General features: G+C 44.9%; 1 protein-coding gene across 6 annotated transcripts; it reads right to left on the bottom strand.

Annotated features, from left to right (window-relative positions):
* Positions 1 to 24,749: 24,749 nt before the first annotated feature.
* lrrk1 (leucine-rich repeat kinase 1) lies at positions 24,750 to 125,129 on the bottom strand. Of its 6 annotated transcripts, XR_004611525.1 has the most exons (39): positions 124,934 to 125,129; positions 118,774 to 118,917; positions 97,719 to 97,909; positions 91,597 to 91,768; positions 90,982 to 91,161; positions 87,497 to 87,633; positions 81,749 to 81,975; positions 73,141 to 73,268; positions 72,045 to 72,208; positions 71,258 to 71,395; positions 68,494 to 68,606; positions 67,828 to 67,904; positions 67,381 to 67,510; positions 66,197 to 66,309; positions 65,185 to 65,399; positions 63,722 to 63,886; positions 62,494 to 62,666; positions 62,269 to 62,389; positions 60,572 to 60,731; positions 58,052 to 58,230; positions 57,845 to 57,942; positions 56,901 to 57,072; positions 56,640 to 56,809; positions 55,600 to 55,739; positions 53,052 to 53,331; positions 51,549 to 51,718; positions 50,648 to 50,845; positions 50,429 to 50,568; positions 50,054 to 50,191; positions 40,384 to 40,578; positions 39,247 to 39,398; positions 33,591 to 33,708; positions 32,129 to 32,245; positions 30,525 to 30,722; positions 30,161 to 30,375; positions 29,007 to 29,456; positions 27,953 to 28,054; positions 26,624 to 26,801; positions 26,158 to 26,239 (listed from the first exon to the last, which is right to left on the bottom strand). XR_004611525.1 is itself a non-coding variant. In XM_034557651.1 (38 exons), exons 2-38 carry the CDS (start codon positions 118,841 to 118,843, stop codon positions 26,062 to 26,064), a joined length of 6,084 nt encoding a protein of 2,027 aa, XP_034413542.1. In that variant the 5' UTR covers positions 118,844 to 118,917; positions 124,934 to 125,129; the 3' UTR covers positions 24,750 to 26,061. The 6 variants fall into 6 exon arrangements, 5 of the variants coding, with proteins under 5 accessions (XP_034413542.1, XP_034413550.1, XP_034413570.1 ...); XM_034557651.1 differs by lacking the exon at positions 26,624 to 26,801 and having other exon boundaries at positions 24,750 to 26,239; XM_034557668.1 differs by having other exon boundaries at positions 26,121 to 26,801.
* Between the last annotated feature and the right edge of the window lie 17,467 nt (positions 125,130 to 142,596).

The raw sequence follows: 142,596 nt of genomic DNA, 5'->3' as shown, positions 1-142,596 counted from the left end.
TGGCACAGTGTTCTCATTCTGCTGGACACACTTCAGGGAGATGCGATGTGTGTGTCTCTCTCTCCTTCTCACACACACACACAGGGGTGTTTTATGGCCATACCTTGCATGTTTCTTTAAAGACACACATGGAGACAGTGGGGTCTCTGTGACATTTCACCTCCTGTACCATACATGCTGTGTGAGGCCGGCATGGCACGTTCACTGCTGAGCCCCAGTTTACTGCACTTTTTACCAACAGTAACGCCAGCGGCACCACCGTGATGAATTCTACACTTTTTTTAATGTTTCAACATTTTACTGATGTGAAAGCAAACAGGGATTAGCAGGGAAATATACTTCAACATAGTATGGAAAGGAACGTTCTTCCTTACGCCTCCAAGGAGGTTTTGTTTGGGTTTTTCTGTCTGATAGTCAGCAGGATTAATCAATCTGCTTTATTGGTACGCATACAAGAAATTTGACTCCCCTGGCTCTCAATTCAATTCAATTCAGTTTATTTTGTATAGCCCAATATCACAAATTACAAATTTGCCTCAGAGGGCTTTACAATCTGTACACATACGACATCCCTGACCTTTGAACTCACATCGGATCAGGAAAAACTCCCCAAAAATAACCTTTCACAGGGAAAAAGGGAAGAAACCTTCAGGAGAGCAACAGAGGAGGATCCCTCTCCCCGGATGGACAGATGAATAGATGTCATGTGTACAGAATGAACAGCATTTACAAAGTTACATAAACACATTACATGAATATGACAGAATGTATGAATGGAACTCCAATCCATGAAACAGAAGGAGGTAGAGAGGAGGGGGGGCGGGGCATCAGCAGGGCCAACGCGGGAGGCCGGCTCACCAGCATCAGACACCTCCAGGTCCAATGGACCCTATGAGACGTGAAGTCACAACGACTCCGGGGAGGAAGCAGAGTTAATAAGGTGCAATGGAGAGATGTAAATTCATCCATAAGGAGAGAGAGAAGAGGAGATAGGTGCTCAGTGTATCCTAAAACATCCCCCAGCAGCCTATAAGCCTATAGCAGCATATCAAGGGGCTGGACCAGGGCAAACCTGATTCAGCCCTAACTATAAGCACTATCAAACAGGAAAGTCTTAAGTCTATTCTTAAATGAGGTGACTGTGTCTGCCTCCAGGACTGAAAGTGGAAGCTGGTTCCATAAAAGAGGAGCTTGATAACTGAAGGCTCTGGCTCCCATCCTACTTTTTAGGACTCTAGGAACCACAAGTAGCCCCGCATTTAGTGAGCGCAGCTCTCTAGTGGGGCAATATGGTACTAGAAGCTCCTTAAGATATGATGGTGCATCACCAATCAAGGCTTTGTAGGTGAGGAGAAGAATTTTAAATGTGATTCTTGATTTTACAGGGAGCCATTTTATTTATATAAGGTAAATAAAATTGGTCCAAGCACAGAACCTTGTGGAACTCCGTGATTAACGTTGTTGGTCATTGAGGCTTCATCGTTTACAAATACAAATTGAGATCGATCTGATAAATAGGATTTAAACCAACTTAGTGCGGTACCTAAAATGCCAATCGACTGATCCAGTCTCTGTAATAGGATGTCATGGTCAATGGTGTCGAACGCAGCACTAAGGTCTAATAAGACCAGTACGGAGATGAGTCCTTTATCAGCATTAAGGTCTAACAAGACCAGTGCGGAGATGAGTCCTTTATCAGCACTAAGGTCTAACAAGACCAGTACAGAGATGAGTCCTTTATCAGCACTAAGGTCTAACAAGACCAGTACAGAGATGAGTCCTTTATCAGCACTAAGGTCTAACAAGACCAGTACGGAGATGAGTCCTTTATCAGCACTAAGGTCTAACAAGACCAGTGCGGAGATGAGTCCTTTACCAGCACTAAGGTCTAACAAGACCAGTACAGAGATGAGTCCTTTATCTGATGCATTAGGAGGTCTGTCTCTGTGGTGTTTTCTAAATCTTGACTGAAACTCCTCAAATAAACTATTCTGATGTAGAAAGTCACACAACTGATTTGCGACTACTTTCTCAAGGATCTTAGAGAGGAAGGGAAGGTTAGAGATCGGTCTGTAGTTAGCCAACACCTCTGGATTAAGAGTGGGCTTCTTCAGGAGAGGTTAATTACAGCTACTTTGAAGGAATGTGGTACATGGCCTGTTAGCAAAGACACATTAACAATATCCAGCAGAGAGGTGCCAATTAAAGGCCACATGTCTTTAAGCAGCCTCGTTGGGATGGGGTCTAAGAGACAGGTAGACGGTTTAGAAGTAGAAACCATTGAAGACAATTGGTCTAGGTTAATGGGAGAAAAGCTATCCAAATATACACCAGGGCATACAGCCGTTTCCAAGGCCACTCCTCTTGATGACAGATCGGCAGTAGTTGAGGGCAAGAGATCATCAATCTTGCCTCTAATAGTTCAAATCTTTTCATTAAAGAAATTCATGAAGTCATTACTACTGAGGTCTATAGGAATACACGGCTCCACAGAGCTGTGACTCTGTCAGCCTGGCTACAGTGCTAAAGAGAACCCTGGGGTTGTTCTTATTTTTCTCTATTACTGATGAGTAATAGGCTGCTCTGGCATTACGGAGAGCCTTTTTATATGTTTTAAGACTATCTCGCCAAACTAAGCGTGATTCTTCCAGATTGGTGGAACGCCATATTCTTTCGAGCTTTCGTGAAGTTTGCTTTAGTTTGCTGGTCTGAGGGTTCTACCAGGGAGCAAACCTCCTTTGCCTCACTGTCTTCTTCTTCAGAGGGGCTATCGAGTCTAGTGTCATTCTCAATGAGCCTGTAGCACTATCGACAAGATGATCAATCTGGGACGGACTAAAGTTAGCACAGGAGTCCTCCGTCACATTGAGACGTGGTATTGAATCAAATGCAGAAGGAATCTCTTCTTTAAATTTAGCTACAGCACTGTCAGTTAGACATCTGGTGTAGAAACTTTTGACTAACGGTGTACACTCCGGGAGTATAAACTCAAAAGTTATGAGGTAATGGTCTGACAAAAGAGGGTTCTGTGGGAAGACCTCCAAATGCTCAATGTCAATGCCATATTCAAGAACAAGGTTGAGGGTGTGGCCAAAGCAGTGAGTGGGTTTCTGTACTCTGACAGAAGCCAATCGAGTCCAACAATGAGATAAATGCAGCACTAAGGCAATCATTATCAATATCCACATGAATATTAAAATCTCCTGCAATAATAACTTTATCAGTTTTAAGGACTAAACTTGATAAACACTCTGAAAATTCAGATATAAATTCTGAATATGGACCTGGTGGCCGGTACAGTATAACAAATAGAATTGGCTGTAATGTTTTCCAGGTTGGATGTGAAAGACTAAGAACAAGGCTTTCAAATGAGTTGTAGTTTAGTTTAGGTTTAGGATTCATTAATAGGCTTGAGTCAAAGATGGCTGCTACTCCACCTCCTCGGCCGGTGCCTCGAGGAATGTGAGTATTAATATGACTTGGAGGAGTTGATTCATTTAGGCTGACATATTCTTCATGGCTCAGCCAGGTTTCAGTAAGACACAATAAATCAATGTGATTGTCTGGTATTAAATCATTTACTAATACAGCTTTAGATGACCACATTTAATTATCCTGTTTTGTTGCACTGTTGCAGTAGTGATGTTAACCTGTATGAGGTTATTTTGTATGACTCCTCTTCTGGTTACTTTTGATTTAATTAATTTAAGTGGCCGTGGGACAGACACAGTCTCTATAGAGTTAATGTTAAGGGTGGGTAACTGCTCGGATGGAAGTGCAGAGAAGGGTGGAAGACTACAACTCTGCTTCTGCTTCCTGATCTGAACTCTGGGTCATGGATTAAGTCCGTTAATCAACTTCGCCATGTTCGCAGAAATGAGACGCGCTCCATCCCAAGTGGGATGAATGCCGTCTCGACTCATCAGATCAGGCTTTCCCCAGAAAGTCTTCCAGTTATCTATGTAGCCCACATTGTTTGCTGGGCACCACCTGGACAACCAGCGGTTGAATGACGACATGCGGCTATACATGTCATCATTGATCAGATTGGGGAGAGGGCCAGAGAAAACTACGGTGTCCGACATTGTCTTGGCATAAGTACACACCGATTCCACATTAATTTTAGTGACCTCCGACCGCCGCAGTCGGGAGTCATTACCGCCGGCGTGTATTATAATCTTACTGTAACTACGCTCATCTTTAGCCAGCAGTTTTAAACAAGATTCAATGTCGCCCGCTCTGGCCCCCGGGATGCATATGACTTTGGTCCCTGGCTTCCCTATCTTCACGTTTCTGAGTATGGAGCTACCTATAACCAGAGTGGGTTTCTCAGCGGGTGTGTCATGGAACTGAAAAAAAAACTGGTTTGAAACGTGAAGAGGTTGGCGGTGCTCAGTGGGCTTCTGTTTAGACTTAAAACCCTTTCGAACAGTCACCCAGCCATCCGGCTGCTCGGGGGCTGCCAGGGGACAGCTAACAGAGGCTAATGCTAAAGGCTCCGCCCCGGCTATGGGGGGAGGCGGGCTAACTAGCGTAACTGTCTGAGCTTCGATGGTGCATGTACCGTTATCATTAAGGGAGGCAGAGGAATAGCTATACATGAGACACTCTGAGCAAGAGGGAGCGGGAGGGGGAGAAGACATCGCAAGCTGCTAAGCTGGCAACCTACATATACAAAAATAAACAAAACGAGGACAAGAAAGTAGAACTAATATGTACAAATATAAATGTATGTACAAAAGTATATATATATATATATATATATATATATATATATATATATATATATATATATATGAACATCAAAAACACTGACAGTGAAATGGTGCTTTATGATTAATTGAGTTAGAACATACATTAAGAACATACTACTGGCCTGAATTTAGGATTGGAATATAACTCATAGCTGCTGTGACTTTAATATGCTAATATATGTTACAACATGTCAAATTGATGTTACCATTAGCGATGCAAAGTGGATTAAGAAGTACCCCCACTCCACCCTGGTATACTGTACCACCACCAGTATTACAAGCTGATTGGTTGAAACTAGGCTCCAGAAGTGCTCGTGCACCTCCGAATTTCTGTAACTAACCGCACGTCCACCCCCACAAATACTGATAGAAGCAAATAACATAAAAGAAGAAATACAAATAATTAAATACTTTTTAACATTATGTATTTTTAGAAATACTTTAAATGCTTTGAAAGCAGAAGATCAATTTGAGTAAATGTTTTGCCAGCTCGATCAACTTGTTTACTGGATATTATTTTATTGCATTTATTGTTCCAAATATTTGTTTCCTTTCTTTAGTGCATAACATATGTTCATGACTATTTCATATGAGATATATTACATCATAATATGTTACATCGCTGACTTCTTGCTTCACTGGATATTTTGTACAGTGAAGAAGCAAAAAGTCGCTTTGGAAAATACTTCAACAAATAAGGTGCTGAGCATGAATGCATTTGTGCCGGATTACCCTTCGTGTCATCGGTGGAAACCTGTGTCATGTCAGTATGAATCGGGCTTTAAGCTTCATTAACCACTTTCATTTGAAATAGTAAGTTTAAATGACGGGGAAAAAAGCAGCATCCTCCAACAAAAAGCTGAAACAGAATCAACTGGTGGAGAAACACTGAGATCCAGAGCTGTGCGACCCAACTATGAGGGAAGAAAGACGGTAATCGTGCAGTTGCTTTGTGCTAAACATATGACCTTACATTCTGGAATCGTAATTTGAGAGATTTTATCAAGAACAAACCAGCTGAATGGAAATGACAGCGACGACATTGTTCTAGCATGTTTTACAAAACAAATATGACATAAAGGATAAATGGATGAAAAGGTAATCCTACTCAGACTTCACTGTCATGTTGCTGTAATGTCAGGTGTGTTTATCTCGGTAACTTAATTCCACCTTGAATGACTATTGCACCTGTCGGAGGTTGTTTGTTCTGATTTGCGACTACATTGAATTGCAGCGTCAGTCCCCTCTCGGCTATGCATAACAAGCCTGGTGGGTTGACCGCTCCACCTTTAACATGTCGGGACTTTTGGTGTTGGAGGTGGGGCTGACCCTTGCCAGCTCTGGGTAGCTGTAGCTACTGTATGAAGGTTAGTTTATCCCCATCGTAGTAAGGCCACATAGCGAGAGCCACAAAATGACGTTGTCACAGCTTGCCCGTTGAGCGTGAAGGCTCGCGCACCTTGCAATTATTATAATAGGTGCTCGCTGTGCTCTGAGCCAGGCCCTCTTTCTCGACTGTGCTGTAGCGAGACTTTCTCGACAGCTTCCGGCTGATGTAAAGCACTTGGCAGTCAACCAACCCCGTACGTCCTAGCACAAAACGGCCCCAGCCCTCTGCTTGAAGCATCCATCTGCAGGATAAAAGGGAGAGAGAAGTTAGGTGTGTGGAGGGCCTGTTTTACCCTCACAAGCGCCAGCTTGCACTGCTCCGTCCACTGGACCAGATCCGAGGCACCCTTTCGGGTCAGGTTGGTCAAGGGTCTTAGTTAGGTCTGCAAAGTTGGAAATAAACTGTTGGCCCCAAGAACTGCCTCGTCTCTTTTTTTATTTTGGGCCTTGAGAAGGCTGCGATCGCTGCTCTTATTTCAACATGGTGTTGTATGAGGTTAGTGCGTCCTGGGAGGGGGGAGAACACATCAGCAAAATGCTGCTGCAACATCAGCTCTCTGGGACTGTGTGAGATGGTCTTCACAAAGGAATGAGGCTGGCTTGGTGGAATTTGGCACCTCTGGCCCCAACTAATCTCTCTCCTTCAAGACAGTCACCAAAGAGACAGTCCGCCTCACGCCATGTTTTGAGGTTGAGGTGGTAGATTTGTGTAGCCCCTCCCCTGCCAGAGCGCAGACCCCATAGTCCACATCGCCCACTTGCTGTGTGACCACAAAGGGCCCTTGCCATAGCGAGGCGTTTGGAGCTGGAAGAGGGAAGTAATACAAGTACTTTATCTCCCGGTGCAAATGCTCCCTCTGTTGTGCAGGCGTTGTTGATGTTCCTGAGCAAATTCTCCTGTGAACATTGCTCAGTTTGTGGAGTTTTGAATTTCATTTTTGCTTGGGCTTTGACCCTCCTCCAACTTTACTTAACTAGGTCAGGTAGCCCACGTGGTTTTCTGCCAAACAGCAGCTCAAAGGGTCCCGTGGAGGTCTGGGGTAACTCCCCAACAGAGGGTCTAGCCACTTATCATGGACTTCAAGATCTTTAAGGCTTCAAAATGTCTGCTAGAGTGCTCTCACACACTTTGCGGGAGTGAGCCTCAAGGTCCATAAGTCCGTGAGGTGGAGACTGGGACCGGGCCCTTATCTCTACCCACTTGGCCTCCAACAAAGATAATTAGCAACACGTTACAGCTATACCTCTCCCACAGATCGCTCCCCTGCAGCTGGGCACAGACCATGCCCACTGCCACAAATGCATTTAATGCTTGACTTGTTTCTGTACTTGTACAATGGCAATGAAGTGTAAATATGAGATATGAGTTTACAGTTCCTCTTTGGCATGGGAGGTTGGTTTATGGCGCTTGGCCGGTAGCACTTGCAGGACATTTTGTAGAAAACAGCTCATTGAGCCTAAATGCCTCGTGCCTGCTCGTAGCTTGCACCTCAGTTTTCATTTCATTCTTTCCATCTTTTAATAAATAGTCAACGTTACCTTATTTCATAGTGGTGGTTAATGTGTGTGATACCGTGACATTCATGAATATCAAGCCAATGAACGCACATCACAGACCACCTGTGGTGATCTGCTGAGGGCTAGAGATAAGTCACTTTAAGACCTATATTGAAGAGTGAACATATTCATACAGCCTTTGTGGATGAAGAGAACTATCTATCTATTCATCTGTCCATCCGGGGAGAGGGATCCTCCTCTGTTGCTCTCCTGAAGGTTTCTTCCCTTTTTTCCCTGTGAAAGGTTATTTTTGGGGAGTTTTTCCTGATTCGATGTGAGGTCAAAGGTCAGGGATGTCGTATGTGTACAGATTGTAAAGCCCTCTGAGGCAAATTTGTAATTTGTGATATTGGGCTATACAAAATAAACTCAATTGAATTGAATTGAATTGAACTATATCTATAAAGATGACCGTCATCACTGAAGAACGGAGGATCTGGTTAAATCCTTCACATTCCATTATCAGGAGAGCTTTGACCAGTGAAACTCTTCAGCAGAGCAGACTACGAAGGGAGCCCAGCAGGAACTCTGTCACTTAATATCACCTCAGAGTCACTGTCTGATCTCCTTCACTGTGCTTACTAGCAGAGATTAATAAACCTGAGCAAAACAAACAGAATACTCCTCGTGGCCCTAACTATCGCCAAGAAAACTATCCTCATGAACTGGAAAGCAAGGAATAACACACACATCACACACTGGAGAAGCTTAATGATAGAATATATTTAGATGAAAAACTAACTTCCTCCATCATTTACAATACAACAGAACACCACTCCAACTGGTTATCGGCCACTATGTTTTTACAAACATGTCACCACCCATCCTATTAATATATTGTTTAAACAATTAAAACCCACGTGCATGCATACACGCATACTCACATACATATATATCTGCCCTCATTTATTGACTTTCTCGCTCTCTCTCTTGACACAAAGCGGTCTGAGAGGGTCTCCAACAATTAAATCTTGATAAATTATTAAAGAAATTCACAATTATTTTGTTATATTTCATATTAGGTGCTGGATGAAAGACATACAGGAAGATGTTTAACCGTAGATGTACACAGCTGAAACTCCTGAACTCAGAGGATTAAACTACCCCGCAGTTACATTTACAATACTGCTTTGTGACTTGATGGAATAATCTGTAATATAAAGGGAAGACCAGTGTAAGCCAACTAGAAACAGGAGCTTGAGTTCAGAATGAGCAGATGAAACATGTACCAGACGTTTTATTAAACATAAACTTAATGAATCTAACTGAGCAGACAAAGTTACACAACGCTGTTGCATAACGCTGGATGGATCAGCACATGATTCAATTCTCAGGACATGATTCAAAACACATATGAAGAACATCTCCGTCTCAGCAAGTCACTTCTGTTTATTATTGAGTCCTGAAAACCCAAAGAGGAATATTTCAGCAGGCTCCAGCTGTTTGGGGATGAGTGTCTGCATCATGAGACTTTACAAAATGTGCTGTTCTCCTTCCTACTTTGTCACTGCAGGGAGTCAAGACACGCACACACACGAGGTGTGGAAGTGATCAGTGTTGAGCGACTCAAATGTCCTTGAGACATTGAACTACAAGCAACGATGGTGAACAAAAGAGGCATTGTTCTGCTCTGGAAGGGGGTTATTTCATAATCAAACCAAGCAGCCTCTGATCCTTTTAGTTACTCTGTAGTCTGGTTTCAACAACAATGTCATAAAGGATTTACTAACAAATCTATAGAATTATTTAAACTAATATCTGTTATCCACAGTCCCATGAGAAAGCTCACCTACAGTGGAGCGGTCAAACAAGCCACGAGACCGAAGTCATGTTGTGAAGTTACACGTTGGTGACTAAGTGGTTTTTATTGATGTTTGTTTGAAAGCAGTGGTGAGTATCACCGGGAAAAAAAACAATTTGGGTCCAATACACCAATCAATAGATTACATTTTGTGACGCCAAACAACAGTCAAATGGAGCAGTAAAGCTGGGAGTTATTCACAGTGCTGGAAATCCATTCATCTGGGTTAGGGCTTTGTTTAGTTTAGTCTGTGACGCTTACTGCTAAATTTCTGCAACTTCATCAAACAACAGGAGCAACAGTAGCGCAGCATCCTGGATGAAAAGATGAAAGTGGCACAGCTGGCACCGTATCCTTCTTAGCACCACTCCTCAACCCCCAGGAGATAGTTTGAAAGGTTCAGTAACCAAACTCTTAATTTTAAATGATTTAAACAGCCAATGAACATGGTCAATGGTGATTAAGTAGGTTGATCCACAAACAGCCAACCTAAGATATCACAGATTAAGTGATGAACCAGACAAGTATGAAAAAATAATAATAAGCAAACGTCCCTTTTTCCGTCAAACACGTCTGTGTGCTCGAAGCTTTTCTATCATTTCAATGAGACTGAATGTGATTCCTCAGATGAGTGTAATTTAGTTAATTGTTTTGACAGCAACATCTTTATTCTTTAACCTGATGACTCTCTTTTATAGCCATCTCAGGGTAACAGGTATCTGTTCCATGCAAGCTCTAACTGGAGCGATGATGTCACTGCCAAGCCACAATCACGCCTGACAGATCACCGTTTACGTTTGCGCAACCAGCATCAAACTGTTGTGCAACCAAAGTACCCCCTGGGCTTATGTGCACATCAAACGTTGTGGTTTCATTCATTACTTACAGTTTCTTCTGCTAATCAACAGCGTGTTGGAGGATGACACACGGAAAAAACTTCACACAGTTTAAAAAATGTGAAATGGCAAAATAAATAGTTTCAAGAGTATTTTTGTTACTGAGGAAAATATTCCACAGAGGATTAGACATTTTTTAGGTAAAGAACAGTTAGAGTACAATTCATTTCAATTTAATTCAGTTTATTTTGTATAGCCCAAAATGACAAATTACAAACTTCCCTCAGAGGGCTTTACAATCTGTACACATACGACATCCCTGTCCTTTGACCTCACATCGGATCAGGAAAAACTAGAAAAAACTAGAAAAAAATAAGAAAAAAACATGGTGGTCATCGAGCCTTCATCGTTTACAAATACAAACTGAGATTGATCTGATAAATAGGATGTCATGATCAATGGTATCGAAGGCAGCACTAAGGTCTAATAATACCAGTACAGAGATGAGTCCTTTACATTACATTTAAGTGCTACTAGAGTGCTACTACGGCTCTACCTTCCCTATTCAAGGTGTAGTCACTAAGATGTGTTTTTAGTTTGTAGAGACTTCCTGTCCTGATGTCAATGGGGAGCTCGTTCCACCAATGAGGAGCCAGCACAGCAAACAGTCGTGACTTTGTTGAGTGTTTAGCTCGAAGTGACGGAGCTACAAGCTGATTGGCAGAAGCCGAGCGAAGTGAACGAGCTGGGGTGTGAGGTTAGACCATGTCCTGGGTGTGAGGTTAGACCATGTCCTGGGTGTAAGGTTAGACCATGTCCTGGTGTGAGGTTAGACCATGTACTGGATGTGAGGTTAGACCATGTCCTGGGTGTGAGGTTAGACCATGTCCTGGGTGTGAGGTTAGACCATGTCCTGGGTGTGAGGTTAGACCATGTCCTGGGTGTGAGGTTAGACCATGTCCTGGGTGTGAGGTTAGACCATGTCCTGGGTGTGAGGTTAGACCATGTACTGGGTGTGAGGTTAGACCATGTCCTGGGTGTGAGGTTAGACCATGTCCTGGATGTAGACCGGACCCGATCTGTTCCCAGCACGGTACCCAAGTACCAATGTTTTGAAGCGGATGCTGCGGCCACCGGTAACCAGTGAAGGTCGCGGAGGAGCGGAGGATTGTGGGTAAATTTAGGAGGTTGAAGACCAGTCGAGCAGCTGCATTCTGGATGAGCTGTAGAGGTCGAATGGCATTAGCAGGTAGACCTGAAGGAGGGAGTTACAATAGTCTAGCCGTGAGATGACCAGAGCCTGGACCAGGACCTGTGCCGCCTTCTGAGTCAGAAGAGGTCGTATTCTCCTGATGTTGCATGTACCTACAGGAGCGTGTTATTGTGGTAATGTTGGCAGTCAGGGAGAGTTGACTGACAGGTGTCACACCGAGGTTCCTGGCAGTCGGAGCCGGAGCCAACACTGAGTTGTTGAAGTTAATAGTCAGGCCGTGGGTGGGAGAGCCTTTTCCTGGAAGGAGAAGTTCAGTCTTGTCCGGGTTAATTTTCAGGTGGTGAGCGGACATCCACTGAGAGATGTCGGTCAGACATCCACTGAGAGATGTCGGTCAGACATCCACTGAGAGATGTCAGTCAGACATCCACTGAGAGATGTCAGTCAGACAGGCAGAGATTCGTGCTGCTACCTGTGTTTCAGATTGGGGAAACGAGAGGATCAGTTGGGTGTCGTCAGCATAGCTGTTGTAGGTGAAGCCATGCGAGCGAATGACAGAGCCAAGAGAGTTGGTGTACAGAGAGAAGAGAAGAGGACCAAGGACTGAGCCCTGAGGGACCCCAGTAGTCAGAGGACAAGGCTCAGACACAGATCCTCTCCAGGTTACCCGGTAAGTGCGGTCGGTGAGGTAGGATGAGAAGAGTGAGAGTGCAGTGCCTGAGATACCAGGTCCTGGAGGGAGGAAATAAGGATCTGGTGGTTCACTGTGTCAAAGGCAGCGGAAAGGTCTAGAAGGATAAGGACAGAGGAGAGAGAGGCTGCTCTAGCAGTGTGAAGCTGCTCAGAGACAGCAAGGAGGGCAGTCTCTGTTGAGTGGCCTTGAATCCAGACTGGTGGGGGTCTAGAAGGTTGTTACTGTGAAGATAGGAGGAGACTTGGTTAGAGATAGCTCGCTCTAGAGTTTTGGAAAGGAAGGGGAGGAGAGAGACAGGTCTGTAGTTGTTGACTTCAGATGGGTCGAGAGTGGGTTTCTTCAGGAGAGGGTTGACTCCGCCTCCTTCAGAGAGTTAGGGAAACAGCCGGTTGAGAGGGAGGTGTTAATAAGATAGGTGAGAAAGGGAAGAAGGTCCGGAGCAATAGACTGGAGAATGTGAGACGGGATGGGGTCAAGGGGGCAGGTGGTCGGGGGGTCAGAGGTTACCAAGGTAAGAACTTGATTGGGAGACAGGGGGATAAAAGAGGAAAACAAGGGGGAAGAAGGTGAAGTTAATGGAGGTGTAGTTATAGAAGATGGATTAGTAAATGAAGAGCGTATGTCGTCTATCTTTTATGTAAAGTAGTCAACAAAGTGGTTTGGTAGAAGGGTGGAGGGGGGGGGGGGGGGACCAGGGGGTCAAGGAGGTTGGAACAAATTGAGAAGAGCTTTTTGGGGTTAGACAAAGAGGATTCGATTCTGGATTGGTAGAACAGACTTTTGGCTGCAGAGATGGACGCAGAGAAGGAGGAGAGAAGAGATTGATAGGCGAGCAGGTCGCTGGTGTGTTTGGATTTTCGTCATTTCCTTTCCGATGCTCGCATAGTGGCTCTCTTGGCGTGCACTGGTTCGGACAGCCACGGAGCCAGTGAGGACTTGAGGACCTTTAGAGTCGTAAGAGGACTTGAGGACCTTTCGAGTCGTAAGAGGACAGAGAGAATCAAGAGAGGACGACAGCGTAGAGAGAAGAGTGTCAGTGGCAAAGTTAGGCTGCATGAGTGAGAAGGAATCGGTTGGAGGGCTGACAGAACAGAGGAGGCCAGAGAGGAGGGTGAGAGGGAGAGAGGGTGAGAGGGTGAGAGGGTGAGAGGGTGCGGATGTTGCGACGGACAGGTGCAGAGTCCGTTGTTGGAGGGTTGTCAGTTCCAAAGAGTGGGAGAGAGTACGAGATGAAGAAGTGGTCAGAAACAGGAAGTAGAGTTACAGTGAGGTTAGCTGTAGAGCAGTTTCTGGTGAACATATAGTCAAGGTGGTGTCCAGCTTTGTGAGTAGGAGGGGAAGGACTGAGAGAGAGAGCAAAGGAAGACAGTAAGAGTAGCAGGTCACATGACTTATCTGTCTGGATGTTAAAGTCACCCAGAAGGATGAGCAGGGGGCCATTTTCTGGGAAGTTTGATAGGAGGACGTCGAGTTCTTCCAAGAAGTCTCCCAAGGAACCAGGAGGACGGTAGAGAACAACAATGGTTAGTTGAACCGGATGAGTAACCGTCACTGCATGCAATTCAAAAGACCTTTATCAGCACTAAGGTCTAACAAAACAAGTACAGAGATGAGTCCTTTATCAGCACTAAGGTCTAACAAGACCAGTATAGAGATGAGTCCTTTATCAGCACTAAGGTCTAACAAAACAAGTACAGGTGACTGTGGGTCAGTGGTTAGCAGCTCTGTCTTTCAATCAGGGGGTTGGTGGTTCAATCCCCGCCCTAGTCGATGTGTCCTTGAGCAAGACACTTAACCCTGAATTGTTCCCTGTAGCTGTGTCTACAGTGTATGAATGTAACATGATTGTAAGTCGCTTTGGATAAAAGCGTCAGCTAAATGACATGTAATGTACAGAGATGAGTCCTCTATCAGCACTAAGGTCTAACAAGACCAGTACGGAGATGAGTCCTTTATCAGCACTAAGGTCTAACAAGACCAGTACGGAGATGAGTCCTTTATCAGCACTAAGGTCTAATAATACCAGTACAGAGATGAGTCCTCTATCAGCACTAAGGTCTAACAAAATAAGTACAGGGATGAGTCCTTTATCATACATATATATATATATATATATATATCTGTCTCTAGTGCAGTCAAGGTTTTTCAGGTCAAACTGGGAGAATCTGTAACACTTTAGATTATGTCCACGATGTACAATAGAGTGTAATTCTGACCAATTTACAGAGTAATCTTTTGTAGCATCTTGTTAGTGCAAAGACCCTCAAAAGAGTTGTTCAGTGACTGCAGTGTGACAGAGAGCAGAGGATGTCTATGTGGTTAGATTGTAAAGCCCTCTAGGCAAATTAGTAATTAGTGATTTTGGACTATACAAAATAAATTGAATTGAATAGTGTTGTTGTTCTTTCCTGTTTATGACAGTTACACTGAGACACAACATGGAGTATTCTCCATGACAACAGTGAACACTATGTAACAGCAGGGTCAGTCCACATAAACCTGTCCCACCTCAGGCTTCTCAAGTCCCCTAGAAATACTATGTTGTTCCCCATACACAGGTGCATATAGACCTACAGTAGGTTCCTTTCCACACTCTGTTCCCTGGACTTTTTTGTTCCAAAGTAAAACCACAAATGTAGCGCACAGTTATTTAGAGTTCACTCAAATAAAGGAACGATGTAGTTTGCCTTATTTCCTCTTTTTCTTGTTGTCTGTCCCTCCAGTGTTGGTTATACTAATATACTTTACTATATGTACAGTAGAGTAGTATTAGCACAACCTTTGATGCTCAGTTATGATCATACACTAGCCTGTAATATCAGAATAGGTTGTAATGGTAACTACTTATTTGCCAACTTTAAGACTTGTACCTTGTGAGTATGTCCACAGTAACAGTATTTAACTATTAACTGCAGTGCACTAATGAAAGCCATGTGTTACATTGTCCACAATTATGTTTGTGTTTGTTATTTAAATATTCTTTGCATTTTATTCGATTGTTTCCAACAATTATTATCCCCTTCTACATAACATCCACACATACAAACAGCAGATATCCAGTCAGTCTGACTGATATAGCTGCAACAGAATATAAGAGCTGTTTGGCGATGAAGGTAAAACACTATACAGTATACGTGCTACTGAGCCACCACTCTCTAGACTGCATGGGGAAAAGAAAGTAACAAGTCTTACGTTATCTTTTCACTTCCTGTTATTTGGCTTGGGGAATGATAACACACAGACAGCTGATAGGCTGTTAAGATAGGACCTGTCTGGTGATGGTGTCCATGTCCCACATGCATGATGAAGCCCATCATGGGTCTGCAGCGTTATCAGCATCCTGGTTTAGTTAATACATTTTTTAAGAAAATGTGTCTCAGTGCAGGTGTGCAAAGAGGCCCTATTCAATCCAAATATCTAGGTCTATTTTTTAATTCAATTAGATTTATTTTGTATAGCCCAAAATTTAAAATTTAAAATTTGCTTGTACACATACGGCAACCTCTGTTCCGGGACCTCACATCGGTTCAGGAAAAACTCCCCAAAAAAAGTGAAGAAACCTTCAGGAGAGCAACAGAGGATAACCCTCTATCAGGATGGACAGAAGTGCAATGATGTCATGTGACCAGAATGAACAACATAACAGAATTACAGCACTTTCAATGAATAGGACAAATGATTCATATAATAATAGTAGGCATGATGAAAAAGTTACAATTACCAAAAATAACAGCAACAGTAGTAGAATAATGATGACAATAAAAGCAGCAATCCATCCATCCATCCATCCATTATCACCCGCTTATCCGGGGTCGGGTCGCGGTGGCAGCAGGTTCAGCAGGCCGACCCAGGCTTCCCTCTCACCCGCAACACTTTCCAGCTCATTCTGGGGGATCCCGAGGCGTTCCAAGGCCAGCCGGGAGATATAATCCCTCCAGCGTGTCCTCGGTCTTCCCCGGGGCCTCCTACCAGTTGGACGTGCCCGGAAAACCTCTAATGGGAGGCGTCCAGGAGGCATCCTGACTAGATGAACCACCTCAGCTGACTCCTTTGGACACGAAGGAGCAGCGACTCGACTCCAAGCTCCCCCCTGATGTCCGAGCTCCTTACCCTATCTCTAAGGCTGAGCCCGGCCACCCTACGGAGGAAGCTCATTTCGGCCGCTTGTATCCGAGATCTCGTTCTTTCCAGAGTTCGTGACCATAGGTGAGGGTTGGAACGTAGACCGACCAGTAAATGGAGAGCTTTGCCTTCCGGCTCAGCTCTCTCTTCACTAAGACGGACCGGTACAGCGCCTGTTTTACTGCTGCAGCTGCACCGATCCGCCTATCGATCTCCCGCTCCACCTTACCCTCACTCGTGAACAAGACCCCGAGATACTTGAACTCCTTCGCTTGGGGTAGGCAGTTTGCCCCCACCTGGAGGGAGCAATCCGCCGGTTTCCGGCAGAGCACCATGGCCTCAGATTTGGAGGTGCTAACTCTCATCCCTGCCGCTTCGCACTCAGCTGCAAAACGCCCCAGTGAATGCTGGAGGTCACGGTCCGAGGAGGCAAACAGGACCACATCATCCGCAAACAGCAGAGAGGCGATCCCGAGACTCCCGAACCGGATCCTCTCCGCCCCCTGGCTGCGCCTAGATATCCTGTCCATGAAGGTCACAAACAGGACCGGTGATAAAGGGCAGCCCTGGCGGAGGCCAACACCCACCGGGAACGTGTCTGACTTACTACCGAGGAGACAAACACAGCTCCTACTGCAGGCGTACAGAGACCGGATGGCCCGTGCCAACGGGTCCGGCACCCCATACTCCCGCAGCACCCCCCACAAAAACCCCAGAGGGACCCGGTCGAAAGCCTTCTCCAGGTCTACAAAGCACATGTAAACTGGTTGGGCAAACTCCCAGGACCCCTCCAGTAATCTTGCGAGGGTAAAGAGCTGGTCCACTGTTCCACGACCGGGACGGAATCCGCACTGTTCGTCCTGAATCTGAGGTTCGACAAGCGGTCGGAGCCTCCTCTCCAGCACCCTGGCATAAGCTTTTCCCGGGAGGCTGAGCAGTGTGATACCACGATAGTTCGAGCACACTCTCCGGTCCCCCTTCTTGAAGATGGGAACCACCACCCCGGTCTGCCAGTCCATGGGCACTGTTCCCGACCCCCATGCGACACTGAAAAGGCGTGTCAACCAAGACAGCCCAACAATGTCCAGCGCTTTCAGCATCTCAGGGCGGATCTCATCCACCCCTGGCGCCTTGCCACCAAGGAGCTTTTTGACTACCTTAGCGACCTCTGCCAGGGATATGGGTGAATCCACCCCAAAGTCTTCCGGCGCTGCCCCCTCTCCGGGGGACATGTTGGCCGGGTTTAGGAGTTCCTCAAAGTGCTCTTTCCACCGCCCGACGATGTCCCCAGTCTGGGTCAGCAGTTCCCCCCCCCTGCTGAGAACAGCCTGGGGTAGACCCTGCTTTCCCTTCCTGAGCCGTCGGATGGTTTGCCAGAACTTCCTTGAGGCCAACCGAAAGTCCTTCTCCATGGCCTCCCCGAACTCCTCCCATGCCCGAGTTTTAGCCTCCGCGACCATCGTCGCTGCAGCCCTTTTGGCCCGCCGGTACCCGTCAGCTGCTTCAGGAGACCCCTGGGCCAGCCAGGCCCGAAAGGCCTCCTTCTTCAGTTTGACGGCCACCGGATTCCATGTCCCCAGCCTCCCTCGGGATTTGTGAGAAGTTCTTCCGGAGGTGGGAGTTGAAGACCTCCCGGACAGGATCCTCTGCCAGACGTTCCCAGTTCACCCTCACTACACGTTTGGGCTTGCCAGGTCTCTCTAGCCGAGTCCCCCGCCATCTGATCCAACTCACCACCAGGTGGTGATCAGTTGACAGCTCTGCTCCTCTCTTCACCCGAGTGTCCAAGACATACGGCCGCAGATCAGATGATACGATTACAAAGTCGATCATTGATCTCCGGCCTAAGGTGTTCTGGTACCAGGTACACTTATGAGCCACCTTATGTTCGAACATGGTGTTCGTTATGGACAAACTGTGGCTAGCACAGAAGTCCAACAACAAAACACCATTCGGGTTCAGATCGGGCAAGCCGTTCCTCCCAATCACGCCCTGCCAGGTTTCTCTGTCATTGCCCACGTGAGCGTTGAAGTCTCCCAGGAGAACTATGGAGTCGGCAGGCGGCGCCCTTTCCAGGACCCCTCCCACCGACTCCAAGAAGGCCGGATACTCCGAAATGCTGTTCGGTGCATAAGCACAAACAATAGTCAGAGCCTTACTTCCCGCAACCCGTAGGCGCAGGGAGGCGACCCTCTCGTTCCCCGGGGGAAAAATCCAACACAGCGGCACTCAGCCGGGGGCTCGTGAGTATCCCCACTCCCGCCCGGCGCCTCTCACCCTGGGCAACTCCAGAAAAGGACAAAGTCCAACCCTTCTCCAGGAGCTTGGTTCCAGAGCCCATGCTGTGCGTGGAGGTGATCCCAACTATATCTAGCTGGTACCGCTCCACCTCCTGCACCAGCTCCGGCTCTTTCCCCGCTAGTGAGGTGACGTTCCACGTCCCTAGAGCTAGTCTATGCTGCCGGCGATCGGCCCGCCCAGGTCTCCCGCCTGGCCCGCCGCCCGGTCTACGTAGCACCCGACCCCGATAATTCTCCCTGCGGGTGGTGGGTCCACAGGGTGACTGCTGCTCCATGTTGTTCTTTCGGGCTGAGCCCGACCGGGCCCCATGGGCGAAAGCCCGGCCACCAGACGCTCGCCGACGAGCTCCCCTCCTGGGTCTGGCTCCGGGAGGGTGCCCCGGTTTCCCTTGTCCGGGCAAGGTGGCTACAATCCGTGGGCTGCTTATCATCAGGGTTTGTTGAACCGCTCTTAGTCTGGGCTCTCCCCCGAGACCTGTTTGCCTTGGGAGACCCTACCAGGGGCTGACGCCCCGGACAACATAGCTCCCAGGATCACTGAGCCACTCAAACTCCTCCACCACGTTAAGGTGGCGATTCATAGGAGGAGCAATGTTATTGGCAATACTAATTGCAATGCAACTAATTATAATAATGATGATAGCAGTAGGTGTCGGCAGGACCAGGTGTCGGGCAGGATCAGGGTCCTGATAAAACCACAATCCATAGAAACCTGTGAGGCGAAAAAGCACAAAGACTCCGGGGAAGAAGTAGAGTTAGTAATGTCAAATGATAGGAAATGAATTCATACCAAAGGAAATAGAGAAGAGGAGAAGGAGCTCAGTGTATCCTAACTGAAGGCTCTGACTCCCATTTTACTTTTTAAGACTCTCGGAAGTAGCCCCACATTTAGTGAGCGCAGCTCTCTAGTGGGGTAATATGGTACTATGAGCTCTCTAGTCGGTTAATACCTCTCTAGTGGGTTAATATTGTATTATAACCTCTCTACATGGTACTATAAGCTCTCTAGTGGTGTAATATGGTACTATATGGTCTCTAGTGGGGTAATGAGGTAATATGGTAATATGAGCTCTATAGTTGGGTAATGTTGTACTATAAGCTCTCTAATGGGGTAATATGGTATTATAAAATCTCTAGTGATGTAATAGGGTACTATAAGCTCTCTAGTGAGGTAATATGGTACTATACGGTCTCCAGTGGATTAATATGATACTATAAGCCCACTAGTTAGGTAGTATGGTGCCATGACCTCTCTAGTGGGGTAATATGGTACTATAACCTCTCTAGTGGGGTAACATGGTACTATGAGCTCTCTATTCGGGCAATGTGGTACTATAAGCTCTCTAATGGGGTAATATGGTACTATAAGATCTCCAAGGGGGTAATCTGGTACTATAAACTCTCTAGTGGCGTAATATGGTACTATAAGCTCCTTAAGGAATGGTCGTGCCTCACAAATTAAGGCTTTGTAGATGAGGAAAAGGATTTAAAATTTGGTTCTGGATTTTACAGGGATTTGTTTTACGTGGGAGTTAAAGGACAAGTCCTGATCAAAGAATTGTATACAGCCCAAAATCACCACCACGGATTTACTGATGTTCTCACCAGGGTTCTCTTGATCAGCTGCTTTACAAACCTGAGGTGTTTGAAAGATGTAGATTTACCTGCTAGTGGATGATGTCAGAGCTGTCCTTTTGTATTAACTACAAATTATAATCTCACACTTTGCTTATTTATTTAGATTATGCAAATACTTTCTTCTGATTTGTGAACTGATGTCAAAATAATATTCTGAACAGTTATTTTTGGATCATTAATCCGATAATGATCAGCTCTAACTGAAGTTCAGCAAACATGTGTAGAACAGGACACCAGTCTTTGACCTCATGCTAGGCGTTCTAATGTTTTGTTAGTCTTATTGAAAGTGAGAATAAATCTGCCAAATGAGGGCAACAGAATCAACAGCTGCAGAGTTGCGGTTTGGCCTGTTTAATGTGTGAATCAAGAAGCAGATCACATTTTATGGTGGCACAGTTTAAAAGAAGAAAACCTACCTTAACTCAAACCTAGGAGGGTAGGGCGCACCCTCTTCTTTTCCGATTTACAGCAGCTATATGCAATATTTTTAATGCCATTTTAATTCATTAGAGAAAGTATATTTTTAGGTTACATAACATAGAAAGTTAAATTACAAATCTGGAAACCTATCTTTGTTCTTCTGTGCTGGAAGTGAGATCACTGAATGGTTGTTTAGCTGACAAATCTGCTACATTTAACTCCATATCATAAAACTCTGGGCTGCTCTGATTGTAAATTAAGGATCCCCAACAATGATCAGTCTTCCATACTCTGAACTGAATATTAGACCAACAGAAGCCCTCTGTTACTCAATTAGACTAGACTTATTTAGTGAATAGCGCAGTAGTAGTAACAGTAGTAGTAGCGGTGGTAGCAGTAGTAGTAGTATGAGCAGTAATACTAGTATTAGCAGCAGTAGTAGTAGCAGTAGCAGTAGTAGTAGCAGCAGTAGTATTAGCAGTAGTAGTAGTATTAGCAGTAGCAGTAATAGTAGTATTAGCAGCAGTAGTAGTAGCAGTAGCAGCAGTAGTAGCAGCAGTAGTACTAGCAGTAGTATTAGCAGCAGTAGTATTAGCAGTAGTAGCAGTATTAGTAGTAGTAGCAGCAGTAGTACTAGCAGTAGTATTAGTAGCAGTAGTATTAGTAGCTGTAGTATTAGCAGTAATAGTATTAGCAGTAGTGGTAGTAGCAGTAGCAGTAGTAGTAGCAGCAGTAGTATTAGCAGCAGTAGTATTAGCAGTAGTAGCAGTAGTAGTAGTAGTACTAGCAGTAGTACTAGTAGCAGTAGCAGTAGTAGTAGCAGCAGTAGTATTAGCAGTAGTAGTATCAGTAGTAGTAGCAGCAGTATTACTAGCAGTAGTATTAGCAGTAGTAGCAGTAGTAGTAGTGGTAGTAGCAGTAGTACTAGTAGCAGTAGCAGCAGTAGTATTAGCAGTAGTAGTATCAGTAGTAGTAGCAGCAGTAGTACTAGCAGTAGTATTAGCAGCAGTAGTATTAGCAGTAGTAGCAGTATTAGTAGTAGTATCAGCAGTAGTATTAGCAGCAGCAGCATAGCCCCATGCCAATGTTGGCTACATTAATTTGCTGGTCAAAGAAAAAACATTGATATTGTATTTTGTTTGATTGGTTACACTTATAATAATAAAAAACAAAATGACAAACTGCATTAACATGACTTCTGACAGTCATGGCCATAACACCTATGATGAGAAACTTTACGTTTAAAGACTTAAAGACAGCAGCAATGCATCAAGGAAGCCCTTCAAAGAGATTAGCCATCACGGCTTCTCTCTACTGCCCTCTTCTGTCTAGTGTTCGGGGAAAAAAACCACAACTATGAACCATTGATCCATGTAAGAATCCAGTCGATAGCTAAGAATGAATGCTAGCCTTAGCAGAGTGTCCGTGAGGCCAGACTGCTGTGGGTATTCTATCCTGACTGGAGGTTAAATGAGAGCACCTGAGGACTGTGCATGATTTATTCATATCAGTCCAACAGAGGGCCAAGTCTTTTTAAATAACAAGAGCATCATTCATGATATTTGTAGTGCCACCATGTTGGCTGCTGAGTAAACTCCTGGCGCACCACTCTGTCATCTTGTTTACAGGAGGCCAAGGTGGGGCAGGAGGGCTAGGGCCAGGGGAGGTCAGGAGGGGTCAGGTATTTCCAAGAGTGGTCTTTTCAGGATAAGTTAGGATCTATAATATTACAGCTGATTTTCAGCTCAGAGATCCATTTCTGATCAGTAATGTTTCCGTACATACAAGGAACCAGTGTAATATGCACAGTTTACATGCTACTGATTAGCACAGGGATAACTAAAGCCATGCAAATGCACACACAATTTTAGCTTAGCCTCTCGGGGTTAGGGCGTCTTTGAATGTAGTGCTGCCTCTCTGAAGGGGCAGTGTCAACAAATGAAACTATGACAACACGCTATGAAGAAGAAGTCATAAGAAAGAGATCTGTCTTTATCAACCCGGGCCTGGACACATAATAATCTGGAGGTGTGGAGTTTAAAAGTCGTGGGTGAAAGGATGGCAACATCAGTGCTTTGATAAATGTCTGTTTACACTGACATTTATCAGAATATTCTTAAGGACCTCATGTGGTTGCAGTGATTCACACTTTTTGACCGCTGACTCCTTCCTTTCTTAACCGGGCCGGCAAGTGATCAAGAACAAATTGTAACTATTGTTTAGCTGTACTGAACCTCTGTGGACTTCAACAAAGCAGGCTTGTGAGCTTACAGCAAACAGAACAAAACACACAGTAGGACTGACAGTTTCTGTTCAAGTGAAGCTATAAACAGTCAACTGGAAGCATTACACACAGGCGACAAGCTCCAGTTCTGAAAAGGGAAGTCTATGCTTCATGTGTTAAAGCTGCATTCTCTCTACTGACCACCAGGGGGCGACTCCACTGGTTGTATAGAAGTCTATGCTTCATGTGTTAAAGCTGCATTCTCTCTCCTGACCACCAGGGGGCGACTCCTCTGGTTGTATAGAAGTCTATGCTTCATGTGTTAAAGCTGCATTCTCTCTCCTGACCACCAGGGGGCGACTCCTCTGGTTGTATAGAAGTCTATGCTTCATGTGTTAAAGCTGCATTCTCTCTCCTGACCACCAGGGGGCGACTCCTCTGGTTGTATAGAAGTCTATGCTTCATGTGTTAAAGCTGCATTCTCTCTCCTGACCACCAGGGGGCGACTCCTCTGGTTGTATAGAAGTCTATATAAATGACTCTACTTCTCTTGATTTATTCCCTCAGTAAACATTGTAAACATTAGTTTTTGGTCTCAATCTCTAGTTTCAAGTCTCTTCAGTACAGAATGATGTTCATTTAGTAAACTATGGTCATTTAGAGTCAAACAGACCATAATGCAGGGGATGCTTTAGGTGACTGACCTGCACTCTACTGAATGCACTTTTCTGTTGAGTGAGAAGTCTTTAGTAACGTTTTTATGGTTCATTGTTGTGGTTTAGTTGGCAGGACTTGTTATTATGGGAATTGTAGAATCCTGTGCTTTTAAATTGTGTCAGTATATCCCACTCTGGTCGGTGCTGCTTCATTTCTTTAGTTGTCTCTTTAGGTCCCCCGACTTCAGTGAACTACTGAGCAGGTCTGCTGTACCGTTAACATGCTGCGTTACATACCACATCACAGACTTAGCTTTGCTAAAGCTCCGAGCGGGAAGCAGCCTCTCATGGTTCTCATACCAAGCAGGAGCCTTGTTATCAGCCTCCTTCCCTCATCTGTCATCATCACTTCATCACAGGAGGCGTCTCTCCCTCTACCCAAGTGTGCAATGCATGACAGATTCATGAGTCCAGGACTTCAGCTTATGTGTCTCAAAGAGCAGGCAGTCATGAAACAGAGTTATCATAAGAACTTTATGTAGTATCATACTATACAGTGATTATGTACACACCACCTATTACAATATACCATCATTATACATTCTGATAAATACACAACCTCTGCCTTACTATTAGGCTGGTATATACAGATCTTCACTGGCCACTGTCGAAATGAAAATGTGCCCATTTAAGACAACACATGTATTTGGTTGGAAAGATAACATGATTCAAACCACATGGTCTCCTCCAGTGGTTCTCAGCCTTACATTGGGGTCGACAGCTTTGCATTGTAACCAGAGCCCTGGTGGTGCTTTAGATCCTCCTTGTGTCTGTAATCTAAGCTCCTCTGGAGACACTCCAGTGTGGACAGACCAGGGAGCAGCTGAGGGCTGATGTCTGGCTATAGAACTAGCATATAACCCTCTCAGCCTCTGCTCCACTCATGACGTGGGGTCCTTCCCTACTACTCATTATTCATATTCATGTAATGTGTTTATGTAACTCTGTAACTCTGTTCATCTGGTCACATGACATCTATTCTTCTGTCCATCCGGGGAGAGGGATCCTCCTCTGTTGCTCTCCTGAAGATTTCTTCACTTTTTTCTGTTTTTTGGGGAGTTTTTCCTGATCTGATGTGAGGTCAAAGGTCAGAAATGTTGTATGTGTACAGATTGTAAAGCCCTTTGTGGATAATTTGTCATTTGTGATTCTGAGCTATACAAAAAAACCTGAATTGAATTATTTCACAAGTGTTTCTGAAAAGCTGAAAACTGTTGGTGGTGTTTTCCGTCAATATAATAACATGGACTGGTATCAAACTACTAATGAACAGGGATGATGTCCTTTTAATCAAGAGAAAACTATTATGGCAATGCACACTGATTGTATTGGTTGATGGTTACTGGTGTAGTCAACAGAACAACCAGAGATCAGTTTGAATGTACTGAACAGTGTTTACAGCTTATAGCAAGTTGTTTTAATAAAGAAGAGAGAACTGCATTAATGATCCAATATTGTCTTCTACATCATATCTAATGAGCGCATGCTTCTGTCTTCCGCATCAAATCCACGACATCATTTCCTATGAATCCCTCTTGCATCCTGAGCCCTGTGAGTAAAAGGCTGACCAAACAAAGATGTAACAAAGATAACTAAAACCCAAAGAACAGACCATGTTCTGTCCTTCTGAGGTACAGATGCAAGGAACACAAAGGGAACTCTGTGGTGTCCGAAGCCAGAGTAAAGCTTTGTGTAAAAGTATGCTGGAAACCGCTGGTCTGTTGCATAATGATAAACAGAACACAGATGTTCTCTGGTAACAATGGGAGCTTTGGGTGTCATGCAGGTTCATGTGGCACAGATAAAGAGAGGAACACTGTGCTCTGAGTCAGTGTCACCGCCATCCACCCATCTACAACATCATCCTAACTCCATCACCAATCCATTTAAAGAGACTCAGGACTTGAATGTCCAGGTCCATAAAGGTGCTGCTTGGAGTAGTTAAATGAGAGGACACTGGGACAGACAGTGTCAGGCAGAATATACAATGGATTGCAGCAGCTGGAGTCAGACAAACATTCCTCCTCATCTGGAGCTGAATTCCAGTCATACCAAACCGTTTGAATAGGAAAATGCAGCAGCCATTAAAAGCTGTGCAGAAGTGGAGTTTTGTTCTGGCGACCTTGATCTGTGACTCAGCCTCAGAGCTGTTCATGTCCGCTGTGGGATTACAGATCTTTCAGGTCTTGGCTTATTATTGCTACTGAGGTATGCAGTGAGGGGACATAACCGCTGTGCACAGCTGGAGGCTCAGGCCTCCTCCCCCTCCTACGGTGCTCTGATGTCAGCGTTCGCCGGCCCCTGCTCTGAACACTGGCAGTCTGTCGGTGTGTATTCCCCTCGGCTCGCCCTCCGTACAGAGCTGCGATTCTGCACCTCGCCGACGCAGCACAACAGCTACCTTCTTTTCCTCATGCTGCTCTCCAAGCGGCCAAGCTCCTCGTAAGACTGGTAGAAGACTTCCAGCTCGCGGCAGCCCCAGCCCCTCCAGACACACAGGCACCACTCCATGTTTTCCTTGTGAAAGCCACATACAACTGTGTCCTTTGCCACTAGTGCGGCCTCCTCCAGGATCCTGAGAGGAGGAGAGAGAAGAGGGAAAAGGAGTGAGGGACAAAGACAGAGATCGATCTGCGAAGGAAAGGGAGGGAGATAAAGTTGGCAGCTGTAATTAGCTATTCCTAGAAGCTAGCTGGCAATTCTAGGAAGCGGTTCCCTGGAAAGCCACTGAGGATACTGAAAGTACTGTTAGCACTGAAGTTAATATTTGTCTTAGTGCTGGTAAAGAACTAAATAAATCTTGCACTGAAATATCTACTCCACTTTCTCCTGGAAAGAAAAACTGTAAAATGGATCCAAGAAGAATGTTCAAACTCAGTCTAATTTATGACGGCTGTGACACAAAGCATTCTGGGAGGCAAAATAGCTTCTGGGTGTGTCATGTATCATACAGAACAACCTTGAATTATCTTCTTGCATTGTTGTTTCATCTTCCCGAGGTGTATCATTATCCTCTGATGTTCGCTCATGTTCTGCAGGTTAAAAGAACAGCTGAGGCCGTGCTCTGTGAAGTCACTGACATACACAACCACAGCTAACCCAGGGTTGGTAGAGAGAGGGCAGGCAGCATTATGATCCTGATGGAACAACACAGCAGACACTGTATGACAGGAATAATAATAACTTCATTTATAGCACCTTTAAAAACAAAGTGCTCTAGGAATGAAGCCCTGCAGGCCTGACCGTCTCTCCCTTGACCTGAGCCATGACCCCCCAATGCGTTGCCTATGTTACAGGTGCACCATGTAATAACCGCTTATTAAGGCCCCTGTTTTGGGTGGCCTGTTTATTGCCTGTTGCTAAAAGGCCAGGCCCCTCTGTGGAAGCTCACACAGAAGTCCTTTCTGCAGAGGACCAGCTGCTGCCTTCTTTACAGAAATAATTACAGACTCAGCTGAGCACCATAAGTACATGATGAGGGATCTTTCCTCGAAGCTGTATTGAAGCTGCATCAGTATATTCATATATAGCTCTTTGGCCAGCGATGAATGGTTTAAAAAAAATATCTCCTTGCAGGTGGAAGAAAAAACAATTTAGAACTGACAAAGTCAGTCTTTCATGGTAGAAAGAAACAAGATGAAGCCTATTTAAGAGTAAATCAAAGTTGGTATATCATAAGTAGATGTATTATTTGATTTGAAATCTGTTACGTTATGGCAGATCATTTATATCCTAAACTTAACAAATAGAAGTTAAAACCAATAATCACCTGTTTAATGTGTGTTTGTTGCATTGTACACTAATCTTAAAAAGATAAACTAGCCATTTCAAGGGAAATACATGTTATAAGTCAAACTTAGTTTTATGCATGTGTAATTGACACATATACACATTTTGCATTGAGTTACCATGTTGCTGGAGGCTGTTTTTAGATTATATTTGAGGGCAGTATTAACTCAAAGTAACCACTTCTGCTGGAGTGCTGCAGCCAGTTTCTGTTTGATTCATCTCGAACACGGTGACACTGTGGATACTAACAGTCCGGCTTTATTATCAACACACTGCCTGTGCCATCAGGATATAGTTAGTTGTCTTTAAGGTCCAATTAGTGCCAACTGATACAAGTCTTGGAAATTAATGTTGCAAAATGAACATTGAATACTACATCCCTCACATTCTGGTTTCATTTGGCTAGAATATGCTGCAAAATAAACAAACAGACGTTTGCACAAAATCCCACATCCTGTTTGGTGGAGACTTGATAACTCTAAACAGGAAGTGAGCTCACCCCAAAGAGGAACATCCAGGTGGAGTGAGGACAGCAGTGACACGCCCCCTGAGCTGATCATCGTGTGACTGCATTTCAATGACCATGAGGTCACCCCCACGCCTGCCAAACAACCACACACACATTCATATGACATGTTTACAGTACCAAGTGGTCAGTGATGTCTGACCTGACACCTGATTCAAACAACGTTAAATAAGACAGAGTGCAATTAAGTCCCGCCCACACTAGAGGGAAAAACAAGTCCTCACTCTCCATCGCCTTTGTATTTGATGAAGATGCCTCCTGGTCACAGAAATGGCTAAAAGCGGCTGTGTGGTGGGATGCACTACCAACGAGGTCAAGAACCCAGAAATACTTTTTTAATAGGCTGAAGAACCAAAAGACTAAAGCTACAGCCAATAAAACGTGAGGCAGCAGCAGGAAGAACGAGAGCAATATGGACGTGACAGTTTCAGGAGAAGTGTATTTCTGGAGGTTTGACACGAGTGAGTGGAAGGAGGTTCAATCTGAAAGCTATGCAGTAGTGTGTGTGCTGTAGCAACTACAGGAACTTGCTAACAGCCAACATGGCCCTTCCCATCATCATCCGAGTTATCAACGTCGACATGGGGGCTGAGAATACTCGGACATGATGAAAGCTCGTGTGTTAGCTGCTACAGGCTAGTAGTTCCTGGTCCAGCCGTTGGGTGCTTATCGTTCTCCCTCTGGCAGGTCTGGTTTTCTTTACGTTAAAGCGACTGGAGGTTTTGTTCATAACTATTAAAATACAACGTTCACAAATACAGAATAAAACAAGAACACACTTTTAAATCCAACATCGTCACCAACCAACCCGCCCTTGCCACAGCGTAGGAAAGCACTTTGCTATTGCCAGATAGATTCACCACATTTTGTAATGTGCGGATGTCTTGTTTTCAGGACCACAGCAAAAAAGAGAAGAGGCTTGTGCTGCGATTGTAACGTTACACTGGTCAAAGGGAACATTTTTGCCTGCATCAGATTTGTATTCACTTCATATTAGCCTGTGACTGTGTGTTGCGGTATTTTGTACCTGGGGATCCACAGAGATCCGTTCACTGGCAGCACAGTGAAGGCTTGCAGCTGAGGCCGTGTGGGGTTCACGGTCTCTGCAGTGTCCAGATCAGACTCAGGGTTGGTGGGTGCCTGCTGGTCCCGGTCCCGGCCCGTCTCCTCCGGGTCTCCAGGCGGTGGCACACTGCTGTGGCTGACTGATGAGGCGAGGCCTGCGGTGCTGGAACAGTCTGACCCCAGCAGCTCCAGGGAGCAGTTAGATGAGATGGAGCAGTAGTCCGTCTGTGAGTCCTGGTGCTGGATGATCTGAGTGCCCGCCTCCTCGTTGTAGATCAATGTCACTTCTCCATTAGTCCATTCCAGCTTCTGTTCTTGGTCTGTGGTCTTGTGGTCAGTGGTTGTCGCCATGGTAACCCCAGCAGGACGCTGCACAGCAAACACATCCCGAAGAGGATTGCTGTCCCCGCAGCTGAAACCATGAAATGATTTTAAAACAGCCACTCAAGTCAAAACAGTTTGTTTCAGCTCGGGCATGAGCAGCACTTCAAAGCAGAGGGTAGGATTACATGTGTCACGTCTTTCAAGTCATTGTGTGACTCTCTGAATTCTGAAGTAAGAGGTGCCATCTTGTTTCAAATATGCATGCATGGAGTAGGTCAGAGACTGTTCTGCTTCGCATCACATCACATGTCTTAATGAGGATTGTTTCCAAACTGAGCTCACTTCCTGAACACTAAGGGAAACTGGAAGACACTTCTCCATGGACAGCTAAGGAGTTGAAGGTGGAGGACAACATCTAAAGTCATAGGAATTAATAAGCCCAACAACAGGTTTATAATATGATAATATTGGTAGTATATATACATATATATAAAATAAATGACCTGGCTGGGGTCATTTGATACGTCCTACGTTAATAGAATGTTGCATCTTATACATCCGTATGTTGATCTTGTGGGACTTGAACCCAAAATGTCATAATTACAGGCTGAGCTCGCTGCTAACCTGCAACATGCTGCCAAGAGTGCTCTTTTGCTTTCTTTATGGGACTGATTTTGGATATTTCACTCTCCATATTTGAAGCTAATTTCTCTCCCTGCTCTAGTATGTCAAGCCCTACGCCTGATGAAGACACGTCTCTGTGGCAGTCCTGCCCATTGAAGCTCCACTCACCAGTACTTTGCACAGAGCTGGTAAGAGGCAGCATGGTAGAGCAGCAGCGTGTTGATGTGGTCGTCCAGAGTCCAGACTGCCTCCTCTCCCCACAGACTGAAGCTGGTTGTCATGGATACGATAGACGACGGCGGGTTGTAGGGCTCCAGCCTTCGAACTGCCTGAAGACTCAGACAGTCAATGACCAGCACGCCCGGACCGTTGGAGAACCATAACTGATAAACACCACAGAGAGGGACAGAGACCAGGACAGGGACAAGGACAGTGAGGATGGAGTCTTACCTTGATGTCCATTATGTAAAGTAATGACTAATCTTCATAGTGACTCGTCAAACATGACATTTATGACTGATTATATGCTCACCTGGGAGCCACTGCTGACCAGTGCCATGCTCCTGACTGGGTAGGGTCTCTGCCTGGGATCTGAGTCCTTCAGAGCAAACACTGACTTGTTGAGGGTGTGTGAACACAGGTAGGTCTCATCCTCCAGAGGAAGGTCGTCCACTAAGCTGTACACTGCCACCAGGCCGTCAGACATCCCCGCAAACACTCTGGCCAGGCTCTTAACAGGTGAGGAACATTGACATTGTATTAATCATCTTACACTCTCAGATTGTTACAATTAAAAGCGTTTATGTCTCATTGTCTACTTGTCTCAAAGTCCCCATCTGTTTCCTGTACTGCTGTGACATTGAGATGTCCCCCTAGTACATTAAGATGTCCTAACACCTGGATTCTACCTGCTACACTTCAAAAGGTACCAAGGTGCAGAGCAGTTGTGAGAAGATTGTTAACAGGACAGCAGGTCAGAGGTCAGAGCAGTAAAGACCATAAAACAACATTTCCCCCAAAGCATTGTTTGGTGACTGACAGTCATGCTGCTGGCCCTGGGTTGTTTTAGGGCCATTAGAAGTGGCAGGTAAGCTGTCATTACTGGCGGTACTAAAGCTGTGGACATCCTACCTGTCAATGTCTCCATGTTTATACTTAAAAGAAGACTGACGTCAGGGAATTGAGGTTCCATGAACATCAACATGTTGACACTTCCACACCATCTAGAGTCCTTTTCGGACTCTGTAAGTGAAGGCTTTTTGTTCCTTTACTCATGAGCTGCTCACACTTGGTGATATTTGTCAGGCAGCGCGTCAATGCTGGAGAACAGCGTTGAGTTGGAAAGAAGAGTATTTCTTTCATTGATGTTAATAATAATAATAATAATAATGATGCATTTAATTTATATAGCGCTTTTCATAATACTCAAAGACACTTCACATAATTAAAACATCCTAAAAGCTGCGTGCTGCGTGGTGCGTGGTGCGTGGTGCGTGCTGCGTGCGTGCGCGCGTGGTGCGTGCGTGGTGCGTGCGTGGTGCGTGCGTGCGTGCGTGGTGCGTGCGTGGTGCGTGCGTGGTGCGTGCGTGGTGCGTGCGTGCGTGCGTGGTGCGTGCGTGCGTGGTGCGTGGTGCGTGGTGCGTGCGTGCTGTGTGGTGCGTGCGTGATGCGTGCTGCGTGCTGCGTGCGTGGTGCGTGCGTGCTGCGTGGTGCGTGCGTGGTGCGTGCTGTGTGGTGCGTGCGTGATGCGTGATGCGTGCGTGGTGCGTGCGTGCTGCGTGGTGCGTGCGTGGTGCGTGCTGCGTGCGTGCGTGCGTGCGTGCGTGCGTGCGTGGTGCGTGGTGCGTGCGTGGTGCGTGCGTGGTGCGTGCGTGTGGCGTGCGTGGTGCGTGCGTGGTGCGTGCGTGGTGCGTGCGTGCATGCGTGGTGCGTGTTGCGTGGTGCGTGCGTGGTGCGTGCGTGCAGCGTGCGTGGTGCGTGCGTGCGTGCTGTGTGCGTGGTGAGTGTGTGGTGTGTGCGTGGTGCGTGCATGCTGCATGTGTGCTGTGCGCGTGCATGCGTGCTGCTGCGTGCGTGCTGCGTGCGTTCATGCTGCGTGCTGTGTGTGTGCGTGCGTGCGTGCAGACGGGAGCTGACCTGTTCTCTTGCTGGGACAGGGAACAGGCAGGTGATGATGGCTGGACAAGAGAACTGTTTCTGGGGTTGACTGAGAGGACACATGTCCTTCAGACTGTAGATGAATACCTCCTGCTCCTATCAAACAAACACACGCCACAAGGTTTTACACTAAATGAGTATGGGATGAATTTAATTAGGAGCTAAAGAGAAAAAAGCTGCTCTCAATGATTGGTGGTTTTAGCAAACAGATTCAAACACACATCACGAACTCTGAGAGAAATTTGAATTCTTATTTTAAAAAGGTTACCTCGAAGCAATATTGCAAAAATCAGACTTTTTCTTACTCAGAAAGATGCTGAAACGCTCATTCATATTATTAGCCCTTTAGACTAATGTGATCACCTTTTTGCAACAACAAGTCTATAAGAAAATACAGCTAGTTTAACTAAATAAACTACAATAAGGAAAATGGATTACATTACTCAGTCTTGCAAAATTGTATGTTCTGCTGTCTATTTTTGTGTTCTTTTAATCTTGCAATGTGAGCTGCATGTTTAAATGGTGCTATATAAATGAATAGTTAAAATAGTATCCCATAATGAACACAAATGTTACTTTCTCGATTCTTGTTGTTCTGAGTTTGGACTCATGGTTTAATGCACTTATAGTAAGTCGCTTTGGATAAAAGCGTCAGCTAAATGACATGTAATGTAATGTCCGTGTGTTGAGAATGGAGCTAGAGTCAGAATGTGGTTAGCTTAGCTTAGCACAAAGAGTGTCAGCAGAGGGAAACAGCTAGCCTGGCTCTGTGCAAAGTCAATGCATACTCCTTAAGAAACACTTCTAAAACTCACTGATTAACCACTATACTATATATATATATATATATATATATATATATATATATATATATATATAATTTATAAAACAGAGAGTAGGATCCACACTAAATGTTTGCGTATGTTCAAAGGAGGAAAAGCATGTACGCCAACACATATTTAGATTAATAAAATCTTGCGTAAACCTGCAAGTGAGCTATTTCCTTTTATAAATCCCAAATCAACCTGTAAAAGTGGGCAGCTGGTTCAGCCTCACATCCCTCTACACACCCACATTTAGCCATAAATGGTCAACATAAAGAACCTTATGAATGTTGATGCATCGAACGGTGAATCACAGAGACTACCGAGAGGAAGAACACTCGTTCACTCCGAGTTTTTTCCAGGGATGTCGTATGTGTACAGATTGTAAAGCCCTCTGAGGCAAATGTGTGATTTATGATATTGGGCTATACAAAATAAACTGAATTGAACTTGTATGAAAGTTAGTTAATCCTGATGGGCAGGTGGCACCTTAACCCCTGTCATCAGTGTATGAATGGGTGTGAATGGGTGAATGATGAAGTAGTGGTAAAGCACTTTAAGTGGTCAGAAGACTAGAAATGAGATATACAAGTGATGCGATTTCAAGTGGTGTGTACCTCAGTGGCCATCCACAGAACGTTACCCATTTTCATCTGACAGCTGATCCTGCTGCCGGCACACGACATCCTCTTCACCTCCACCTGGCCCTTCTCCACATTCACCACACTGTAGCTCCTACAAAACCCACACAGAAATACACATTCAAAAGAGCAAGTGACACAACATAATGATGGAATAACTGGGTTTATCAACGACATTGAAATAGTGTTCTTCTTCCACCAGTGGTGTCTAAAGTAGAACTAGGAATATCACGTTTGATGAATTGACAGGCAAATATGAAATATGCAATGTCAATTTGCAATCCTTGAGATTTGCTTAACGTGGGAGTTAAAGGACAAGTCTCGGTCAAAGATAACTAGAGATTATTTACAGTGGTGTTGGATACCAGGGCAATGCCATCTACAGAAACCACATCACCAGATAATTGATCTCTGAGGTGTTCAGGGCCCAGTAAAATAACTTCAGTTTTGTCTGAGTTTAACATCAGGAAGTTGCAGGTCATCCATGTTTTTATGTCTTTAAGACATTCTTGAATTTTAGCGAGCTGGTTGGTCTCCTCTGGTTTGATCCATAGATATAATTGAGTATCGTCTGCATAGCAATGAAAGTTTATGGAGTGTTTCCTGATAATATTGCCCAAAGGAAGCATATATAAGGTAAATAAAATTGGTCCAAGCACAGAGCCTTGTGGAACTCCGTGATTAATGTTGGTGGTCATTGAGGCTTTATCGTTTACAAATACAAACTGAGATCGATCTGATAAATAGGATTTAAACCAACTTAGTGCGGTACCTGAAATGCCAATCGACTGATCCAGTCTCTGTAATAGGATGTCATGATCAATGGTGTCGAACGCAGCACTAAGGTCTAATAAGACAAGTACAGAGATGAGTCCTTTATCAGTACTAAGGTCTAATAATACCAGTACGGAGATGAGTCCTTTATCAGCACTAAGGTCTAACAAGACCAGTACAGAGATGAGTCCTTTATCAGCACTAAGGTCTAATAATACCAGTACAGAGATGAGTCCTTTATCAGCATTAAGGTCTAACAAAACAAGTACAGAGATGAGTCCTTTATCAGCACTAAGGTCTAACAAGACCAGTACAGAGATGAGTCCTTTATCAGCACTAAGGTCTAACAAGACCAGTACAGAGATGAGTCCTTTATCAGTACTAAGGTCTAATAATACCAGTACAGAGATGAGTCCTTTATCAGCACTAAGGTCTAATAATACCAGTACAGAGATGAGTCCTTTATCTGATGCAATTAGGAGGTCATTAGTAATTTTCACCAGTGTTGTCTCTGTGCTGTGGTGTTTTCTAAATCCTGACTGAAACTCCTCAAATAAACTAATTACAGCTACTTTGAAGGAATGTGGTACATGGCCTGTTAACAAAGACACATTAACAATATCCAACAGAGAGGTGCCAATTAAAGGCAACACGTCTTTAAGCAGCCTTGTTGGGATGGGGTCCAAGAGACAGGTAGACGGTTTAGAAGTAGAAACCGTTGAGGACAATTGGTCTAGGTTAATGGGAGAAAAGCTATCCAAATATACACCAGGGCATACAGCCGTTTCCAAGGCCACTCCTCTTGATGACAGATCGGCAGTAGTTGAGGGCAAGAGATCATCAATCTTGCCTCTAATAGTTCAAATCTTTTCATTGAAGAAGTTCATGAAGTCATTACTACTGAGGTCTATAGGAATACACCGTCTAACCTCACACCAGGACATGGTCTAACCTCACACCGGGACATGGTCTAACCTCACACCCAGGACATGGTCTAACCTCACACCAGGACATGGTCTAACCTCACACCCAGGACATGGTCTAACCTCACACCCAGGACATGGTCTAACCTCACACCCAGTACATGGTTTAACCTCACATCCAGTACATGGTCTAACCTCACACCCAGGACATGGTCTAACCTCACATCCAGTACATGGTCTAACCTCACACCCAGGACATGGTCTAGCCTTAAACCCAGGACATGGTCTAACCTCACACCGGGACATGGTCTAACCTCACACCACACCCAGGACATGGTCTAACCACACACCAGGACATGGTCTAACCTTACATCCAGGACATGGTCTAACCTCACACCCAGGACATGGTCTAACCTCACACTCAGGACATGGTCTAACCTCACACCCAGGACATGGTCTAACCTCACACCCAGGACATGGTCTAACCTCACACTCAGGACATGGTCTAACCTCACACCCAGGACATGGTCTAACCTCACACCCAGGACATGGTCTAACCTCACACCCAAGACATGGTCTAACCTCACACTCAGGACATGGTCTAACCTCACACCCAGGACATGGTCTAACCTCACACCCAGGACATGGTCTAACCTCACACCCAGGACATGGTCTAACCGTACACCCAGGACATGGTCTAACCTCACATCCAGGACATGGTCTAACCTCACACCCAGGACATGGTCTAGCCTTACACCCAGGACATGTTCTAACCTCACACCAGGACATGGTCTAACCTCACACCCAGGACATGGTCTAACCTTACATCCAGGACATGGTCTAACCTCACACCACACCCAGGACATGGTCTAACCTCACATCCAGGACATGGTCTAACCTCACACCCAGGACATGGTCTAACCTCACACCCAGGACATGGTCTAACCGTACACCCAGGACATGGTCTAACCTCACACCCAGGACATGGTCTAACCTCACACCCAGGACATGGTCTAACCTGACACCCAGGACATGGTCTAACCGTACACCCAGGACATGGTCTAACCTCACACCCAGGACATGGTCTAACCTCACACCCCAGCACGTTCACTTCGCTCGGCTTCTGCCAATCAGCTTGTAGCTCCTTCACTTCGAGCTAAACACTCAACAAAATCACGACTGTTTGCTGTGCTGGCTCCTCATTGGTGGAACGAGCTCCCCATTGACATCAGGACAGCAGAAAGTCTCTACATATTCCACCGGAAACTAAAAACACATCTTTTCCGACTATACCTTGAATAAAAACAGATTAGCACTTCAGTGGCACTTGCTTATGGTATTACTTATGGTATTTTCGTAGTTTGGCTTTCTTGAAGAAACGTTACTTTCTTGATTCTTGTTGTTCTGAGTTTGTACTCATGGTTGAATGCACTTATTGTAAGTCGCTTTGGATGTAATGGAATGTAATATATATATATATATATATATATATATATATATATATATATATATATATATATATATATATATATATAGGCTTGTGAATGTCTCTTTTCTTAATTTCATCTGAAGCGGTTCTTTATCTGTTTACCACCTTTAGACGTTTAGACTGTGTCTTGTGCTGCATTTGATGATAACTAATTGTCATCTAATCTAATGTCATGTTATCAAAAAATATGCAAAGTGAGGTCGATCCTCTGATTGCAGAAGGACCCTCTTCTTCCACTGAACCACAGTCGGGCGACTGTAAAGAAAAGTGAGTGTACAGAAAAGCACACAGTCAGGCTATGTGTGCAATGGACTTACACATCATTGTATCTCTTCTTCTCCCTCTTCTTCACTTTACTGATGGATTGCTAACTGTCAATAGGGGGGTCTCAAGATGTGCTACATCAGCTTTTTGTGGTTTGAAGGACAACACTAAAAGAGGAGGAGTTCATTACTATGGACATTGTGTAAATGACTGGGGGGGCTTGGCCACTGCCTCCCACAGCCAGTTCCCAGGGCCTGAGATCTAGTGGAGGGCAGCTAACGGGGTCTTATCACAGTGAAGGGGTTAACGGCAGGAAGGGTTCTACAAGAGTCAGCAGCAGTCATTAACACCACCTGTATGAAGGGATGAAAGCTGCTTTTATTGGACAGAGATTAACCTGGAATCCTGCTGCCACACACAGAATACAATAGAGCAGTAGCATGTGGGTTTGTTTACTATGGTAAGGGGGTGGGAGGGGGAAGCTCTGATTATCTTTGTTTTATGTGGGAGTTAAACAACATATATCCTGTTTAAAGATAACTCAAACTGCCTTTTATCACCTACGTAACTTGCAAAAATGTTGTTACTTCCAGACTAGATTACTGCAACTCCTTATTATCAGGCTGCTCTAATAAGTCTCTTAAATCCCTCCAGTTGATCCAGAATGCTGCAGCTCGTGTACTCACAAAAACTAAGAAAAGAGATCACATGACTCCTGTATTAGCTGCTCTGCACTGGCTCCCTGTAAAATCAAGAATCACATTTAAAATTCTTCTCCTCACCATCATATCTTAAGGAGCTTGTAGTACCATATTACCCCACCAGAGAGTTTATAGTACCACATTACCTGACCAGAGAGCTCATAGTACCAGAGCCAGAGCCTTCAGTTATCAAGCTCCTCTTTTATGGAACCAGCTTCCACTTTCAGTCCTGGAGGCAGACACAGTCACCTCATTTAAGAATAGACTTAAGACTTTCCTCTTTAATAGCGCTTATAGTTAGGGCTGAATCAGGTTTCTCGTCCAACCAGGCTCGGTTTATAGTTAGGCCTGGTTCAGGTTTATAGTTAGGACTGGTTCAGGTTTATAGTTAGGACTGGATCAGGTTTATGGTTAGGACTGGTTCAGGTTTATAGTTAGGACTGGTTCAGGTTTATGGTTAGGACTGGTTCAGGTTTATAGTTAGGACTGGTTTAGATTTATAGTTAGGACTGGTTCAGGTTTATAGTTAGGACTGGTTTAGGTTTATAGTTAGGGCTGGTTCAGGTTTATAGTTAGGGCTGGTTCAGGTTTATAGTTAGGGCTGGTTCAGGTTTATAGTTAGGACTGGTTCAGGTTTATAGTTAGGACTGGATCAGGTTTATGGTTAGGACTGGTTCAGGTTTATAGTTAGGACTGGTTCAGGTTTATGGTTAGGACTGGTTCAGGTTTATAGTTAGGACTGGTTTAGGTTTATAGTTAGGGCTGGTTCAGGTTTATAGTTAGGGCTGGTTCAGGTTTATAGTTAGGGCTGGTTCAGGTTTATAGTTAGGGCTGGTTCAGGTTTATGGTTAGGACTGGTTCAGGTTTATAGTTAGGACTGGTTCAGGTTTATGGTTAGGACTGGTTCAGGTTTATAGTTAGGACTGGTTTAGGTTTATAGTTAGGGCTGGTTTAGGTTTATAGTTAGGGCTGGTTCAGGTTTATAGTTAGGGCTGGTTCAGGTTTATGGTTAGGAGTGGATCAGGTTTATGGTTAGGACTGGTTCAGGTTTATGGTTAGGACTGGTTCAGGTCTATAGTTAGGGCTGGTTCAGGTTTATAGTTAGGGCTGGTTCAGGTTTATGGTTAGGGCTGGTTCAGGTTTATAGTTAGGGCTGGTTCAGGTTTATGGTTAGGACTGGATCAGGTTTATAGTTAGGGCTGGTTCAGGTTTATAGTTAGGGCTGGTTCAGGTTTATAGTTAGGGCTGGTTCAGGTTCATAGTTAGGACTGGTTCAGGTTTATAGTTAGGGCTGGTTCAGGTTTATAGTTAGGACTGGTTCAGGTTTATAGTTAGGGCTGGTTCAGGTTCATAGTTAGGACTGGTTCAGGTTTATAGTTAGAGCTGGATAGGTTTGTGAGGGAAAAGAAATCCAAGAAATGTCTGAGAAGAGGGAGTTGTTGTCATGCATGGCCTTAGCAGACTAAAGAGTTGAAACAAACCTGTTGTCCTTGTCTCCGTTCCAGAACACAGCGCTGTGTCCCTGCAGCGGGGACAGGAAGAGCTGCGAGTGGCTGTCACAGGGCAATACATACCGGAGGCAGGGGAAGCTGGGCTGCTGCATCTGCCTCACACACTGCATGGCCACCGGCCTCTGCGCGTGCGCACGCACACACACACACACACACACACACACACACACACACACACACACACACACACACACACACACACACACACACACACACACACACACACACACACACACACACACACACACACACACACACACACACACACACAAGGTAACTGATATGTTGTTTGACGTTGGTTGTTTGAGTTGAAAACTGAAACATTATTGCGCCATGCTAACTTATGGGGTAAATTGATACGATTACATTTATTTGATTAAAAAGATGCTTAATTTAAAATGCAGCCCCTTATTGTAGCAGCAACACCATTTAGCTATGTAAGTATATTTAACTAGAGTGAGTAATGTCTCCCTGAACAGAGACTGAATCCCCCTCTGTGTGTGTTGTGTTGTGCATGTGATTCCCAGCGTGTGCGCCCTTGTAGCTAGCGAATCACACGGCGGTTACAGCCAATACCGCCGTTCCTTCTAGAGGCGGAGGTGGCTCGGAAGCTAGGCACCCACCCTCGGGTTAGCACGGTGAACTCCGTCAGCACTAATGTCGTTGTTTACACTGTTCGTGCTGTTAGCATTGTTAGCTTCTAGATGACGGATTGATACGCTCTGAATTTTGTGTTTAGCTCTGCGAATGTATTTCTGTGATTCATTGTTTGTTATCTGCACATAGTTTGGCCCTGTCGAGCATTGCAGACACACATGCTATCTCTCTGCTGTTGCTGTTGTCACTTTTCTACCTGCCAGTGAGGAGCTAAACTGGCGTATTGCATGGCAGGTTACCTGTCCCATTTGTCAAGGGCCCTCACAGGCTTCCCAACCACCAAAATGACCAGTTCTAAAACTAAGTTTATGTGATGGTGGCTGACAAGTGTGTCAGTGTGTTTGTGAGTGTTTTGTCTTTGCATGGGTCTCCTGAACCACTAAGTACCACACTGTGAGCAGTACACTGCGTTGGCCAATTGAAATAGTGTGAAGAAGCAGGTAGGCTCACCTTCTCAGGCTTTGTGTCCCAGCATTCAGTCAGCAGGCTTTGGAGGCAGTAGAACTGAACCTCCTCTGAACTGCCCAGCACTGGCCGGATGCCTTTGGAGAGCTTCTTGGCAATCTGAAGCTGGTGGTGACCAAGCACTGGCCTCCGCCCAGACAGCAGCTCATACAGCACCATACCGTAGGAGAACATGTCCACCTTTAGAATAAACAAGGAACATCAGGTCCAGTTTCATAGTTACATCTGTGGTTATCAAGACCTCCTGCGATGTTATGCAATATCAAACCAGATATTCCACAGCACTTTTGGAGCTCATTCGTCTTTTTCTCACCAAATTAGCGGATATGTATTTGTTTTTTGGAATCACTCGAAAACCTGCTAAAATTGGTGTTAGACTCATTTGAAGATGTGAACTTGCACTGGCCTCTGTTTTTAATTCCTGTTTAACTTTCCGGACGCATCAGCAACAGAAGCAGAGTTAGTAACTTCTTATTTTATATCAGTTACTTAATCATTCACTGTCAAACTCTCAATCCAGAGTCATTTATGACATATTCACATAGCATCACACCAGAAAAGGAGCAATAATGAGCGTGTCCACCCCAGTGTCATGTTTCCATCACTGCTGATCAGAGCTGGACTCATTTGTCCCGGCAATGAACCCTGATTGTAACCTTTCACTGAAGACAAAAGCCAGATGTGAGTGGGTGGGGAAGGGACTGTATATACTCAGGTTTTCTCTCTTGTTTACAATTTGTTAAGTGTTATTGACATTTTATTTTTGTTTGTAAAGTAAAGGCGACCACCACTTTTCACTTTTATCTAATCCTTGAAACCCATATCTGAGGACCAACATACCCAAATAGATTCCTGTCTGAGTGGTCACAGATAATAGTTGGGGACTCAGCCCCTGTGGGACCTCCCAGAATAATAACTGCAGAGCCAAACAGCTGTGCAATGCCAAAAGCACTGAACTACTTCTGTGGTGACATCACTTGGTAGTGACTCCATATATACTTGAGGTCTGTGACACGCTATGGTGTCACAGGGGCTATGGCAAACACAACATGGCATATTCATATAAGGAAGTCCTCCTGACCTCCATTTGACTAGTCTAGCACCTTCTCAGACTTTATTATGCCCACCATTTTTATCCTTAGAAAGATGAAGAGACTTGATCCTGTCGTGCTTGTTCAAAAGTGCTTCAACCCAAATACTGAAGTCAAAATTAAACATACAAATCATCACTAGATGAGGAATATGCAATTTATTACATTACCTTTTTACTAACCAGTTTGGAACGGTTCTGGTCTAATTATCCTTGGGTCCTATTTGTTCTGGTTCTGCTAGGTTTTCATTGGGTAAGTTTCGGGTCGGCTCAAAACATTTGGACTTAATTTGTTCAAGTCACAGTGCAATGACATCCAATCATGAGTACAAGCATGTGATGCAGTATAGTACAGTTATTTCACCAGAGAAGAGCTCCTTATCATCAGGGGATCAACTCTCATCGTCAGTAGATTTATTGGACATTCTGGTCAAAGGTGGCCTCACCTCAGTTCAAAAAGTGAAAAGCCAAAGAAGATTACGCAATTGTGCTGTAAAGAATACCGACCGTTACACCTTTGCTTTTTCACACTGAACCAAACAACAGATTTCAGATAGCATGCCGGCATCATGGGAGCAATAGACGTTAACATAACAGCATCGGCGTCTCGTGGGACTTATAATATAATTATGAATCCCACTGTATTTCTGGGCAAGACCCGTCCTGCATAGCTGGTTGACTCAGAAGATTAGGCATTGATCTCAGGGTCAGGATTCGTTGGTCAGGACACAGGACTTGAACAAATCTGGTTACCGCTATGTCAGCAAAGATGGACTTCTGACCAATTCTAGCATTGAATGGTAAGCAGGGGGGTCTCATTCAGAATAACACAGCAGCAGCTTGTATCCTAATCAATGATGGTGGGTGAATCTAGTCGGAGCTCACAGACCTCTTTATCTCACAAGTCGCTGCCATTATTAGTTATTATTATGGTAGCTGTAGGTTAGCTGCTTTATTTTTTTATCTCCCGGTGGTTGGCGTGCAGAAATAACATCAAGACCTCACAACTGTTCTGCCATACCGGCTGTTCCTTTTCACACAGACGTCAACTTGGCTCTGTGACCACATCCGCTACCAGATCGTCACGACTCTGTCCTCTCTTTCATTGAGGCGGAACGCGCTACAGTCTGTGTGAAAGGTGCTAGGAATTCTGCAGCACTGTTTCTTGATCTGAAAACTTAAACTCACAGGAAGAGTAGAAAGGTTTACATTTGGTGGTGTGTTATGTTCATTAATGTATTCATTCAACGAACAGTGTGCAATCTGTGGAGGCTCATGCTACAGTGCCTCAGGCGAGTAGAATCCAAGGTCGGGCTGTTCAAAGAACAGAACAGTCAGCCAGACCAGTACCTCCCTCCACCCTGAACACTGTGCTGATCTAGTCTCTGGTGTTCACAGACCTTTTCAACACATCACTGGAGACATGCCATGTTTCAGCCTGCTTCAAGGCCTCCACCATCATCCCCGTACCAAAACAACAAGGAACAGAGGACTTGACCACCACCGTCGCCTGACTTCTGTGGTTATAGGCGTCTTGTCCTGTTCCACCTCACTGACCGACCACTAGCCCCCCTGCAGTTTGTCTACTGTGTTGATTTCCACTCCGCCTTCAATACCATCACCCTTATGCACATATTCTTAGCATTTGTTTTGGTCCATTTCTGCACAAAACTGTCCAGCTCTTCCATCAAAAAATAGATATTGATATATATTTGCGTACCGTGCTGCGAACAGATTGGGTCCGGTCTACACCCAGGACATGGTCTAACCTCACACCCAGGACATGGTCTAACCTCACACCCAGGACATGGTCTAACCTCACACCCAGGACATGGTCTAACCTCACACCCAGGACATGGTCTAACCTCACACCCAGGACATGGTCTAACCTCACATCCAGGACATGGTCTAACCTCACATCCAGGACATGGTCTAACCTCACACCCAGGACATGGTCTAACCTCACACCCAGTACATGGTCTAACCTCACACCCAGGACATGGTCTAACCTCACACCCATGACATGGTCTAACCTCACACCCAGGACATGGTCTAACCTCACATCCAGGACATGGTCTAACCTCACACCCAGGACATGGTCTAACCTCACACCCAGGACATGGTCTAACCTCACACCCAGTACATGGTCTAACTTCACACCAGGACATGGTCTAACCTCACACCCATGACATGGTCTAACCTCACACCCAGGACATGGTCTAACCTCACATCCAGGACATGGTCTAACCTCACACCCAGGACATGGTCTAACCTCACACCCAGGACATGGTCTAACCTCACACCCAGTACATGGTCTAACTTCACACCAGGACATGGTCTAACCTCACACCCAGGACATGGTCTAACCTCACACCCAGGACATGGTCTAACCTCACACCCAGGACATGGTATAACCTCACATCCAGGACATGGTCTAACCTCACACCCAGGACATGGTCTAACCTCACACCCAGGACATGGTCTAACCTCACACCCAGTACATGGTCTAACCTCACACCCAGGACATGGTCTAACCTCACACCCATGACATGGTCTAACCTCACACCCAGGACATGGTCTAACCTCACATCCAGGACATGGTCTAACCTCACACCCAGGACATGGTCTAACCTCACACCCAGGACATGGTCTAACCTCACACCCAGTACATGGTCTAACTTCACACCAGGACATGGTCTAACCTCACACCCAGGACATGGTCTAACCTCACACCCAGGACATGGTCTAACCTCAAGCTCAGGACATGGTCTAACCTCACGCCCAGGACATGGTCTAACCTCACACCCAGGACATGGTCTAACCTTACACCATGGTCTAACCTCACACCCAGTACATGGTCTAACCTCACATCCAGGACATGGTCTAACCTCACACCCAGGACATGGTCTAACCTCACACCCAGTACATGGTCTAACCTCACATCCAGGACATGGTCTAACCTCACACCCAGGACATGGTCTAACCTCACACCCAGGACATGGTCTAACCTCACACACAGGACATGGTCTAACCTCACACCCAGGACATGGTCTAACCTCACACCAGGACATGGTCTAACCTCACACCCAGTACATGGTCTAACCTCACACCCAGGACATGGTCTAACTTCACACCCAGGACATGGTCTAACCTCACACCCAGGACATGGTCTAACCTCACACCAGGACATGGTCTAACCTTACACCCAGGACATGGTCTAACCTCACACCAGGACATGGTCTAACCTCACACCCAGGACATGGTCTAACCTCACACCCAGGACATGGTCTAACCTCACACCAGGACATGGTCTAACCTCACACCCAGGACATGGTCTAACCTCACACCCAGGACATGGTCTAACCTCACACCCAGGACATGGTCTAACCTCACGCCCAGGACATGGTCTAACCTCACACCCAGGACATGGTCTAACCTTACACCATGGTCTAACCTCACACCCAGTACATGGTCTAACCTCACATCCAGGACATGGTCTAACCTCACACCCAGGACATGGTCTAACCTCACACCCAGGACATGGTCTAACCTCACACCCAGGACATGGTCTAACCTCACACCCAGGACATGGTCTAACCTCACACCAGGACATGGTCTAACCTCACACCCAGGACATGGTCTAACCTCACACCCAGCACATGGTCTAACCTCACACCCAGGACATGGTCTAACCTCACGCCCAGGACATGGTCTAACCTCACGCCCAGGACATGGTCTAACCTCACACCCAGGACATGGTCTAACCTCACGCCCAGGACATGGTCTAACCTCACGCCCAGGACATGGTCTAACCTCACACCCAGGACATGGTCTAACCTCACGCCCAGGACATGGTCTAACCTCACACCCAGGACATGGTCTAACCTCACGCCCAGGACATGGTCTAACCTCACGCCCAGGACATGGTCTAACCTCACGCCCAGGACATGGTCTAACCTCACACCCAGGACATGGTCTAACCTCACACCCAGGACATGGTCTAACCTCACGCCCAGGACATGGTCTAACCTCACACCCAGGACATGGTCTAACCTCACGCCCAGGACATGGTCTAACCTCACACCCAGGACATGGTCTAACCTCACGCCCAGGACATGGTCTAACCTCACACCCAGTACATGGTCTAACCTCACACCAGGACATGGTCTAACCTCACGCCCAGGACATGGTCTAACCTCACCCCCAGGACATGGTCTAACCTCACCCCCAGGACATGGTCTAACCTTACACCCAGGACATGGTCTAACCTCACGCCCAGGACATGGTCTAACCTCACCCCCAGGACATGGTCTAACCTTACATCCAGGACATGGTCTAACCTCACATCCAGGACATGGTCTAACCTCACACCCAGTACATGGTCTAACCTCACATCCAGGACATGGTCTAACCTCACACCCAGTACATGGTCTAACCTCACACCCAGGACATGGTCTAACCTCACACCCAGGACATGGTCTAACCTCACACCAGGACATGGTCTAACCTCACACCCAGGACATGGTCTAACCTCACGCCCAGGACATGGTCTAACCTCACACCCAGGACATGGTCTAACCTCACACCCAGGACATGGTCTAACCTCACACCCAGGACATGGTCTAACCTCACGCCCAGGACATGGTCTAACCTCACACCCAGGACATGGTCTAACCTCACGCCCAGGACATGGTCTAACCTCACGCCCAGGACATGGTCTAACCTCACACCCAGGACATGGTCTAACCTCACGCCCAGGACATGGTCTAACCTCACACCCAGGACATGGTCTAACCTCACGCCCAGGACATGGTCTAACCTCACACCCAGTACATGGTCTAACCTCACACCAGGACATGGTCTAACCTCACGCCCAGGACATGGTCTAACCTCACCCCCAGGACATGGTCTAACCTCACCCCCAGGACATGGTCTAACCTTACACCCAGGACATGGTCTAACCTCACGCCCAGGACATGGTCTAACCTCACCCCCAGGACATGGTCTAACCTCACATCCAGGACATGGTCTAACCTCACATCCAGGACATGGTCTAACCTCACACCCAGGACATGGTCTAACCTCACACCCAGTACATGGTCTAACCTCACACCCAGGACATGGTCTAACCTCACACCCAGGACATGGTCTAACCTCACACCAGGACATGGTCTAACCTCACACCCAGGACATGGTCTAACCTCACACCCAGGACATGGTCTAACCTCACACCAGGACATGGTCTAACCTCACACCCAGGACATGGTCTAACCTCACACCCAGGACATGGTCTAACCTCACACCCAGTACATGGTCTAACCTCACACCCAGGACATGGTCTAACCTCACGCCCAGGACATGGTCTAACCTCACGCCCAGGACATGGTCTAACCTCACGCCCAGGACATGGTCTAACCTCACACCCAGGACATGGTCTAACCTCACGCCCAGGACATGGTCTAACCTCACGCCCAGGACATGGTCTAACCTCACACCCAGGACATGGTCTAACCTCACGCCCAGGACATGGTCTAACCTCACACCCAGGACATGGTCTAACCTCACGCCCAGGACATGGTCTAACCTCACGCCCAGGACATGGTCTAACCTCACACCCAGGACATGGTCTAACCTCACACCCAGGACATGGTCTAACCTCACGCCCAGGACATGGTCTAACCTCACACCCAGGACATGGTCTAACCTCACGCCCAGGACATGGTCTAACCTCACGCCCAGGACATGGTCTAACCTCACACCCAGTACATGGTCTAACCTCACACCAGGACATGGTCTAACCTCACGCCCAGGACATGGTCTAACCTCACCCCCAGGACATGGTCTAACCTTACACCCAGGACATGGTCTAACCTCACGCCCAGGACATGGTCTAACCTCACCCCCAGGACATGGTCTAACCTTACATCCAGGACATGGTCTAACCTCACACCCAGGACATGGTCTAACCTCACACCCAGGACATGGTCTAACCTCACACCCAGGACATGGTCTAACCTCACACCAGGACATGGTCTAACCTCACACCCAGGACATGGTCTAACCTCACACCCAGGACATGGTCTAACCTCACACCCAGGACATGGTCTAACTGTACACCCCAGATCGTTCACTTCACTCGGCTTCTGCCAATCGGCTTGTAGCTCCTTCACTTCGAGCTAAACACTCAACAAAATCACAACTGTTTGCTGTTCTGGCTCCTCATTGGTGGAACGAGCTCCCCATTGACATCAGGACAGGAAGTCTCTACAGACTAAAAACACATCTTAGTGACTACACCTTGAATAGGGAAGGTAGAGCCGTAGTAGCACTTTAGCAGCACTTAAATGTCTCTTACTGACATTTAACACTTTGTAGTTTAACACTTTAGCAGCACTTAAATGTCTCTTACTGATAGCACTTTGTAGTTCAACTTTATTGAAGAAATTGTACTTGCTTGATTCTTGTTGTTCTGAGTTTGGACTCATGGTTTAATGCACTTATTGTAAGTCGCTTTGGATAAAAGCGTCAGCTAAATGACATGTAATGTAATGTAATATTTACACATAACTACTGTTTGATTCCAAGCACGATCAAACCAAAATAAATTAAAGCAGGTTTGAAGAATTGGACCCTGGTGGCATGTAATGGGGAATGAAATATTGTAATTTATTTATTATTTTACCGAATAGACAAAATAAGTTGTCAAACACTTTTTTTACACATGTCTAGACTATAGCACACTCTTCTTTCAGTATAATCCATGTTTTAGTCTTTCATTAGTAGTGGTATTATCCAACAAATGGCTAATAACACTTTTTTAGTTGTGTTACTATAGATTGTCCAGATGCTCAACTGACACCCACAGCTGGCAAACACGGTAACAGCCATGAAGCTGCTTTTCATTTAATGTCCTATTATACTCTTCATTCCTTTCCCACTCGCTCCATCATTTTATTAGAATAGTTAAACCTCGTCAAAAAGTGAAATTAATAGCCAGTTTGATTGGCTGAAGTCAGCAAATTCTATGGGAGAGGAGCTGATTGGCTTTTTCTCTTCTCTTTGAAAGCTTATTCTACATAGTCAGGGCCAGTAAAACAGTACGCTCTAGTAAAGTTAGCCCCCCTGGGATGAGGAGGGGCCGAGGCCAGCAATATCAGACTTCTGTGGACTTAATGGAAGTCAGCAGAGAAAACACGTACTGGCTGAATTCAAACAACTCAGGTTATCAGTCAAGTAGGCCTAGAGCAAGATCAATGTCAATTGTGTATGTGCACAATAATTTGACTTTGTCACTAATTAAACTACCAAGACAATAAACAGACAATTTGCTTTACAAGTGACACAGGCATCCTAAAATACACTATTTATTTTTGGAGTATCCATGCTCTGGGTCGGTTACATTTACTAATGCAACAATCAGTTGATTAATACATTTTTATATCTTGTACGTATGTATGCATGTATATGTTTTCGTACGTGTGTGTGCATGTATGTATGTATGCATGCATGCACGTATGGGTGTATATATATGCATGTATGTATGTATGTACAGTATGTATGTATGTATGTATGCATGTATGTACAGTATGTATGTATGTATGCATGTATGTACAGTATGTATATATGCATGTATGTACAGTATGTATGTACAGTATGTATGTACATATGTATGCATGTACGTATGTGTGTATATATGCATGCATGCATGTATGTACGGTATGTATGTATGCATGTATGCACAGTATGTATGCATGTATGTATGCACAGTATGTATGCATGTATGTATGCATGCATGTATATATGCATGTATGTACGTATGCGTGTATGTACAGTATGTATGTATGTATGCATGTATGTGTGCACAGTATGTATGCATGTATGTATATATGCATGTACGTACTTATGCGTGCATGTACAGTATGTATGTATGTACAGTATGTATGCATGTATGTATACATGCATGTATGTATACATGCATGTTTGTACAGTATGTATGCATGTATGTATGCATGCATGTATGTGTGTACAGTATGTATGCATGTATGTATGCATGTATGTGTGTACAGTATGTATGCATGTATGTACAGTATGTATGTATGTATGTATGCATGCATATTGTGTGTATAGTATGCATGTATGTATGTATGTACAGTATGTATGCATGTATCTATGTGTGTAAAGTATGTATGTATGTATGTGTGTAAAGTATGTATGTATGCATGTAAGTATGTATGTATGTACAGTATGTATGGATGGATGTATGTATGCATGTATGTGTGTAAAGTATGTATATATGCATGTATATATGCATGTAAGTATGCATGTATATATGCATGTATATATGCATGTATGTATGTACAGTATGTATGTATGTATGCATGTATGTGTGTAAAGTATGTATATATGCATGTATATATGCATGTATATATGCATGTATGTATGTACAGTATGTATGGATGTATGTATGTATGCATGTACCAACAGGCAGCAGCCTTAATACTAATCCTCTCCATACTATACTGCTACACGCAACCCTAATGTGGGTTAATGAGATGGGGTCAGTACCTTCTCATCATACACGATGCCTGGTCGGATCTCAGGAGCCTGGTAACCTGGTGTGCCCTCCACCCCCAACGCCCCCTCGTGAAAGGTTTGTCGAGAAATGCCGTAGTCAGACAGTTTAATGTTAACTGGATCTTGCACCTGGAAAACAATACAAAAATTAATGAACAGGTAAGATAATACAAGTCTCCGTCTTGATTAGTTCAGTGGACTGTGAAAACAGCAGCAACAACACAGGAAACAAGTTCAGGACTTTATTGTCCTACCACTAACAAAGTCTGATATGTTGATGTTATTTCATAAATACACAAGATAAATACAGAATATTGTCAACAATCCATAAATGTATGGCTGTATAATGGTAATCTATACACAGACCTCCAGAGACCACACCAGGATGTTATCAGATTTGAGGTCACAGAAGATGATGCTCTTCCTATGAAGGTAAGCCAGTCCTGCTGCAATCTGATAGGCTACTCTGAAAGTTAGCATGTGACCAAGTGGCATGTACCCGGAGCCTACGACGAGAAAACATAGAAACAGGCTTTAGGACCAACTTCAAGTGAGAAGTGACACGATGCAGAAATCTCTACGTGCCTTTGCGCTTCTCCTCCAACACAGTGTTGAGGCTGCCCAGGGGGGCCAACTGCAGGGCAAAGCAGAGTGGATGGATGCTGATGCCCACCAGAGAGACGATGCAGGGATGCTGCAGTGAGTGCAACATACTGGCCTCCTGGCGAAACTCAGAGAAGCTCCGACAGGCTTCTGCAGACTGCAGGTGTTTCACCATGGTGTCTGAGGCAAGAAAGAATGGAACGAGAGGGAGCACCAACGTTTGCAAAAGGAATACTTTCAACTGTGAGACGCAGAGAATAGATCTGTGCCCGAATGGCTGCTCCAGCAGCTCATATGGAATCATGTTCACAATCAGTTCCAACTGCAATAGGTCTCCATGCTTTACTCCATCGGTGTCCTCCTTTTGTCTCTTTATGAATATGAGGTGGGACAAGTGGGACCAAATAATCTTAACAAATCAGATGCCACAGATCATCTTTGAAGAGAGATAAGGGTTACCATCCTCCCGACCTCCTATCAAAACTTGACTGATGTGCCACACCTGGGTTAACTAACATTTCCATTAGCTGATGAAGACCATGGGATGCAGTAAGACATTCCACTGGATACCACAGACACACTCCAGTGTGTGAATATGAATCATTATTTGGCTGCACCGTTGAGTGACTGAGGTCAGACGGTGACAAAGGAATGCTAAGCTAATTATCAGCAGAGTACAGATTCTTTTCAAAAGTGGATCACAGCACGTCATTTTTATGGGCCACATTCTCAGTTAGTCTTTCCTTTGTATCATATCAATATTCAGAGCCAGGAAACTGTCTTTTCAATTTAGGTAGTGTTAAAAGTTATAGTGGCCGTGTAATACTGGCTTTCACTACACAGTTAATCTAAATGCTGCTTCAGGAGCTTATTTCCTGAGTACCTGTGTCGATGCTGATGGACTGCTGTCGACACTTCTTGAAGTGGAAGCGCTTGATGGCCACCGGCTGGTTACGATATCGGGCTCTGTAGATGATGGTCCCACTGCCACCCTGACCAAGGATGTTATTCTCCTCCTCAGAGTACTCCAGCTGGGCCCGGTCTAAAAACAGCCTAACACACCAACACACACACGGATGAGACAGGTTGGAAAGAAACTTACAGCTAAGCCACACTTAATTAGAAGAGAAAACACACTGAAGAGTAAAATTGTTTATGCATCACACGTTGTAGTCCCACTTCCTGCCTCAACTCTGTGCGACTGCTGCCCTTCCTGCAGTGTTCTTGTTCGACGAGGGAATATTAGCAAAGTCTCAAGTGTGCTCACTTTCAGTTTGATCTCCAAATAAAGTGGTTCAGTTAATCTGGATAAACTTGTTGTTCAGCTCATTCAAATGAAGCTGCTTAGTCCTGAACAAGACATCACACCAGTCCTCAGGTCCCTGAAGATTAAAGTACCACTGCCATGCCCTCGTTGGTTTGGGGCTGTCCACACTATATATGGAGAAGCAGCATTTAGCTTCTCTGCACCAGAGAGCTGGAACAAACCTCCGGGAGAGAGAAGACTTGTCCTGACTTTGACTGCCTCTAACCTCAGATGAAAAGCTTTTGTGTTCTCCACGCCCCATGATGTAATGTGTCATACTGTATTTAGTGTTTATGTTGAATGCATCATGTAAAGCACTTGACCTGTCCTTGTGTCTGATAAACTTCTTTTGTGGATCACACATGCACTTTCAGAAAGAATCTGGTTCGAAGAACCTCAGTTAACATTCTCAAAGTTGACACAAAACAATGCACACGAATCTATCGGGGGAAACAGTGACTTCTTGGAGTGTATTGGGAGAGGGTCGAACTAAAATACGTTGATAATTGCCACAAAACAGCTGTACTTAAAAAATGCCAGTATTGTAAAGTAAAGCCAATTGGCCGAGGCTAATATAGACTGGTCTCACACTCAAGTGTGCTTATACTAGTGTCCAGCTGTCAAAGTGGATGATGTTAGATGGTGGCATTCGTGTTTATACCAACATCCGTCTTCCATTCTTTAAGAGCTCCAGTACAACTGTACTAATATTTGGAGCGACTGTTTAACTGTTTCCATGGGTTTGTGCTACTTTAACACACACACACACACACACACTCCTGACATGAACACAATAACTATAAATACTAATATATATTGTTCTCATTTTGTATTGATCAGTGTGTATCCAACATTGATTCCTGAAGACAGAAGACTGGTGTCCCCCAGCAGTGGAGTGAAGAGCTTTGCCAACACTCAGTCAATGTAGTTACAGTTCAACGTAGAAAGAATGAGCTGTTACTCGTCTGTATAGACAGCTGTATCGATATAGAAATGGGTAAGACGTGTCTGAAACATGCCCATTGTAATAACTAGATCAGGATGTACAATGAAATGATCCAGTAAGTGGTTAGAGGTTACCGTGCAGGGAAGTCAGTCATGAACAGCTCTGGGACCAGTTCCTGGAGGGTGACGGGCTGGTCAGGGTGCCGAGGACACACTATGTGCTCCTTCTCCACTGCAGCCAGCACACAGTCCTCCATGTTAAAGTAATGAACCCCATCTCCTCCACCTGCTATTGTCTCTCCGACTGGGCCAACCAGGCTGGCTACGAGCTGCTGCTGGTCCAGCGAGGCACAGAGGGGACAGGGGGCGTACTGCTCGATGAGGAGACTCCCGTCACTCTCGCTGGCTGTCAAAGCTACAAGGGAGACACGTACATCGTCTGTTTACTGGATACATTCAGACGTCTGTACTTCGAGTTGGGCCAGTCCCAGTTTGTTTTAAGATTACTACTAGAATTACTTTGTCAGGTTATAAACAGCTACATTAGTTACATGTCCTTTTTGCTTGTATTACACACCCAGTACAGAAAGCTGACACTGCAGCAGGTCCTGACCGTGACCTGGACCTGCAGCAGGTCCTGACCGTGAACTGGACCTGCAGCAGGTCCTGACCGTGAACTGGACCTGCAGCAGGTCCTGACCGTGAACTGGACCCTGACCGTGACCTGGACCTGCAGCAAGTCCTGACCGTGACCTGGACCTGCAGCAGGTCCTGACCGTGAACTGGACCTGCAGCAGGTCCTGACCGTGAACTGGACCTGCAGCAGGTCCTGACCGTGAACTGGACCCTGACCGTGACCTGGACCTGCAGCAGGTCCTGACCGTGACCTGGACCTGCAGCAGGTCCTGACCGTGACCTGGACCCTGACCGTGACCTGGACCTGCAGCAGGTCCTGACCGTGAACTGGACCTGCTGCAGGTCCTGACCGTGAACTGGACCTGCAGCAAGTCCTGACCGTGACCTGGACCTGCAGCAGGTCCTGACCGTGACCTGGACCCTGACCGTGACCTGGACCTGCAGCAGGTCCTGACCGTGAACTGGACCTGCTGCAGGTCCTGACCGTGAACTGGACCTGCAGCAAGTCCTGACCGTGAACTGGACCTGCTGCAGGTTCTGACCGTGAACTGGACCTGCAGCAAGTCCTGACCGTGAACTGGACCTGCTGCAGGTCCTAAAAAGTAGGATGGGAGCCAGAGCCTTCAGTTATCAAGCTCCTCTTTTATGGAACCAACTTCCACTTTCAGTCCTGGAGGCAGACACAGTCACCTCATTTAAGAATAGACTTAAGACTTTCCTCTTTAATAGTGCTTATAGTTAGGGCTGAATCAGGTTTGCCCTGGTCCAGCCCCTTGATATGCTGCTATAGGCTTATAGGCTGCTGGGGGATGTTTTAGGATACACTGAGCTCCTATCTCCTCTTCTCTCTCTCCTTATAGATGAATTTACATCTCTCCATTGCACCTTATTAACTCCCCTTCCTCCCCGGAGTCGTTGTGACTTCACGTCTCATAGGGTCCATTGGACCTGGAGGTGTCTGATGCTGGTGAACCGGCCTCCCGCGTTGGCCCTGCTGATGCCCCGCCCCCCCTCCTCTCTACCTCCTTCTGTTTCATGGATTGGAGTTCCATTCATACGTTGTCATATTCATGTAATGTGTTTATGTAACTCTGTAACTCTGTTCATCTGGTCACATGACATCTATTCATCTGTCCATCCGGGGAGAGGGATCCTCCTCTGTTGCTCTGCTGAAGGTTTCTTCACTTTTTTCCCTGTCAAAGGTTATTTTTGGGGAGTTTTTCCTGATCCGATGTGAGGTCAAAGGTCAGGGATGTCGTATGTGTACAGATTGTAAAGCCCTCTGAGGGGAGTTTGTAATTTGTGATATTGGGCTATACAAAATAAACTGAATTGAATTGAATTGAATTGACCGTGACCTGGACCTGCAGCAGTGGAGTTTATGTTTGCATTGGGAAGCTCGCTATCTGGACATCCAGGAGGAACACGGTAAAGGTGCATGATGTATGGTGATGAGGTCATGAAGGACCTCGTTGCTGCTCGTCTGAAGGTTGAACTGATAACTGTCACAGTGAATAATCTGGATATATTCATAGCGGTCTGGGCTGTGGAAGAAGTGCTGGTCCCTGGAGATGAACAAAGTCCAATCTCAAACGTTCATCAGTAACTTCTCCAAATCAACCACTCTTTATATTGGCATCAATAAGGTCCACTACACAGCATGCATTTAAAAAGGCAATAGAACACTTTTAAAGCCGTTCTGTCTGTGAAAGAAGAAACAGTGGTTAAAAAACTAATCATGACTGCGTTGTTAACTGCATGTCAAAATAAGAAGAAGAAGAAAGTTGCCATATGATCGGTTTCTGACAAGCAATGTAACATTTAAACAAGATTTCTTTCAAACAGTTTGAAGAAGTGCTCACTCCAAATAAAACACACCAGCTCATTACTTCATAAAGGGCTACGAGGGAAAAACAGCATATATATTATAATCAAAAAAGATATTAATAAAGCCAGTATTGAGAGCTGAAAACAAACACAAACAGCACTTTGGGTAAAAGCGTCAGCTAAATGAAATGTAATAGAAAGCTGGTCACTGGGCACTGACCAGGGAACCACTGCTCAATCAGAAGGTTGACATTGTCTGTGATGAAGGCCATGGCAGAGAAATCCCTCATGTCTGACTGGCAGATGATCTTTATGCCTCCACTCTTCTTCTTCTTCCAGTTGACGTCAGATGACTCCACGCTGAGACACACAAACACATGACACCGCCTCATTTCACTGGAGGTTTGATCTGTTTTCAAACTTTTTACACAGAATGCAGAAAGAGCAGCAGGAACCTTTGAGTTCAACATTCATTCTTTTATTAGTTGCATTTATTTCAGACTTTTTGAACACTGGAAAAATGATGTCCTGAGAGTTACAGTGTGTTCTCATTTTGTACATTAGGCTTCTTACTACATCATAGTGCTAAGACTGCTGTGATGGATATGAAAGATGAGCAATATTGAAATGGATGAATTTACATCTCTTCATTGCACATTACTAACTGCTTCCTCCCCGGAGTCTTTGTGACTTCACGTCTCATAGGGTCCATTGGACCTGGAGGTGTCTGATGCTGGTCCTGGGTCCTGACCCCTTGCCCCTGCTTCCTGCATCCAGCCCCTGGTCTGGACCTGGCCTCTTTCCCAATGGCCCTGTCTCCTCCTTTGTGCCTCCTGCCTCAAAGGCCTGGCCTCATTGGTCCGGCCTCTTCCGGTGTGAGGTCAAAGGTCAGGGATGTCGTATGTGTACAGATTGTAAAGCCCTCTGAGGAGAGTTTGTGATTTGTGATATTGGGCTATACAAAATAAACTGAATTGAAAATTTAATTGAATATTCAAATGTAACGCAATGTAAATGTAATGTAATTCTTAGCATTGAAATTATTTTGACGGCTGCATAAAAATGTAGGTATGTAGGATATTATTATTCATCTGTCTGACAGTTCAGAATATGCACCAAACATGATACTAAGATTGCTGCTCGTTAGTATTCAAGACTTCTTAAAAACATGTCCAGGTTGAATTGTGGAACCTGCTCACTTCCTGTGACCCAGTGGGGCCTTGACGTTGACTGAATACTAGCTCCGACTGTCTCTCTGACCTGAGGTAACCTCCATCAAAAGTGACCAGCAGCCCCTCCTTCCAGTATATGGTCTGGCTCCGTCGGACTCTGAAGGTGCTGCAGCGGTTCCTCTGCTGGGTTCCAGCAAAGCTGTAGATCACGGAGTTCCTGCTGTGTTGGCTCCTGATGTTTCTTTTGGGCTCAAATGACTGCACAAGCACAACATTGCAGGCCATGAATGTAAAAAGGAACATTTTCAGGCACAACAGGCGACTGATGAGAATCTGCTGGTTGTAGTACCTGCAAGTCCATCTCTGTGAGGCTGATGAGCATCCTGGCAATTAAGCGCTCCCAGAATCCGGCAGGAACAAAGCTCATCTGAACAAGGCGCTGCAGGGTGTTGTTGGTCTGTTGCCTGAAGCCATGGATGTCCATGGCTGGCTTGGGGGGAAGGAGGTGGGGCAGCAGATAGCTGTACCAAGAGGAAAGAAAAATGAAGAACACATCAAAAATGAACTCGAAAACTTCAAGATTGAAAGAAACTGTGTGTATGCCATGCTACTTGGCACCAGCAGCAGGATTTATTTGTTGTTGGCAGGTTGCTTTTACATTTTACATTACTACTATTTTTCAGTGGTCGCTTATGTGTTGCTACCTGTTGTTATGTACTGTATGAAGCATATGGATGCTATGTAGTTGCTGTGTGTAAGAAGGGCCCCCTATGTGGTAGCTAGTTGGTTGCTACGTGTGGTAGGGTGGTCACTGTCTTTAAGGTAGCTGCCTGGATGCTTTTAGGTCGTTACTAGGGTGTGAGTGGTGCTCAGTAGTGCTTTTACTCGTTTGCTCAGTGGTTGAAATGGCTCTTTAGGCAGTTGTTGGGGTTTTCATTGCTGTTTGCTGGGGCATCATGGGGGGGGGGGGTTGCTAGGCAGTTGTTAGGGTGTAGTTGCCTGAGTGTTGCAAGGTCGTTACTAAGGTAAATGGGTTGGTTGCTCTGGTGAATCCAGCTGTTAGTTGCTAGTTGGATGTACTGCATATTTTGATGTAATGATTTGTGTGGTGCAAAAACAGTGGGACAAGCTTTGAGGCAAATAACAGAACTCCTAGAATGGGACCTATGATGTAATTGGCTTTCTACTAGGACAGTAATGTGGGTGTGCTTTGTGGAGCACAAATGACACAATACACAGAAAATTCCCATTTGTATCAACTGTTAATCAATTAGTAAAAAGAGAATATTTGACCTGTTACTGGCCACAGGAAGAGCGATCTCAAACTTGGCTAGGAACTGGAAATACTGTTCCTCTGTCTGCGGGGTGAACCCTGTTCCTACCAGTAGCATCTGCACAACAGACAGTATCATAGATGTTACAAAATGAAGTCAGTATCACCGTTAACACACAAAACAACTCAGAAACTCCAGAAGCATAATTCCAGTTCCAGAGTCTCACCCTAAGGTCTTCTGTGCGGATCACTCCATTCCTGGCTACAGAGCGAGAGGACTTGAGGTGCATGATCCTCTCCAGACATTCTGACAGCCACACAGGACACAGGAAGTAGAGGGTGCAAAGGCCATGGCTGGTGTCGGGGAAGTGCAGCAGGGTCCCCGTCTCAATCAAGAAGCTGATGGCTGGAGGGAGTGCAAAAAAGAAGAGCGCCATTAGCATGGTGTTCCCTCATGAATGGTGTAGTCTTGGCCTAAATGTGCCAACAAGGCACACAAACTGTATACCGGCTCATTTTGTAACTAAGTATGTCTTTGTATTTTCAGTGTTTCAGACAGGGTGACTGGTTCAGTGGTGAGCCAGGTCGTCCTTCTATCATGGTGGCTCCTCCCATCAGGGTGTGAATGATGTCATGTAGTGTTGAAGTGCTTTGAGTGGTCGGAAGACTAGAAAAGATCTATACAAGTACAGGTCCATTTACCATTTCTTAAGTATCTAAACAGTAAGTACGGTGCATGTTGAATGCTCAGTAAAACACAAATAACAAAGAAAACAGCAATTAGAATTATTTCACACAGATTATGATTAAAACAGACGGTTATATGCGTAGACATTAGTGACGTAAAGGTCTGTGTATCCGTACTTGGGATACACTCTTGTGCACCCAGCTGAAAGCAGAATGCACAATATGATAACTGGACCGTACTTGTATTTCTCTTTTCTAGTCTTCCTACCACTCAAAGCTCTTTAACACTAAGTGTATGTCATCATTCACCCATTCACACACTGATGACAGGGCCTACCATGCCAGGTTCCACCTGTCCATCAGGACTAACTAACATTCACACACTGATGGGAGGAGCTAAGGTTCCACCTGTCCATCAGGACTAACTAACATTCACACACTGATGGGAGGAGCTAAGGTTCCACCTGTCCATCAGCACTAACTAACATTCACACACTGATGGGAGGAGCTAAGGTTCCACCTGTCCATCAGGACTAACTAACATTCACACACTGATGGGAGGAGCTAAGGTTCCACCTGTCCATCAGGACTAACTAACATTCACACACTGATGGGAGGAGCTAAGGTTCCACCTGTCCATCAGGACTAACTAACATTCACACACTGATGGGAGGAGCTAAGGTTCCACCTGTCCATCAGCATTAACTAACATTCACACACTGATGGGAGGAGCTAAAGTTCCACCTGTCCATCAGGACTAACTAACATTCACACACTGATGGGAGGAGCTAAGGTTCCACCTGTCCATCAGGACTAACTAACATTCACACACTGATGGGAGGAGCTAAGGTTCCACCTGTCCATCAGGACTAACTAACATTCACACACTGATGGGAGGAGCTAAGGTTCCACCTGTCCATCAGGACTAACTAACATTCACACACCTTAGAACGGCTACAGGAGACATGTGGGGTCAAGTGTCTTACCCAAGGACACATCTACATGAGCTAGCGGAGCCGGGATGTTCAAAGGATCGGTGGTTTAATGTAGATAAGAATTCAACATTAACTTTCAAAAGTGTCCGTCAGGCTGGTAACTAAGCAACAGCTTGTGGTTGCTGAAACTGAAAATACAGTCACCACTTTGAGTAAACACACCTACACCCATGTAGCTCTGTCAGGTTCCTACTTTAAGGGAGACTTTGTTTGCAGTGTGGTTATATGAGGTACTGATCCATCGTCAGTGTATTAGCTCCAGTAGATGGCTGTCGGCACAGCAGGACGGTACCATCGCAGGAGCAAAGTGATGCACTGCGGGGAAGCAGCTAAATCTACATTAATCCATAACCACAAGGCTATGTTGACAGGAACAGTATAGATACCTGCTCACTTTCATTTCTGTACGTTGTTGAAAAATATTCTAAATAATATATGGTACACTTAAACTGGGGGAGACTGTGGCTCAGTGTAGAGCAGGGTCCTTCAATCAGAGGATCGGCGGTTCGATCCCCGGCTCCGATAGTTCATGTCGACGTGTCCACAAATTGACTTTTAAATCTGAATGTCGTGTAGTGTTAAAGAGCTTTGAGTGGTCAGAAGACTAGAAAAGAGATCTACAAGTACAGTCCATTTCCCCTTTGAAGTGATTTGATATTCTTTTACCCATCCAGTGACTGGCTTTGCTCCTGTGATGGCTCTCCTGCCTGTTTCTCCAAATTGTGTATTTATTTTGCTACATTTGGCTGTTTGCTATAATTGGTTGTCAATTTCTCAAAAGATGGTAGCCTACGGCAACCTGGAAGCTATTACTGTCAACCCTGAGTTTGTCCCAGAAACCTTTAGCCGTGGTGTGTATGAGAGTTGTGGATAAGAAGAGGGCGGTGTGTTGGCGTCGCTCCACTGTTGTAGGGTTTGTGAATGGAAGCACAGCCAACATGATGCACCTGTCTACAGGTGTTTCTGTGGGGGCTAACCAAAGTAAATACCCTTTTGGAAAAGGAAACAACCAAAACAAGTCAAACCAATGACTTTAGAGTCCAGATGCTGAACAAGCCACAGTACCAGTCTGCAGGTCCTCATAGTCTCTGATGTCACTTCCTGGGTTCTGTTCAATGATGCGGTCCAGCTGGTCATCAGTTAGGTATTGGACCTCCCCCTCAGCATCTCGTCTCTGCTTCTCCGCGATCACTGCTTCCTGGAGTGTCAGGTAGCTCCTGGGGATCTGGTGGAGGCGACAATGGTCAAATATCTCTGTGCTTTAGAACATAAACACGTTTTGAGTCTTTTTGACCAAATAGGTCCAGGAACAAACCATAGGAAGTACTGTAAAGCTCCTCCACTACATTTGTGTTTAACATCTCACAGCCACCACAATAAGCCTTGTATGGTGTTCATCATGTTTGATACATGTGGCTCATTGTGGTGTTTTTACTGTTGCCTGACTATGATGTTTGAACTGATGTTGTTCGTCCAATCAGCAACATGTAGGAAACTCTACCCAGTGCTACTATAGGTAGAGACAGTGGGAGGAGAGAGCACCCCTCTGGTCCTGCTGCATGGAGAACGGGCGTGCATATTATTAGGGGTAATGTAAGGTCTGATTTCTTAAACTGTTATTTAATATATATTTAATAGAACAATAGTTTTTTTTAACATTAGGACATGGAAACACTTTCCAGTAGAAACCCAATATACAAGTATGAACCTGAATATGTGCATGATATGTCTCCTTTATCATTTCAAGAATGCTTTGTCTTCCAGCTCTGCTCCTAAAAAACTGTCAGTGATTTAATTACTGTATGTACTCAGGAAGCAACCACGTTGGCCCCTGTTGGTCCAAACCGAGCAACAGACAGTGTGGAGCATCCCAGTCACATTGTAGAGCATCCCAGTCACAGTGTAGAGCATCCCAGTCACATTGTAGAGCATCCCAGTCACAGTGTAGAGCATCCCAGTCACAGTGTAGAGCATCCCAGTCACAGTGTATAGCATCCCAGTCACAGTGTAGAGCATCCCAGTCACAGTGTATAGCATCCCAGTCACAGTGTATAGCATCCCAGTCACAGTGTATAGCATCTCAGTCACAGTGTATAGCATCCCAGTCACAGTGTAGAGCATCCCAGTCACAGTGTATAGCATCCCAGTCACGGTGTAGAGCATCCCAGTCACAGTGTATAGCATCCCAGTCACAGTGTAGAGCATCCCAGTCACAGTGTAGAGCATCCCAGTCACAGTGTAGAGCATCCCAGTCACAGTGTAGAGCATCCCAGTCACAGTGTATAGCATCCCAGTCACAGTGTAGAGCATCCCAGTCACAGTGTATAGCATCCCAGTCACAGTGTATAGCATCCCAGTCACAGTGTATAGCATCCCAGTCACAGTGTATAGCATCCCAGTCACATTGTAGAGCATCCCAGTCACAGTGTATAGCATCCCAGTCACATTGTAGAGCATCCCAGTCACAGTGTATAGCATCCCAGTCACAGTGTAGAGCATCCCAGTCACATTGTAGAGCATCTCAGTCACAGTGTAGAGCATCCCAGTCACAGTGTAGAGCATCCCAGTCACAGTGTAGAGCATCCCAGTCACAGTGTAGAGCATCCCAGTCACAGTGTAGAGCATCCCAGTCACAGTGTATAGCATCCCAGTCACAGTGTAGAGCATCCCAGTCACAGTGTAGAGCATCCCAGTCAGTGTAGAGCATCCCAGTCACTGTAGAGCATCCCAGTCACAGTGTAGAGCATCCCAGTCACACTTACCAGTCTGCCCAGCAGTTTACTGCCACCGCCTGAGCTGCTGCTGTCTTTCATGGAGAGAGCCACCTGGTAGATCAGCTTCTTCAGCCCATCCAAGCCCTCCATGGTCTTGCAGGACACTTCACTGAGTGTACACACACACACACACACACACACACAGAGAGAGATGGACAGATGACAACTAGCATGAAGCTTAAACCATCAATGTTTGGTCAAATGTATGCTTACTGCAGGTGTTTCCAGGTGATGTCCGGGTAGCCGGTGGCTCGAGCCCCTGACGGGGATCGGCACAGAGCCAGAATATAAGCTCTTAGCGTGGCCAGTCTTTCAGTGCGAAACTTGGTGTCAATGAGATCCAGATGTGTTCCCACAACCACCACAGCAGAGTTGGGAGCTCGCGCCTACAGGCCACAACACACAGGAGCGAACATGCTTAGTGAAAGTGTAACAAAGAAACAAAGAACATGAAGACGGAAAGCTCAATGTCCAACCGTTGGCTTTTTACAGTTCTTTCAACCACTTCTCATGTTCTTTCTCAGATGGAGTTTGGTTGAGTCGTCTTCATATGGCCCAAGAATGGAACTTTGGTCACGTGACAAATGAAGAGTAAATTAAACTAGCGGCTGACCTCTGATTGAAATGAGTTTAACACATAAACAGGAGCCTCAAGTCATATTTAAACTTCTAACAGGGACATTTCTGTCAGTAAAAGTGTTCGCCTAGTTAAAAGTACAAGTTAAAAGGAGAGGTTCACTATGTTGTGTTGTCTGCAATGTATGACATGATACAATCTTTACAATCTCTTTCCATGCATCAATGTGTCTGCAATTGTCAATGTGGTACTAATCTTAATGAGCTTTTTTCTAACAGCAGCAGTTCATTTTGGGGAGTTTCACTTGTACACAAAGAAAAAGAAAGGCTTTTTGAAATCATAGAGAACATGTATAGACGTTTCAGACATACATTTATTTTAGTCTTCACTTTCAGTCCAAAACTTTTAAATTCCTATGTTGAAGCTTTTGAACATTGAGTGCTCTCGTTTGATGCACACCATCATTATCATTGTTATTATTATGAGACAGGCAATAACAAAACTCATAGGACAAAGTTACAACAGAGGGAAATTTCTCTCCAACCTATAAAAACAAAAGTAGCTATTAATAATGTAAACTAATTAGGCCTCAATGAAGCACTTAAGTGAAATGATGCAAGCAGTTTCAACATCTTCCACGTGTTCATGCTTCCATTAAATGACATCTATTGGACTGTCGTTGATTTATGTGGTCTGGTAACCAAATGATTGTCTTTTAATTTCGATGACTCCTCCCTCCCACTGGAAACACAGACATCACAGTCACGCCCTTCACTTTCTGACCCACTCACACTACATTACAGCTGGAGCCAGGTTGTCAGTTGGTCTGCAGAAGTGTGTATGTTTATGTGAGCTAAATGTCACCTCTATGTTAAGTAGCCATGTCTGCAGGTTGGCGACAGCCTCCTCTCCCAGAGCCAGGTTCCAGATCACCACGTACAGGGCCTTATCAGTGAAGAAACACTGGTTCACCGTGGACATGTTCGCTTGACCACCGATGTCCCACACGTTGAACGCCACCGAGTCCTTCTGTGTGGAACAAGACCATAACAGTAATTATTAAAGATCCATTCCCTTATTTTGTAGAACGTTTACAATGGACTGTACCATATTGCCCCACTAGAGAGCTGCGCTCACTAAATGCGGGGCTACTTGTGGTTCCTAGAGTCCTAAAAAGTAGGATGGGAGCCAGAGCCTTCAGTTATCAAGCTCCTCTTTTATGGAACCAACTTCCACTTTCAGTCCTGGAGGCAGACACAGTCACCTCATTCAAGAATAGACTTAAGACTTTCCTCTTTAATAGTGCTTATAGTTAGGGCTGAATCAGGTTTGCCCTGGTCCAGCCCCTTGATATGCTGCTATAGGCTTATAGGCTGCTGGGGGATGTTTTAGGATACACTGAGCACCTATATCCTCTTCTCTCTCTCTCTCTCTCTCCTTTACGTCTCTTCATTACACATTACTAACTCTACTACTTCTCCGTTGTCTTTGTGCCTTGTCACCTCATAGCGTCCATTGGACCTGGCTGTGTCTGAAGCTGGTCCTGGGTCCTGTCTCCTTGCCCCTGCTTCCAGAAGTGTCTGTTATATATGCTATGCTTCACTCTACCCTTATGTATAAAGAGGTACAGTGTAAAATGTATCCAGTATTCTTATGAGAGTTGCTCAGTGGTGCTTGAAGTGAATAAAAAGTGTTGCTTTCTACGTATAGAATTACAGAGAATTACAAAGATTCTGCGATCTTTTGCATCCATGGGATCCATAGTGCACTAGTGTTTCCTTTAACCCCGCCTCCCATAAGCCGGACATCTCCACATGTGACTTTCAAGACATCCCAGATGAGGACATCTATGAGGAGCACAGCTCCCTCCATAGCAGGTTTCTTCCTGGCTCTCCCTCCTCCCTGTTGGGAGCACGGGAGTCTGATGATGCTAGTTTAACATATGCTAATTGCTAACACTTGAAAAGAACAGCTGTGGCCAATGAGCCAGTATCTGATCATAAGTATTGGATACATTCCATTTGTGGATGTGAATGATGAATTGCTGAACAAATATTAATATATATTTCACCAGGACTCCAGTCTTTAGTTATGGAAATCAGATTTTATGAAATCTGTTTTGGCATAGGTTTTATGCCAGATGTCTTTCCTGATGCAACCCACCTATTCTTATATTAATTCTGGTGGTGAGAAGACCGGAGCACCCAGAGGAAACCCACACAAACACAGAGAGAACATGCAAACCGAACTCAGCCCATGGTCTGATATCTACGCCTTGTGTGTGCATTCAATGTACACGATAAGAATGCACCGTCTGTTTTCCTCACGCGGTTTTTGCCTTCGTTGGGTTTGTCCAGCTCCCAAGTGGAGGTGGAGATGCTGCATTCTGCGGGGGTAAAGGGGGCCGCCCTGCCTGTCTGTAGAGCCTCCACAAGGGCCGTCTTCCCCTGTCTCGGTGGACCAATCATAAGCATCTTCAGCAGCTTAAAAGGCTCTGCCTTTCGAAGGTGTGCTCGAAGGAAAGACAGGACAGATGCAGGACCTGAAAAACCAGAGGTGGGGTTGGAAATGACCAGTTACCAAGAAACTATAGACAGGTGCTGCAACATAACGCATTGGCCATTTTTTTAACAAATGTTTGCACGTTTTATTTTTTCATACTTGTACGCCACTTGAATGTGACCGTTCTATACAACTCTTTCCTATGCTTAGTGAACATTATAGGCAAACACATTTCTTCTTCCCTTTATGAATCTGACTGCTGTAATTGTAAATAAACATTGGTTTCTCTTAGTGTTAAGAAGTGTTATTTGATTAAAAGGAAAGGATCACAGTTGTTCAAGTGAAACTTAAAACTAAAGCCAGGTGCCCACAAGACAATTACAACAGGAAGTGCTTGTTGTAATCATTGGTCCTCTTCATACTGGCCAAGAGGTCCTTGCCTAATGGGCTTCCAATGTAAGTGACAACATCCACGTGCCTCGTTCTTTGCAAAAATGTATTGGAACTGTATCTGCAGCTGATATGGAGCTCCAGCAGTCTTAAAGAAAAGAAAGACATTTACACTTGTATTGATCCCCGTGGGTAATTCTTCTCTGCCTTGACCCATCCTTAGTTATTAAGGAGCAGTGGGCTGCAGTGAAGCACCTGGGGGTTCAGGGTCTTGCTCAAGGACACTTCAACATGAACTATGGGGAGAGTGGGGATAGAACCGAGGACCTTGTGGTTACGGGACGACCCATGAGCTACAGCCGACCCCAAAGCATTCAAAAACGTCTGCATGTTGTTTTCCTTTTGAAAGGTTGGTTGAGGGTGTCTTTAAGAACAGTTAGACCGTACCTTCTCCTCTTACTTCCTGGGGGACATTAGTAATGTGGAGGTCTTCAGTGTCCAGCTGCCACAGGTTGGAGAGTTGACTGAGCTCCGCTGGAAGCTCCCGGATTCCAGGATTACTATCCCCAGAGCAGGTGAGACAACATAGGTCAATGATTCACATGAAAGACAGCAAACTTTAAACATAACCTATTTTTTATTATTTTTTTATTATTTTTTATTATTCACAATTTCATTAAATTGAACTTTTTACATTTCGTGAACCTTCACTGAGCTCACAAGGGTTTTCTAAAACAGATGGATATGTTGCCAGTCAGTTTCGGATCCACAACTTCCTAAACAATTCATTCCTTGTGTACGTGGGAGCAGAGCAGTTTGCTGCTTATATTAAACAGCTGCAGACAGCTGCAGCAGAAGGGCTGACCGCACACAAAGCTGTGGTTCCCAGGGACGGAACCCAAAAACATTTCACTTTTTGGCAAAATATTATTTGAAAGTGTTCTTCAGTGTAAAAAAACAACAACCATTATTTAGCCAATGCAATGTGTGTTTGACTAACTTCTGATTGACTGTTTTAAATTGAGTTTGATTTCAGCTTGATCCATCCATTTCAATACAGAAAGTGGGAATACAGATCATTGTTATAAAAGTGCAGAAAATTAAGCAGCACATTGATATAAATGATTATTCTGTTAATTTCAAGATTTCATTAAAAGGTTAACAATGTCAAATTGAATCCCAGGCCCTCACAGAAGCTTAGTGAGGTAATAAGACGCTGTCGTCTACGTGTCATGGTCTGTCCACACCAAGCACATTCTCTGTGCGGTGCAACGACTGACGCAGATACGTGGAATTAAGAGTTGATTGCTTGAAAACATGAATTCAGACTTCACAAATCTGTATCATTTTGGACTTTAGCTTTAGGCTACTTGAGCATCTGCAGAATATTGGTGAACATAGCTGTGACATTAGCTGTCTGCTAAAGGGACCCTTGGCAACAGCACAGACACATTATCTAGCAGCCTTGTTTAACTTTCTTTTCATCTTGATGACTGAAAGAGACAGCAACATCTGGTTCTAGAACAGCAGTGTCTCAGCAAACCAGTTGTCAATGAAAGGGACGGAAACACGCCACGAACACGGAGGGGCAGGGTGCAGGTGAATGATGGAGGACAACCAGAGGGACTCACTTGGAGAGGTAGAGCTCAGTGAGGCTGTGCAGACCACACACAGACTGGGGAACACACTCCAGCTGGTTGTCATTCAAGAAAAGCACTTCCAGTGAATCACGCAGAATCATGGGAAACTCTATGGGACACACTGCCAAGACAGAGCCATGCAGCGCGATACAGTAAAACATTATGTATGCATGTAAAACATTATGTAACACTAATACAAATGTATCTAATCAAACTGCAGGTCTTCCTCCCAACAAGATCCATATATCAGATGGTTAGTTGGAGGAATGGAGTCAGAGAGGGGGAACTTAGAAAGGGTCTTTGTTGGTCATTTAATGGAGGGACTGAATAATGGCAGAAACCATGTGTAAGTCTGACCCTACAGTCAATCTAGTCCACATTATTAGTAGGTTGACATTATTCAACTGAACTATTTCCATGTAAGTAAAGCAGATCCACCTGGGTCTGGGTCTGGGTCCCTCCTGCTCCATGTAGTCAAGAAGGCCAGCTTCCTGGATTTAGGCCCCTCCTCTGTTCTTAAGACACAATTTGTAATAAAATAATAATGAATGCAACACTCCTCATTGCACCTTTACTGCACAGGCTTTAGCTTAATATGGTCTAGAAATATCTAGAAATGTGCAAACTGTCCTGACAGAAAAAGGAACAGAAGTAGTAATCAAGAGAGACAAGAACTCTACTTTAAGCCCAGCATGATACAGTAAATAATATTCAGTCTAAACTTGTAAAGGCTGGGACCAAACAAGCTGCAACATCTAGTCTGCATGCACAACATCAATTATTCTTTTTGTCATCCAACAAAAGGGGATGACGGATCTAAAATGAATCGTTGAGTTTTAGCCAAGTACACCTTGAGCTAACCAAAGCTTACCGTACTTAGCTTTGATAAGGTTTTAGAAATAATTAGATTTTATACTCGACTCAGAGTTGATCAAATGCCATCAAAGCCCTGGTTTTATCTTTCAATATCACAAACTCTCTTGAAAGCTGTGTCACTGTTAGACATGCATTGGAACTGCAGAATGGTTCTCCACACATGACATTCATTGAAAGGCTGAGTTGTTCAGGAACAGCTGCCAGTGTGTATCTACACTGTGGACTTACTTGCCCAGCTGGTTCCTGGAAAGATCGAGGGTCCTGAGCTGAGAGCACTTCCACTTACTGGGGGGTGGGAGTGTCGCAATGTGATTCCCACACAATCTCAACAAGACGACAGCCTGATGGGAGGAGGGTGAGATATTAAACCACACATTCACGTGTTCCTTACTCGGAACACACAGACAGCTGGCTGGAGTTACAGTGGTGTGCTGCTTCAGATCATTCACACACCGTCATTCAGGCATATTCAGACATTGCCTGAAGCTAAATAGAGATCTGAAATAAAGAGCAGCCAGGTCTGTCAGAAAATGCAATGAAATTATGAAAAGGTTGTTAGTTTTTTTTTCAGCAGCTCACATGACAAGTTTCTCGAAAACAGATCTGTTGTTACATCGCAGATTTAAAAAACAAATGCAATTCATTTGAAATGGAGGTACACAATAAATACCTTTGCCCCAAAATATCTGTTTCACATTGGGTTGTAGAACACAGTGGTCAAGATAACCAAGAAATAAATATATTATTACTTAATATATTTTATACTGGAGTAGTAATGTCTTTTCTCGCATCAATGAATGATTTGGTTGTCAAGTAAGTCCTGATAGAAGGGAGGATGGGGAGTGTGGATGGATGGGTCAAACAAAGAGAAGGCCTTCACCCAGGTGGCCACGGTTAATGTCCTGTGTGAAACCAAAAGTAAACAGACTATTTTACATTTGTCTGTACGAACAATTATTTTATAACGAATGTGTATTTGTTGAGTAACGATAACCAAGTATTTTTGTTTTGTTTTGGACCACCAGGGGGCGACTCCTCTGGTTGTATAGAAGTCTATGCTTCATGTGTTAAAGCTGCATTCTCTCTCCTGACCACCAGGGGGGCGACTCCTCTGGTTGTATAGAAGTCCATGCTTCATGTGTTAAAGCTGCATTCTCTCTCCTGACCACCAGGGGGCGACTCCTCTGGTTGTATAGAAGTCCATGCTTCATGTGTTAAAGCTGCATTCTCTCTCCTGACCACCAGGGGGCGACTCCTCTGGTTGTATAGAAGTCTATGCTTCATGTGTTAAAGCTGCATTCTCTCTACTGACCATCAGGGGGCGACTCCTCTGGTTGTATAGAAGTCTATGCTTCATGTGTTAAAGCTGCATTCTCTCTACTGACCATCAGGGGGCGACTCCTCTGGTTGTATAGAAGTCTATGCTTCATGTGTTAAAGCTGCATTCTCTCTCCTGACCACCAGGGGGGCGACTCCTCTGGTTGTATAGAAGTCTATGCTTCATGTGTTAAAGCTGCATTCTCTCTACTGACCATCAGGGGGCGACTCCTCTGGTTGTATAGAAGTCTATGCTTCATGTGTTAAAGCTGCATTCTCTCTCCTGACCACCAGGGGGCGACTCCTCTGGTTGTATAGAAGTCTATGCTTCATGTGTTAAAGCTGCATTCTCTCTACTGACCATCAGGGGGCGACTCCTCTGGTTGTATAGAAGTCTATGCTTCATGTGTTAAAGCTGCATTCTCTCTCCTGACCACCAGGGGGCGACTCCTCTGGTTGTATAGAAGTCTATGCTTCATGTGTTAAAGCTGCATTCTCTCTACTGACCATCAGGGGGCGACTCCTCTGGTTGTATAGAAGTCTATGCTTCATGTGTTAAAGCTGCATTCTCTCTCCTGACCACCAGGGGGGCGACTCCTCTGGTTGTATAGAAGTCTATACTTCATGTGTTAAAGCTGCATTCTCTCTACTGACCATCAGGGGGCGACTCCTCTGGTTGTATAGAAGTCTATGCTTCATGTGTTAAAGCTGCATTCTCTCTCCTGACCACCAGGGGGCGACTCCTCTGGTTTATAGAAGTCTATGCTTCATGTGTTAAAGCTGCATTCTCTCTCCTGACCACCAGAGGGCGACTCCTCTGGTTGTATAGAAGTCTATGCTTCATGTGTTGAAGCTACAATACAGAGCCCAAGTCTGTTGGAAACAAGCAGATGAATCATTGTCTGTTTGATAGGAAGTTAGTTATGGATTTATTGGCTGAAGCAAGCTAATCTTCTCACATGGAAGATGTGACGAGATGTGATAAGAATATTTTTCAACTTTCATAAAGTCCCAGTGTCAGAATTGAAAACTATTTAACTTCATAATAAGTAAACTGGCAGTCAATATGCATTTTTATTACGTTTGCTTTAATTTATGTTATCATTTGGTGTTAATAACATATTTAAACTCAGAATCATTTAGATTAAAGCAGTATATATATATTTTAATCAAACTAATGTGCTTCCACTGTGAAGAAGGTCAGACCGTCTACTATACACATGTACACCAGATCTGAACCACTCATACATTTCATTTATAAACAGGAAAACATTTTGAATGTGACAAATTCTATGAAATCATTCATATGAGCTACTTCAGCACAAATCTGTTTCTGCCCATTGTCGTACTATTCCAGTTGGTTTAGCATCTCTCCATTTTTGAACAGTGCTATATGAATGAACATAATAATAATAATAATAATGTTTATTATCATTTATCATTATATTACTATCCGGGTTCTTCTAAGCTGCAGAACTAGAATGTAAGTCAATGACTCAAACATGAAGCCAACCACAGAGCAGTAGAGCCACCTGGAGGCTGCTTGACACATGACACAGAAGTCTGAATACTTTTATTTTTATATGAATGCATCTATTTTTATTTCACTCAAATAATTGTCACTATTTACTTTCCAGCTCTGTGCAGAGTAACATATCCATATGATGGTTCCTACCTCCAGTTCAAAGATATAGGAAGGCAGCTCCTTCAGGCTGTTGTCCGAGAAGTCCACCTCCTGCAACTGAGTCCTCCAGAAGATGGAGATGGTGTTTGGAAGTCTCTCGATCACATTGGAAGAAGCGTTGCATTGCTTCTGTAGAGGACGAGAAATGTGTGTTATTATGTCGAAACATAACAAGTTCAGTTCACCGACGAATTCCTTTCATTTCTTTTCTTCCAGTAACTCCTCTAAAAAATAAAAAAAACATCATCAATGTGATGAAGGTGTTGCCATGTGGTGTTAAACATTTCAGGAAATATCTTTATAAAAAGTCCATGAAACGATAATGCAGCCCTAACTTTATAGTACTGTCTGTTATTATTATGCACGAGGAGGATCATGTGATTGGTCGCGTGAGTGTGCACCTCTGTGTCTGTCCATAGCTAATCATCGCCACTTGTTTTTGAATATATTTTGTATTGCCCAAAATCACAAATTTGTCTCAGAGGGCTTTACAATCTGTTCAGGAAAAACTCCCCAAAAAACCCTTTCAGGGGAAAAAAGGTAAGAACCTTCAGTAGAGCAACAGAGGAGGATGGACTGATGAATAGATGTCATGTGACCAGATGAACAGAGTTACAGAGTTCGAAGGTCCTTCTACAAATTTTTTCATCAAATGAGCTCAATACATTAATACACAAAACATCAGCGATTGGAATATTCTATTTTGATTGAAAGAAAACAAAAACAATCATCAGATACATCAAACAGGAAGTGGATCATTAGCAGTGTAGCTTCTTACCAGTGGACACGCCCAGGGGTCGGGGAAGCTGCTCAGTGTGTTCCTGCACACGTTGAGGAAGCTCAAGGACTTCAAACAGTGCATGACTGCCGTGGGCAGCGCGGTCAGACAGTTGTCAGACACATCCAGCTCCTCCAGCTTACGCAGACCGATCCAGTTGGTAGCTGACGGACCGTAAATAAAGAACAGACAGTCTCAATCAGACCGCAGTAATGGCAGATCAACAACTAGAGGGGTTGTTGCTCGAAATTAGTTAGAATCGGTTTATTATTTGTAAAATGCTCAATATAATGGTTAATAAATGGCAACCTCCATGTATCTGACATTAGGTGTAAAAATGGCTGTAATAACCACATGTATTCATGTCACAAAAGACATCTGTGGGACATTTTCATAATTAACACATGAATATGGACGGAGAGACGGACAACCCTAAATAATCCTGCCGGGAGGCAAAAGAACAGGAGATACTACACAGTACAAAACACTGTAGCTTCACGTGTGGTTTGCTTTTAAACTCCTGAACAAAATGTTTGCCTTTAATAAGCTAGTCTGTGCTCTCTGACAGCAGGACATCACAGGATATCTTTGTTGGCAAACACATATTGAGCAGCTTCACACCTGCAGGCTGATTCAAAACCTTCCTGTTGGGTTTCAGGATGACTTTAAGTCAAGTGCACAGAGCATCACATCTGAGACGCTGAAGTCTACAGGTTGCCATACTCATTAGCCGATTGACATTCATGTATTTGTATGCATATTTTGAAGTATCGCATAAGAAAAGCCATATGGAAACGGCAACAAACGCCTTCGCTGATCACCTACTGGCCGCTCACAGCCATGCAAAGCCTTTGGGCCCAACTGTGAACCAAAGTGCACTGGAGCAGAGTGTATTCGCTCCAAACCAGTTGAAGGAAACACGACTAATACAAAATATATATTATTTCAAAAAGTTTGCTTCTCTTGACAATCAAATGGACACTCTTTCAAAACCCTCTTGACATGCAATTGACAGCAATTAAGTTAATACAATATATTCTTAAATCTATATGAAAATGCTAAACAACAGTGATCTAGGAGTTTGTTGGGAACATACTGGACGGGATGTCAAACAGGACTGTGAGCTGGTTCCTTGAAGCAGAAAGTCTCTGGATGTTGGTCAGATGGAGGAGTCCAGGTGCCAAACTGGTCAGCTGGTTCACAGAGAGATTTATCTGCTGTAAACTGATCAGAGGAGAGAGGGAGACAGCTGAGAAGGAGACAGCTGAGGGGGAGACAGCTGAGAAGGAGACAGCTGAGAGGGAGACAGCTGAGAGGGAGACAGCTGAGAGGGAGACAGCTGAGAGGGAGACAGCTGAGGGGGAGACAGCTGAGAGGGAGACAGCTGAGGGGGAGACAGCTGAGAGGGAGACAGCTGAGAGGGAGACAGCTGAGGGGGAGACAGCTGAGAGGGAGACAGCTGAGGGGGAGACAGCTGAGGGGGAGACAGCTGAGGGGGAGACAGCTGAGGGGGAGACAGCTGAGAAGGAGACAGCTGAGAGGGAGACAGCTGAGAGGGAGACAGCTGAGAGGGAGACAGCTGAGAGGGAGACAGCTGAGAGGGAGACAGCTAAGGGAGACAGCTGAGAGGGAGACAGCTGAGAGGAGACAGCTGAGAAGGAGACAGCTGAGAGGGAGACAGCTGAGAGGGAGACAGCTGAGGGGGAGACAGCTGAGAGGGAGACAGCTGAGAGGGAGACAGCTGAGAAGGAGACAGCTGAGAGGGAGACAGCTGAGAAGGAGACAGCTGAGAGGGAGACAGCTGAGAGGAGACAGCTGAGAGGGAGACAGCTGAGAGGGAGACAGCTGAGAGGGAGACAGCTGAGAGGGAAGACAGCTGAGAGTGAGACGCTGAGAGGAGACAGCTGAGAGGGAGACAGCTGAGAGGGAGACAGCTGAAGGGGAGACAGCTGAGCGGGAGACAGCTAGGGGGGAGACAGCTGAGAGGGCGACAGCTGAGAGGGGAGAAGCTAAGGAGACAAGCTGAGAGGGAGACAGCTGAGAGGAGACAGCTGAGAAGGGACAGCTGAGAGGGAGACAGCTGAGGAGGGAGACCAGCTGAGGGAGACAGCTGAAGAGGGAGACAGCTGAGAAGAAGTTTTTAGAGGAAGACAGCTTGAGAAGGAGACAGGCCTGATGAGGTGAGGGACCGCTGAGAGGAGGACAGCTGAGAAGGAGACAGCTGAGAGGGAGGACAGCTGAGAGGGAGGACAGCTGATGAGGGAGACAAGCCTGAGAAGGAGACAGCTGAGAGAGAGACAGCTGAGAAGGAGGACAGCTGAGGGGGAGACAGCTGCTGAGAAGGAGACAGCTGAGAAGGAGCACAGCCTGAAAAGGGGACAGCTGAGAGGGAGACAGCTGAGAGGGAGACAGCTAAGGGAGACAGCTGAGGCGGAGACAGCTGAGGGGGGAGACAGAGGAGACAGTGAGAAGGAGACAGCTGAGAAGGAGACAGCTGAGAAGGAGACAGCTGAGAGGGAGGACAGCTGAGCAGGGAAGACAGGCTGCGAAGGAGACAGCTGAGAGTCGGAGACAGCTGAGGGGGGATTTTTTGACAGCTGAGGGGGAGACAGCTGAGGAGGGGAGACAGCTAAGGGAGACAGCTGGCGGGGGAGACAGCTGAGAGGGAGACAGCTGAGAGGGGAGACAGCTGAGAGGGAGACAGCTGAGAGGGAGACAGCTGAGAAGGAGACAGCTGAGAAGGAGACAGCTGGAGGGAGACAGCTGAGAAGGAGGACAGCTGAGAAGGAGACAGCTGAGAGGGAGACAGCTGAGAAGGAGACAGCTGAGAAGGAGACAGCTGAGAAGGAGACAGCTGAGAAGGAGACAGCTGAGAGGGAGACAGCTGAGAGGGAGACAGCTGAGAGGGAGACAGCTGAGGGGGAGACAGCTGAGAGGGAGACAGCTGAGAAGGAGACAGCTGAGAGGGAGACAGCTGAGGGGGAGACAGCTGAGAGGGAGACAGCTGAGAGGGAGACAGCTGAGAGGGAGACAGCTGAGAGGGAGACAGCTGAGAGGGAGACAGCTGAGAAGGAGACAGCTGAAAAGGGGACAGCTGAGGGAGACAGCTGATGGGGGATACACTGAGGGGGAGACAGCTGAGAAGGGAGACAGCTGAGAAGGAGACAGCTGAGAGGGAGACAGCTGAGAAGGAGACAGCTGAGAAGGAGACAGCTCGAGAGGGAGACAGCTGAGAAGGAGACAGCTGAGAGGGAGACAGCTGAGAGGGAGACAGCTGAGAAGGAGACAGCTGAGAAGGAGACAGCTGAGAGGGAGACAGCTGAGAGGGAGACAGCTGAGAAGGAGACAGCTGAGAGGGAGACAGCTGAGAAGGAGACAGCTGAGGGGGAGACAGCTGAGAAGGAGACAGCTGAGAAGGAGACAGCTGAAAGGGGACAGCTGAGAGGGAGACAGCTGAGAGGGAGACAGCTAAGGGAGACAGCTGAGGGGGAGACAGCTGAGGGGAGACAGCTGAGAAGGAGACAGCTGAGAAGGAGACAGCTGAGAAGGAGACAGCTGAGAGGGAGACAGCTGAGAGGGAGACAGCTGAGAAGGAGACAGCTGAGAGGGAGACAGCTGAGAGGGGAGACAGCTGAGAGGGAGACAGCTGAGGGGAGACAGCTGAGAGGGAGACAGCTGAGAGGGAGACAGCTGAGAGGGGAGACAGCTGAGAGGAGACAGCTGAGAGGGAGACAGCTGAGAGGAGACAGCTGAGGAGGGAGACAGCTGAGAAGGGAGACAGCTGAGAAGGAGACAGCTGAGAGGGAGACAGCTGAGAAGGAGACAGCTGAGAAGGAGACAGCTGAGAAGGGAGACAGCTGAGAAGGGAGACAGCTGAGAGGGAGACAGCTGAGAGGGAGACAGCTGAGAAGGAGACAGCTGAGAGGGAGACAGCTGAGAAGGGAGACAGCTGAGAGGAGACAGCTGAGAGGGAGACAGCTGAGAGGGAGACAGCTGAGAAGGGAGACAGCTGAGAGGGAGACAGCTGAGAGGGAGACAGCTGAGAGGGGAGACAGCTGAGAGGGAGACAGCTGAGAGGGAGACAGCTGAGAAGGAGACAGCTGAGAAGGGAGACAGCTGAGAGGGAGACAGCTGAGAGGGAGACAGCTGAGAGGGAGACAGCTGAGAGGGAGACAGCTGAGAAGGGAGACAGCTGAGAGGGAGACAGCTGAGAGGAGACAGCTGAGAGGGAGACAGCTGAGAGGGAGACAGCTGAGAGGGAGACAGCTGAGAGGGAGACAGCTGAGAGGGAGACAGCTGAGAGGGAGACAGCTGAGAGGGAGACAGCTGAGAGGGAGACAGCTGAGAAGGAGACAGCTGAGAAGGAGACAGCTGAGAGGGAGACAGCTGAGAAGGAGACAGCTGAGAGGGAGACAGCTGAGAAGGGAGACAGCTGAGAGGGAGACAGCTGAGAGGGAGACAGCTGAGAAGGAGACAGCTGAGAAGGGAGACAGCTGAGAGGGAGACAGCTGAGAGGGAGACAGCTGAGAAGGGAGACAGCTGAGAAGGAGACAGCTGAGAGGGAGACAGCTGAGAAGGGAGACAGCTGAGAGGGAGACAGCTGAGGAGGAGACAGCTGAGAAGGAGACAGCTGAGAAGGGAGACAGCTGAGAGGGAGACAGCTGAGAAGGAGACAGCTGAGAGGGAGACAGCTGAGAGGAGACAGCTGAGGGGGAGACAGCTGAGAAGGAGACAGCTGAGAAGGGAGACAGCTGAGAGGGAGACAGCTGAGAAGGAGACAGCTGAGAGGGAGACAGCTGAGAGGGAGACAGCTGAGAGGGAGACAGCTGAGAGGGAGACAGCTGAGAGGGAGACAGCTGAGAAGGGAGACAGCTGAGAGGGAGACAGCTGAGGGGGAGACAGCTGAGAGGGAGACAGCTGAGAGGGAGACAGCTGAGAAGGAGACAGCTGAGAGGGAGACAGCTGAGAAGGAGACAGCTGAGAGGGAGACAGCTGAGAGGGAGACAGCTGAGAAGGAGACAGCTGAGAGGGAGACAGCTGAGAGGGAGACAGCTGAGAAGGAGACAGCTGAGAGGGAGACAGCTGAGAGGGAGACAGCTGAGAGGGAGACAGCTGAGAAGGAGACAGCTGAGAGGGAGACAGCTGAGAAGGAGACAGCTGAGGGGGAGACAGCTGAGAAGGAGACAGCTGAGAAGGAGACAGCTGAAAAGGGGACAGCTGAGAGGGAGACAGCTGAGAGGGAGACAGCTAAGGGAGACAGCTGAGGGGGAGACAGCTGAGGGGGAGACAGCTGAGAAGGAGACAGCTGAGAAGGAGACAGCTGAGAAGGAGACAGCTGAGAGGGAGACAGCTGAGAGGGAGACAGCTGAGAAGGAGACAGCTGAGAGGGAGACAGCTGAGGGGGAGACAGCTGAGAGGGAGACAGCTAAGGGAGACAGCTGAGGGGGAGACAGCTGAGAGGGAGACAGCTGAGGGGGAGACAGCTGAGAAGGAGACAGCTGAGGGGGAGACAGCTGAGAAGGAGACAGCTGAGAAGGAGACAGCTTAGAGGGAGACAGCTGAGAAGGAGACAGCTGAGGGGGAGACAGCTGAGAAGGAGACAGCTGAGGGGGAGACAGCTGAGAAGGAGACAGCTGAGAAGGAGACAGCTGAGAGGGAGACAGCTGAGAAGGAGACAGCTGAGGGGGAGACAGCTGAGAAGGAGACAGCTGAGAAGGAGACAGCTGAAAAGGGGACAGCTGAGAGGGAGACAGCTGAGGGGGAGACAGCTGAGAAGGAGACAGCTGAGAAGGAGACAGCTGAGAGGGAGACAGCTGAGAAGGAAACAGCTGAGGGGGAGACAGCTGAGAAGGAGACAGCTGAGAAGGAGACAGCTGAAAAGGGGACAGCTGAGAGGGAGACAGCTGAGGGAGACAGCTGAGGGGGAGACAGCTGAGAGGGAGACAGCTGAGAGGGAGACAGCTGAGAGGGAGACAGCTGAGAGGGAGACAGCTGAGAGGGAGACAGCTGAGGGGGAGACAGCTGAGAGGGAGACAGCTGAGGGGGAGACAGCTGAGAAGGAGACAGCTGAGAGGGAGACAGCTGAGAAGGAGACAGCTGAGAGGGAGACAGCTGAGAGGGAGACAGCTGAGAAGGAGACAGCTGAGAGGGAGACAGCTGAGAGGGAGACAGCTGAGAAGGAGACAGCTGAGAGGGAGACAGCTGAGAGGGAGACAGCTGAGAGGGAGACAGCTGAGAAGGAGACAGCTGAGAGGGAGACAGCTGAGAAGGAGACAGCTGAGGGGGAGACAGCTGAGAAGGAGACAGCTGAGAAGGAGACAGCTGAAAAGGGGACAGCTGAGAGGGAGACAGCTGAGAGGGAGACAGCTAAGGGAGACAGCTGAGGGGGAGACAGCTGAGGGGGAGACAGCTGAGAAGGAGACAGCTGAGAAGGAGACAGCTGAGAGGGAGACAGCTGAGAGGGAGACAGCTGAGAAGGAGACAGCTGAGAGGGAGACAGCTGAGGGGGAGACAGCTGAGAGGGAGACAGCTAAGGGAGACAGCTGAGGGGGAGACAGCTGAGAGGGAGACAGCTGAGGGGGAGACAGCTGAGAAGGAGACAGCTGAGGGGGAGACAGCTGAGAAGGAGACAGCTGAGAAGGAGACAGCTGAGAGGGAGACAGCTGAGAAGGAGACAGCTGAGGGGGAGACAGCTGAGAAGGAGACAGCTGAGGGGGAGACAGCTGAGAAGGAGACAGCTGAGAAGGAGACAGCTGAGAGGGAGACAGCTGAGAAGGAGACAGCTGAGGGGGAGACAGCTGAGAAGGAGACAGCTGAGAAGGAGACAGCTGAAAAGGGGACAGCTGAGAGGGAGACAGCTGAGGGGGAGACAGCTGAGAAGGAGACAGCTGAGAAGGAGACAGCTGAGAGGGAGACAGCTGAGAAGGAGACAGCTGAGGGGGAGACAGCTGAGAAGGAGACAGCTGAGAAGGAGACAGCTGAAAAGGGGACAGCTGAGAGGGAGACAGCTGAGGGAGACAGCTGAGGGGGAGACAGCTGAGGGGGAGACAGCTGAGAAGGAGACAGCTGAGGGGGAGACAGCTGAGGGGGAGACAGCTGAGAAGGAGACAGCTGAGAAGGAGACAGCTGAGAAGGAGACAGCTGAGAAGGAGACAGCTGAGAGGGAGACAGCTGAGGGAGACAGATGAGAAGGAGACAGCTGAGAGGGAGACAGCTGAGAAGGAGACAGCTGAGAGGGAGACAGCTGAGAAGGAGACAGCTGAGAAGGAGACAGCTGAGAGGGAGACAGCTGAGAAGGAGACAGCTGAGAAGGAGACAGCTGAGAAGGAGACAGCTGTGAGAAGGAGACAGCTGAGAAGGAGACAGCTGTGAGAAGGAGACAGCTGAGAGGGAGACAGCTGACACAATCAGGACCGCTTATGCTCTTTACTCACTAAAGGCTTTGTGAGGGAATGAGAAACAAAAGAAAGAAATGTACACTTGTATTGAAATCCTTCTCTGCATTGACCCCTCCTTAGTTATTAAGGAGCAGTGGGCTGCAGTGAAGCATCCGGGGAGCACCTGGTGGTTCAGGGTCTTGCTCAAGGACACTTCAACATGAACTATGGGGAACCGGCTACCTTGTGGTTTTGGGACGACCACTGAGAAGAGCTCAGAAACAGATGTATATTCGAAGGAAACTTATAAAGGTCCGACCTATCCAGCCTTCACCCAATGTCAGCTGGGATCGGCTCCAGCACCCCGCGACCCTAAATGGGATAGAAGTGTCAGGTGGAGGGGATCGAGTCACTGAGTTCCAGTTGCCGATAACTCTGGAGAAAGGTTTCACAATTCTGGTGTCAAGACCATCAGATAGTTTCTGAATCTGGTGCTGGAGAAAGTGAACCCTTTATTCCTGCTGTTTAACAGGTGGATTTCTTTCTGGAGATGGACACTGCTCAATCCAATCCTCGAGAGATGGTGACCTTAAATGTTTCCATTTAGCAGCTAACCTTTTTAACTGTTCCCCACCATTAGATGCCAAACTCTTAGATGACGAGTAATACTGAAAGTGAAGAGGTTTTAGACATCGAGGCTATTTTATCATGGCTAATTGTTAAAAAAACGACATCCATCATGTGGCAGTGGGGTGTGGTTAGGCTCAGCTGTAGAGTGGGTGGAGCGGGGGTGTGGTTCAGGGGACAGTGCCGGAATGATGTCTAATCAGTCTCAGCTGGGACTGAGGGTTAATCAGCCTCAGCTGGGGTTAATCTGTCTGTCTCTCCCCAATAAAGAGCAGGAGGGACTGAGAGGCGAGAAGGAGGAGCCGTCAGTCAGCTGTACTGTGATTGTTGCCAATAAAAGGTTTTTGAACTACATCAAGCTGTGTTGCTGCCTCTGTTAAGTCCGAGACTCACCGGGTAACGGGGAAACCTGTTACACATCATATCTAAGATGAAGTACACCGACTAGCTGCTTCCCTGATGTGTGAACATATATTTGTCACAGCTGCATTTAGTGCCAGACAACCTTGTGCCATATCTTTGACCAGGACTTGTCCTTTAACTCCACGTGAAGCAAATCTCAAGGATTGCATTTTTTCATCTACGTAACATTTCAAAAATCGGGCACATCTTGTCCCAAAAAGATGCAGAAAAGCTGGTTCACGCGTTTGTTACTTCCAGACTAGATTACTGCAACTCCTTATTATCAGGCTGCTCTAATAAGTCTCTTAAGTCCCTCCAGTTGATCCAGAATGCTGCAGCTCGTGTACTCACAAAAACTAAGAAAAGAGATCACATTACTCCTGTATTAGCTGCTCTGCACTGGCTCCCTGTAAAATCAAGAATCACATTTAAAATTCTTCTCCTCACCTACAAAGCCTTGATTGGTGATGCACCATCATATCTTAAGGAGCTTGTAGTACCATATTGCCCCACTAGAGAGCTGCGCTCACTAAATGCGGGGCTACTTGTGGTTCCTAGAGTCCTAAAAAGTAGGATGGGAGCCAGAGCCTTCAGTTATCAAGCTCCTCTTTTATGGAACCAGCTTCCACTTTCAGTCCTGGAGGCAGACACAGTCACCTCATTCAAGAATAGACTTAAGACTTTCCTGTTTGATAGCCCTTATAGTTAGGGCTGAATCAGGTTTGCCCTGGTCGAGCCCCTTGATATGCTGCTATAGGCTTATAGGCTGCTGGGGGATGTTTTAGGATACACTGAGCACCTATCTCCTCTTCTCTCTCTCCTTATGGATGAATTTACATCTCTCCATTGCACCTTATTAACTCTGCTTCCTCCCCGGAGTCGTTGTGACTTCACGTCTCATAGGGTCCATTGGACCTGGAGGTGTCTGATGCTGGTGAACCGGCCTCCCGCGTTGGCCCTGCTGATGCCCCGCCCCCCCTCCTCTCTACCTCCTTCTGTTTCATGGATTGGAGGTCCATTCATACATTGTCATATTCATGTAATGTGTTTATGTAACTCTGTAACTATGTTCATCTGGTCACATGACATCTATTCATCTGTCCATCCGGGGAGAGGGATCCTCCTCTGTTGCTCTCCTGAAGGTTTCTTCACTTTTTTCCCTGTCAAAGGTTATTTTTGGGGAGTTTGTCCTGATCGGATGTGAGGTCAAAGGTCAGGGATGTCGTATGTGTACAGATCTGAGGCAAATTTGTGATATTGGGTTATAAAAAATAAACTGAATTGAAATTGAATATGTACCTTGAGCAGACGACCTCCTGGGAGTTTTGAGCAGCTGGAAGCTCTCTCAGCAGATTGTTAGAAAGATCTAGAGTCTGCAGGTGGATGAGACCCCAGGGCACCACGGAGGGCAGGGCAGCCAGGCTGTTGGATGACAGATCCAGGTGGGTGATCCGAGAGGAGACATCCATGAACCAGTCCAGCTCCAACCAGGGCAGTTGCAGACCTCTCCAGCACACAGTGACAGTCTGGACCCACAGACGACATGTAAGCATGAGGGGGGCTGAGAACCACAGGTTTAGGACTACCTCGAACCCTTTGATTAAAGATATTATCAACTTAACTAGAATACATTGTGATGCATAATTTAAGTGAAAGTGTAAACATTTGCCAGGGACAGCAGGGAGTATGTGTGCTGTTTGAGATGAATTGACTAATCATTGATAACCTCGAAGGTAACTTCAATAGTATGTAAATCCTGCACATTTACTTGTTTTCATTTCCATAGACAAGTTTCCAAATTACAATCAATTGGAGATGTATGTGCTGCGGGAAACTGATCTTTATCACGTATAACTTAGATATGAACGTTTTCAGTAACTAGAAGTCGTAAAATGGCCTTTGGAGGTACATTTGTTTTGTAGCACAGCTTCAAGCTGTCACAAAGACTCTCGGTCTATCATGTGTTCTCTATTGCATGAGGAGCAACACACACACACACACACACACACACACACACACACACACACCTATTGTTAGTTATTACTCCTCTGGTTGTATAGAAGTCAATGCTTCATGTGTTAAAGCTGCATTCTCTCTCCTGACCACCAGGGGGCGACTCCTCTGGTTGTATAGAAGTCTATGCTTCATGTGAGCTGCATTCTCTCTCCTGACCACCAGGGGGCGACTCCTCTGGTTGTCTAGAAGTCTATGCTTCATGTGATAAAGCTGCATTCTCTCTACTGACCACCAGGGGGCGACTCCTCTGGTTGTATAGAAGTCTATGCTTCATGTGTTAAAGCTGCATTCTCACTCCTGACCACCAGGGGGCGACTCCTCTGGTTGTATAGAAGTCTATGCTTCATGTGAGCTGCATTCTCTCTCCTGACCACCAGGGGGCGACTCCTCTGGTTGTCTAGAAGTCTATGCTTCATGTGTTAAAGCTGCATTCTCTCTCCTGACCACCAGGGGGCGACTCCTCTGGTTGTCTAGAAGTCTATGCTTCATGTGTTAAAGCTGCATTCTCTCTCCTGACCAGCAGGGGGCGACTCCTCTGGTTGTATAGAAGTCTATGCTTCATGTGTTAAAGCTGCATTCTTTCTCCTGACCACCAGGGGGCGACTCCTCTGGTTGTCTAGAAGTCTATGCTTCATGTGTTAAAGCTGCATTCTCTCTCCTGACCACCAGGGGGCGACTCCTCTGGTTGTCTAGAAGTCTATGCTTCATGTGTTAAAGCTGCATTATCTCTCCTGACCAGCAGGGGGCGACTCCTCTGGTTGTATAGAAGTCTATGCTTCATGTGTTAAAGCTGCATTCTTTCTCCTGACCACCAGGGGGCGACTCCTCTGGTTGTCTAGAAGTCTATGCTTCATGTGTTAAAGCTGCATTCTCTCTCCTGACCACCAGGGGGCGACTCCTCTGGTTGTATAGAAGTCTATATAAATGACTACTTCTCTCTTGATTTATTCCCTCAGTAAACATTGTAAACGTTAGTTTTTGGTCTCAATCTCAGTTTCAAGTCTTCTTCAATACAGCATGATGTTCATTTAGTAAATTATGGTCATTTAGAGTCAAATAGACCATAATGGGGCATTCACACCAAACGCGTTGCGAATTTTTCGCGCGCCTGGATCCCATGTAAAGTCAACGCACAGACGCGTTTGGTTGCGAAATTCGCCGGGCGTTGCGATAGACGTGTTTCGCACATTGCGAAATGTTGCCAGAGTTGAAATATTTCAACTTACAATGCGAGTTGCGAAAGTTTCGCAACTCGCCAGCCAATCAGCGTTGAGATGCTCCGCCCGTTGGGCTGCTGCTGCTCTCGTAGCGCTGGAAGCGGAAGTTATCGAGACGGAGTCGTTGAAACTCCCCGAGCTGTGTGAGCCCAGACACCAGGGCGTTAGATGTTCCCACGTTTATGGGATGTCCACAACAAGTATAAAGCAGAACTAGCGGTTATTTCGACCGTGGTGGATGGAGGAAATTATAACAGTTTTTACGGAGACGAGGCACGGAGATAAGCCACGCCCCCTTTCGCGTCTAACGTGCCTGCGCATTGACTTTGGGATCTCGACGCGTTGTGATAGACGCATTGCGTTGCGATAGACGCGTTGCGATAGACGCGTTGCGATAGACGCGTTGCGATAGACGCGTTGCGATAGACCCGTTGCGTTGCGATAGACGCGTTGCGATAGACGCGTTGCGATAGACCCGTTGCGATAGACGCGTTGCGATAGATAGACGCGTTGCGATAGACCCGTTGCGTTGCAATAGACGCGTTGCGATAGACGCGTTGCGATAGACGCGTTGCGATAGATAGACGCGTTGCGATAGACGCGTTGCGATAGACACGTTGCGTTGCGATAGACGCGTTGCGATAGACGCGTTGCGATAGACGCGTTGCGATATACACGTTGCGTTGCGATAGACGCGTTGCGATAGACGCGTTGCGATAGACGCGTTGCGTTGCAATAGACGCGTTGCGTTGCAATAGACAAGTTGCTATAGAGGCGTTGCGATAGAGGCGTTGCGTTGCGATAGACAAGTTGCTATAGAGGTGTTGCGATAGACGCGTTGCGATAGACGCGTTGCGATAGACGCGTTGCGATAGACGCGTTGCGATAGAGGCGTTGCGATAGAGGCGTTGCGATAGAGGCGTTGCGATAGATAGACGCGTTGCGATAGACGCGTTGCGATAGACACGTTGCGATAGATAGACGCGTTGCGATAGATAGACGCGTTGCGATAGACGCGTTGCGATAGACGCGTTGCGATAGACGCGTTGCATTAGAGGCGTTGCATTAGAGGCGTTGCGATAGACGCGTTGCGATAGACGCATTGCGATAGACGCATTGCGATAGACGCATTGCGATAGACGCATTGCGTTGCGATAGACGCATTGCGATAGAGGCGTTGCGATAGAGGCGTTGCGATAGATAGACGCGTTGCGATAGACGCGTTGCGATAGACACGTTGCGATAGATAGACGCGTTGCGATAGATAGACGCGTTGTGATAGACGCGTTGCGATAGACACGTTGCGATAGATAGACGCGTTGCGATAGATAGACGCGTTGCGATAGACGCGTTGCGATAGACGCGTTGCGATAGACGCGTTGCATTAGAGGCGTTGCATTAGAGGCGTTGCGATAGACGCGTTGCGATAGACGCATTGCGATAGACGCATTGCAATAGAGGCGTTGCGATAGACGCGTTGCGATAGACGCATTGCGATAGACGCATTGCGATAGACGCATTGCGATAGACGCGTTGCGATAGACGCGTTGCGATAGCCGCGTTGCGATAGAGGCGTTGCGATAGATAGACGCGTTGCGATAGACGCGTTGCGATAGACGCGTTGCGATAGACGCGTTGCGATAGACGCGTTGCGATAGACGCGTTGCGATAGACGCGTTGCGATAGACGCGTTGCGATAGACGCGTTGCGTTGCGATAGACGCGTTGCGTTGCGATAGACGCGTTGCGTTGCGATAGACGCGTTGCGTTGCGATAGACGCGTTGCGTTGCGATAAGACGCGTTGCGTTGCGATAGACGCGTTGCGTTGCGATAGACGCGTTGCGTTGCGATAGACAAGTTGCGATAGACGCGTTGCGATAGACAAGTTGCTATAGAGGCGTTGCGATAGAGGCGTTGCGTTGCGATAGAGGCGTTGCGTTGCGATAGAGGCGTTGCGTTGCGATAGAGGCGTTGCGTTGCGATAGACGCGTTGCGATAGACGCGTTGCGTTGCGATAGACAAGTTGCTATAGACGCGTTGCGATAGATGCGTTGCGTTGCGATAGACAAGTTGCTATAGAGGCGTTGCGTTGCGATAGAAGCGTTGCGTTGCGATAGACAAGTTGCTATAGAGGTGTTGCTATAGAGGCGTTGCGATAGAGGCGTTGCGATAGACGCGTTGCGATAGACGCGTTGCGATAGACGCGTTGCGATAGACGCGTTGCGATAGACGCGTTGCGTTGCGATAGACGCGTTGCGATAGACGCGTTGCGATAGACGCGTTGCGATAGACGCGTTGCGATAGACGCGTTGCGATAGACGCGTTGCGATAGACGCGTTGCGATAGACGCGTTGCGATAGACGCGTTGCGTTGCGATAGACGCGTTGCGATAGACGCGTTGCGATAGACGCGTTGCGATAGACGCGTTGCGATAGACGCGTTGCGATAGACGCGTTGCGTTGCGATAGACAAGTTGCGATAGACGCGTTGCGATAGACAAGTTGCGATAGAGGCGTTGCGTTGCGATAGAGGCGTTGCGATAGAGGCGTTGCGATAGAGGCGTTGCGATAGACGCGTTGCGATAGACGCGTTGCGATAGACGCGTTGCGATAGACGCGTTGCGATAGACGCGTTGCGATAGACGCGTTGCGATAGACGCGTTGCGTTGCGATAGACAAGTTGCTATAGACGCGTTGCGATAGACGCGTTGCGTTGCGATAGACAAGTTGCTATAGAGGCGTTGCGATAGAGGCGTTGCGATAGACGCGTTGCGATAGACGCGTTGCGATAGACGCGTTGCGATAGACAAGTTGCTATAGAGGCGTTGCGTTGCGATAGAGGCGTTGCGTTGCGATAGACAAGTTGCTATAGAGGCGTTGCGATAGAGGCGTTGCGATAGAGGCGTTGCGATAGAGGCGTTGCGATAGACGCGTTGCGATAGACGCGTTGCGATAGAGGCGTTGCGATAGAGGCGTTGCGATAGAGGCGTTGCGATAGACGCGTTGCGATAGACGCATTGCGTTGCGATAGACGCATTGCGTTGCTATAGACGCATTGCGTTGCGATAGAGGCGTTGCGATAGAGGCGTTGCGATAGAGGCGTTGCGATAGAGGCGTTGCGATAGAGGCGTTGCGATAGAGGCGTTGCGATAGACGCGTTGCGATAGACGCGTTGCGATAGACGCGTTGCGATAGAGGCGTTGCGATAGACGCGTTGCGATAGACGCGTTGCGATAGACGTTAAAATTCGCCTCGGGCGACAGCCAATCAGCGTTGAGATGCTCCGCCCGTCACTGTGCCGCCGTTGTTGAATCAGAAAAACATGGAGGACATCGTAGCGGTTTGCGGACCCGCGAGCTCTTTAATACAGCTACAGGTTAGCCTGAAGTAGCGTTGGAAGCGGCAGTCATCCAGACGCAGTTCCTGGAGAAGACGGTGAAATTCACCGAGCTGTGTGCGGCGACGGGTGATGTTATGAACCCGAATACGACGGCGGCTGATGTTCCGACGTGTGTGGGATTTCCACAACAAGTATAGAGTATAAATAGTGGCTATTTCTTTCATGGCGGACGGCGGAAGTTATAACTGTTTTTACAGAGACGAGCCACGGAGATAAACCACGCCCCCTTTTCGCGTCAAACGCGCCTGCGCATTGACTTTGGGATCTCGACGCGCGTTTGGTGTGAAAGGTTTGACTGGGATCTTCTGTTGTTAATTATAAATCCTGATTAACGATGGTGCTCTGCTCCGACAGCTTCACATGCATCGGTTCAGAAACACAGCATCATTAACCCCTTGGTTTCCAGACCACAGACCTCCTCTCCCTCTGCGTTGGAGGTTTCCTGTAGTTTGAGTCTGAGGAGGTGTTTGCTGAAGGCCGGATGGTCCATGAGGGTGTATGAGGAGAATCCTGCTCCATTCTGCAGCAGGAAGCGAGCTATCTCCTCATTACCTGCAACACAAAACATATTCACACACACAATTCATGCGCTCTGCAAATACATTGACATGCTTCTAACACATGCTCTCGTCTTGCAGATGCTCAGCAGTGGAAGATCTCATTGTCCCAAAGTGTGCATTAATAATAATAATAATAATAACAATAACAATGCATTCAATTTATATAGCGCTTTTTGTGATACTCAAAGACACTTTACATAACATAATTATAACATCCTAAAAGCTAAAAAAATAAGAATACCTAAAATACAGGTAAAACAAATAGGGACTTTGTCAGTTGCTCGGACCTAATAAATAAAATAATAAAAACTTGGAGCAAACAATCACACATTAAAAGCAGGAGGGCTTTGTGAGTGAGGAGAAGGATTTTGTATTGGATCCGTTGTGGGACGGGGAGCCAGTGAAGGCTCTGGAGAACAGGGGTGATGTGATCACGGGAACGGGAGTGGGTGAGCAGGCGAGCAGCAGAGTTCTGGATGTATTGGAGTTTGTTTAGGATTTTGGAAGATGTGCCATAAAGAATACTATTGCAATAGTCAATTCTGGAGGTGATGAAGGCGTGGATTAAAGTTTCAGCAGCAGATGAGGAAAGTGATGGGCGGAGACGGGCTGAGATGTTTTTTAGGTGGAAGAAGGAGGTTCTGGTGATTTGTTTGATGTGATGTTCAAATTAGAGGTTGCTGTCAAACATGACTCCGAGGTTGCGGATGTGAGGGGAGGGAGACAGAGTGGAGTTGTCGATGGTGAGGCAGAAGTTGTTGTTGGTTTTGGTGAGAGATTTGGGGCCGATGATGATCATATCCGATTTATCACAGTTGAGTTTGAGAAAGTTGGTTTGCATCCATGATTTAATGTCAGTGAGGCAGTTGGTCAGAGTGGAGTGAGTAGTAGTGGTAATGGCCTTTGTGGAGATGTAGAGCTGGACATCATCGGCGAAGCAGTGGAAGAGGAGACCGTGATGACATTAAGGGGGCCGTGTGCACATGGCCACTGTAGACGTGGGAGCTTACTGTGTGAAACATAAATCAAAGGTATCTACAGAAGGTTCATAAAAATCATTAAGAAAAATAACACAACATAAATATAAATAAAATAAATAATTAATAATGTTTTTTTCATCTACGTAACATTTCAAAAAACAGGCACATCTTGTCTCAAAAAGATGCAGAAAAGCTGGTTCACACGTTTGTTACTTCCAGACTAGATTACTGCAACTCCTTATTATCAGGCTGCTCTAATAAGTCTCTTAAATCCCTCCAGTTACATTACATTACATTTAATTTAGCTGACGCTTTTATCCAAAGCGACTTACAATAAGTGCATTAAACCATGAGTCCAAACATCTTCAATAAATTTCTTCAATAAAGTTAAACTACAAAGTGGTATCAGTAAGAGACATTTAAGTGCTGCTAAAGTGCTACTACGGCTCTACCTTCCCTATTCAAGGTATAGTCACTAAGATGTGTTTTTAGTCTGTAGAGACTTCCTGTGCTGATGTCAATGGGGAGCTTGTTCCACCAATGAGGAGCCAGAACAGCAAACAGTCGTGACTTTGTTGAGTGTTTAGCTCGAAGTGAAGGAGCTACAAGCTGATTGGCTGAAGCCGAGTGAAGTGAACGATCTGGGGTGTACAGTTAGACCATGTCCTGGGTGTGAGGTTAGACCATGTCGTGGATGTGAGGTTAGACCATGTCCTGGGTGTGAGGTTAGACCATGTCCTGGGTGTGAGGTTAGACCATGTCCTGGGTGTGAGGTTAGACCATGTCCTGGGTGTGAGGTTAGACCATGTACTGAGTGTGAGGTTAGACCATGTCCTGGTGTGAGGTTAGACCATGTCCTGGGTGTGAGGTTAGACCATGTCCTGGGTGTGAGGTTAGACCATGTCCTGGGTGTGAGGTTAGACCATGTACTGGGTGTGAGGTTAGACCATGTCCTGGGTGTGAGGTTAGACCATGTCCTTGGTGTGAGGTTAGACCATGTACTGGGTGTGAGGTTAGACCATGTCCTGGATGTAGACCGGACCCGATCTGTTCCCAGCACGGTACCCAAGTACCAATGTTTTGAAGCGGATGCTGCGGCCACCGGTAACCAGTGAAGGTCACGGAGGAGCGGAGGATTGTGGGTAAATTTAGGAGGTTGAAGACCAGTCGAGCAGCTGCATTCTGGATGAGCTGTAGAGGTCGAATGGCATTAGCAGGTAGACCTGAAGGAGGGAGTTACAGTAGTCTAGATGTAAGATGATCAGAACCTGGACCAGAACCTGGACCAGGACCTGTGCCGCCTTCTGAGTGAGAAGAGGTCGTATTCTCCTGATGTTGTACAGCATGTACCTACAGGAGCGTGTTATTGTGGTAATGTTGGCAGTCAGGAAGAGTTGACTGACAGGTGTCACACCGAGGTTCCTGGCAGTCGGAGTCGGAGCCAACACTGAGTTGTTGAAGTTAATAGTCAGGTCGTGGGTGGGAGAGCCTTTTCCTGGAAGGAGGAGAAGTTCAGTCTTGTCCGGGTTAATTTTCAGGTGGTGAGCGGAGATCCACTGAGAGATGTCAATCAGACATCCACTGAGAGATGTCAGTCAGACATCCACTGAGAGATGTCAGTCAGACATCCACTGAGAGAAGTCAGTCAGACATCCACTGAGAGATGTCAGTCAGACATCCACTGAGAGATGTCAGTCAGACATCCACTGAGAGATGTCATCAGTTGGGTGTCGTCAGCATAGCTGTGGTAGGTGAAGCCATGCGAGAGAATGACAGAGCCAAGAGAGTTGGTGTACAGAGAGAAGAGAAGAGGACCAAGGACTGAGCCCTGAGGGACCCCAGTAGATCCAGAATGCTGCAGCTCGTGTACTGACAAAAACTAAGAAAAGAGATCACATGACTCCTGTATTAGCTGCTCTGCACTGGCTCCCTGTAAAATCAAGAATCACATTTAAAATTCTCTTCATTACACATTACTAACTTTGCTCCCTCCCCGGAGTCTTTGTACCTTCTCGCCTCCTCTGTTCCTCTCCTGAAGGGTTCTTCCCTTTTTTCCCTGTGAAAGGGTTTTTTCTATTATTTGGGAGTTTTTCCTGATCTGATGTGAGGTCAAAGGTCAGGGATGTCGTATGTGTACAGATTGTAAAGCCCTCTGAGGATAATTTGTAATTTGTGATTCTGGGCTATACAAAATAAACTGAATTGAATGAACGCAGAACTTACTGGATACTGAAGGCAGAGTAGAAATAATCTTCTGTATCTTGGAGGATTTTGCATCAGTAAAACAGCAAATCCAAAACGTGCTCATCATGTCCCAATTGTTTCTGTGGTTGAAGCACAGATGAGATGTGTCTCCCTACCTGCTCGTGCAGCAGCGTACAGTGGCAGCCCAGTGATCACAGCAAACTCATCGTTGTGGATGGCACAGTCCTTGGCATCAGCGTCGTAGTCGTGGACCAGCAGCTGGACCACGTCCAGGTGACCCTGCTGGCAAGAGGTGGCCAGCATCCAGTTCAGCAAGTCTCTCCTCAGACATGGACCTGAGAGGGAGGCGGAGACCCAATACCAGTAAGGGGAGATCAGCCGAGGAAATACTGTACTTAATTATTAACCACACGCGGTTTTCTGTCTGAAAGAATACTTCAACCATGATAGTTTTTAGTCCAAGACGAGATCACCCTGATAGCATCCCTATGACATTGTCGGGGGTTATTTTCTCATACTTGAGAGCTTTTCCAGAGAGACAGGGGACATTATACAACGGAGTAGTACGACCCATACGACAGTGAACAGACATTTACATTAAACTGGCATTCCCCGTCTGCATTGAGTGTAAGGTGTTAAAGCAGAAACGCTAACACTACAAATATGTCAATAAATAAACTGCAGGACAACAACTCGCCTTCCATTTAGAAATGAAACTAAAGGCTCGTCCTTCTATACTGAGAATGTTGAGCGGTTTCTTTCCCTCCTACCAGGTATGGAGTCCAGCAGCTCTTTGACCAGCCGGCCGTGGCCGTGGTACGCTGCCAGGATGGCTGGGTTGCTGTTGGATGGCTCCTGGGGCACAGTGATACGGGCTTCTTTCAGGAGGTAACACACACTCTGGAGATCACCATGCTGAGTGGCCAAACACATGAGACGCACCTGTGACCACACACACACACACACACACACACACACACACACACAATGAGACAAACATGTGTACAGATTGTAAAGCCCTGAGGCAAATTTGTGATGTTGGGCTCTACAAAATAAACTGAACAGAACATATATATATATATATATACACACACACACACACACATACATACATACATACTGTATATACACACATACACAAGGATATTCACAGCTGAGCAGACTTTTAAAAGAGTTTGTTTCTGAACACATGATCAGTGTAACAGAATTGTTTCCTGGTCCCGACAGTTTTTAGCTAACATTCCTATAACAATCCACTTAAAATATTGATACAAATGAGCGTATAATGTTTTCAGTTGTTGTTCAGTGTTAAACTACTACTTATACTAATAGACAGTTATCATCACTAACAGAGCAGAGATTTATCTATGTAGCCTCTTAAACAAACTGCATTGAGTATTTATACACAGTGTGTGGTATTTATACAGGTATTTATACAGGTATTTATACACAGTGTGTGGTATTTATACAGGTATTTATACAGGTATTTATACACAGTGTGTGGCATTTATACAGGTATTTATACAGGTATTTATACACAGTGTGTGGTATTTATACACAGTGTGTGGTATTTATACACAGTGTGTGGTATTTATACTGTGTTGTGTCCTGCTTATAAGCACAGGGACGATTTCTACCGGCGGAATGCATTTATCTTATTTTTGAATTATATGATTGATTATATGATTATGGTTTCTCTTGAACACTTAAATGAATTTCTTTGGCTCAATGTTTCAGGTTAAACTTAAATTATATAACTCATTAAACCTGACACTCAGGAATGATCGACCTCACGTGACTAAATTACACTGCTGGCTAAAGATGAGCGTAGTTACAGTAAGATTATAATACACGCCGGCGGTAATGAATCCCGACTGCGGCGGTCGGAGGTCACTATAATTAATGTGGAATCGGTGTGTACTTATGCCAAGACAATGTCGGACACCGTAGTTTTCTCTGGCCCTCTCCCCAATCTGATCAATGATGACATGTATAGCCGCATGTCGTCATTCAACCGCTGGTTGTCCAGGTGGTGCCCAGCAAACAATGTGGGCTACATAGATAACTGGAAGACTTTCTGGGGAAAGCCTGATCTGATGAGTCGAGACGGCATTCATCCCACTTGGGATGGAGCACGTCTCATTTCTGCGAACATGGCCAAGTTGATTAACAGACTTAATCCATGACCCAGAGTTCAGATCAGGAAGCAGAAGCAGAGTTGTAGTCTTCCACCCTTCTCTGCACTTCCATTAGAGCAGTTACCCACCCTTAACCTTAACTCTATAGAGACTGTGTCTGTCCCACGGCCACTTAAATTAATTAAATCAAAAGTAACCAGAAGAGGAGTCATACTAAATAACCTCATACAGGTTAACATCACTACTGCAACAGTGCAACAAAACAGGATAATTAAATGTGGACTCCTAAATATTAGATCTCTGTCATCTAAAGCTGTATTAGTAAATGATTTAATAAATCAAAATATATATATATAAATATTCAGAATTTATATCTGAATTTTCAGAGTGTTTATCAAGTTTAGTCCTTAAAACTGATAAGGTTATTATTGTAGGAGATATTAATATTCATGTGGATATTGATAATGATTGCCTTAGTACTGCATTTATCTCATTGTTGGACTCGATTGGCTTCTGTCAGAGAGTACAGAAACCCACTCACTGCTTTGGCCACACCCTCCACCTTGTTCTTACATGTGGCATTGACATTGAGCATTTGGAGGTCTTCCCACAGAACCCTCTTTTGTCAGACCATTACCTCATAACTTTTGAGTTTATACTCCCGGAGTATACACCGTTAGTCAAAAGTTTCTACACCAGATGTCTAACTGACAGTGCTGTAGCTAAATTTAAAGAAGAGATTCCTTCTGCATTTGATTCAATACCACGTCTCAATGTGACGGAGGACTCCTGTGCTAACTTTAGTCCGTCCCAGATTGATCATATTGTCGATAGTGCTACAGGCTAACTGAGAATGACACTTGACTCGATAGCCCCACTGAAGAAAAAGACAGTGAGGCAAAGGAGGTTTGCTCCCTGGTAGAACCCTCAGACCCGCGACCTAAAGCAAACTTCACGAAAGCTTGAAAGCATATGGCGTTCCACCAATCTGGAAGAATCACGCTTAGTTTGGCGAGACAGTCTTAAAACATATAAAAAGGCTCTCCGTAATGCCAGAGCAGCCTATTACTCATCAGTAATAGAGAAAAATAAGAACAACCCCAGGGTTCTCTTTAGCACTGTAGCCAGGCTGACAGAGAGTCACAGCTCTGTGGAGCCGTGTATTCCTATAGACCTCAGTAGTAATGACTTCATGAACTTCTTCAATGAAAAGATTTTAACTATTAGAGGCAAGATTGATGATCTCTTGCCCTTAACTACTGCCGATCTGTCACCAAGAGGAGTGGCCTTGGAAATGGCTGTATGCCCTGGTGTATATTTGGATAGCTTTTCTCCCATTAACCTAGACCAATTGTCCTCAACGGTTTCTACTTCTAAACCGTCTACCTGTCTCTTAGGACTTTCGGTTGGCCTCAAGGAAGTACTGGTAAACCATCCGACTGCTCAGGAAGGGAAAGCAGGGTCTACCCCAGGCTGTTCTCAGCAGGGGGGGGGGAACTGCTGACCCGGACTGGGGACATCGTCGGGTGGTGGAAAGAGCACTTTGAGGAACTCCTAAACCCGGCCAACATGTCCCCCGGAGAGGGGGCAGCGCCGGAAGACTTTGGGGTGGTTTCACCCATATCCCTGGCAGAGGTCGCTAAGGTAGTCAAAAAGCTCCTTGGTGGCAAGGCGCCAGGGGTGGATGAGATCCGCCCTGAGATGCTGAAAGCGCTGGACATTGTTGGGCTGTCTTGGTTGACACGCCTTTTCAGTGTCACATGGGGGTCGGGAACAGTGCCCATGGACTGGCAGACCGGGGTGGTGGTTCCCATCTTCAAGAAGGGGGACCGGAGAGTGTGCTCGAACTATCGTGGTATCACACTGCTCAGCCTCCCGGGAAAAGCTTATGCCAGGGTGCTGGAGAGGAGGCTCCGACCGCTTGTCGAACCTCAGATTCAGGACGAACAGTGGGGATTCCGTCCTGGTCGTGGAACAGTGGACCAGCTCTTTACCCTCGCAAGATTACTTGAGGGGTCCTGGGAGTTTGCCCAACCAGTTTACATTTGCTTTGTAGACCTGGAGAAGGCTTTCGACCGGGTCCCTCGGGGTTTTTTGTGGGGGGTGCTGCGGGAGTATGGGGTGCTGGACCCGTTGGCACGGGCCATCCGGTCTCTGTACGCCTGCAGTAGGAGCTGTGTTCGTCTCCTCGATAGTAAGTCAGACACGTTCCCGGTGGGTGTTGGCCTCCGCCAGGGCTGCCCTTTATCACCGGTCCTGTTCGTGACCTTCATGGACAGGATATCTAGGCGCAGCCAGGGGGCGGAGAGGATCCGGTTCGGGAGTCTCGGGATCGCCTCTCTGCTGTTCGCGGATGATGTGGTCCTGTTTGCCTCCTCGGACCGTGACCTCCAGCATTCACTGGGGCGTTTTGCAGCCGAGTGCGAAGCGGCAGGGATGAGAGTTAGCACCTCCAAATCTGAGGCCATGGTGCTCTGCCGGAAACCGGCGGATTGCTCCCTCCAGGTGGGGGCAAACTGCCTACCCCAAGCGAAGGAGTTCAAGTATCTCGGGGTCTTGTTCACGAGTGAATGTAAGGTGGAGCGGGAGATCGACAGGCGGATCGGTGCGGCTGCAGCAGTAAAACAGGCGCTGTACCGGTCCGTCTTGGTGAAGAGGGAGCTGAGCCGGAAGGCAAAGCTCTCCATTTACTGGTCGGTCTACGTTCCAACCCTCACCTATGGTCACGAACTCTGGGTCGTGACCGAAAGAACGAGATCTCGGATACAAGCGGCCGAAATGAGCTTCCTCCGTAGGGTGGCCGGGCTCAGCCTTAGAGATAGGGTAAGGAGCTCGGACATCAGGGGGGAGCTTGGAGTCAAGTCGCTGCTCCTTCGTGTCCAAAGGAGTCAGCTGAGGTGGTTCATCTAGTCAGGATGCCTCCTGGACGCCTCCCATTAGAGGTTTTCCGGGCACGTCCAACTGGTAGGAGGCCCCGGGGAAGACCGAGGACACGCTGGAGGGATTATATCTCCCGGCTGGCCTTGGAACGCCTCGGGATCCCCCAGAATGAGCTGGAAAGTGTTGCGGGTGAGAGGGAAGCCTGGGTCGGCCTGCTGAACCTGCTGCCACCGCGACCCGACCCCGGATAAGAGGGTGATAATGGATGGATGGATGGATGAATGGAAAGATGATAAATTATATAAAAATTGTTTCAGCTCTTCAGCTCTCTCTGATTTTAATTATATCCATAATAATTGTTATAGAGGGAAACAATTTCAAGAAACAATTTGTTCTAATGAACGAAGAAAGTAGTTTGTGGTCTTTTTGTTGTTCAGACCTACATCGTCTACAGTGAACATATAATTAACCAGATGGTGAATCACAAAACAAATCTAATATATAACTTGAGTTTAATCTGTGATCCATCTTCAAGTGATGAGTCCAACCACATAATGATGAGCACTGCCCACAGGAAGTCTCCCAAGAACATGTCATGAGATCAAGTAGCTAACCCTAATGGACAATGAGGGACTTTTGATTCCTGATTTACTTTAGACTTTAGTTCCTGCTACTATTTGTTGTTGTGTGAACATTGGTATATTGGCTTGGATGTTCAGATACCCTCCTATCTTTTACAGAAGAAAAAAATAAACTTTAGACATTTTAGTTTGACATATTGGAGAGTTTCTCCACAAAAAAAACAAAACATCCTGTTAATGTATGGCAATATTACCTCAATCAGGATGGACTAGCGTAAAAGGAGATATTACCTGGGAGTGAGTAGTGAGGTCCTTGATATGAGAAATCCCAATGTGTGGGAAAACATATGTGGATTTCAGAATGCAAAGGTTTATAAGACAAGATCTAGATCTCCTTTCCTCCATAGCAGGACCACACTGGCCTTTCAAGGAATACAATCATTGGATTGGCTGTAGATGAAAAGGGAGGCAGTTCGGCTACTCAAGTTTCTTCTGGACTGTTTGTTCTAAAAAGTTTGCACTTTACATTGTGGGTTAGGGGTAGGGAAGCCTGATCACCAGACCACAAAAAGAATATGTTGATGTTTCACCATACACAAATCCCCCTCAACACCATCAAGCCTTTTATTTGGGGTTCTAGGTTCAACTCCCTGAAAGAGTTCCAGATGTAACATTTATTAATAATGATTTGGGTATACTACAATGTAGGACATGGGGACAGGTTTTGGGAACAAGACGAAGAACTTTATATGGTTTCAGTATAGAACTTTTTTTTTCTAACTAAGAAACAGCAAAGATTATAGGAAAGTTGGGTTTTTTCAGCTTTCTTTACTGGTGATTATCTGGAGACCCCTTAGATGTCTATTGCAGCCCTTATCCCGATTCCCCAGTTCAATAACTTTTGCTTTAGATCCCCACTGACACCAAGTTTTATTAAATTAATTTTAAATGATAAATGTTTTGGATCCTTGAATTGATTACGTTTTTTTACGTTACTACCCGAGTGCAACTTCTAATCTTATGTTTTGAATTTTGGTGTTGGTTTACATTTGGATTGTGGTCGTTTTCAATAGGCAATGCTGACTGTCTTAAATTCTTTACATTTTAATTACCACATACACATACTGTAAATACAGTCATACTAGAGTCACACGAGATTTCTCATTCTAGTCTTACAGGGGTACGACTGACAAAGCATATAATCTAAGTAAAACATTGTTCCCACACCATCATATCACTGTTACCCATAATGTCACAGTGACCGTCATGTATAATGCTCATGTATGTGCTCACCCCGTTGATGTGAGGCATCCCTGCGCTGCACTCCACACAGCAGGCTTGTTGGATCAGCTCCCTGGCAGCCTCCCCCTCTCCATCTGCATATGCTGCCTGGATGTTCTCCAGAGTGGGAGAAGGAACCAGTGCAGAGCCGGGCCCCGGATCCTCCATCAGCGATTCCTTGGCTCCCATTTCGGCCCCAGGGCCTGGTGGACATTAGGGACCAAATGGGAGTTGAAGAGTATGTGTGAGGAGGAGAGGATGCACACATTGTATTACTGCAATCCTGTTAGCAGCATGTGCACAGAACTAGGTGACCTGATTAAAGAATGCTCTCATGGCATGAAGAGTACAGCTGAAGGAATTAGTGCACACTGTGAAAGAGTAATAGTAGCAGCCGAAATAAGCACTTGACACTAAACTCAATTATATTGTTGGCATTCAAAGGCAATACTGATGCTAATACTCTTGTGATCATCATATCAATATCAAATATTTAGCTCAAATTTTCTAGAGCTAATGATGGAATATGGTTGAAGCACTGAGGCTTTCCAGCAAGATGTGTGGAGAATGTTTTAACTTCTTGAGTCATGTGGAAATTGAATTAGTGAATATTATTGTGTACAGTGGGTAAGTGAGGCATGGTTACAATGTGTGCAATATGGGTTAATGGGATATGAATGAAACAAAAAGAAAAGTAAAACACGGTGGGGTGTTCTGCTAGTGCACAACACCCACGTGGCTCGTCAGGGTTTGTACTAGATAGGGGTCTTCCTCACTGATCACTCATTCACATCTCTGACACTTGGTGTGCTATAAACAGTGCAGGCAGACATGCATGGCTCCAGGCGTGCACTTCCTCAGGTAGGTAATAGCAGGCCCGTGCAAACCGGAGTCAGACCACAGCAAGGGTTTCCTGGTTTCCAGCAGTCAAAGAATGATACTGTCTCTACTATTGATACATTTCTTGGTAAATAACCCAAACAGAAAAGCTAATAAATGCTGGTGAATCTGGGCCTCACTGTCCGTTACGTTGGTTATTTGTTTCCCCCACAAACACTTCTGTTTCCTCTTCCAGCTCGGTTTCAGCTTCCTGCCGGCTTTCCTTTGAATAATTAAGACAGAGTCTGACTGGCCTTCTGAGGGGAAAGGATCAATCCTGAGGGAGTGAAACCATTAGACACATGTGCACCTCCCATCCAGCATCAATACTCCCCTATTACATAGTCTGGGAAAGCTAAAGAAAGAGGAAGAGAGACGGATGAGGCTGCCAACATCTCATCCATTACTGAGTTTCCTCCTTCATCAATCTGGTTGAGTGTGGTTTTAGTTTGGAGATCAAAGGGAGCATACACTGCTAACTCCTGCTACAGGAACAAACATCAGTGTGATCAGCTGTGGATGAGAGACTTGAGGATCATCAGTTCACATGGCAGAAATTAAACCCAAGACCATGTTACAGACAGAAAATTCCATCTGCAGAAAAATTAAAGGAAGATTTAAGACCTTTAGTGGAGTGAGTCCTGTGGTTCAGTCTAGCATAGATGATATATAGGGTGGTGAATGTCCAATAAGGCATTTATGGATGAAAAGATACCGGAGCTCATCACAGGGAGGACAGACTAACTTTGTTAGACAGAATACAATGGTGAGTGTCATCGGGATCTCAGGTGATGAATCTGAGGGCAGAATAATAAACTCTGGTTTGAGAATGGAAGCAGCAGCATGTGTGCAGATTATGGCACCATATTCTAGGACGGACTGAAAGACTGCTGCTGATGAGACTTTCAGAATGATGTCCGAATGTAAATAATTCATCAAGCCAAATACAGAATATGTATACTCTGGGACTGTCTCAATATTGCCACCATTCAGCGTGGATAGTCGTAGATTGTTCAAATTACTACCTCTTGCTTTAGGAAAAAAAAGCATAACTTTAGTTATTCCTGCATTAGGAACTAGTTTAAAGAGACACATGCATTTTAAAAGGAAGGTAAGTTCAGCCCAATCTCACATACACGCATGTTAATACAACAGGCAACATCGAGGTCAGCTAAATTAATTGAGGTCATGTCCATATGTACTATAAGTCACGTCATGTCCATATATTGCACAATAGGTCAATATGGTAAAAATCACTAAGGTTATGTCCATATATTGTACAAAGAAATTGATACGGTAAAATTATTGAGGTTATGTCCATACTGTATATATTGTACGATAAGTCAATAACATCGTTATCGTGAAAGGCCTACTGATTGATTGACTAATCTTTTCAACAATAACATAAATGCACAGAACGCATTGCAATCAGAATGCTGTCACCGCAGCCAGAACACATCTGGATCGTCCGGCTCAATTCACATATTAGCTCAGATCTCAGCCAGATGCAATGCAAAGGATATCTGTACAGTAGGACCACAAGTTGAAAGGTCATCTAACTTCACCTCTGCAATGTTCTGTTACGCTGTCTAAATCAGTCCCCAAGCAATTTGAACTGTTACTGTTAAAACTCAAACTATCAACACATTTCACTCTGTCTGTTGCTGTTTGCTATAGACCACCCTCTGCTCCAGCATGCACATTAAGAGCTCTCGGTGAACTGTTGGCCCCTCACATTTCCTCTGAGTTTGTCCTTCTGGGTGACCTAAACTGGAATATGATCAACCCCCCTGAATTAGTTACACAGCAATTTGATGCTTTAAACCTCTTTCAAATTGTAGCTGAGCAAACCAGACTTAATGTGAATTTACCGTCATCTGCCACACTGATCGATATTATTCTCACTAACACTCCATCAAACTACCGATCTGGAGTCTTCAGTCAAGACTTGAGTGACCACTGTGCCATTGCATGCGATCGCTCCGGCCTCTCTGTCAAACATCCACCGGTGATTGTGACCAAGCGCTCACTGAAAAACTTTAACAATCAGGCCTTCCTGCAAGATGTTGCACCTGCGTCTTGGAAAGATTCAATCTTATTTCCCCAGTGGAAGATGCCTGGTCTTATTTCAAAAACACCTTTAGCCTAATCATTGAGAAACACGCCCCATTGAAACGATTCCAGACGAAGAATCGCTACAGCCCCTGGTTTAGTCACGATTTGGCAGCTCTGATCCACCTAAAAAACACCTCATGGCGGAGGGCGAGGTCTTCTCAGTCTGCTGCCGACTGGCTGGCCTTCAGACAATGCAGGAACAAAACAACACAGGCCATCAGGAAAGCTGAAATCAGTCATTTCAAAGAAGAATTCTCAGCCAGAGGCTCTGACGCCAAGAAATTTGGGAAGACAGTCAAATCCATGAAAAACAAACTTGCTTCTCCACATCTACCCACTTCTTTGATTTTTGGTGACATTGTTGTTACTGATAAACAACGCATGGCCACACACTTCAACCAACATATCGTGAAATCATCTAATTTCTTTGGTGCAGCTGCCCCTGAAACAGATTCATCAAACACCTCATCACCCTGCGTTAACAGCTTCTCCCTTCAACCTGTTAAGGTTTCTGAAGTCCTGGATGAGCTCATTAAGTTGGATTCAAACAAGTCAGCTGGATATGATGGGCTTGACCCTGTGTTTTTATCAGCTGCTCATATTATTGCTTCGCCTATTACAAGACTGTTTAACCTGTTATTTCATTTATCTGTTTTTCCCCTTGAATGGAAATCGGCTACGATTCTCCCCCTCTTTAAAAGGAGGCTCTGACCCAAACTGCTACAGGCCGATTTCCATCTTGCCCTGTTTGGCCAAAGTCATAGAGAAACTGGTACATAAACAACTAATTCACTTCATTGACGTAAATCATATTTTGTCTGTACTGCAGTCTGGGTTTAGGAAAGGCCACGGATGTACCACCGCTACACTGAAGGTCCTTGATGACGTCATCACCGCCATGGACAACAAACAGACTTGTGTAGCTGCCTTTATAGACCTAGCCAAGGCTTTTGACTCGGTCAACCATAACATTCTCCTGCAAAGACTTACCAGTATTGGCTTGTCCAGTAGATGTTGCAACTAGTTTGTGAACTACCTGGCTGGTCGTGTCCAGTGGGTGAAGACTGAAAACATCATGTCTGAACCTCTTACCATCTCTAAAGGTGTGCCTCAAGGCTCCATCTTAGGCCCTATTTTGTTTTCCATTTATATTAACGATGTAGCCAAAGCTGCTGAAAATTCCATGATTCATCTGTATGCTGATGACACCATCATATATTCAGCTGGTCCTTCACTCCACTCTGCTGTGTCCACCCTTCAACAAAGCCTCACCTCCATCCAACAGTCTTTCAACAACCTCCACCTGCTCCTCAACTCCAAAAAGACCAAATGTATGCTGTTTGACCGGAAAAACCTCCTCATCCCAAGCCCTCCCAAGATCTACAGTGCTGATGGCTCGGAGCTGGAGTTTGTCACCTCCTATAAATACCTTGGCTTCTGGTTGGACTCATCTCTCTCATTTAACATACACATCAATAACCTTCTGGCTAAAGTCAAAGCTAGACTGGGTTTCCTGTATCGAAACAAGGCCTCCTTCACACACTCTGCCAAATTCACCCTTGTGAAAATGACCATCCTTCCTCTATTTGACTACGGCGATATCATTTATAAAATGGCATCAAAGACCACCCTCAGAAAACTGGACCCACTCCCCCACTCAGCAATCCGTGTTGCCACATGTGCACCCTTCACCACCCTCCACTGTGACCTTTACAGATTGGTGGATTGGCCCTCCCTTCATACCAGGCGGCTACAACACTGGCTGCTCGTGGTCTACAAATCCATTTTGGGAATGACCCCTCGCTACCTCTCAAATCTTCTGCACATTTCTGACAGCAATCGGCGTTTAAGATCCAGTGACTTCATCAGGCTCATCGTTCCAAAAGTCCGTACTGCGTTTGGTCATAATGCCTTTCATTTTGCCCTGCAAGTGACTGGTACTCACTACAAAACTCGCTCAAACCAACAGCTCTCACCTCTGAACATGTTCAAACTAACAGTTCTCACCTCTCAACATGTTCAAACTAACAGCTCTCACTTCTCAACATGTTCAAACTAACAGCTCTCACCTCTCAACATGTTCAAACTAACAGTTCTCACCTCTCAACATGTTCAAACTAACAGTTCTCATCTCTCAACATGTTCAAACTAACAGTTCTCACCTCTGAACATGTTCAAACTAACAGTTCTCACCTCTGAACATGTTCAAACTAACAGTTCTCATCTCTCAACATGTTCAAACTAACAGTTCTCACTTCTCAACATGTTCAAACTAACAGTTCTCACCTCTGAACATGTTCAAACTAACAGTTCTCATCTCTCAACATGTTCAAACTAACAGTTCTCACCTCTGAACATGTTCAAACTAACAGTTCTCATCTCTCAACATGTTCAAACTAACAGTTCTCACCTCTGAACATGTTCAAACTAACAGTTCTCATCTCTCAACATGTTCAAACTAACAGTTTTCATCTCTGAACATGTTCAAACTAACAGTTCTCACCTCTGAACATGTTCAAACTAACAGCTCTCACTTCTCAACATGTTCAAACTAACAGCTCTCACTTCTCAACATGTTCAAACTAACAGTTCTCACCTCTGAACATGTTCAAACTAACAGTTCTCATCTCTCAACATGTTCAAACTAACAGCTCTCACTTCTCAACATGTTCAAACTAACAGTTCTCACTTCTCAACATGTTCAAACTAACAGCTCTCACTTCTCAACATGTTCAAACTAACAGTTCTCATCTCTCAACATGTTCAAACTAACAGTTCTCACCTCTCAACATGTTCAAACTAACAGTTCTCACCTCTCAACATGTTCAAACTAACAGTTCTCATCTCTCAACATGTTCAATCTAACAGCTCTCAACTCTCAACATGTTTACCTCTCAACATGTTCAAACTAACAGTTCTCACCTCTCAACATGTTCACCTCTCAACATGTTCAAACTAACAGTTCTCACCTCTCAACATGTTCATCTCTCAACATGTTCAAATGAACAGTTCTCACCTCTCAACATGTTCAAACTAACAGCTCTCACCTCTGAACATGTTCATCTCTCAACATGTTCAAACTAACAGTTCTCACCTCTCAACATGTTCACCTCTCAACATGTTCAAACTAACAGTTCTCACCTCTCAACATGTTCATCTCTCAACATGTTCAAATTAACAGTTCTCACCTCTCAACATGTTCAAACTAACAGCTCTCACCTCTGAACATGTTCATCTCTCAACATGTTCAAACTAACAGCTCTCATCTCCTAACATGTTCAAACTAACAGTTCTCACCTCTGAACATGTTCAAACTAACAGTTCTCATCTCTGAACATGTTCAAACTAACAGCTCTCACTTCTCAACATGTTCAAACTAACAGCTCTCACTTCTCAACATGTTCAAACTAACAGTTCTCACCTCTCAACATGTTCAAACTAACAGTTCTCATCTCTGAACATGTTCAAACTAACAGTTCTCACTTCTCAACATGTTCAAACTAACAGTTCTCAACTCTGAACATGTTCAAACTAACAGTTCTCATCTCTGAACATGTTCAAACTAACAGCTCTCACTTCTCAACATGTTCAAACTAACAGCTCTCACTTCTCAACATGTTCAAACTAACAGTTCTCACCTCTGAACATGTTCAAACTAACAGTTCTCATCTCTGAACATGTTCAAACTAACAGTTCTCACTTCTCAACATGTTCAAACTAACAGTTCTTACTTCTCAACATGTTCAAACTAACAGTTCTCACCTCTCAACATGTTCAAACTAACAGTTCTCACCTCTCAACATGTTCAAACTAACAGTTCTCACTTCTCAACATGTTCAAACTAACAGTTCTCACCTCTCAACATGTTCAAACTAACAGTTCTCACTTCTCAACATGTTCAAACTAACAGCTCTCACTTCTCAACATGTTCAAACTAACAGTTCTCACCTCTGAACATGTTCAAACTAACAGTTCTCATCTCTGAACATGTTCAAACTAACAGTTCTCACTTCTCAACATGTTCAAACTAACAGTTCTTACTTCTCAACATGTTCAAACTAACAGTTCTCACCTCTCAACATGTTCAAACTAACAGTTCTCACCTCTCAACATGTTCAAACTAACAGTTCTCACTTCTCAACATGTTCAAACTAACAGTTCTCACCTCTCAACATGTTCAAACTAACAGTTCTCACTTCTCAACATGTTCAAACTAACAGTTCTCACTTCTCAACATGTTCAAACTAACAGTTCTCACCTCTCAACATGTTCAAACTAACAGTTCTCACCTCTCAACATGTTCAAACTAACAGTTCTCACCTCTCAACATGTTCAAACTAACAGTTCTCATCTCTCAACATGTTCACCTCTCAACATGTTCAAACTAACAGTTCTCACCTCTCAACATGTTCAAACTAACAGTTCTCATCTCTCAACATGTTCACCTCTCAACATGTTCAAACTAACAGTTCTCACCTCTCAACATGTTCAAACTAACAGTTCTCATCTCTCAACATGTTCAATCTAACAGCTCTCAATTCTCAACATGTTTACCTCTCAACATGTTCAAACTAACAGTTCTCACCTCTCAACATGTTCACCTCTCAACATGTTCAAACTAACAGTTCTCACCTCTCAACATGTTCATCTCTCAACATGTTCAAATTAACAGTTCTCACCTCTCAACATGTTCAAACTAACAGCTCTCACCTCTGAACATGTTCATCTCTCAACATGTTCAAACTAACAGCTCTCATCTCCTAACATGTTCAAACTAACAGTTCTCACCTCTGAACATGTTCAAACTAACAGTTCTCATCTCTGAACATGTTCAAACTAACAGTTCTCATCTCTGAACATGTTCAAACTAACAGCTCTCACTTCTCAACATGTTCAAACTAACAGCTCTCACTTCTCAACATGTTCAAACTAACAGTTCTCACCTCTGAACATGTTCAAACTAACAGTTCTCATCTCTGAACATGTTCAAACTAACAGTTCTCACTTCTCAACATGTTCAAACTAACAGTTCTCACTTCTCAACATGTTCAAACTAACAGTTCTCACCTCTCAACATGTTCAAACTAACAGTTCTCACCTCTCAACATGTTCAAACTAACAGTTCTCACTTCTCAACATGTTCAAACTAACAGTTCTCACCTCTCAACATGTTCAAACTAACAGTTCTCACCTCTCAACATGTTCAAACTAACAGTTCTCACTTCTCAACATGTTCAAACTAACAGTTCTCACTTCTCAACATGTTCAAACTAACAGTTCTCACCTCTCAACATGTTCAAACTAACAGTTCTCACCTCTCAACATGTTCAAACTAACAGTTCTCATCTCTCAACATGTTCATCTCTCAACATGTTCAAACTAACAGTTCTCACCTCTCAACATGTTCAAACTAACAGTTCTCATCTCTCAACATGTTCACCTCTCAACATGTTCAAACTAACAGTTCTCACCTCTCAACATGTTCAAACTAACAGTTCTCATCTCTCAACATGTTCACCTCTCAACATGTTCAAACTAACAGTTCTCACCTCTCAACATGTTCAAACTAACAGTTCTCATCTCTCAACATGTTCACCTCTCAACATGTTCAAACTAACAGTTCTCATCTCTCAACATGTTCAAACTAACAGTTCTCACCTCTCAACATGTTCAAACTAACAGTTCTCACCTCTCAACATGTTCAAACTAACAGTTCTCACCTCTCAACATGTTCACCTCTCAACATGTTCAAACTAACAGTTCTCACCTCTCAACATGTTCAAACTAACAGTTCTCATCTCTCAACATGTTCACCTCTCAACATGTTCAAACTAACAGTTCTCACCTCTCAACATGTTCAAACTAACAGTTCTCACCTCTCAACATGTTCAAACTAACAGTTCTCATCTCTCAACATGTTCACTTCTCAACATGTTCAAACTAACAGTTCTCACCTCTCAACATGTTCAAACTAACAGTTCTCACCTCTCAACATGTTCAAACTAACAGTTCTCACCTCTCAACATGTTCAAACTAAAGCTGCAACAAGTCATAGTTGACAGCTGTACTCGCTAACCAGCCATCACTTCTCTCTCTCTCTCTTCCTTTTTTTTTTTTTACAAAGAACATTCAGTAATCTGCCTTTTTCTTTTTTTTGTACATAGTGTTTATTAATTTACCTATATTGTTTTTTAGCCATTTTCTCATGTGTTTGTCATACTGTATTGTATCTGTGTTGTCTGGACTGTGCTACTGCCTCTTGGCCAGGTCATCATTGAAAATGAGAATTGGTTCTCAACTGATTTCACCTGGTTAAATAAAAAGTCAAATAAAATCTCAAGCAGCCCGTCAAAAAGCTAAAGACCATCACTGGTGCAATGTCAATCATTTACTTTGTATCAATAAATGATGTCAGAATTCATTTGGTTGTGGTGCAGGATGATAAAGACATACAAATAAGATTGTGTTTAGTAAAACAGCAGTAGGTTATGTCTATAGAGGATCAAAATGTGATGTGGCACATACACTTTACACTGGTTTGATTTTCTCTCACCCTGAGTTTCCTGTCCCTTTCTACTGTCATCTAAAATGGTAACTTTTAGCGCTCTACAATTCTCTACATGCTGATGGAGAAGCATTTCTATTTGAAAAAAACTAATAAGACTTCAGGGAGTAATCACTATTTCACTAAATGACCATCACATATGTACACGAGTGCTGCTGATCAGTGAAGCTTTCAGGGGATTTTCCACATGGCCACATGTTTCACTCTACCTCGGCCAGGGCCGGACCACAAGAAGGAACCGGCTTCACATCCACATAATCCTTCCTCGGAAAAACACACACTCACTGGTGACAACATCATTTGTAGTAGAAGCCCAACTAAATCAATCACACTCAACTTTATACACAAACAATAGACAATGATTGAGATTAAAGCTGCTAGCAGCAGTGATCCGACCTTCACGCACATTGAGGGTACTTGCTGGACGCTGGTTGACACGACCTGGAACTTGCTTGAGCATCAGACACTGCTTACACAATATTTCATGCGTGGAGCAGCGGCTTTGTCATGTTTATATTTTGCAGGGGCTTAAACTTTAATGTTTTAAGTGTATCTCTGACTACTATTTTAGATGAAAGCCAGGAAAGATTAAAACAAATAAACGGAATGTGTGAATGTGCTATAGTGTTTGTAACACAACAGACTGTCAAATTAAATGCAGGTCTGTAAACCGACTGTGTGTTTGTGCTGGAGGGTCTTACTAATATAATAATATAGTAATACATGTTGGCAAGAGAGACCAGTGAGGAGTCAAAGAGAAAAGGACGTGCAGTGAATACAGATGAAGAGAAAAGTGGGGTCAATTTGCTGTTAGTCAAACACTTAAATTTAACACTGTGAGCTTTCATTTGTAGATGTTTTGTGAACAGCTGTATCGTCTTCTCCATTTTCAGAATGTAGTTTAGATAATTCATTGAAACATCCAACCTGAATCTCACAATTTTCAGGTATTTTGTAGTGATGCCTACTTCCATGGAATCAAAACTATTGTTAGCTAATGTTAGCTCTCCAAACAGTTTTAAATAGATATATTTAGAGAAGGGAACCACATGTATGGGCTGCAGAAGTTCTTACCCTGAACGTAGTGCACTCAGTTTTTGGACCTCTGTATTTCTTAAACCCTGCATATGACCATGGTTTCCAAGTCGGTGGTGCTATAACTATGAGTTAATATTGGCATGCAGAAGTCTTCAAGCCTTGACTCTCATCAAGCATGTCAACTCTGGGACAGTTTTAAACAAGTACAGTTGAGTTACCAGTTAACAGCTTGATGTACGATCGCGGACCATGTAAAAATGGCCACCACACCAGGCCGTGCCATGAAACCTCAAGCTTTTGAGAACTTTTAGTCACGAAGGACTTCAGATTCAGGTCAAACACAATATTGGGGCTACTCAAAAGGGGGCGTTATCAAAGCTATTCCAAGCACCTCCTTTTTCTGCTGAAAGTGGTACGATAATAATAATAATATTAATAAGCATTCAAAGAACAATAGGTCCTTCGCTCAAACCCTAATAAAATGACACTTTTGTCAACTGAAATTGTTTTAGTTTTTCCCATCAAACTACCGGAGAGGAGACTCTGCTCCAGGTCAGTTACAGTCAGTGTTCAATGGAATAACTCTGAACAAGTACTGAATTCAATCAGTGCTGCCATTCTACTGATGAAGAAACTTAGAAAAAGCCATTTATATCTACGTAGGGAGCGAACTCTTTCAGGAAGTCCACCATGTTGCACCACAATGTTTCTACAGAAGAATGGACAAACCAACACTGGATCTATAAAGTGCCCTTTTAAGTTATCTAAAGGTAGTGATGCGTTCTGAAACCCGGTATTAAATGGGCCTGGGTGCTTTGGAATTGTGTTTGCTGTACTTTTTATATAAATAATTTTTATTGTGACTGGAACCACCATCCATCCATCCATTATCACCCGCTTATCTGGGGTCGGGTCGCGGTGGCAGCAGGTTCAGCAGGCCGACCCAGGCTTCCCTCTCACCCGCAGCACTTTCCAGCTCATTCTGGGGGATCCCGAGGCGTTCCAAGGCCAGCCGGGAGATATAATCCCTCCAGCGTGTCCTCGGTCTTCCCCGGGGCCTCCTACCAGTTGGACGTGCCCGGAAAACCTCTAATGGGAGGCGTCCAGGAGGCATCCTAACTAGATGAACCACCTCAGCTGACTCCTTTCGACACCAAGGAGCAGCGACTCGACTCCGAGCTCCCCCCTGATGTCCGAGCTCCTTACCCTATCTCTAAGGCTGAGCCCGGCCACCCTACGGAGGAAGCTCATTTCGGCCGCTTGTATCCGAACTGGAACCATCAATTCGGCTCAATTTTGTTGACGGACCTCATGGCAGAGAAAACTCTCCTTGGAGAAGGCCGTTCATTCCCAGCTGCAGCATCTACTCTGTCGGGCTGAGATCCTCCAGCTACACAACTTCTCTGCTGGCTGAGACAAAGCAGTCGAAGCAGGAGGACAGAAGACTAGGACAGAAGAGAGGAGGAAAGGAGGACACAGAAGATAGGACAGGAGGATAGAAGACTAGGACAGAAGAAAGGAGAGGACAGAAGGATAGAAGACGTGAGGTCAAAGGTCAGGAATGTCGTATGTGTACAGATTGTAAAGCCCTCTGAGGCAAATTTGTAATTTGTGATATTGGGCTATACAAAATAAACTGAATTGAAGACTATGAGAGAAGGACAGAAGATAGAATATAGAAGACAGGAGGACAGAAGATGGAAGACAGGAGGACAGAAGATAGAATATAGAAGACAGAAGATAGAAGACAGAAGACAGGAGGACAGAAGATAAAATATAGAAGACAGGAGGACAGAAGATAGAATACAGAAGACAGGAGGACAGAAGATAGAATATAGAAGACAGGAGGACAGAAGATAGAATATAGAAGACAGGAGGACAGAATATAGAATAAAGAAGACAGGAGGATAGAAGATAGAATATAGAAGATAAAATATAGAAGACAGGAGGACAGAAGATAGAAGACAGGAGGACAGAAGATAGAATATAGAAGACAGAAGATAGAAGACAGAAGACAGGAGGACAGAAGATAAAATATAGAAGACAGGAGGACAGAAGATAGAATACAGAAGACAGGAGGACAGAAGATAGAATATAGAAGACAGGAGGACAGAAGATAGAATATAGAAGACAGGAGGACAGAATATAGAATAAAGAAGACAGGAGGATAGAAGATAGAATATAGAAGATAAAATATAGAAGACAGGAGGACAGAAGATAGAAGACAGGAGGACAGAAGATAGAATATAGAAGACAGAAGGACAGAAGATAGAATATAGAAGATAAAATATAGAAGACAGGAGGACAGAAGATGGAATATAGAAGATAAAATATAGAAGACAGGAGGACAGAAGATAGAATATAGAAGACAGGAGGACAGAAGATAGAAGACAGAAGACAGAATATAGAAGACATGAGGACAGAAGATAGAATATAGAAGACAGGAGGACAGAAGATAGAATATAGAAGACAGAATATAGAAGATAAAATATAGAAGACAGGAGGACAGAAGATGGAATATAGAAGATAAAATATAGAAGACAGGAGGACAGAAGATAGAATACAGAAGACAGGAGGACAGAAGATAGAATATAGAAGACAGGAGGACAGAAGATAGAATATAGAAGACAGAATATAGAAGACATGAGGACAGAAGATAGAATATAGAAGACAGAATATAGAAGACATGAGGACAGAAGATAGAATATAGAAGACAGGAGTACAGAAGATAGAATATAGAAGATAAAATATAGAAGACAGGAGGACAGAAGATAGAAGACAGAAGACAGAATATAGAAGACATGAGGACAGAAGATAGAATATAGAAGACATGAGTACAGAAGATAGAATATAGAAGATAAAATATAGAAGACAGGAGGACAGAAGATAGAAGACAGGAGGACAGAAGATAGAATATAGAAGACAGAATATAGAAGATAAAATATAGAAGACAGGAGGACAGAAGATGGAATATAGAAGATAAAATATAGAAGACAGGAGGACAGAAGATAGAATATAGAAGACAGAATATAGAAGACAGAATATAGAAGACATGAGGACAGAAGATAGAATATAGAAGATAAAATATAGAAGACAGGAGGACAGAAGATAGAATATAGAAGACAGAATATAGAAGATAAAATATAGAAGACAGGAGGACAGAAGATAGAATATAGAAGACAGAATATAGAAGATAAAATATAGAAGACAGGAGGACAGAAGATGGAATATAGAAGATAAAATATAGAAGACAGGAGGACAGAAGATGGAATATAGAAGATAAAATATAGAAGACAGGAGGACAGAAGATAGAAGACAGAAGATAGAATACAGAAGACAGGAGGACAGAAGATAGAATATAGAAGACATGAGGACAGAAGATAGAAGACAGAAGATAGAATATAGAAGACAGAAGATAGAATACAGAAGACAGGAGGACAGAAGATAGAATATAGAAGACATGAGGACAGAAAATAGAAGATAGAATATAGAAAACATGAGGACAGAAGATAGAAGATAGATTATAGAAGACATGAGGACAGAAGATATAATATAGAAGACAGGAGGACAGAAGATAGAATATAGAAAACATGAGGACAGAAGATAGAATATAGAAGACAGGAGGACAGAAGATAGAATATAGAAGACATGAGGACAGAAGATAGAATATAGAAGACAGGAGGACAGAAGATAGAAGACAGAAAACATGAGGACAGAAGATAGATTATAGAAGACAGGAGGACAGAAGATAGAATATAGAAGACATGAGGACAGAAGATAGAATATAGAAGACAGAAGATAGAATATAGAAGACATGATGACAGAAGATAGAATATAGAAGACAGAATATAGAAGATAAAATATAGAAGACAGGAGGACAGAAGATGGAATATAGAAGATAAAATATAGAAGACAGGAGGACAGAAGATGGAATATAGAAGATAAAATATAGAAGACAGGAGGACAGAAGATAGAAGACAGAAGATAGAATACAGAAGACAGGAGGACAGAAGATAGAATATAGAAGACATGAGGACAGAAAATAGAAGATAGAATATAGAAAACATGAGGACAGAAGATAGAAGATAGATTATAGAAGACATGAGGACAGAAGATATAATATAGAAGACAGGAGGACAGAAGATAGAATATAGAAGACAGAATATAGAAGATAAAATATAGAAGACAGGAGGACAGAAGATGGAATATAGAAGATAAAATATAGAAGACAGGAGGACAGAAGATAGAATATAGAAGACAGAATATAGAAGATAAAATATAGAAGACAGGAGGACAGAAGATGGAATATAGAAGATAAAATATAGAAGACAGGAGGACAGAAGATGGAATATAGAAGATAAAATATAGAAGACAGGAGGACAGAAGATAGAAGACAGAAGATAGAATACAGAAGACAGGAGGACAGAAGATAGAATATAGAAGACATGAGGACAGAAAATAGAAGATAGAATATAGAAAACATGAGGACAGAAGATAGAAGATAGATTATAGAAGACATGAGGACAGAAGATAGAATATAGAAGACATGAGGACAGAAGATAGAATATAGAAGACATGAGGACAGAAGATAGAATATAGAAGACAGGAGGACAGAATATAGAATATAGAAGACATGAGGACAGAAGATAGAAGACAGAAAACATGAGGACAGAAGATAGAATATAGAAGACATGAGGACAGAAGATAGAATATAGAAGACAGAAGATAGAATATAGAAGACATGATGACAGAAGATAGAAGACAGGAGGACAGAAGATAGAAGACAGATTATAGAAAACATGAGGACAGAATATAGAAGACAGGAGGACAGAAGATAGAAGACAGGAGGACAGAATATAGAATATAGAAGACAGGAGGACAGAAGATAGAAGATAGGAGGACAGAAGATAGAAGACAGAAGACAGAATATAGAAGACAGAATATAGAAGACAGAATATAGAAGACAGGAGGACAGAAGATAAAATATAGAAGACAGGAGGACAGAAGATAGAAGACAGGAGGACAGAAGATAGAATATAGAAGACAGAATATAGAAGACAGAATATAGAAGACAGGAGGACAGAAGATAGAAGACAGGAGGACAGAAGATAGAATATAGAAGACAGAATATAGAAGACAGAATATAGAAGACAGGACGACAGAAGATAAAATATAGAAGACAGGAGGACAGAAGATAGAATATAGAAGACAGAATATAGAAGACAGGAGGACAGAAGATAGAAGATAGGAGGACAGAAGATAAAATATAGAAGACAGGAGGACAGAAGATAGAATATAGAAGACAGAATATAGAAAACATGAGGACAGAAGATAGAATATAGAAGACAGGAGGACAGAAGATAAAATATAGAAGACAGGAGGACAGAAGATAGAATATAGAAGACAGAATATAGAAAACATGAGGACAGAAGATAGAATATAGAAGACAGGAGGACAGAAGATAGAATATAGAAGACAGGAGGACAGAAGATAGAATATAGAAGACAGGAGGACAGAAGATAGAATATAGAAGACAGGAGGACAGAAGATAGAAGACAGGAGGACAGAAGATAGAAGATAGAAGACAGGAGGACAGAAGATAGAAGACAGGAGGACAGAAGATAAAATATAGAAGATAGAATATAGAAGACAGGACGACAGAAGATAAAATATAGAAGACAGGAGGACAGAAGATAGAATATAGAAGACAGAATATAGAAAACATGAGGACAGAAGATAGAATATAGAAGACAGGAGGACAGAAGATAGAATATAGAAGACAGGAGGACAGAAGATAGAATATAGAAGACAGGAGGACAGAAGATAGAATATAGAAGACAGGAGGACAGAAGATAGAAGACAGGAGGACAGAAGATAGAAGATAGGAGGACAGAAGATAGAATATAGAAGACAGAATATAGAAGACAGGAGGACAGAAGATAGAAGACAGGAGGACAGAAGATAGAATATAGAAGACAGAAGATAGAATATAGAAGACAGAATATAGAAGACAGAATATAGAATATAGAAGACAGAAGATAGAATATAGACACACATGGACGATAGCTGTTTGCTGCTACATGAATGCTTTGAATGTTGTATAGAGAGTCTTTAATGAATGCTTGTATTCAACCTTTTATCTTTATTAAAGCACAAAGCATTACTTCTTTCAGCCTTTTTAAACAATGTTTCACACAGGAAGTGTATTTCATAGTGTATACATACCACTGACAAATATGTGGAATTATTAGGTTATTTAAAACTACGATCACAACAATATAATGGAAGCATTTTGACTTTGTTATCATGTGGGAGGGGGAAAGGCAGAGAGTCCCATCCCTGCTGTTGTGTGGGATGCATATTTTCATTGACATCATATATAATATATCATCTAAATGGTTTTTAGTAGGTTATCGATGTCCTGTGTTTTACATGGCTGCTAAAACGTCTCCAGCAGCGCTTCCACTGTGAACCGGGCTGTCAAATGTAGCTCCAAACTTTTTTTCTGCAGTGTAATGCATTTTAGCTTTAACATTTGTAATGCAATTTGTTTCACATTTCTGGATTTTAAGCAACACATTTTCGGCAGGAAATGTATTTTCTAGTTTTTGAGAGCGTTAAAAAGCATCTGGAGCAACATTTAGACCACGTCCAGCTACAATCCTCCATTTAAACCCAGTGTCATACACCCAGACTTGAGTGAAATGGATTGAGAGCGACATCAGAATCAGGTCAATGCATTCTCATAAACAACCACGGCCGTACCAACGAGCTCCACAGGATCTGATGTCAGTAAACTGATAGTCAGTACTGTGTAGGGGAGCTTCAAGGCAAAGCCAGTGCTACATGTGCAGCATATTAACAAGGCTCCGTCTGCTCCTCTCTCCACTGACCTGCTCATAGCGAAGCAGCGAATCCTCCTCTTCCTCCTCTTCCTCCTCTTCCTCCTGCCTCTGTCACATTTAAAGCGGAGCGCTTCCTTTTCATGGCTTCCCTTCAGCTGCTGTGTGGCTTCTACCGAGCTGTGCTCCCTGGATGATCTGCCTCCTTTCTAACCCTGTGACAGGCTGACGAGGATGGGAGGATGGAGCAGGAGGAGGGGGTAGCAGGGAATGATGCTCCTTTGTTTAAGAACCACAGCAGCCTCTGAGCTTCCTGTATCTCTCTCGCTCATATCTACTGTAATCTTACTCTTAATAGCAGCTATAAGTCCATTGGCTCCTACATCTCTATAAAGAACTTGCAACAATTAACATTTTCTTCTGGAAAATTAGTGAGTATTTGGGTGTGTTTTTGTACATTTGCTTTGATACACACACACAATACTAGTTAGTAGATTCACCAAACCTATCCTGTAATTTCCATACCTCATATGCAAGTTCACCAAAACCAGTCAGTTTCTGACTGAGTTCACGCCGGCCAACACGAGGCTTGAGAAAGCTTCAGACTGCAGTGGCGGATTCCTGTGGCGTTCTTTATGGGGTATTATTTACATGCTGCACCTTGTTGATTAGCAGGATAGTCACAAGCTCAAACTGGCAACCCCACTCAGGACTGGACTTCACTAGTGCAGTCACTGCAACCAGCTGGTCAGGGTCCAGGAACACGTGCAATGCTATCTGCTCATATGTACAGTACACATGTATTCAATACACAGCTTCATAAAACAGCTATAGAAGGTGTATCCACAAGAAATGATTACATTTTATGTTAACATTTGTAGAAGGTTGTGACCATTTCCTGGCTTTTCATTAGCAGGGCTGATGACTCCACATGTTCCACAATTTGCTACATATTAAGCAAATGATAAAGAAAGAGCAATTCCTAACACTGGAGCCGCTGCACTGTCATGTCTGCTTCATAACTGGCAGTTGACAAATCAAATGACATGGTTACATGCTTGTTGAGGACTCACTCAATCGACCATCGTTAGTTCATGTTCAGGCTCAACATTTCTGTCACACTTCAACAGCTCAGGTGAGAATTAAAAACGTATTGTTGCAGAACAAAATATTTTGACTTTGATATTAAGCATAATACCTATTTCTCATATAGTGACCAACGTGTTTTCTTTCTTTTAGGTCTGATTGAAAGAAAAAGAAATGTACACTTGTATTGATCCCCGTGGGTAATTCTTCTCTGCCTTGACCCATCCTTAGTTATTAAGGAGCAGTGGGCTGCAGTGAAGCACCCGGGGGTCCAGTGCCTTGCTCAAGGACACTTCAACATGAACTATGGGGAGAGTGGGGATAGAACCGAGGACCTTGTGGTTACAGGACGACCGCTCTCCCCCATAAATAAATAAATTGCGCTTATTAGTAAGAGGTCGATAACCGGTATTTGGAACCAATATACATTTACCAGTAAAAATGTAATTCTTATTATTTAACATTTCAAAACTCCAACACAAACATTATCTTTTTTTAGAAAATTAAAATTAAAAAAAGAGCAGGAGAAAGGAGAGAGTAAGTTTGGACTGAAGTTTTGCTGTGATACAAAAACAGTTTTTGATCATGAAGTCCAGTGTTTGAGTGTATGAACTACTAACTGACCAACAGAGAGACGGCTGACTCATATGACAGCATGTTGAATGTGCGTCAGCACGTCTGCGTTGTATATGTCTGGTGTATGAAATGTCTGTATCTTCACTCATTTTTTTAAACTAGGGTTGGAAAGAGCAAGAGATACCCAATGACGTCCAGGTGAGGATATCTTCACCCAGCAGGTGTCCTTACAGAGCACCTACAAACAATGTACAGCAGGTAAAATAAGTATTGAACACAACACCATTTTTGTCAATAAATATATTTCTAAAAGGTGCTATTGACATGACAACCCAAGTAATTAAGAACCTTCAAAGAAAACCTAACAAATACATTCAGAAATTAAGTTATGCGTTATAAAATTGAATGACACAGGGAAAAAGTATTGAAGACACTTACTGAAATTAATGTAATACTTGGTACAAAAGCCTTGTTGGTTCAAGACGCCTCCTGTATGGATAAACTAGCCTCATGCATTGCTCAGGTGGGATTCTTCTGTGGGTCCTCTATGAACTTTCTTTTGTTCTTTCTCTTGGATTCCAGTCAGCTGATTGACTGGGCCATTCTAGCAGCTTTAAGTTCTTTCTCTGAAACCCATGACCGTTTCATTGTCTTGCTGAGGTGTCTACCCTTGTTTCATCTTCATCATTCTGGTAGATGGCAGAAGATTGTTCAAGAATGTCTCGGTAGATTTGTCCATACATCCTTCCTTCAACAATATGAAGTTTGTCAGAGCTGTACGCTGAACAACAGCCCCACCCCATGATGTTCCCACCTCCAAACTCCATTTCTGGTTTGGTGTTTTGGGGGTGATGTGCAGTGCCATTTGACCTGGAGTGTATTATGGCATCCAAAGAGTTCCATTGTGGTCTCATCTCAGACTATATTCTCCCACTATTCCACAGGCTTGTCTAAATGTTCTGCAGCAAACTTTACACAAGCTTCAACATGCTTTTTCCTCAGCAATTGAATCTTGGTGGTGAGCGTAGTACAGGCCACGGCGGTTGAGTGCATTACTTATTGTTTTCTTGGAAAACAAATTACCTGCTAATTCCAGGTTTTCTGAAGCTCTCCCCAAGTGGTTAGACTACTTTCAGATAATTATTTTCACATCTTGCGAGGAGCACATGGTCGTGGCCGGTTTATGTTGAAATGATGTTCTTTCCACTTCCGGATTATAGAATAAGGCTGCTAGAATGACCCAGCCAATCACCAATAGAAAATCTATGGAAATAACTAAAGATCAGAGTTCATAGAGGAGGCCCATGGAAGCTTCTAGATTTGAAGACTGTTGAATGTCTGTAGAACCTGAGCAATGCATGCGACTAGTGTCTCAGACAGGAAGGCATTGAACCAACAAAGGCTTTTGAAAGAAGTATTAAATAAAATTCAGTAAGCATGTTCAATACTTTTTCCCTGTGTCATTCCATTTTATTACACATAACGTAATGTCTGAATGTGAAACTGGTCAAATATATGTTATAATCAGGCACAAGGTGGTCTGAACCAACCAGCACAACAAAAATGCCCTCACCTCAACTTAGACAGGAAGTTAAAAGACAAATATAACCGCCTAACCGTTTCCTTGTTGCTGGGGAAAATACGGATAGTCAACCTACTATAATTTGATCTACCAAAGTCCTGCATCTGCTGCTGTTACTCTCCATCGTCTACCATTAACTTGTTGTCTTTACCACACTACCGTACTACAATCAACTGTAGCTTTAGTCTGTTAGCGGACTACAACTTTCACTGTGTTCAGCACAGTCTCGTTCAGACAGTTAGACAACAACAGATAAGGCTTGTGGCTCAAACAATCACACTTTCAGTTCTCCTTTTGCTAAATTTAAGCAGCGCTGCAATGGTGAACCTGCGTGATGCATCCAACTGTGGTAGAAAACAAGAACCGTGTGGATTGATAACTCACCGCTTTGTTGCTCCATGCTGCCGGGAGTGTTTCCAGAGTCCTGGGGAAGGCCAACAGACCAGTACGACATTCCTACTGGAGTTACTTGTTACCACGATCAGAGCAGAGTTACACCAGAGAGGAGGTTGGGGTTCCGCTGTCTCTCTGCACAAAGACAAAGCAGCAATGATGAAGAACAAACACACACATATTCTAGATTTGAATTAGACCCAATGAAGCTGTAAAGTCAAAACACAACCAGATGCATTTTATAATGATTGACTATTGATATTCTTTAAATGTTTTGAATGATTGATATCTTATAAATAAAAATACAGATTCCATTGTACTGCACAGAGCAGTAACGCTTGTTTATTCAAAGCGTATTGATAATAAAGATGTTGTGGTTTTTTTCCGGTAGTTCAGTAAAACAAAAAGTCTAACGCCTTTTTTGTATTTTCTCTTTTCAATGCAAAATTAACATAACAGTTTCTACTTTATTTCAATTATATAGAAAAAGTGAATACATGGTTCCATGCATGCACAAAAATACAGAGTAATGAGATTAAGACAATAGTTAGCTGGGGAATTCCCCTGGGAAGAACGCGTATAAATTCACCGCGAAAAAGGCCAGACCAATGAGGTCAGGTTTTTGAGGCAGGAGGCACAGAGAAGGAGGCCGGGCCATTGGGAATAGGGTTGGGTACCGAAAACCGGTGCCAATATGGTACCTTTCGGTGCCTGAGCCGATTTAAATACTTTGTTTACACTACTCTGATGACTCCGCCCCCGCAGCAGGTAACGATAGCCTATCGTTTATATAGCTACAGTAGCTAGCTATCCATCAACTTTTAACGGCGAAATGCCGAAAGGTAAGCGGTCAAAAGTGTGGCTATATTTCGCAAAATGCTACACAATAATTGCGTGTAAAGGGGGCAACATGTCAAATGTAATGAAATATCTGGCAACGCATAACAGCCACTTGAAAGCAGAGGCACGGTGTTCGACCGTGAGCCTGTATCAAGCACATCAGAGGCAGTCTGGGAGCTCCCTGGCACCGGCAATGGGGAGACCGGTCCCCCTGAAAACGTGGAGACCGATGATGACAACAGCAGCCTTAACTCAGGTTAGTACCGTAACGCCTTGCATTTATAAAAGTAAGCCTAATAACAAGAAATGATCAATTAGGCATTATAACCATGTTTAAGCTAGCTAGCCTACCGTAGCTTGCTAGCTACTAGCAAATGGCTACCTGCAAGTCAGTGTAATGTTAATGAAACTAGCGATGGCATGTGCAGTGATGCTTCTGTTGCGTGTACATATGAATTATTTCATTTCACACTATTTGTGTTTATATTTTTGGCTCTCCAGCTTCAACTGTGACAACATTTGTATAAGATCTGTTCCACTAATACAATTCATCAAAAAGACTAATACATATCCTCCAATGTATTGTATTTATTAAAATTAATACAGGTTTTCTCCTGTACAGGACATGCAATTAATCAGGAGAGGTGTCGTATTTTGCCAGAGAAGCCAAATATGCTCATATTTCTGCAAAAGAATTGCTGAAGTTTGAAGCTGTATACAGAGTGTGTGTGTTTTGTATTTAAGTATACTGTAAACTGGTGTTATTGTTCAAAGTTAAAAAGTTTGAAGCTGTAGTTTGAAGCCACGTATTTTGTATTTATATTTATAGTATACTTTTAAACAGTTGTTCAGGTTGAAGAAAAAACTGTGCCTTGGCAATAAAAGAAAAGCTTTTCTTTAAATGTCAACAATCATTGTTTTGTGTTTAAAAGAAAAAAACCTATCGGTTCAGGCACCGGTATCGGAAAAAACCCAAACGATACCCATCCCTAATTGGGAAGGAGGCCAGGTCTAGGCCAGGGGATGGATGCAGGAAGCAGGGGCAAGGACCCAGGACCAGCATCAGACACCTCCAGGTCCAATGGACCCTATGAGACGTGAAGTCACAACGACTCCGGGGAGGAAGCAGAGTTAATAAGGTGCAATGGAGAGATGTAAATTCATCCATAAGGAGAGAGAGAAGAGGAGATAGGTGCTCAGTGTATCCTAAAACATCCCCCAGCAGCCTATAAGCCTATAGCAGCATATCAAGGGGCTGGACCAGGGCAAACCTGATTCAGCCCTAACTATAAGGACTATTAAAGAGGAAAGTCTTAAGTCTATTCTTGAATGAGGTGACTGTGTCTGCCTCAAGGACTGAAAGTGGAAGCTGGTTCCATAAAAGAGGAGCTTGATAACTGAAGGCTCTGGCTCCCATCCTACTTTTTAGGACTCTAGGAACCACAAGTAGCCCCACATTTAGTGAGCGCAGCTCTCTAGTGGGGTAATATGGTACTACAAGCTCCTTAAGATATGATGGTGCATCACCAATCAAGGCTTTGTAGGTGAGGAGAAGAATTTTAAATGTGATTCTTGATTTTACAGGGAGCCAGTGCAGAGCAGCTAATACAGGAGTCATGTGATCTCTTTTCTTAGTTTTTGTGAGTACACGAGCTGCAGCATTCTGGATCAACTGGAGGGATTTAAGAGACTTATTAGAGCAGCCTGATAATAAGGAGTTACAGTAATCTAGTCTGGAAGTAACAAACGCGTGAACCAGCTTTTCTGCATCTTTTTGAGACAAGATGATTTTTGAAATGTTACGTAGATGAAAAAATGCAATCCTTGAGATTTGCTTAACGTGGGAGTTAAAGGACAAGAGATGAGTCCTTTATCAGCACTAAGGTCTAACAAGACCAGTACGGAGATGAGTCCTTTATCAGCACTAAGGTCTAACAAGACCAGTACAGAGATGAGTCCTTTATCAGCACTAAGGTCTAACAAGACCAGTACGGAGATGAGTCCTTTATCAGCACTAAGGTCTAACAAGACCAGTACAGAGATGAGTCCTTTATCAGCACTAAGGTCTAACGAGACCAGTACGGAGATGAGTCCTTTATCAGCACTAAGGTCTAACAAAACAAGTACGGAGATGAGTCCTTTATCAGCACTAAGGTCTAACAAGACAAGTACAGAGATGAGTCCTTTATCAGCACTAAGGTCTACCAAGACCAGTACAGAGATGAGTCCTTTATCAGCACTAAGGTCTAACAAGACCAGTACAGAGATGAGTCCTTTATCAGCACTAAGGTCTAACAAGACCAGTACAGAGATGAGTCCTTTATCAGCACTAAGGTCTAACAAGACCAGTACAGAGATGAGTCCTTTATCAGCACTAAGGTCTAACAAGACCAGTACAGAGATGAGTCCTTTATCAGCACTAATGTCTAACAAGACCAGTACAGAGATGAGTCCTTTATCAGCACTAATGTCTAACAAGACCAGTACAGAGATGAGTCCTTTATCAGCACTAATGTCTAACAAGACCAGTACAGAGATGAGTCCTTTATCAGCACTAAGGTCTAACAAGACCAGTACAGAGATGAGTCCTTTATCTGATGCATTAGGAGGTCTGTCTCTGTGGTGTTTTCTAAATCTTGACTGAAACTCCTCAAATAAACTATTCTGATGTAGAAAGTCACACAACTGATTTGCGACTACTTTCTCAAGGATCTTAGAGAGGAAGGGAAGGTTAGATATTGGTCTGTAGTTAGCCAACTCCTCTGGATTAAGAGTGGGCTTCTTCAGGAGAGGTTTAATTACAGCTACTTTGAAGGAATGTGGTACATGGCCTGTTAACAAAGACACATTAACAATATCCAACAGAGAGGTGCCAATTAATATATATATATATATATATATATATATATATATATATATATATATATAAATAAAACAATAATGTTATGTGATTCAATGAATGGTGTCAGTCTGTAGTGTGATCTGATTGGTCCACAAGGTCCTTTGGTCTGGTAAAATAACTGATGAAGGTTGAATAAAGATCTGACTGAAAGTGACAAGGACATTATTGACCTCTGCACATGTCGCTCGACAGGTGAGCACATGTTTTGCTCTTCAGTGACACAAATCCCAGCTGACATTGGCTGAAGGCAGACTATCACAGGGCACACATATAGAGACAGACAACAATTCACGCTCACATTCACACCTAAGGGCAATTTAGAGTCATCAATCAACCTGAGCTGCATGTCTTTGGACTGTGGGAAGAAGCCGGAGAACCTGGCGGGAACCCTGTCTGACACAGAAGGGCCAGCCAGGGATCAAGGTCTTGCTGTGATAGGACAATCCCTACACCACTGTGCCACTCAATTAATTCAAATGAACTTAAATTAGAATAAAACATGTATACATGCATACCATTTTCCAGGGACCTCCCAACAGTCCTCAGTCCCACCACACATCCATTGGCATGCACATTGCTTTAAAAAACTTTACAACTTTATTCACTCTGAAAAATGCCATGAATTATTTTCAAAAGTCCAGTAAGTCATAAAGCTAGGTCAGCACCTGGAGGACCTGAGCAACAAGATGCTTCTACTGTCATGAACAGGGGTGGGAGGGTAAAAACTCAGGAGTCCAGGTGAGGCAAAAGCAAAAAGTTCTTTACTGGTCACAAAGCAACACAAACGGGTACTGAAAACTGACACTTGAAAACTAAGCTTGAAGCCGATGCAAACACGGGGTATTACAAAGGCAGGGGACAGGGAAAGAAGGGGAAAACCACAGGGGAAGGGGATAACACACACATGGGAGGCAGGGGCGTGGCTGGGTGCAGGTGAGGGAATAACAATCAGGAGACACACATACACATTGAACTAACAAGAGTGTTACAACTACAGTGTCTCCAATTGCAATTCATCTATTACCAGCTATCTGTCCCCTTATGCTAAAACACCTGAGAACACAGGTAGCAAAATATTGTCTTGAAGCAGCTAACGCTGTTGTTGATTGTGTCCTGAGAAGAATGAAGCAACTAAGGATGGAAGATAAACTCAAATAGATATTCCAAAATACTAACACTCGAGTTGAGACAGCACACTTTGATGTAACCCCTGTTTACTGAGGGAATAAATCAAGAGAGAAGTAGAGTCATTTTCTCATAGACTTCTATACAACCGGAGGAGTTGCCCCCTGGTGTTCAGTAGAGAGAATGCAGCTTTAACTCATGAAACATAGACTTCTATACAACCAGAGGAGTCTCCCCTGGTGGTCAGGAGAGAGAATGCAGCTTTAACACATGACGCATAGACTTCTATACAACCAGAGGAGTCGCCCTCTGGTGGTCAGTAGAGAGAATGCAGCTTTAACACATGAAGCATATACTTCTATACAACCAGAGGAGTCGCCCCCTGGTGGTCAGTAGAGAGAATGCAGCTTTAACTCATGAAGCATAGACTTCTATACAACCAGAGTCGCCGCCCCCTGGTGGTCAGGAGAGAGAATGCAGCTTTAACACATGAAGCATAGACTTCTATACAACCAGAGGAGTCGCCCCCTGGTGGTCAGTAGAGAGAATGCAGCTTTAACTCATGAAGCATAGACTTCTATACATTTACAGACGATGTCTTGCCCAATATAAGTCTGTGTGGTCCCTAAGCAGCCATTGACAACCCTAGAATTTGGACAGCATGTACAATGTGCCTAAACGCCCTGTGCTCTTCCTGTGGACTTGAACAAGACATAAGTAAAATAATTAAATGAAATGTCAAAAAAATAGTAATCATCTCAAATAGGATGTGTTAAGTGTTTAAGTGACTTCCTGTTCATCATCCTCACACACAAGCAGGTGTGTGTGTGTGTGTGTTTGTTTGTTTGTGCTTACAAATGCTAGAAAGCTTCGTGTGCTAACATCAGGAGGAAAGCCGAGGAGCCCTGAGATTCACTATGTGTGTGTGTGTGTGTGTGTGTGTGCGTGCGTGTGTGCGTGTGTGTGTGCGTGTGTGCGTGTGTGCGTGTGCGTGTGTGTGTGTGTGTGTGTGTGTGTGTGTATGTGTGTCTGTATGTGCGTGGATGGGCGCATGCAGCAGTTGGGAGAGCTTGAGGTGTTTTAAAGTAGTACCTCTTTCTAGATAATACTTGATGGAATATGGACATCTCTAACATGGTATTTCACCGTGAAAGTTATTCATAAGCTGTGTATTAATGCACAGCGTGCATGCAGGTCGGCTTGTTTTCCTCTCATGACACCGCTGCGTGGACCAGATCCGAAGAAGCAGGACGGGAGTTAGCCAGTTATTATGATCCGACTCACCACATGGCTCCGAGGTCCAGGGAGCATCACGAGAGGCTAAATCAGGGTCCAGGTCCAGGTCCAGGTCCAGGTCCAGGTCCAGGTCCAGGTCCAGGTCCAGGTCCAGATCAGCAGCAGACACAGAGGAGCTTGTTGTGCCGGACTTCCTGATTCTACGATGCAAACTTTCCAATCTCCACAGGCACGCAGTGTTCTGTCAGACAACACTACAGAGGCATTTCCGGTAAAGATTTTCAAAATAACACCCCGCTCATCTCAATAACATTTCAAAATAAAGCCTACATGAAGCTAACATAGACAGGGAGAAGAGAAAGTAACGACGGGTGAAGTGATGAATATACAAAGTACCCTTCTGAAATATAATAAAGTGTCCCTGGCGTTTTAATTCTAACAATATGTTGCATTAAACAACACCACTTAATGTGGTGTGTGGCTTTGGTCCATGTTATATACTATCTCTCTAAAAATAACCATTAGATCTAAATGAATCAAATGTCCTGTTGTTTGTTACTAATTATATGATACATTGGGATATTTTAATCCAAGTAGGTACATCTGTATTTATGATTGGCTTGTTATTAGAAACTTTGTTATCATATATGTTGACTTGTTGTTGGTATTGTACCAACTGAACACAGACTCTGTTTCCCCATTATTACTGTAGTTCCAAACCACATACTTATGTCAGGGAGTAAATTATTATAGAAATACTAACTAAATGCGTTATCCCAACAACTTATATAGACGCTGCTGTTTTTCACATTATTAGACCTTTATTTAACCGGGTAAAATCAATTGAGAACCAATTCTCCAGACAACACAGATACAATACAGTATGACCCACACATGAGAAAATGGCTAAAAACAATATAGGTAAATTAATAAACACTAGCACATACAAATGATATGTGTATGTGTGGACATATAGCACATTGATTATTCTCACACAGTGAGTACTTCCAAATGAGGAGGATGTGGGTATCAAATGGAAATGAGGTGCAGCAAGATGGAAGTAGCTGTGGCTTGGTTGTAATCATGGTGATATTAATACTTCTAAGTACAAGCTTTTCCCAAATTCATATTTATCAATTCATTATTTGGGATTTAAGTTGGCGTAACAGCATTTACAATCACACATTGGGCCATTGTTTAGATTGCAAACAAAGTCAGGGAGGCCTTCCCAAATATGCCAAACATGGAATGTGGCACAACAAAAAAGAGATGGCAAATCAGCGCAAACAGTTCGCTCTAAAAATACTGAAAGCATCAGGTGAGTGAGAATTTGTCTTTGTCATATTTTGATAGTGTAGTACTCAAGAGTAAAAAGTGTGTTTGTATCTTAGTGTTTGACTCTGAAAATAACTGTGCAATGTGCCCAAAACCACCTGGCCCATGGCCTGCTGTCACTGATAGGTAAGTCATTATTCTTCTACTCGTGTCATTGTTTGTTTGTTTGTGCATTTTGTACATATTATTTGTAAGGCAATAGAGTACATTAAACGAGAGCTGGGGAATGACCAGTTCACCCTTTGGCCACTGGGGCACCCCCATTTCAGTCCTCTGATGGTATTTATTATTTTAAGATGTTTGACATAATGTGATGTTGATCTGATGAGTGATCAAATGAGGAAAAACATTTCATAAAATAAAGCTATATTTTTTTATGGTAAGATTATCTTTCTCAAAAACCGGTGGCTAAGACCTCCAATGTATGTGACTGCGTTTCAACACAACACCGTATTACATAATGTTACATCAATGTAATAAAAACTCATAATGTAATAGTCAGCACAATAGTAAGTACCATAATCCCGTAACATAACAGTTCTGAGAATAATCATTTATTACTTTATGCAAAGATGTATACATTATAAATCAAGCTCAAAAACGTTTGAATGTAATGATTATAGAACATGGTGTAATAATATAGAAACAACTTGTCTTCTTGCATTACTAGTTCTGTAATGGAGGTTCCTTCTCCTTCTGTAAAGGAGGTTCCTTCTCCTTGGGAACCCTTCGAGGTTTACATTTGAACCAATCAGATCCAGGTTGATGAAGCCTTTTGGATGCATGTCAAGTTTAGGATTACAAGATATCCAGTGACCTCAACCAATCATAACTGTTATAGAGATAATGCTGAATTTAATATACAAGGTGATTCTTAGCCTGTCAAACAAGAGTTTCATACATAATTACTTTGAGTATGGCGTTTATCTGGTCTCTATTAGGAACATGTTATTCCTAGTTGGAGGGCTGTGACTCAGGTGTGAGAGCTCTGCCTATTGTCTGTGTCCCGTCGGCCGCTGAAGATAACTGGGTTCAGTTGATCCGGGAGCAGAACGTAGTTGGAGACCGGTCACAGACGTCCTGGGAGCAGCCGGAGGGCTCCTGTTTATGTATTTAATATCAAGGTATAGAAGTGAATGCTCTCAGTGTGTTCTGAGAGCATTCACTTGGAAGAGCCATTTGTCAAGTCATTGGTTGTAATTCTGACCAAATGTCCTGATTGCTGATTCTACAACCGGTAAGTAACAACTTTTCTAACAACAGATCCACGCACATAAATAACTGGCACGTTTAGGTTATACAAGCGTCCAAATCACCCGTGAGCGGACATCCATCCTCACGATGGAGCATTTCTAATTTGAGTTAAATAAAAGAAAATTCATTTATAATTCTTTTATCATGTAAAACTAAGGGTTCCTTTGCTATAAGAATACAAAGAATACAGTCCTCTTTTTTTATTATTACAAAATGTGCTGAATTTACTAGGTTTACGCAACTTTCAACTTTTGTTAAATTATTACATTATGCTCAAAACTGCTATTTTATATGCTCATGGTTTCTTTACATTATGTGCAGATTATTACATTATTAGCTCGAATTATATTTATATTATATTGTGAGCAGTTATTACAGTACGAGTTAGTGAAAGCATATAAAAGATCGGAAAATGGATAAAGCCTTTGTGGATAAACATGTTCCATGACAAAACAGCCTTTGAGCTTGGTTGCGATAAAGGAGGTTCCTTCTCCTTCTGTAAAGGTGGTTCCTTCTCCTTCTGTAAAGGTGGTTCCTTCTCCTTCTGTAAAGGAGGTTCCTTCTCCTTCTGTAACGGTGGTTCCTTCTCCTTCTGTAAAGGTGGTTCCTTCTTCTGTAACGGTGGTTCCTTCTCCTTCTGTAAAGGAGGTTCCTTCTCCTTTTGTAAAGGAGGTTCCTTCTCCTTCTGTAACGGTGGTTCCTTCTTCTGTAACGGTGGTTCCTTCTCCTTCTGTAAAGGTGGTTCCTTCTCCTTCTGTAAAGGAGGTTCCTTCTCCTTCTGTAAAGGAGGTTCCTTCTCCTTCTGTAATGGTGGTTCCTTCTCCTTCTGTAAAGGTGGTTCCTTCTTCTGTAACGGTGGTTCCTTCTCCTTCTGTAAAGGAGGTTCCTTCTCCTTCTGTATAGGAGGTTCCTTCTCCTTTTGTAAAGGAGGTTCCTTCTCCTTCTGTAAAGGTGGTTCCTTCTCCTTCTGTAGTGGTGGTTCCTTCTCCTTCTGTAACAGTGGTTCCTTCTCCTTCTGTATAGGTGGTTCCTTCTCCTTCTGTAAAGGAGGTTCCTTCTCCTTCTGTAAAGGTGGTTCCTTCTCCTTCTGTAACGGTGGTTCCTTCTCCTTCTGTAAAGGAGGTTCCTTCTCCTTCTGTAACGGTGGTTCCTTCTCCTTCTGTAAAGGTGGTTCCTTCTTCTGTAACGGTGGTTCCTTCTCCTTCTGTAAAGGAGGTTCCTTCTCCTTCTGTATAGGAGGTTCCTTCTCCTTTTGTAAAGGAGGTTCCTTCTCCTTCTGTAACGGTGGTTCCTTCTTCTGTAACGGTGGTTCCTTCTCCTTCTGTAACGGTGGTTCCTTCTCCTTCTGTAAAGGAGGTTCCTTCTCCTTCTGTATAGGAGGTTCCTTCTCCTTTTGTAAAGGAGGTTCCTTCTCCTTCTGTAACGGTGGTTCCTTCTTCTGTAACGGTGGTTCCTTCTCCTTCTGTAAAGGAGGTTCCTTCTCCTTCTGTAAAGGAGGTTCCTTCTCCTTCTGTAACGGTGGTTCCTTCTCCTTCTGTAAAGGTGGTTCCTTCTTCTGTAACGGTGGTTCCTTCTCCTTCTGTAAAGGAGGTTCCTTCTCCTTCTGTATAGGAGGTTCCTTCTCCTTTTGTAAAGGAAGTTCCTTCTCCTTCTGTAAAGGTGGTTCCTTCTCCTTCTGTAGTGGTGGTTCCTTCTCCTTCTGTAACGGTGGTTCCTTCTCCTTCTGTAAAGGAGGTTCCTTCTCCTTCTGTAAAGGTGGTTCCTTCTCCTTCTGTAGTGGTGGTTCCTTCTCCTTCTGTAGTGGTGGTTCCTTCTCCTTCTGTAAAGGAGGTTCCTTCTCCTTCTGTAACGGTGGTTCCTTCTCCTTCTGTAAAGGTGGTTCCTTCTCCTTCTGTAGTGGTGGTTCCTTCTCCTTCTGTAGTGGTGGTTCCTTCTCCTTCTGTAAAGGAGGTTCCTTCTCCTTCTGTAACGGTGGTTCCTTCTCCTTCTGTAAAGGTGGTTCCTTCTCCTTCTGTAGTGGTGGTTCCTTCTCCTTCTGTAATGGTGGTTCCTTCTCCTTCTGTAAAGGTTGTTCCTTCTCCTTTTGTAAAGGAGGTTCCTTCTCCTTCTGTAGTGGTGGTTCCTTCTCCTTCTGTAAAGGAGGTTCCTTCTCCTTCTGTAGTGGTGGTTCCTTCTCCTTATGTAAAGGTGGTTCCTTCTCCTTCTGTAAAGGAGGTTCCTTCTCCTTCTGTAATGGAGGTTCCTTCTCCTTCTGTAGTGGTGGTTCCTTCTCCTTCTGTAGTGGTGGTTCCTTCTCCTTATGTAAAGGTGGTTCCTTCTCCTTCTGTAACAGAGGTTCCTTCTCCTTCTGTATAGGAGGTTCCTTCTCCTTTTGTAAAGGAGGTTCCTTCTCCTTCTGTAGTGGTGGTTCCTTCTCCTTCTGTAAAGGAGGTTCCTTCTCCTTCTGTAGTGGTGGTTCCTTCTCCTTATGTAAAGGTGGTTCCTTCTCCTTCTGTAAAGGAGGTTCCTTCTCCTTCTGTATAGGAGGTTCCTTCTCCTTTTGTAAAGGAGGTTCCTTCTCCTTCTGTAATGGAGGTTCCTTCTCCTTCTGTAATGGAGGTTCCTTCTCCTTCTGTAGTGGTGGTTCCTTCTCCTTCTGTAATGGTGGTTCCTTCTCCTTCTGTAAAGGTTGTTCCTTCTCCTTTTGTAAAGGAGGTTCCTTCTCCTTCTGTAACAGAGGTTCCTTCTCCTTCTGTAAAAGTGGTTCTCCTTCGGTTTGATTCAGTGTGACAGCTGTTCCTGCCGGTTCCACAGCCAGCGCCCACAAATGGACACAGCAATCCTCCAAAGAGCAACAACTTCCCACTGCAATTGCCTTCTGTGTCGATAAGTATTGCACCAAAGGTATGTGCTATGTTTTTTTCATTTTATTTTAATTTGTGCAATATGAAATGTTCGTTAATAGTTTTCTTTTATTCCACCATATTAAATAATCTGTAGTGTACATAATTCAAGGTCAAAAGGCTTAACTTTAAAGTTCTAAAAGTACTTTTAAAGAGACGTATTTTTTTATATCACCTCAAATATTCAGTAATTACCTGTTACAAATGTAGGACTTTTACTTTTTTACAATTGGTACAGTACAAACGTCTCATCTCCACTGTGATTGGAGTCAGAGACGTCATGAACACATATGCCTCAGTCATTGTTTGGAATTATTGAGAAAAGTGTTTACTGCACCTCAGATATGACATAACACAAAATATACAATTCGTATGGATAATAATAATAATAGGTCAGAAATAACTAGTGAAAGAAAACACGGTTTTTGTTTTTTGGACACAATAAAAGGTGTGTGTGTGCGTGTGTGTGTGCGTGTGCGTTTGTGTGTGTGTACGTGTGTGTGTGCGTGTGTGTGTGTGTGTGCGTGCGTGTGCGTGTATGTGTGTGTGCGCGCGCGTGTGTGTATGTTTGTGTGTGTGTTTGTGTGCGTGTGCGTGTGTGTGTGTGTGTGTGCGCGCGTGTGTGTGTGCGTGCGTGTGTGTGTACGTGCGTGTGCGTGTGCGTGTGTGTGTGTGTGTGTGTTGGTCACTCACTGTCCCTCAGGTTGTGGCATGATAGGACATATGGTGCAACAAGGTGGGCTGTGTTTCCTTTTCCTAGGAGGATTCTTAGAGTAGAAGGTTCTCCTGTTCTCTGAAACCAGAGACCTGGAGCTGAGCCGGTCCAACAACTTTTGTCTTTTTTCTGTATATTTATCACATTTTAGCAGGAAGTGCATCTCTGTCTCAACCTCACCTGTCGAACAGTGACCACATATTCGGTTTGTTTTTGGTTGCCAAGATTTCATATGTCTGTCTCTGTCTGTCTGTCTGTCTGTCTGTTTCTGTCTGTCTGTCTCCGTCCGTCTGTCTGTCTGTTTCTGTGTGTCTGTTTCTGTCTGTCTGTCCCCGTCTGTCTGTCTGTCTCCATCTGTCTGTCTGTCTGTCTGTCTGTCTGTCTGTCTCTGTCTGTCTGTCCCCATCTGTCTGTCTGTCTCCGTCTTTCTGTCTGTCTCCGTCTGTCTGTCTGTCTGTTTCTGTGTGTCTGTTTCTGTCTGTCTGTCTCCGTCTGTCTGTCTCCGTCTTTCTGTCTGTCTCCGTCTGTCTGTCTGTCTGTTTCTGTGTGTCTGTTTCTGTCTGTCTGTCTCCGTCTGTATGTCTCTGTCTGTATGTCTCCATCTGTATGTCTCTGTCTGTCTGTCTGTCTGTCTCCGTCTGTCTGTCTCCGTCTTTCTGTCTGTCTCCGTCTGTCTGTCTGTCTGTTTCTGTCTGTCTGTTTCTGTCATTCTGTCTCCTTCTGTCTGTCTCCGTCTGTATGTCTCCATCTGTATGTCTCTGTCTGTCTGTCTGTCTGTCTCTGTCATTCTGTCTCTGTCTGTCTGTCTCCGTCTGTATGTCTCTGTCTGTATGTCTCTGTCTGTCTGTCTCTGTCTGTCTGTCTCTGTCTGTCTGTCTGTCTGTCTCCGTCTGTCTGTCTCTGTCATTCTGTCTCCGTCTGTCTGTCTCCGTCTGTATGTCTCTGTCTGTATGTCTCTGTCTGTATGTCTCTGTCTGTCTGTCTGTCTCCGTCTGTATGTCTCCATCTGTATGTCTCTGTCTGTCTGTCTGTCTGTCTCTGTCATTCTGTCTCCGTCTGTCTGTCTCCGTCTGTATGTCTCCGCCTGTCTGTCTGTCGCCGTCTGTATGTCTCCGCCTGTCTGTCTGTCGCCGTCTGTATGTCTCCGTCTGTCTGTCTGTATGTCTATGTCTGTCTGTCTCCGTCTGTCTGTCTGTCTGTCTCTGTCTGTCGCCGTCTGTATGTCTATGTCTGTCTGTCCCCGTCTGTCTGTCTGTCTCTCTCTGTCTGTTTCTGTCTGTCTGTTTCCGTCTGTCTGTATGTCTATGTCTGTCATTCTGTCTCCGTCTGTCTGTCTCCGTCTGTCTGTCTCTGTCTGTCTGTCTCCGTCCGTCTTTCTCCTTAGGTATGTCTCTGTCTGTCTGTCTGTCTCTGTCTGTTTCCGTCCGCCTGTCTCCGTCTGTCTGTCTGTCTCCGTCTGTATGTCTCCGTCTGTCTGTCTGTCTCTGTCTGTATGTCTCCGTCTGTATGTCTCTGTCTGTCTGTCTCCGTCTGTCTGTCTGTCTCCGTCTTTCTGTCTGTCTCCGTCTGTCTGTCTGTCTGTTTCTGTGTGTCTGTTTCTGTCTGTCTGTCTCCGTCTGTCTGTCTCCGTCTTTCTGTCTGTCTCCGTCTGTCTGTCTGTCTGTTTCTGTGTGTCTGTTTCTGTCTGTCTGTCTCCGTCTGTATGTCTCTGTCTGTATGTCTATGTCTGTCTGTCTGTTTCTGTCATTCTGTCTCCTTCTGTCTGTCTCCGTCTGTATGTCTCCATCTGTATGTCTCTGTCTGTCTGTCTGTCTGTCTCTGTCATTCTGTCTCTGTCTGTCTGTCTCCGTCTGTATGTCTCTGTCTGTATGTCTCTGTCTGTCTGTCTCTGTCTGTCTGTCTCTGTCTGTCTGTCTGTCTGTCTCCGTCTGTCTGTCTCTGTCATTCTGTCTCCGTCTGTCTGTCTCCGTCTGTATGTCTCTGTCTGTATGTCTCTGTCTGTATGTCTCTGTCTGTCTGTCTGTCTCCGTCTGTATGTCTCCATCTGTATGTCTCTGTCTGTCTGTCTGTCTGTCTCTGTCATTCTGTCTCCGTCTGTCTGTCTCCGTCTGTATGTCTCCGCCTGTCTGTCTGTCGCCGTCTGTATGTCTCCGCCTGTCTGTCTGTCGCCGTCTGTATGTCTCCGTCTGTCTGTCTGTATGTCTGTATGTCTATGTCTGTCTGTCTCCGTCTGTCTGTCTGTCTGTCTCTGTCTGTCGCCGTCTGTATGTCTATGTCTGTCTGTCCCCGTCTGTCTGTCTGTCTCTCTCTGTCTGTTTCTGTCTGTCTGTTTCCGTCTGTCTGTATGTCTATGTCTGTCATTCTGTCTCCGTCTGTCTGTCTCCGTCTGTCTGTCTCTGTCTGTCTGTCTCCGTCCGTCTTTCTCCTTAGGTATGTCTCTGTCTGTCTGTCTGTCTCTGTCTGTTTCCGTCCGCCTGTCTCCGTCTGTCTGTCTGTCTCCGTCTGTATGTCTCCGTCTGTCTGTCTGTCTCTGTCTGTATGTCTCCGTCTGTCTGTCTGTCTCTGTCTGTATGTCTCCGTCTGTCTTTCTCCTTCTGTCTGTCTGTCTCCGTCTGTCTGTCTGTCTCCGTCCGTCTGTCTGTCTCTGTCTGTCTGTCTCCGTCTGTCTGTCTGTCTCTGTCTGTATGTCTCCGTCTGTCTGTCTCCGTCTGTCTGTCTCCGTCCATCTGTCTGTCTCTGTCTGTCCGTCTCCGTCCATCTGTTTCCGTCTGTCTGTCTCTGTCTGTCTGTCTCTGTCCGTCTGTCTGTCTCTGTCTGTCTGTCTCCGTCTGTCTGTCTGTCTCTGTCTGTATGTCTCCGTCTGTCTGTCTCCGTCTGTCTGTCTCCGTCCATCTGTCTGTCTCTGTCTGTCCGTCTCCGTCCATCTGTTTCCGTCTGTCTGTCTCTGTCTGTCTGTCTCTGTCCGTCTGTCTCCGTCTGTATGTGTCTGTCTGTCTGTCTCCGTCCGTCTGTCTGTCTCTGTCTGTATGTCTCCGTCTGTCTGTCTCCTTCTGTCTGTCTCTGTCTGTCTGTCTCCGTCTGTCTGTCTCCGTCCATCTGTCTGTCTCTGTCTGTCCGTCTCCGTCCATCTGTTTCCGTCTGTATGTGTCTGTCTGTCTGTCTCCGTCTGTCTGTCTCCGTCCGTCTGTCTGTTTCTGTCTGTATGTCTCCGTCTGTCTGTCTCCTTCTGTCTGTCTCTGTCTGTCTGTCTCCGTCCGTCTGTCTGTCTCTGTCTGTCCGTCTCTGTCTGTCCGTCTCCGTCCATCTGTCTCCGTCTGTCTGTCTCCGTCTGTCTGTCTCCGTCTGTCTGTCTGTCTCTGTCTGTATGTCTCCGTCTGTCTGTCTCCGTCTGTCTGTCTCCGTCCATCTGTCTGTCTCTGTCTGTCCGTCTCCGTCCATCTGTTTCCGTCTGTCTGTCTCCGTCTGTCTGTCTCCGTCCGTCTGTCTGTCTCTGTCTGTATGTCTCCGTCTGTCTGTCTCCTTCTGTCTGTCTCTGTCTGTCTGTCTCTGTCTGTCTGTCTCTGTATGTCCGTCTCCGTCTGTCTGTCTCCGTCTGTCTGTCTCTGTCTGTCTGTCTCCGTCTGTCTCTCTCCGTCTGTCTCCGTCTGTCTCTCTCCGTCTGTCTCCGTCCGTCTGTCTCCGTCTGTCTGTCTCCGTCTGTCTGTCTCCGTCCGTCTGTCTCCGTCTGTATGTCTCTGTCTGTCCGTCTCTGTCCGTCTGTCTCCGTCTGTCTGTCTCCGTCTGTCTGTCTCCGTCCGTCTGTCTCCGTCTGTATGTCTCTGTCCGTCTGTCTGTCTCTGTCTGTCTGTCTCCGTCTGTCTGTCTCCGTCTGTCTGTCTCCGTCTGTCTGTCCGTCTCTGTCTGTCCGTCTCCGTCCGTCTGTCTCCGTCTGTCTGTCTCCGTCTGTCTGTCTCCGTCTGTCTGTCTCTGTCCGTCTGTCTGTCTCTGTCTGTCTGTCTCCGTCTGTCTGTCTCCGTCTGTCTCCGTCCGTCTGTCTCCGTCTGTCTGTCTCTGTCTGTCTGTCTCTGTCCGTCTGTCTCCGTCTGTCTGTCTCCGTCCGTCTGTCTGTCTCTGTCTGTCTGTCTCCGTCTGTCTCCGTCTGTCTGTCTCCGTCTGTCTGTCTGTCTCTGTCTGTCTGTCTCTGTCTGTATGTCTCCGTCTGTCCGTCTCCGTCCGTCTGTCTCCGTCTGTCTGTCTCCGTCTGTCTGTCTCCGTCTGTCTGTCTCCGTCTGTCTGTCTCTGTCCGTCTGTCTGTCTCTGTCTGTCTGTCTCCGTCTGTCTGTCTCCGTCTGTCTCCGTCCGTCTGTCTCTGTCTGTCTGTCTCTGTCCGTCTGTCTCCGTCCGTCTGTCTCCGTCCGTCTGTCTCTGTCTGTCTGTCTCTGTCCGTCTGTCTCCGTCTGTCTGTCTCCGTCTGTCTGTCTGTCTCTGTCTGTCTGTCTCTGTCTGTATGTCTCCGTCTGTCTGTCTCCGTCTGTCTGTCTCCGTCTGTATGTCTCTGTCTGTCTGTCTCCGTCTGTCTGTCTCCGTCTGTATATCTCTGTCTGTATGTCTCCGTCCGTCTGTCTCTGTCTGTCTGTCTCCGTCTGTCTGTCTCCGTCTGTATATCTCTGTATTCTATGTTTAGATTGATGTATTACCTTCCATGTCGCCATTATTTTCAGTTTCCTCAGTATCCAGTGAAAATAGATGTAAAGTAATTGCATTCTTTATTTGGACAACTGAGATTTGAGCAGCAATTACCAAACTCTAAGAAATACCAGAAACATCTACGCCAGGGATCAGCACAGCAAGAGACCTCCCCTGCAAACTGCCTGCAGCTCTATGAGAGTAAGTCAGGGCTGCAAAACCAACACCGTTTACGGTTTGTGTAGTCAAAGTTAATCCTGTACAGCACCGTAGTGTCGACATTGCACCAGCAGATGGCGAGCAAGGATCACATTTTACTTCCAGGAAATCCCCGTTAGCTTTCCGTAACTAACCCCATGAATGTGCAGCAGCTTGGGAGTGAGGCTGAAGCAGCTTGGGAGTGAGGATGAAGCAGCTTGGGAGTGAGGATGAAGCAGCTTGGGAGTGAGGATGAAGCAGCTTGGGAGTGAGGATGAAGCAGCTTGGGAGTGAGGATGAAGCAGCTTGGGAGTGAGGATGAAGCAGCTTGGGAGTGAGGATGAAGCAGCTTGGGAGTGAGGATGAAGCAGCTTGGGAGTGAGGATGAAGCAGCTTGGGAGTGAGGATGAAGCTGGGAACCAGAGCTCTGAAAGTCACAGGTCAACTGGACATACCAACGGTCATTCTGCTATCAGTGAGTGTCCCGGGGGGGAAGGAGGAGCCAGGTCGATGGCACCTCAAAGAGCTGCAGCAGAGGTCATAGACGACTCTTGTTTATCAAGTTATGCACGTGAAGTAGGGCGGAGACAGAGAAGTATCCCATTCCCGTTCATTGTATTCACACATTTTAAAGTTACTATGAGGAATTCTTAACTGCTTACAAAGCGGTCTCAACGTTAATACTGATCAGGAACTGGGAACCCAAAAATAGAAATCCAAACAGTCTCCTCAACAGCAGGCACCGCTGCTCCCTTTGGTTTCTTTTACTATCAACGATCACAGTCAATAGCGAACATTCCATAATAACCCGTAAGCACGTTGTAACTCAATTGGAGCGCCAGTTTAGGCAGTCTTCTGTAAGCCCCTTCCACTATACGAGCATTGGCCAATCGGCCTTCACACAGTAACAAACCTGCAGACCTGTAAAGGTATATGGTATACTGTGATTTGAGGCTCTAGCTAGCTACAATATCGGCAACGCGTTTCAGAAATGGAGAGAACATTTTGCTAATGGCTTACTGCTGCTGATGTTTGTGTCGCCTTCCCTCAGGTCAGCTGGTGGTCACAAAGGTGACCCAGTACCTGGATTTCAAAGTGATCGAGGGCAGCTTTGTTTACAAGGGGGACAAAATCCTTAAAGTCCCCTGTACAGAGACCGAGGCTCTGTCATCAAGTAAGTTATTTAAGGACGCTGTGCCAAACGACTGAACACAGCTTGAAACCATGGAGGAAATGTTTTCGATTTGATCTGCTTCACGTGTGTCTTTCTCCAGAAGAATCTTTGTATGACTCGTTAGTTTGTTGTTTGGGTCTATAACGTCTATAACCCATAACACTCAGCTGCTGGTTGACGTTGTAAAACTTGCTCTTCACTCACTTAGTTGCTTTCAACACGGGCCCACTAACAGTCTAAACTCTCTGCCTCTTTAAAGGTTTCCAAAAGTATAAACTGGGCCAGGAGGTCATAGACCGCTCCCTTGCCCTCTACAGCACAGACGAGTCAGTGCTCTCTCCAGTTGTTAAATACATGTTATTCTTTACAACAAACCTAATTGCACGTGGTTGTAATACCTTTGCACAGTTTTAATTGGTCTCCATCTCTCTCCCCTCACCTGGATCAACCCTGCATTGAGCCGATAAACAGGATTAGCTTTACAGTACCTCTACCCACTGTACGGCCTAGAGCTGCCACAAGGGTTCGCCAGGTAGGGGACTCTCCATTTGGCAGATAGCCTAACCGTAACCCCGTTTGGTTTTTTTCTAGGGGACTGATCTTTCACTCCTTCGGGATGAGGATTGAGGAGTGTGGGTTCTCCTATCTCTGGGAGTTACTTCCTCATCATCTGAATCGGAGAGGTCAGTTAAATAGCCTTTGTTCTGTGGGGGTTGGATGTAAGGGGGCTCTTGTTCTTTGATTGAGCCAAATGGTCCTTTACATTTTCTTTCCTGTGGCTCTCTGTCAAGCAAGATTCTTATAATCAGATTGTAATCTGCATATATACCATAACAACACAAGGGATACGAAACATTGTTATCTAATTCAACATGTTTGAAACTGAAGATGAGACCGTACAGCAGCCCTGCACTCTCTGTGACTAGTCTAACTCTATTCTCACCTTGTTAACAGCCAGTTATCTGCCAGCTCGCAGCCTTAGATCCTCCGGTGGGGCCCTTCAAGGCCCTTCAAGGCCCTTCAAGGCCGTTCCAAAGTCAAGGCTTAAATCAAAGGGTGACCGTGCTTTTGCCATCAGAGCCCCTCGACTTTGGACCGACCTCCCTGAGGCGATAAGACTAGCAGAATCAGTAGCTTCTTTTAAATCACTTCTTAAAACCCATTTTTATAGAACTGCTTTTAAGTGATGTCCTTTTATGCAGTTCTTTGGTTCTCCTATTTTAGTTTGTCTGTTCTGCTTTATTTTGTATTTGTATTTTTCTATTCCTCTATTGTGTTCATTGCCTATATGGCATTGTCTCCTTTGCCTCATGTATTTCTGAAATGTTTACTTGATGTATTGATGTTATGTTTTTACCTTGCTTCTATGTAGAGCACTTTGTAAACCCTGTTTTTAAAGGTGCTATATAAATAAATGTATTATTATTATTATTATTATTATTAACAAGCAATACCTGTAGTCTGTATGACGCAACACTGTAAGACCACACGGACAAAGTATATCTAAGATGCACTCTTTTGTAGTCCATCTCCTGGACATTGTAGTTTCACCGCTGTCACTAACATGCGCCTGCCATGAGTCATAACTACGTAGCTTAGTGAAAATGCTTCTCTAAACCCTGTGGTCGTCTTTTCCTAACTCATTCCTTCTCCACTCCCAGATATCGGTATAAGCCTTCGGTCTTTTATCTCACCCTGTAGTTTGATCGTTAGGATTTAGGAGTTATTGGTTTTCTCGGGGGTGTTTTACAGCTTGTGCGCTAGGCCCCCGGTAGGCTGTAACTCTTCTCAACCCTTATCAAGTGAGTACGTAGGCCGTCTATACCAGGGGTATCCAACTCACAATAATAACAATAATGTCAAATTTGATTATGTGCCATATGTTTTGTTGTATTAACATCTGTATGTAGTCGATAACTGAAATTAAACAACAAATAAATAAAAAAAGAAAGAAAGTTCAATTGAAAGCTCCCTGTTGAAGGGTCTCCTAAATAAGCGAGCCCCTAGTCGAGCCTTATCCTCTGAAGGTAAAGGAGCTTGTTAACTCTAGTCTTGTAAAAAGCTGCTAGGTGTCGGTCTAGCCTCAGAGAGCTAGTAAAAACCTGGGAGCCTTTTCCCAGCCCCTAAGGATGAATCCTATTACAGCATAGATTATACCCATTATACAGGAAGGATTATCCAACATATAGCGTCTTATGCAGGTTATATTTAAGCAAGTATACTTTTAGATTTTCATATTTTTCTGCGATCATTCAACATCTGTAAATGTTTCTATTTGATGTCCAGACTGCTGAATGATCAAAGGGACCTGAAGGGCCTGCAGGAGACCAGAACCGGAGCGCTTGGTACAAACACATGTAACTATAAATACACTAATAGTAGTAGTTGGAGTGGCTGCAGTCATTGTAGTTGTTGTAGTTTAATAGCTGTCGAAGTAATAGTTGTTATTCTACTCATAAAAATGTCACAGTATAGTATTTCATTCAAATGGCATAAATCTTCGTAAAAAACGTCATTGTATAGTATGCTATAACTGACAGAGACACTGACTGACTGATTAAGACACTGACTGACTGATTAAGACACTGACTGACTGACAGAGACACTGACTGACTGATTAAGACACTGACTGACTGACAGAGACACTGACTGACTGATTAAGACACTGACTGACTGATTAAGACACTGACTGACTGATTAAGACACTGACTGACTGACAGAGACACTGACTGACTGATTAAGACACTGACTGACTGACAGAGACACTGACTGACTGACAGAGACACTGACTGACTGACAGAGACACTGACTGACTGATTAAGACACTGACTGAGTGATTAAGACACTGACTGACTGACAGAGACACTGACTGACTGATTAAGACACTGACTGACTGATTAAGACACTGACTGACTGACAGAGACACTGACTGACTGACAGAGACACTGACTGACTGATTAAGACACTGACTGAGTGATTAAGACACTGACTGACTGACAGAGACACTGACTGACTGATTAAGACACTGACTGAGTGATTAAGACACTGACTGAGTGACAGAGACACTGACTGACTGATTAAGACACTGACTGACTGATTAAGACACTGACTGAGTGACAGAGACACTGACTGACTGACAGAGACACTGACTGACTGATTAAGACACTGACTGAGTGATTAAGACACTGACTGACTGACAGAGACACTGACTGACTGATTAAGACACTGACTGAGTGATTAAGACACTGACTGACTGACAGAGACACTGACTGACTGATTAAGACACTGACTGACTGATTAAGACACTGACTGACTGACAGAGACACTGACTGACTGATTAAGACACTGACTAACTGACAGAGACACTGACTGACTGATTAAGACACTGACTGAGTGACAGAGACACTGACTGACTGATTAAGACACTGACTAACTGACAGAGACACTGACTGACTGATTAAGACACTGACTGACTGATTAAGACACTGACTGACTGATTAAGACACTAATTGACTGACAGAGACACTGACTGACTGATTAAGACACTGACTGACTGATTAAGACACTGACTGACTGACAGAGACACTGACTGACTGATTAAGACACTGACTGACTGATTAAGACACTGACTGAGTGATTAAGACACTAACTGACTGATTAAGACACTGACTGACTGATTAAGAAACTGACTGACTGACAGAGACACTGACTGACTGACAGAGACACTGACTGACTGATTAAGACACTGACTGACTGATTAAGACACTGACTGACTGACAGAGACACTGACTGACTGATTAAGACACTGACTGACTGATTAAGACACTGACTGACTGACAGAGACACTGACTGACTGACAGAGACACTGACTGACTGATTAAGACACTGACTGACTGATTAAGACATTGACTGACTGACAGAGACACTGACTGACTGACAGAGACACTGACTGACTGATTAAGACACTGACTGACTGATTAAGACACTGACTGACTGATTAAGACACTGACTGACTGACAGAGACACTGACTGACTGATTAAGACACTTACTGAGTGACTGAGACACTGACTGACTGATTAAGACACTAACTGACTGATTAAGACACTGACTGACTGATTAAGACACTGACTGAGTGACTGAGACACTGACTGACTGATTAAGACACTAACTGACTGATTAAGACACTGACTGACTGATTAAGACACTGACTGAGTGACAGAGACACTGACTGACTGATTAAGACACTGACTGACTGATTAAGACACTGACTGACTGACAGAGACACTGACTGACTGATTAAGACACTGACTGACTGATTAAGACACTGACTGACTGATTAAGACACTGACTGACTGATTAAGACACTGACTGACTGACAGAGACACTGACTGACTGATTAAGACACTGACTGACTGACAGAGACACTGACTGACTGATTAAGACACTGACTGACTGATTAAGACACTGACTGAGTGATTAAGACACTGACTAACTGACAGAGACACTGACTGACTGATTAAGACACTGACTGAGTGATTAAGACACTGACTGACTGATTAAGACACTGACTGACTGATTAAGACACTGACTGACTGACAGAGACACTGACTGACTGATTAAGACACTGACTGACTGATTAAGACACTGACTGACTGACAGAGACACTGACTGACTGATTAAGACACTGACTGAGTGATTAAGACACTGACTGAGTGACAGAGACACTGACTGACTGATTAAGACACTGACTAACTGACAGAGACACTGACTGACTGACAGAGACACTGACTGACTGATTAAGACACTGACTGACTGATTAAGACACTGACTGAGTGACAGAGACACTGACTGACTGATTAAGACACTGACTGAGTGACAGAGACACTGACTGACTGATTAAGACACTGACTGAGTGACAGAGACACTGACTGACTGATTAAGACACTGACTGAGTGACAGAGACACTGACTGACTGATTAAGACACTGACTAACTGACAGAGACACTGACTGACTGATTAAGACACTGACTGACTGACAGAGACACTGACTGACTGATTAAGACACTGACTGAGTGACAGAGACACTGACTGACTGACAGAGACACTGACTGACTGATTAAGACACTGACTGACTGATTAAGACACTGACTGACTGATTAAGACACTGACTGAGTGACAGAGACACTGACTGACTGATTAAGACACTGACTGACTGATTAAGACCCTGACTGACTGATTAAGACACTGACTGACTGACTGATTAAGACACTGACTGAGTGACAGAGACACTGACTGACTGATTAAGACACTGACTGACTGATTAAGACACTGACTGACTGATTAAGACCCTGACTGACTGATTAAGACACTGACTGACTGATTAAGACACTGACTGACTGATTAAGACACTGACTGAGTGACAGAGACACTGACTGACTGATTAAGACACTGACTGACTGATTAAGACACTGACTAACTGACAGAGAC

Source organism: Cyclopterus lumpus, chromosome 3, assembly GCF_009769545.1.
Source record: "Cyclopterus lumpus isolate fCycLum1 chromosome 3, fCycLum1.pri, whole genome shotgun sequence".
NCBI classification, from domain to species: Eukaryota; Metazoa; Chordata; class Actinopteri; order Perciformes; family Cyclopteridae; genus Cyclopterus; species Cyclopterus lumpus.
Note: the sequence above shows the minus strand (reverse complement) of the source record. Positions and strands in the feature narration are given on the sequence as shown.

Coding starts and splice junctions, on each gene's coding strand:
- lrrk1 (XM_034557651.1), bottom strand. CDS start 118,843: ATGTCGTACTGGTCTGTTGGCCTTCCCCAGGACTCTGGAAACACTCCC. Junction 50,846..51,548: donor GTCCATCAGCATCGACACAG/GTACTCAGGAAA, acceptor TTCTTGCCTCAG/ACACCATGGTGAAACACCTG. Junction 50,569..50,647: donor GTTGGAGGAGAAGCGCAAAG/GCACGTAGAGAT, acceptor TTCTCGTCGTAG/GCTCCGGGTACATGCCACTT.